Here is a 110,807-nt window from a genome sequence, read left to right on the forward strand (position 1 = left end):
GCCACGGACCCCAGACCAGACAATCCAGTGATCAACATCATAAGCATCCTTCTACTCAACTGGGATACGATGACATGTGTCAACCAAGTCAACGAGCCTGACCACCCGATCCCGTTAGTCTCCTCTTACGACAAGCATGGGTTACTGAAGACCAATGCTAATCCGGATCTTCACGGGGGTACACAACGTGGAAGATTATTGATTAACTGTGTAATACGGTGAGCCATTCAGAGTTAGCTATCAAGTGTTCATTCCAAGCGCTGCTTCATCCGAACACGTATGTCATCGTGCAGTACCTGTGCGCAAGTGGTTTTTATTGAGTCATGTGCAGAAAGTCAATTCCGCCGGAATAATCTTAGGGCACATGACACATTACTTCTCCCAGCCTCTGCGTATCAATCGATGGTTTTGGGGCGGGGGGACAACCAAGTGGTTAAAGCGTTGGCCTCCATGCCGATTACCCGGGTTCGACTCCCCACATGGGTACAATGTGTGAAGCCCATTTCTGGTGTACCCCGCTGTGATATTGCTGGAATATTGCTAAAAAAGCGGCGTGAAACTAAATTCACTCACGATGGCTTTCACTGCTGATAATGATGACTCCGTTACGTTACAAGCAGTGCAGTGACCAGTGAGCTTTGATCACACAACGAACGTTAATTTAATGCAATTCGTAGTAAAACACACTACATGCGAATTTGCATCATGATATGTGTAAGTAAATGAAAATCTTAAAAAAAGGGAAATACATAAAACTTGAGTAGAAATAAAAAATAAACAATTATTCTTTATGATGGTTTTCCATTCTCATATCTTCTGATAGTGTATTATAAAAATATTTAAATGGTGACAATGTACAGTGACTGGCAGGAAGTTGATAATATTAGTAATAATGTTCCAGGTACACATTTAGATTAAATAATTTTAAATGAGAATAAACAAACATTTACGTAAACAATGAATGCACGAAAAAGTATATATATTCATAGATTCGATGCTTGTCGATGGTAATGGATGTAATGTGGAGGTGAGGTGAGGTGAGGTGAGGTGAGGTGAGGTGAAATTGGGTTTAACGTCGTACTTGAGAATATTTCGCTCATATGACGACGTGCATGCCATGCATGTGTATGTGCGGCTGCTTGTACTAGCCCAGACTTAAGCTGGTTTTATAGTGCTAGCCCACTGAGATACCATGCCGCAGTGAAGCATGAATACCCCACTCAGACACATTATACTGACTCCGAGCCGACCAGTCCTTGTTGTACCCATTACTGCCGAGCGCCAGACAGGGACCAACAAGTACCATATTTTAACGTCTTTTGGTATGACGCGGTGGGGGTTAAACCCGCGACCTTCCACTCTCCGGGAGGACGCTCTAACCACTACACCACGGAGGCGGTCTGTAATGTGGAAGTACATATATGAAGAAGTACTTGAACACAGATAACTATGTATATACCTTAATCTTAGGGAGGCAGCACATTAAGTCCACAATTAGACGCCAGCAAACGAATTCAGAGGCAACAATACAACTCCTCGGATAGCACCTCATGGAACATTAGGTGGCTGTATGTTATGTATGTAGGAAAGACATCGACTATAAAAGGTCAAATCAAATTCATGATATCATTACGAAATTTACGAAGATAAAAATGGCAAAATTAAATGCTACTGACCAAACTATCGCCATTGGACGTTTGGAAGCAGTGGAGTTCCAGTCTGCCGTTGCAAGACGCTTCAACGTCCACCACAGCACCATATCTCGATTATGGCATCGATATACCCTTTTAAATTCGAACCAAGATCGTCCCAGAAGTAGAAGACCAAGAGTGACCACTCCTGCTCAGGACCGATTCATCTGGGTGTTTCGCCTACGTCACCGATTTGCTACGGACCGGATACTGCAGGAAAGGTGCCTGGTCTTCGAGGAATTTTCGACCAAACAATCAGAAATCGTCTGAGAGAAGTGGGAATTTTGAACATGTCGACCAAACGTTGGGCCTGTCCTGACGCCACAACACCGACAACGACGTCTCCAGTGGTGACACAGGGTACAGACATGCTGGGGAACTGACGACGCGTTTGGTTCAGCGATGAATTGCGTTTCCTCCTGGGAGATAACGTGTCTATCGGTGTCGACACGAACGTTTTGCGCCGAATTCTACGACAAGGGGACAGCTTTGGTGGGGATAGCGTCATGGTGTGGGAAGCCATGTCCTCCACGAGTAGATCAGAGCTAGCGGTGGTTCAAATCAATTTTACAAATCGACCAAATCTCCTCCCACTTTCTAAGAGCCAGAGAGAGCTGTTTCAACACGACAACGATAGATCCCACAATGTCCTTCCCTGGCTTTCACATCGCCTGTGTCTAGTCCAGACTCCATTATTTACAGACCGCCACCATTTAGCTGGAATATTGCTGAGGGGCGGCGTACAACTAAACTCAATCAATCAATCAATCAATCCAAATCGCCTTATCTGAACTGAAATTGTATGTCCTGAAAATTTAATAAATGACCATTGAAACTCTCGTAAAAACGGGTGAAAATGTAGTTCTGATAACTAGGCAGTTCAAACATGACTTTCTTTCTGTACAAAACTATATTTCTGACAGCTGTATACGTCGGCCAAACATGACTTTATGAAAACTAGGCCAGTTGAACGCGAGTTTTATTTCTACATTTCTGAAAACTACGTTGGTCAAATATATCTTAACCTCTGAAACAATACTCCAGTCGAACACGAATGTATGCCTACCAGCTACACCAGCCGAACATGACTCTATATCTGAAAACTGCGGAAGTACAAATTCACTGATGCAGTTATGTTATCTTCTGTAATAGGACTTCTGCTGCTCCATAACAACTGTGTTCGATACTTGTAGCCGAGCGAATACCCAACCAGATGACTCTTCTCGGCGCAGGAACAGTTACAGTTGAATGTTTTTAATGACACTGAATTCCAAATGTGATTCTAGTGACTATGTTTGGATCCCGCCAACATTGGGCTGGAGGAAAATGTCTGACGCCAGTGCCATTCCTCTGGGGTTTAATTAATTGATACATTTTATACATTTTCCCAGTAAAACAGCAATATCACATTATAACTAAATAATGTTAGATGTTACTAAAGGATGAAGACACAGATTAGATGTAATAAACTGTGTAGAATTAACATAGATGATAACCTACTTTGCGAGATTTGCTCTTACGAGCAAAACTGTATATTTTTCACACGATGTTACGAGTGCCTCTTTTCCAGGCAAAAACGAATGACAAAATTAACACAGCGTTTGCCTTTTTATAGTGATCGATACCACATGCTTTTCCGCTTACTTACACGTGCATTTAGCTTTACATAATTTCTTGTTGACATTTTGGCGAATATTATTTCAAACGCTTCTAAAACAAGGGGGGGGGGTAGTTAAAATGGCCGCGTTTTGTTGCTGATGCTGTTTACAATCACACAAAGATGACGTGTTGGAAAGAAATAGTTTATTTGTATTGTTTTTTGCCGCAGCTACATGAGTCCAATATTCTCAAAATCACACATGCGTTTCTTTTTTTGCAAGAGTGTATTACACACTAAAAAAACGTAGTATTACGGTTAATAAATTTGCCGTGACAAAAGGTTTAAAAGTCCCCTTTGGACCAGCAATATAGAACACAGACAAGTCTAAATTATTCAATAATATATTGAGCAAACAATGAGCAAGCTACAATGAATGATAATACAGATTTCTAGTTCAATGCAAATGAGTTACAAATCTAAAATATTGGGTCACAAATATCAAATATTAACTCACCAGAGTCTTGACATTCACAGTGAGAACAGATATACAGATTGAAGGTTGTTTACAATGACAGTAGTTGAGTAGTCAAGCACGGTCTTGAAATGCTCGATGACGGCAGACAGATGTGAATAACTCCAGTCATGTAATAGGTGAGGTGAGGTGAAATTGGGTGTAACGTCTTGCTTGAGAATATTTCGCTCATATGACGACGTGCATGCGTGTGTATGTGTAGGTGCGGCTGCTTGTACTAGCCCAGACTGAAGCTGGTTTTATAGTGCTATCTCACTGAGATACCATGCCGCAGTGAAGCATGAATATCCCACTCAGACACATTATACTGACTCCGAGCCGACCAGTCCTTGTTGTACCCATTAATGACGAGCGCCAGGCAGGGACCAACAAGTACCATATTTTAACGTCTTTTGGTATGACGCGGTCGGGGATCGAACCCGCGACCTTCCACTCTCCGGGCGGACGCTCTAATCATGTAATACGTCCGTCGCACAACGCCACAACCAGCCTTTATATAGCTCTTTCACAGTTCTCGAGCATTCTAGCAAAGCTAGGCTGTATCATTATCCATTCAGAACTTTATAGAAATCCGTCGAAATCGGTTGAAAACTCCACGGCATGATGAAAGCTGTAAATAAACAAGATTGCCAAGGGAGGCAACTCTGAAGAGCTATCAAAAAGGCGTGATGCATCGCCAGAACCATCCAATGATCGTACTGCTGGGGCTTTTTAGATACCCAATTTATCGATCGCTAAGGTGTTCAGATTCCCTGATTATCTTTGTTTTGCAGCTGAACTTTTGTCTATTTTGCAAGCATTGAGATGGGTAGATGAACGTGACCATGAAGCAATTATGTTGACAGATTCCATGGCAGCAATCAAAGCTATAGAAGCTGGTGCAAATGGATCTAGAGATGACATTGTTCATGAGATATTAAAGTTGGATACATCTTTAAACCTGAAGTACATTGCATGCGACATTGTGTGGGTCCCAGCACATGTTGGAATACATGGGAATGATTAAATCCGGATTACAGCTTCCTGATGTTGACATATTTAAATTTCAACCAATCCCTATAGATTTTGAAAATGTTTTATCGAAATCTGTTACAAGGAATTGGCAACAGTTGTGGGATACGGGTACTACCGGCGTACAAATGTACAAACTTAGACCATCTTTAAATCTGGTCATAATATTCGTCGTCGCAAAAGGCGTGATGAGGTTATTCTATCACGTCTCAGACTTGGACACTGTGGGCTAAATGCTAACAGGAGTATTATAGATAAGACGGTCTCTTCTAAATGTGGCCATTGCAATTTGGAGACGCCTGAAAACATCGAACATTATCTAATTACATGCCCTGGGCATAACAACATAAGATATTATCTCTGAAGTGCTGAACTTGATGTTGATGATGTATTTTCCCTAGAAACAGTTTTGGGCCCCAATATCATGTATGGGTCTGTGCAACGGACAGTTTTAGATTTTGTCTCGTCATCTGGAAAATATGATGTAATCTAGACAGGCTCTCGAATGACTTAGACAGATTTAGTTCTGTGGTTTTAAATCGTTTTAACACTCTGTCATCTGAACCTACTGCTTTTTTAATGAATGAATATTTCATGTTTCAGAAATGGAAGTGATTACTTAAGGTTTTTAATCCGTAACACAAAGCAGAGGTTATTCGATATATGTATACATCTATCCAAATTAATATTAATAGTGTTGTCGTTTCTTTTATCTTAACTAAACGATTCCTTTTGGCGATGAAATTACCTGTGATTGTTTATTAAAACAAGTCAATGTGTTGGGCACAAATAGGCCTCTTATTGGTCCACGTCGCCCTAAAACTATAAGACCGCCTCCGTGGTGTCCGCCCGGAGAGCGGAAGGTCGCACGTTCGATCCCCGACCGCGTCATTGAATAGATAAATGATGCGAGATGTGACCCCTGCCCCACACTCAAAACTTTACAACAAGGATTGTGAGTCAGTAATAATGTATCACTTAATCAATGTTTCTACTTCACTGCGGCACTGGTATAACAGTGGGCTACGTGACTATAAAACCACCTTACGTCTGGGCAAGTACAAGCCGCACATACACATACACACGCATGCACGTCGTCATATGAGCGAAATATTCTCAAGTACGACGTTAAACCCAATTTCACCTCACCTCACCTGAGTGAGGCATTAAACAACAGACATATAAGCAAAGAGTGACACACAGTGGTATACCAGGAATACTCTCAGAAGCTGCGATAAACTTACTCACTCACACAAGTATGAATGAGTTCAGTTTCACGCCGTTTTAGCAATATTCCAGCAATATCACGGAGAGGGACACCAGAAATGGGCTTCACACATTGTACCCATGTGGGGAATCGAACCCGGGTGACGAACGAACGCTTCAACCACCCCGATAAGACCAGAAAGGGAAATCGCGAATTCCTAAGATTCCCACTTCAGACGATGGTCAAATAACCAGGGCAGTCATTTTCTTTGTAGATAATGTGTTATTCACATCTTTTTTCAACGTTGAGGTTTTATGAACAATTACTTCTTCAGTGGAGCAATATTTGTAACAGAAATAGCAGTTACTGTATTTTGTGTGATGACATCATGTATCGTTTGTAGTGTGTAAAACAAGCCTCCATGACTTAAAACTAGTAACACAACAGAAAACTGTGTTCCAGCATTATTACCTAAGCCTCATACCCGTCCAGATCCGGGTAGAATTGGTCTTCAGCAACCCAGACTTGTCGTAAGAGGCGACTTACGGGATCTGCTGACTTGTTTGACATATGCCATCGTATCCCAGTTGCGTACATCAATGTTCATGCTGTTGATCACTGGATTGTCTGGTCCGGGGGCCTGATCCTCATAATGATTTAAATTGTCATTATCTTCATTATGATAAATTGTAGAGTTACGACAGGTCGTAACATTACGAACGCTTTGTGGATCGGGACCCTGACTTAGATCGTGAAAGCCATGATAGACCTCTGATAAACTATAGAGTTACGACAGGTCTGATCCTCATAATGATGATAAATTGTCATTATCCTTATTATGATAAAGTGTAGAGTTACGACAGGTCGTAACTTTACGAACGCTTTGTGGATCGTGACCCTGACTTAGATCGTGAAAGCCATGATAGACCTCTGATAAACTATAGAGTTACGACAGGTCGTAACGTTACGAACGCTTTGTTGATCGGGACCCAGACTCGATTATTTACAGACAGCCACCATAACGCTGGGATATTGCTGAGTGCGGCGTGAAACAAGAAACAATCAAAACCTCGTTGACAAAGAGCGCCCATCTGGCCACCGTAAACTTCAAAATTCTGCTTTCAGAAATGAGTGAGTTGGGTTTTACGCTGCTTTTAGCAATATTCCGCTTACACGGGGGCCTTCAGAAATGAAGCATCCCCAACTGACATTATAAATAAACACAAACTCAAAAATATATTTATACCCTATAGTTTAATTAACCAAGAAATAGCCACTCAAAGTGATCTTTGGCAAATGAAGAAGCTAGGTTCACTACATGACATAGATAGCCATTCCCCGGTGGCTCCGTTCAAGTAGCCGCACGCTGCATTGGTGAACTGTTCTAATGCTCCGGCGATGCCGGCGTTCCTGCTTCTCCAGGGGGCTTCGACGGCGGAACCATCAGTCCAGTAGAACTCTCCCGTCTCGTCTATGTCAATAGCGCCCACGTAGTAGGTGTCTGCAAGCAATTTGAGTGAACAGATTTAGTTTTAAGCCGCGTTTAGAGATTTTTCTTTTCTCTTTTTTGTAATTTCCTGTAATATCAAGAACATCGGGAGTGAGTTTAGTTCTACGCCACACTCAGCAATATTCCAGCTTTATGACAATGGTCTGTAAATAATCGAGTCTGGACCAGACAATCCAGTGATCAACAGCATGAGCATCGATCTACGCAATTGAGAACCGATGACATGTGTTAACCAAGTCAGCGAGCCTGACCACCCAATCCCGTTAGTCACCTCTTATGACAAACATGTGTTACGGAAGATCAATTCTAACCCGGATCTTCACGGGTAAGATCAGCGGGAAATGTTCTATGGATATACAACTTCTTTATTATTAATGTAACGTTCCGGTGTAGATGCTGACACCGTTATCAAGCATTTACACCGAAACTTCGCTTATATTAATGATAAAGAAGCTGTATATCCATAGAACTTTCTCTCTTGTTCACCACGCCAACTTCTAAATGTGAGGTGAGGTGAAATTGGGTTTAACGTCGTGCTTGAGAATATTTCGCTCATATGACGACGTGCATGCGTGTGTATATGTATGTGCGGCTGCTTGTACTAGCCCAGACTGAAGCTTGTTTTATAGTGCTAGCCCACTGAGATACCATGCCGCAGTGAAGCATGAATACCCCACTCTGACACATTATACTGACTCCGAGCCGACCAGTCCTTGTTGTACCCATTAATGCCGAGCGCCAGGCAGGGACCAACAAGTACCATATTTTAACGTCTTTTGGTATGACGCGGTCGGGGATCGAACCCGCGACCTTCCGCTCTCCGGGCGGATGCTCTAACCACTACACCACAGAGGTGGTCACTTCTAAATGTCACTCAAAGAGGCTGTAATACCACAAGGAATACTTTGAATGGTTATCGAGGTCTCGATGGGAATCGAACCCAGCGCTTTGGGCTAACCGATAGAAGTCGTTTGGATCACCATAAAATGGCGTAAATGCCATTTGATCTCAGTGAATGTAAAGTGAAACCAGTTGGTCCCAGACACGTTATTTCGGTCACCCTGTATTCTGTAAGTTTAGACCGCGTTATAAATCCTCACAGGTCATCCTTGTTGTATGAGGACACTGTCTAAGTTTAGTTGTTAGGGTGTACTTGAAGCTAAGGGGCGGTCAGCCAGTGGTTAAAGCGTTGGCTCGTTCGGTTCCCGACATGGGACAATGTGTGAAGCCCATTTCTGGTAGTCCGCCGTGATATTGCTGGAATGTTGCTAAAAGCGGCGTAAAACTAAACTCAGTCAGTGAAGTTAGATCCCCCATGGTCCGGGTAATCAGCGATCATGGAATTCTGAAGGTCTAACGTTGGGAACCTGTCTCTTCATTATATAGATGATAGTTTCAAGAAATTCTCAAACGCGATTAGGTAAACAAGATAATAATTACGATGAGTCGTTTGATTTGGCAGACTCGACGTACGCGGGTGTATTAATAGAGAAAACAAAATCGGAACCCTCCTCGTACCGGCCACAAACAAATCTTCACTGATCATCCCGTCAACAATTCGGTACAATAAGATGGTCCACTTGATGGTGAAAATAGTGTCAAACGGCCTCAAAATAACATTTTAAAATCTTACCATTGAGTTTGTTGTCAAGCATGTAACTTGTGACAGCATTGTCAAGGCTCTCCGTCTTAATCATCAGGAGATGGGTATGCATACTCTCGCAACTGGTCTGGAACAAAGGTGTACCTTGTCTAGAGTTGAACCTCGTTAATCTAGAAAACCGCTGGTATACGATTACTGTTTGAAATGTCTACATTTACGCAAACCAAAGATGAAATATACCATAACATAATCAAATCATATAGATATATTGATAACCGATAATGAACGTTAATAACCGATATGATCAATTTAAGGGGAGATAACCGTGGTTGGTTGGGTTGGTTTGTTGTTTAACGCCGCACACAGCAATATTCCAGCTATATGACGGCGGTCTGTAAATAATCGAGTCTGGACCAGACAATCCAGTGATCAACAGCATGAGCATTGATCTATGCAATTTGGATACGATGACATGTGTCAACCACGTCAGCGAGGCTGACCACTCGATTCCGTTAGTTGGGTCTTACGACAAGCATGGGTTGCTGAAGATCATTTATCTTTACTGGAACCATTTTTGGCGAAACTAACTGACTCCATGGGGATTATGAACCCCCAACACGCTGCTTCCTCATGGCACTGGCTACACATAACAAGGATTTTGAAAGTACTATATAGACTGAGGATCAAAAGAAACTATATTTTTCAGTTAATAATCTTAATTGGAAATATCTTAAAGATGGATGTTTAATCCAAGAAAAGAAATGCACCTACGCCCAGTGTGCACTCAAAGAATTCATCCACATGGTTTTGGTTTTCATAGATATCGACAATAAGTAAAAACATTCTAACAATTAGGATAAATAATTAACATACCAGTAATAATAATCTAAGAAATCATAACAAGAATATCAATAAATTCGCTTTTTCGGCAACATACGTACCACGGCTTCGGCAAACGTTGCCTGGCTCGGAACAAACCTCATGCAGGCGTCTTCTACAGTGGTAAATCCCGAAGGACATTTTCCTGGAATTGTGAAATAAACACGGAATTTTAGCATGAAACAGAAAAATACATTCTTAATTTTCTATAGAGAATATACATGTAAATTGGGGGGATTTATAACTTGATAAAACTTCTAATTTCTTTTTAATTCAGAGGTTTCGATTGTATATTCATAAACGCTGGCGGACCAATCAGAATGTGGGATTTTAAAATCTCGCAGTAGTAAATATTATGGCACTCCTTACATTATAGTCGACGTGTTTACTTTTAATGGCATAACGTCACTGTTTTATACACTTGAGTCCTGTTCCACGAGGTGGTAGCCTTCGTAGCGTTACGACAATCGTAAACGAGTCATTATAATTCGGTTTACGGCCATCGCAACACTACGTACAAGGCCCTAGATCCTGCATGATCCTCGTGGCGTTCGTAGAGTTACGACACTCGTAGATAAGTCGTTGTACATAGATTTACGACAATCACACCACTTTGTGGATCGGGGTGTGCCATATGCTTATACCTGTAATTTCTACTTCACAGAAGCTGAGAAGGTCCACCTTGGTCCTTAGACGCCTACGCTTAGTGATGCGTACATATCTTCCGGTAACGTCGCCTTCGCACTGAAGTCTCACGACATCTCCATCATCAGCTGGCCCACTGAACGTCGTACACAACGTTCCTTCAGCGTCACTGATGACGTCAGGGTTTTCTGTGTACACGGTCACAGTCAGCCTCCTGAGTCTCTCACCTGAAGAACAAAAATGCAGATGCAAACCAAAAAAAACACCTAAATTGGGGATATGGCTGCAAGGTATTACTCGCATACCGGTCTAATACCGCAATACCGCTTTCAAACGATACGCATTGCAATATTGTTTTCTCAGAACCGATATATTACGTAATAAAAATAAATTAAGTTTTGTGACAGTTAATCCAAAAGGGAAAATACAACAAAAAACAAAATAAAAAAAAAAAAAAGAAAAGAAAGGGAAAAAAAGACAAGAAGAAAAAAAAAAAAAAAGGTTTTGATTACCTCTATGGTTTCAGTTTCAATCTACAAAGACTTTCATTCACACTGAAGTTTTCTATTGTAATTAATTGCGAAAACAGTATACTTTACATGCAATAAAAAGAAAACATAATTCCTCAAAATCAAATCTAATATGAGGTTTCTGTCTTCACAACCATAACAATTATATTTAGGGACATGGGCTCTCCATTTACAATCTGTCAATTACTGTCAAACACTGAAGATCCCATTATATCGCAATACGTATCGGAATATGGGTACCAGGGCCCCGTTCCTCAAAGCCATCGGAGCGCTACGACTGTCGTAAGTCTATGTTAAAGTATGGGAGTTACGATCACCTTAGAGCTACGACTGTCGTAAGTCTATGTTAAAGTATGGGAGTTACAATCATCTTAGTGCTACGACTGTCGTAAGTCTATGTTAAAGTATTGGAGTTACAATCACCTTAGCGCTACGACTGTCGTAAGTCTATGTTAAAGTATGGGAGTTACGATCACCTTAGCGCTACGATCGCTTTGTGGAACGGGGCCCAGAATCGCAATATATTGCCATACAATTTGTTTGCAAATTCACAGCCCTAAAGGACCGTTCATAATTTGTGTCTAGTGTGGGGTGATGATGATTTTTTTATGGACCTTGTTATTTTGTTGCTTAACACTGCACTCAGCAATAATCCAACTATATGGCGGTGGTTGATAAATAATCGAGACTGGACCAGACAATCCAGTGTTTGACTTCGTAGGCATCGATCTACGCAATACAGATACGATGACATGTGTCAACCAAGTCAGCGATCCTTACCACCCTGTCCCCCGAGAAGTTTTAAATTAGATCTTCATAGTTTAAGACTTCATTAAATGCAGACAACCTAATCTAGTTGCAATATTGCTAATTGCGGCGTATAATGACATTCAGTAGTGTTTCTCTGTGGTTGCAATGACCGTACCGCAGCAGTCTTCCCTGTTGTAGATTACGACGTTGTCGACGGCGATGACCTGTTCCAAGTCCACCATCCACCAAGGCTCTGTGTCGAGTTTGCTTGTAGCGAAGCAGGACGAGGAACTCCAGTCACCGTCGGTGTTGCCGTCGGTGGCGAGGGAGCCGTTAAACGTGTCCCATGTACTGCTGGTCGTGACTGGTTTACCAAGGGCATAGTTTGCGGTGGCTGAAACAAAGTGCCGGTATAGCTTATAACGAAACCTCTGGAAACAGGACACGAAACATAAATACTAGGGCTGCGCAATGTAACCGGTTTACCGGAATTTACCGGTTCAGACATGAAAAGGTTACGCTGATCGAAAACCGATATTTTGACTTGCATTCGGAAAACTTCGTAACACTCGGAAATCTTCGGATATTTCCTTATTTCATTTGTGCCAAATATTATTTACATTTTCATTTTGTCATGATTAAAATTTGTTATTAAAGCTTAATGAAGTATAGTGATTTTGTTGTGTTTTTGCTTTATATATCGAGTGTTAACTCGATTATAAGTAGTGTTTTGTTTAAAAATACTTCTTGCAATATATTGCAATACACATCGCAATATATGCTTTCGCATCGCAATATATCGCAATATGAAAATTCCCTGCAATACCCACCCCTAATAAATACAAAACATATCTAAAATTCCTTTTGGGGGGCTTCGGCGTTCCGATTTCCATGATATCTCTAGTAAAATTGGAAGCGAAGCAGAAAACATTACATTACAGTTCCTAGCAAGCAGGTCACTACAGCTCAGTTAGAAAAGAATTAACAGTTACTTGTAAACTGGTTTTGATCTTTGCAGCAGAGTAGGAGTTCTTACCTTGGCCAACCAGGGATGCGATGAGGAGGTACTGGATCATTGCGGGATGTAAAGACAATGTATCCTCCAGCGTCCGATCCCGGGTCCTTTATAGTCCTCGTCCTGATCTTGATCTACGTCCACGCGATTAATTAGCCACTTTAAGTCCCCCAACTTGTCAGTGCTGACCCAACATGTTACATTGACCACTGGTCAATACTGTATCGGTGTTACATTTCCCTCCCCCGCGACCTCTTACATAAAACCACCCTCTCCATAACCTGCAGATAGCCTTGACCAGATGTTGCGCAGAAACTGTCAGAGAGACCTTGACCTTTGAGAATTTTCATTGCCTGCGCACATTCGAAGACCCGGTCTTCGGAAAAGAAAGAATGCAGTCATGTTTGACGTTGCTGGAATTAAACAAGCAATGGTTACGCTAGCATATACGTATATATGGTACGATCATAGGAGGTGAGGTGAGAGGTCTCACAACGTGTTTCAACGCCGTACTTGAGAATAATTCAGCGTTCATGCCATGAACTTTGCCCTGCATTTTGTGATAGAAAATAACTTTTGCGGCTATGGTACTAGCCCAGACTTACAGCTGCTGACTTTATTTGAAACAAAATAAACTAAAACCATTTTTATATTCATGTTGAAGTCTACATGGATATAGCATCTGATATAGTAATGATTTAGAAGTTACTGACTCCGAGCCGACCAATGCTTGTTGTATGAATCCATTATTGCCGGCGCCATATATCTGCTGTATTGTACCATATTTTAGTGTGTTTGGGCAGAGAATTTTTCACGACTACACCACGGAGGCGGTCAGCATATCGATATAATATTACACATTGCATTGCAGTGTTTCACAACAGGTGCTACGCAGAGTTTAGCTTGATATAAAATGAACACCAACCACGCAGCGTACACAGATATTGCTTTTGTGGAACTGGTCCCGACTTTTGTTTAGTGCGTAACTGCATTGAAATAACTTTGAGGTATGACAGATGTCGGAGATTACAGTGCTGGACAATATATGTGAAACAAAATAAAATATTGGGAAAAAAACAATTTTGCATTTAATCACGCCTAATAAGCAATATTCTACATGGATATAGTGGCTTCACACATTGTGATTGAAAGTTTTTAAGAGCCAATGTCATAAAAGAAACCGCCCCTGCTGTTTGTATGGAAACTCACCGATTTTTCGGCGCATACTGGTTGTCCTTGAAATTGATCTGTTGCGTAACATTGGCGGATCAAGGTATTGCAGAGTAATTTTCATATTGCGTATTGCGTGCGTGCATATATTGCGATATGTATTGCAATATATTGCAAGTTATTTTTAAACAAAAACTCCGTATAATCAGTTTATGCGTCATTACTCTGCAAAAAACGAACACAACAAAATGAACTATGCTTGATTAAACTTTAATAAACCACTTTGTGGAACATAAAACCCAGTTACTTTAACCAAAAACGTAATGTATACTTGTCCATATCCAAATTAACTGTGTATCGAATGAAATATTGCTTGTTTGATAACATAGTCAATCGGCGAGGGCGAAAACATCATGCTACCCCAAATTTTGAGGAGGTGCAGCGAAAGTAACAGCCATGCGTTCATGTGAGAAGAACGTTCACAGACAAAGTTATTTCTTCATTAACCTGTGCTATTGCCATCCGTTCTCGATCACCTGGCTTGTCCTATCTCACTCCTCCCTCGTAACAAATAGTGTACTGTGTCAAATATTTATGATAGATTGTTAAACAGTTTAACGTGTTCAATTCACTTTAGTTTACTGACAATTCACATGCCACGACTTAGCGAAGCTGACCACATCGCCATCCGGTAGGCTGGCGAATCTCAGTCATTAGTTGCAAGACACTTCAGCGTGCATCACACAACAATTTCCTGTTTATTGGTTTCGCGCTACATTCAACTGGGCTCGACCCGCGACCGACCTCAGAGTGGTAGACCACGGGTAACCAATGCTGCTGGGACCGCTACATCCGGGTGTTCCATTTTACGTAACCGGGCCGTCCAGCAACACAAACTATATAGAGAACGTCCCAGGTCTTCGCCGCGTCTCCATGAACCAACGAAATCGCCTCGAAGACAGCACAGGATACGCCCTCGACGACCTCACGTTGCTACCTCATCATCGCCTGGCACGTGTTCGATGGTGCAGGAACGTCAGAGATGGAATTGGAGACATTGGCAGCGAATTTGGTTCAGCGACGAATCCTCGTTTCAACTTCAAAGACACGATGGTAGGACGAGGGTCTATAGACGGAGAAACGAACGTTACGCCCGTAATTTTAAGTTAAACGGACAGATTTGGAGGAAGTGTGATGGTATGAGAGGCATTTCTTACAACGGGAGAAGTGACTTAGGGTGCACGTCCGTGGTAAACTGCAATTACGTTACAGGGATGAAATTCTGCAACGTCATCTTTTTACCTGTCATCAACCCTCAACGTCACGTTTTCCAACAGGACAACGCCAGAGCTCGCATCACGATGGACTACCTGACCGATCAGAACATCACATCAAAATCCCCGATTTGAACCCAATAGAGCATTTGTGGGACCAGCTTGGGAAACGCGTTCGATCTGCCTCAACCCCAAACGTTACAACAGCTGTCTCAAGCCTTGCAGGATCCATGGAGTGTGGATGATTCAAAGACTGATCATGTCCATGGACAGGAGGTGCCAAGCTGTGTTGCAAGCTCGAGGTGGTCACAACAGGTGCTGACCTCACGCCCGGTGCAATGGTTTCAGAAACAGATGTTTCTGTTGGGTACAGAGGTTTCAGGACCATGTGCCTTATTTATGTTTTGTGCACTTACCCGGTATACCAATTTCGAGATATTTAATCATTCCTCGTTCTCATTTGAACCCAAACGGACTGTAGTACTATTTCAAAGGTAAGATAACTCTGAATTTCCAAACATGGCTACTCCTAGAAAACAACAATTAATTCATAATACAACACGAAAGTCACTTGAAGTAGTTTCTTATGTCGTTAACAAATATCAGTAACAAGATAATTATATAATCACGAAAATAATCATGAAAATCGATAATCTCAAAGAAACTATTTGACCTCATTTCACATTTTACTACGCGCGATTTGATTGGTTTGCCACGATTCTTGGCAATAATGGCGTACTATTCAGGTACGCGTCTTCTTGAGGGTCACGGAAAGAGGCCAGTGGTTACGAAAGACATCAGCCAGTCAGGCAGCCTCCTTCTGATCCAATTATAGTGACTTCTTACACGGAGCATGTGTTTCTGAAGACCAATTCCAACCTTATGAACACGGGTCAAAACGCCATTGAATCTGGTGGATGACTTTTTTGCAATCGTCAATAATCTGATATAAAGTCTGATAGATGAGCTAATTGGTGAATATTTAAGTCAAATCAGTTTCAAGCCATGAGGCAACTTCAAATAATACGGGATTCCAAATCAGATGAACTTTATGTCTCTCCTTTAACCATTGAAGATCCGGGTTATAATTGATCTTCAGCCACATCTGCTTGTCGTAAGAGGCGACTAACGGGATCGGGTGGTCAGGACCACTGACTTGGTTGACACATGTCATCGTATCCCAATTTCGTAGAACGATGCTTATGCTCTTGATAAGTGGATTGCCTGATCCCGACTCGATTATTTACAGGCCGCGGCCATACAGCTGGAATATTGCTGAGTGCAGCGTTAAACAACAAACCAAAACCAAACACGATATCTGGGCTATCCCCCCCAGCCCCGGTCGTACACAGACACCTGGTATGTTTGCTGGCACACTTGCAACTGGTGGGGAAATATTTAAAAATAAAGGAGAGTTTTGCCTCCGTCGCTATTGTTTTTAACGGAAAGAGCCTAAGATATGTTTATGCAATCTTACGAGTGTGTAGATAAATAGTAAGGAAGAATTTCATTTACAGTTCGTCCAAGCATTTCTGTAATATCGTTCTCAAATGATCATAGACAGCCCAAACACATATGTATCGTATCAATACACACATTGATTTGAATTGACAATGTTTCTGAAATATCTGGGGTTCAATTGTTATAACGTTAAACTACATGTTGCCCTTTCAAAATGTGCGTAAACAATCGGAATTAAAACAACATGTTTTAAAACTAATTTTCTATTTATTTGTGATGTCTCATAAGAGTGGTAACATAACTTTATTATTTGATTTGTTCCATTACAGAAACAGACATTTTTTTTTACGAATTCCATATCAAAGGAATTCGGATCGATTGCAACGTAAAAACACAACTTTGCAAAATTGAATCATTAAAGGTCACATGCAACGTAAAACACAACTTTGCAGATTCTGATGGTGTCTTTTTCGGTATGGACTTGCCTGAAACAAATCATCATGAAAATGATAAAAATTCAACTGGTTTCACAATTATGAAAGTTGTCAAAAATATGTGACGCGATGAAAAAACCGCGCGAAATCGGAGTTCAAACGATTCACTAATTTTTCTGCCCCAGCGCTTTGGGGAAAAGTGGTTTTCAACAAGTACTCTTCTGGGCTGGGCTAATTAAACCACTCGCTGGGCTTCGCAAAATTATTCCAAACATAGCACATGCGCAGTGAAATAGGTTGCGCAGCTTGGAAGCGGGTTGTCCGGTGATACTCTTTACTCGGTGAAGGCTTTGGTGTGAGCTATTTTTCTAATGTTTTGTTGATGCGTGCGATTTCACAGGCAATATATTATGACAGTAGATTACCGATTTCCCAAACTGTTTATATTATTTCATTTGTCTATTTCACCACACGTTCTTCTTACCGAGTTACTTTCTCAGTTCTATACTTAAAACAGTAGATTACCGTCATTATTTAGCACTGATTTAGCGTTGATAGAATTTCTAACTGTAATATAGATATGTCGTTGATATAGACTCAATGTCTGTTTTATTGACACCTATATATCTGCCTGCCTGTCTGCTAATGGCAATATTCAATACACAACTTCGATCACTGACTACATGCAATTTGAACTTAACACCTATCAGGCTATAGGCTACACCATACACAAAACGCATTGATTTATGGCCCGAGTTCGGTCTCTGTCACATTATGTATGTAATTACAGACAGACAGGTGTGATACTTGTACACATGACATGTTATGATGTCTGTTGATTGCAAAATGTTATACACAAAAATGAGCATGTATTTACAAAACCCAACATCTCTATATATACACACACAATGAGCCGTGAGGGCATCTGCAAATGAACCAGCCGTTACACTTGAGTGCACACCCACCCGCTCTGACTGGGTTCGGTATCCCGGCTGCTTCGTTTCTTGGGAAGTAAACCCAAGTACAAAATATTGTACTTTTGATTTGCGATTGTACGCTTATAATTTTGTTTATATGTTTTTTCATAATCAGCAATGCATATTATATGTCATGAATAAGTGATAACTGTGTTTTAATTATGTTTGATTTTTTGGTTGCATGTGACCTTCAACAATATATTACTAGTTCACATATTACCGTCTGTACAGATGTGCATCTTTGATCTGTTAGATTAAACAGAGGGGATGGTTGGGTAGCCTAGTGGTTAAAGCGTTCGTTCGTCACGCCCAAAACCCGGGTTCGATTCCCTTCATGGGTACAATGTGTGAAAACCATTTCTGGTGTCCCCTGCTGTGCTATTGCTGGAATATTGCTAAATGCGTCGTAAAGCTAAATTCACTCATTCCCTGATTAAACAGATCACTCCTTTAATTGTTTATTTCGAAGCAATAGTGCGTATGCGTGTTAAGCCTTGATGCGACGCATATGCCGTGCTAAGACTGCTGTGCATAATCTTCCACGTTGTGTACCCCCGTGAAGATCCGGATTAGAATTGATCTTCAGCAACCCATGCTTGTCGTAAGAGGCGACTAACGGGATTGAGTGGCCAGGCTCGCTGACTTGGTTGACACATGTCATCGTATCACAATTGCGTAAATTGATGGTCATGCTGTTGATCACTGGATTGTGTGGTCATGACTCGATTATTTACAGACCGCCGCCATATAGCTGGAATATTGTTTTATAGCTGTAATATTGTTGAGTGCGGCGGAAAACAACAAACCATCTAATTTCCATGCTGTCTCCATGGGTACAAGATGGCATCATCATCACTACCAGGTGGCTGTTATCACGTGACCAGTAATATTTCAGGCAGGCCAGCAATTATTCAAATCATTTATCACATTCCGAACACATTTTTATGAAACCATATCCGGTAATGGAGACAAGCTGTACTCCATACATTTCCCATATCCTATAAACATTATACTTTGAGTTGAGTTTTACGCCGAACTTAGCAATATTCCACTATATGGCTATAAACAGTATATAAACATTTCCTTTATAGTCAAGTTTAGCGGAAACCCTCTGTGATTGAAATATAATCGATGATACAGTTCAACTGTATGGTTCATTCTCTGGGTGTGGACACCAATGAATGAATGAAATGAATGAATGAAAAAATGAATGAATGAATGTTAAATAAATAAATAGATCGATGGATGGATGGAGATTAAATAAATAAATAGGTCGAAGGATGGATGGAATTGAATGAACAAATAGATCGATGGATGGATGGAGATTAAATAAATAAATAGGTCGAAGGATGAATGGAATTGAATGAACAAATAGATCGATGGATGGATGACGTCGCCGTCAACATCCAGTTGCGTAGGTGAATAACCCGCAGATAGCGATCCTCTTGGGGTGTTGTGACTCTGGAACGTCCACTTCTGGGTCTATCACATGTCTGGCCTGTCGTACTGAAACTGTTAAACAGCCGAATTATGGTTATGAAACAATAAATAAATAAATCAATCGATATTAGTTAGAACGCATATTTGGGGACAACAACAATTACACCTGTGGATGGATTAAATAAATGAAATTAACTGATGGTTCATTCCTCTGGATGGATGGAATTTTCAATAAATAAGCATGTATTAGATCGCAATATATTGCGGATGGATGGAGGATTTGAATAGACAAATAGCAAAATCGATGGATGCTTAGGCTTTAATAACAACTTTTATTCATGATTACGAAGGATTTGGCACAAATGAAAAAGGAAATATTCGAAGATTTCCGATACGAACAAATAGATCGATGGATGGATGGAGATTAAATAAATAAATAGGTCGAAGGATGGATGGAATTGAATGAACAAATAGATCGATGGATGGATGGAGATTAAATAAAAAATAGGTCGAAGGATGGATGAATATTAAATAAATAGGTCGATGGATGGGTGGATATTGAATACATAAATAAATAGAACGGTGGGTGATGGACGGATGGATGGATATTAGATAAATAAATCCACTGTAGCTATTGTTACATAATCCCGGTCAGAATATATCCGAGAGACTAACATGCAGTCACAGAATAAGGTTATCTTATCTAAATATCTATATCTACAAAACTTAAAAATAGAATTCAGAGGCCAGGACAACGCTTCATGTTTTACAGCTGAGACAATGTAGACTTGCCAAAATGTTCTACACGGGGATTAATTTAATAATTTATTCTCTCTCGTCACTATTATTCCCCAGCAAAACATTTACAAACGCAGTCAGACAAAGATTAAACCATGTTAACTCATGTTAAAAGAGATACTTTATTTCTATGAAGCAACCAAAATGACACATTTTCAGAATTACCAAAACTCAAAATGGTTCCAGTTTTGGTCATCATTCAATGCTCTCTTTGCTGAAGTTTAATATCCAGCCTTTCAATCTGGCAGTAAAACAACTTTTTCTATTACAATAATTGATCATCCGAAGTCTGTGAGTTCAATATGTCTGTGCCATATCTATATGATTACAACCTGGTTCGTCTAAGTTTTAGGCCCTGACTATACCTGGATTGTCTAACCACGCATGAGTGATTTCTCCATGGGTCAGTGTGAGCCGTGGAGTCACTGACCCGTAAAATCTGTTTGGGAGAGGCTATTGGAGATCTTGGGGGTCTCAAGATGCTTACTAATGAGATTAGATTAACTAAAGGGGTTTATCAATTAAGATATGTCCAAGTGATCTGACAATAAAGAGATTACAAGCAGTAAGTTAATTTTCAAACACTTAGTAATAAGATTAATGAAAGTTATTCTTCTAATCAGGAAATGCAAGTTAATTAATTAACTAAATACATGGAGATTCTAGTTGGAGTATAGACGAACATAAAAAGCTAACAGACTACGTTCAGTATAAAAACCATGTGTCTTGACTTGACCAGTACTTTGATTAATTATGGCGAATGCAATAGTTCAGTTGTCTTTCCTCCCAAACCTTCATGGTGGAAGATGCGCATATTTATGTTGTCTTTGTTCTTATTTTGTGGTAACACCCCTGTTAAGTTTGAAATGGACTGGTCCACATGCCTACTTCGTCTAACAAGCAAAGTCACTCAACCCTGACTATGCCTGGGTCGTAATTGCTACTGTTTACCTGTTTTAAAAATTAGACGAAACAGGTTGATACCATCTATATTGATCTGTCGTGGCCCTGCTTCACAAAGCGATCCTAGCGCTACGACTATCGTAAGCCTATGTTAATATATGGGTGTGTCATCTTAGTAATAAGGCCGCTTTGTGGAACAGGGCCCATTTTCACAAAGATATTTGCGCTAAGGTGATCGTAACTCCCATTCTTTAACTAGGCCTACAACCCACGTAGCTCTAAGCTCGCTTTGGGGAACAAGGCCCATTTTCACAAAGATATTTGCGCTAAGGTGATCGTAACTCCCATTCTTTAACTAGGCCTACAACCCACGTAGCTCTAAGATCGCTTTGTGGAACAGGGCCCATTTTCACAAAGATATTTGCGCTAAGGTGATCGTAACTCCCATTCTTTAACTAGGCCTACACAACCCACGTAGCTCTAAGCTCGCTTTGGGCCCATTTCACAAAGAACAGGGGTAACTCCCATTCTTTTCACAAAAGATATTTGCAAAGATATTTGCGCTTAAGGTGATCGTAACTCCCATTCTTTAACTAGGCCTACAACCTTTGAGGAACAGGGTCCATTTCACAAAGTAGCTCTAAAGATCTCTTTGCCTACAACCCACGTAGCTCTAAGATCTCTTTGAGGAACAGGGTCCATTTTCACAAAGATAAAAGATATTTGCGCTAAGAATCTCTTTGTGGAAAGGCCCATTTTCACAAAGATATTTGCGCTAGGTGATCCAAACTCCCATTCTTTAATCCAGGCCTACAACCCTACGTAGCTCTAAAATCTCTTTGTTGAACAGGGCCCATTTGCGCCAAGGTGATCGTAACTCCCATTCTTTAACTAGGCCTACAACCCACGTAGCTCTAAGATCTCTTTGGAGGAACAGGGTCCATTTTCACAAAGATATTTGCGCTAAGGTGATCGTAACTCCCATTCTTTAACTAGGCCTACAACCCACGTAGCTCTAAGATCGCTTTGGGGAACAGGGTCCATTTCCCTGGGTTCACTTACACAAAGTAGTGGTGGTGTGTTCCTGTGCAAAGAGCTCAGGTCACAAATCAGTTGAAGTTAAGCAACGTTGGGCGTGGAGAGTCCTTGGATGGGTGACAGTGTTTAGCAGCTTGACTCCTGAGAGTTTCTAGGACTTCAGTCCTACCCAACAACGAAGCACATGTGACACATTTGGTCTCACCTTAGGCAAGTATGTTTGTTCAAAATTGCCTCTGTTCACCCAGCAGAAAATGGGTACCCGGTGGGTAAGTCATGCGACTATAACCTTCTAAAGCCTCACAAGCAGCTTGGGTTATCAGAGGTAATGAACTGTGAACTGCGATATGAGTAATGCTGTCGATGTGGGTTTAGCGCAATATGAGTCGACTAGTTATAGGTAACCTCAGCGCTCCGACCACATCAGGCTGTGTTTGAGTATTGGAGCTACCATCATTGTAGCTCTAACATCGCTTTGTGCAAGTAGGAATTGGTTCGTGGTGTATATGCAGTTCACTGAACGCCTCACATTCACATTAAGTCCCGGTCACAATCCTTTCTTCACAAGTCAAATGACAATTCAGGTGACTGAACGCAAAAATAGGTCACTGAATTGAAAGCATGTACATAGACAAGACATTGCGGAAAGTATATTTTTATTTGCTTATCATATATTGAAAAATTCAGATTTTCTGGCAAACGTAGAAGTTGGCGTTTTCACACCTGGTCGTCTGCATTCGGTAACCTTCACCTTTGACGACGACGTTGCAAAAACCGTTGCTATCCGAACCCTTCACGTAGAAACTGTCTGAAATGTTGAAAATTGAGAGAATTTTTAGAAAACATTGAGTAGAAAGATCAAGTGTCACAACTTTCCAATATTTACACAGTTTAGTTATTCGCAAAACTAGTCGGTTATTTAAAACGCCATGATGCCTCGCTTTTAGCGCAGAGGTATACTGAGCTGGGCCCCGTCTCTTACATTACATGGCGCATGTTTACGACGCGCATAGTGAGCCGAGAACTAGCTTAAGAGCCACTATTGGTAAAGCGTCACATGAGTTATATGCCCCATTGTTCATGACGTCAAAAATTTATAACTACACTAATCTGATTCCAGTGAAGATGTTCCGAAAGGTTGACGTTGCAGGCTGAATCAAGGTTTTGACACGCCTAAAGGACGCAACTCTGCACAGTTGTTTGGTGTGCCTTGGGCGGGAGGGCTCTGTGTTTGTAGTTGTTGAACGCTGCACTCAGCACTATTTAAGCTATATCATATATGGGGCGGTATGTAAATATTCGAGCTGGGTCCCGATCAACAAAGCGTTCATAACGTTACGACCTGTCGGAACTCGACACTTTATCGTAGGCTCACGAATGTCGTACCCTATGTGGATCGGAATCCTGGACCAGACAATCCAGTGATCAACAGCATGAGCATCAATCTGCGTATTTTTGTTAATAGTTGGTCGATAGAGAACAAATAATACTTTTACCATCAATGTTCAGTGTTTGGAGGTACGTGGACAGTGCTAGCTTATCGGCGTCTGTGGTAGGTTCAACCAGCTGGCTTCCAAATACTTTACAAAGCGTCTGCAAAGAAAACGTGGAGTATGGATATCCAGTTCAGAAACAGTGAGGATTCGATTAAGGAATTTTGGCTTTATTCAGCTTTGTAAAGTTTTGCTCAGAAATATAGTGAGCATTTGAACCAGAAATTGTGGCTTCATTCAGCCTTGTAAAGTTTTGATAACGTTTGATATTATTTTTTCAAATCCTCTCTTTAAGTGTATACTTTCTTTTGTCTGTCAGTTTAGTTTTGATGACCCTTTATACATGGACTGTGAATGCTAGGAAAGTTACCATTAAGACAAAGTGATAGTGCTGTCGATCCGGATGATTTCGGTTTAGTCTAGACTAGGTGCTGCATGATAATGAACTGAATTTGGGATCTCAAGACAGTTATACAAAGTATACTGAAGTCGGACTCTTCTGATATTTGTAGCCTCTAAAACCCTTTAGTCGGTGCTAGAAACAATAAGATGATTTTCTGCATGAAACGGTATAGTAGGGAGTGTAGCTGTCTTTTTGCAAAAAAGGATAAGAATATTAAGCATTTTATAGTGTTATCTGGGCACAAATGCACACCCTGGAGTAGTCTGATGGAATTCTTTACTGATTATTGACGCGATCAGCAATATTCCAGCTACATCACGGTGGACCAGAAAAAACAGTGATTGATATCATGAGCATCGATCGAGGCAAGTGGGATACGATGAAATGCTTCATCCGAGTCAACGAGCCTGACCACCCAGTCTCGTCAACCGCCTCTTACGACAAGCATGGGTTGCTGAAAATAAAGTCTAACCCGGATGTTTGAAGCTATGAATACTTGAGTTGAATAAAGCTGATTCATGTTTGTTGTAACCGGAATTGCTATTCCTTTTCCGCGGTCCTGGTTTTAGAGCCAACCGATCCGTCAACCCAGTAATACCAAACAAAACAAGTTCCGCTCCCACTTACGTGAGCTTCAGCGTATGTCGATTGAATGCGATTCGCGTGGACGCACATGCTTCCAGCTTCTACATATGTGTCTGGGCAGCCTGAAAAAAGGGTTCAGAAAAAAACCAAAGATTATAATCCGCCAACTTACTGTTTCAGGAACAAAGCAGGTTGGGAAAAGTTTTTAAAAGAATATTAACCACAAAGAGTGTTGTGGATTAACATGCCACAGAAAGACTACGCTATTCGTGACAGACTGTATCCGTCCCCATCTTAATGTACTTTATACGGCAAAATACAGGGAGGTAACTCTAATCGGACATATCTAGAAGGTTAGAAGAGTTGCCTCCCTTGGACTGATAGCAGAATTGTATCATCAGTGGAGCTCATGAATAAACCTTGGAGTTCAAATTGACATGAAAAATTCTCAATAATTATGGTATATAACCAGGGAACATTAATACAAGACAATTTGGTCACGCATGAATCAGTATACACTAAACGCCAAAAGAAGCGTTACCCTCTTACCTTTATGAATTACTTAAAAACTATCAAAGATTAGTTAGAAGGTATTAGTTGACAAGAAAGCTTAACAACACAGCTTTATGCAAACTACGAAAAGAAATTCTCAAATGCATTCATATTTAGGTGAAATGCATCTTTTTCAGAAGAGTTAAATTGTCCTATTTTCGTCCATGCCGAAATAAACGAATAAGAGTGATTTAGATGTCCAAAAGAAAGGTTGAAATAAAATTCTGCTTTGAGACAAAGATAAACCATTTAAAGTCATCATTTTTTCAAATATTAAAACAAGAAACAACTGTTGTAGAGTGTGTAACATTGTAAAATAATCATTCCTATGATTTCAGTCTCTTAAAACATTTTCTGCTGTTTTGCATTAGTGAAAACAAGTAAAACATGTCTTTGATATTGTGAAAAAGCGTTTAGGAACGTCTACAATTATTTTTGTTAACATTTTGCTTGCAAAGTAACATATTTCCATTTTCTGTTTACACATAACAATATCAATCGCCAAAACGCAGCAATATTCAAGCAGCATTTGCATCCATTTCACATGTAGAATGATTCTATAGGGTATAAAGAGAGCCTAGAAAAGATGATATGATACACAAGTACGAGAAATATGCCACGATTAACAGCTGAAAGAGAGAAAGAGCCATTAAGATGGTGCAGATGGGGTCGACATACAATGCTGGTGCCAACGCCCTCGGATGCCACCGTATCACGGTTATAAGACTTATTCAGGGCTACAGACCACACTGGGATCACCGTAGACAGACCAAGAAGTGGACGTCCACGCATCACAACGCCAGCTGAAGATAGGTGCATCCGTCATTAAGGAAGGGGGGTAACGTTTCTTTTGGCGTTTAGTGTATATAAGGCCTGAAGGTCGAGAATGCACACGTCAAATATGGAATATACACTTTTCACATGACCATGTACGTAGTGAACCTTACATTGACAAAGGGGCGGTGGGGTAGTGTAGTTGTTAATGTGGTCACAGCCACGATCCGAGTTCGATTCCCCACAAGGGTACAAAGTGTGAAGCTCATTTCACCGCCATGATTTTGCTGGCATATCGCTAAGAGCGGCGTAAAACCTCACTCACTACAATGACAAGTTTCCTTCATTTTATAGAGATACGATGGGTAGCCATAGAAACAACGAAGTTGTGAGATAATTTCAGGAATTCCCATACATACATTCTCAGGCATAAATAGATTTTCGTCAAAAGACACAATAGTATAGGAGACATGTTGGGATGGGTTCCCACTTGGGGTCAGTCGAAAAGTTCGAATTTTAAATTTCGGATTATGATCAGACATGTTCAAACGCTGACAAAGTACTTGTTCCTTTTTTATAATTCAAGATGTGGACTTTTGAAGTGACTGAAAATAGGTACTGCTAATACGAGATGAAAGGCAGCTTTTTCTAACTTTAGATGAGAATCTAGATATAACCAAGTAAGTGTAATCGCGTATATCATTTTAGGATATAGCTGTACCATTTGTACGTACATTGATAAAGCAAATCAGCTTGAACATATTTTTTAGAAAGAACTACTTCCCGAAAATCTCCATCAGACTTTAGTACGTCATCCAATAAGAGTCTTTATCGTGCGCCGTCCAATAAGAGTCCTTATAGTACCTCGTCTAATAAGAGTCCTTATCGAACGTCGTACTTGACGTAAATCTATTACCTTGAGCTACTGCGAGGACGACGGCGAGGACGAGGATGGCGATCATGTTGTCTGGTGGTGACCGGTGGTGAACGGAGTCCACCTTAGTCTTATATACTCGCGTGGATCTACTAGTCGCACCTTGCATCTGATTAAGTCACAGTTGGTCTTCGCGCCAAGGGAAAATTAATATGGATCCGTCACAGAGTTGTTTCATTTCATTTAGTTTACCAGCAAACAGGTGTTGATGAAGAACGATAACCAGTTTAGCTGGGCGTTTATTAAGGAAATCGAAGATGATAAACACGATTACTATACACTGCGGTGTCTTCCAGGGGCACTTAGAAGTGTTCACAATAGGGAGAAGAATTTATGGAGTTCAACTTCATGAAAGAACACTGGCAAATCTATCAACGCTAGTGGGGATCCCTTGTTTAGCGTCCACATATCCTGTCATATTACATTTGTTGTTCTGACATATACATATATATGCTTTAGCCTCATAGCATTCATTCACCTGTTAACTAGTGTGAGTGAATTTAGTTTTACGCCGCTTTTAGCAATATTCCAGCAATATCCCAGCGGGGACACCAGAAATGAGATTCGCACATTGGGAATCGAGTCGGGTCTTCGGCGTGACGAGCGAATGCCTTAAGCAGTAGGCTACCACGTCGACATATTTTCAGAAATGAATTTTTTCAGAAATGAATAGTTAGGGATGCGTATTGGCAAATAAATTGTATTGCAATATATTGCGATTCAGGTACTTGTATTGCGATACGTATTGCGATAGATTGGGAACTTCAGTGTTTGACAGTGAATGACATTAATTGTGCATGTCAATCCTATTTTCTGCATTATAAGTCCCTAAAAATATATGTTATGGTTCTGATAACAGCAACCTCAAAATTAGGTTGCATAGTTTGGTATTCTATTTTCATTTTTATACAATTTATAGTATTACAGTATGCTGTAATGTCATAGAATAAGGAATGAAAACATTTCTTGTGAATGAAAGTGTGTAGATTTTAATCTAAACCATAAAGATCATCACAAACACATCATATACGTTCTTTACCCAATATACCGGTTCTCAGAAAAAAAACATTGCAATACGCATACGTATCGTTTTAAATGCGTATTGCGGTATACCAGTAATACCGTGCAGCCCTAGAAATAGTTTTGAATGTTTTCAGATATATTCATTTCAGGGGTGGAAATAACTTTAAAATTGTTAGTGTACTCCGGTACAGTGGCACATGTAAAATCACTTGCCCTGATAATTTTTCCATTATACCGTCTGTTTTCTTGTTGGTTTTTTAAATAAACAACATAATTAACATTGGAAATTCAACTGGATACCGGTACAGTGTGATATACAAATTTGCTTGCCCGACAGAAAAAACCACTGGACTCGGACGTCGGGCAATGGGTTATTTCCACCCCTGCATTTATATGTAAACTAGACTAGTAGTTCATTCTAAAAAGAAATTTCAAGCTGATTTTCTTTATCGATGAAGGGGTAAGGATATACATGTACTCCGAAACGTTGTGTTATTCACAGTAACAAAGAAGTTGACATTCTTAAGACTCTCTTCCTGCGAGATGGAATCAGACAAAGATGCCCTCTTGTGGAGCATGCAGCACAACTTACACTCATCTAGTGATTCACATAAAGGTGAGAATTTATGGAAGTTAGCTTCTTTATTAAAAGGAACGTCAAGTTCCTTAAATAAAATAGTCGACATCCATAAATTCTCGCCTTTATGTGAAGAACTTCTAAATGTCGTTCAAAGACTCAATAGGTGCTTGTGTCGAGACACTGAAACTCAATGGACGTCACTTGCTCCAAATGTGCTGCTGAGAGGGGCGGTGGGGTAGCCTAGTGGTTAAAGCGTTGGATCGTCACGCCGAAGACCCGGATTCAATTCCGCATATGGGTACAATGTGTGAAGCCCATTTCTGGTGTCCCCCGCCGTGATGTTGCTGGAATATTGCTAAAAGCGGCGTAAAACCAAACTCAGTCAGTCATTCAGTTATGGGCGGTGGGGTAGCCTAGTGGTTAAAGCGTTGGCTCGTCACGCCGAAGACCCGGATTCAATTCCCCACATGGGTATAATGTGTGAAGCCCATTTCTGGTGTCCCCCGTCGTGATGTTGCTGGAATATTGCTAAATGAGGCGGCGTAAAACCATATACTTACTCACTCCAGTTATTGGGCGATGTAATTCGCACGATGTGTGTACAGTATATTGAAAAATTAAATGCTATCCGCATCCTTTGACCCAACTGGAAATATCAGTTCAGAGTTTGTCATCCCAAATTTAAGATTTTCCCTTGAATAGGCATCGCCGTTATCCCAGCCATATAACGGTTTAGGTGACGACATGCTGTTGGGTCTTCATCAATGGTTCTAAGGAAGATACTTTACTAATGGTGTGGGGAGGGAGGAGGGCGAGAGGGCGCAAAATGCTGTATCCGTCACTGTACAAATAACATTTATATCTAATTTCCCTCAAGTACAAACGTACTCAGGCAAACTGAATAAACGAAGTGGATAGCCAGATACAGTGGCGTGCTTGATTGCGTATCAAGTATCCTAGTTGCCTTGATCTGTTTTTGTACATAAATGTTTTTAGGGGCAGGAGGAGGGCCGGCTTGACATTGTACATGCTTCTTCATATACATCATCATCTTTCAGCAAAGTCAGTTGTGTTGTAAGAATCACACGGTTCGAATCACTGTTTGGACAATAATTTAAAAAAATATAAATCTACATTTTTCCAACCGTATATTGTTTTTATACGTTATGAGTAACTTAAATTTCTAACTTGAACGAAATCTGTGAAGAAATGGAATTTTTTAGAAAATTCTCCCGCTACACTTACATAAAAATCACTTTATGCAAGTGTATCGGGAGAATTTTCTAAAAAATCCATTTCTTCGCCGATTTCGTTCAAATTTCTTTGAGTGGCATTTTAGAAGCTGGGAAGTACAAAATTGACAAACTTCATGGATAACAACTTCTTTATTACGAGAGTGCGACGTTTCGATACAGATTATTGTACCGTTGTCAGGTATTCATGACAACGGTACAAGAATCTGTATCGAAACGTCGCACTCACGTAAAAAAGAAGTTGTTATCCATGAAGTTTGTCAATATCGTTCAAATTTGAAATATAAGTTACTCATGACATATAAAAAACAATATACGGTTGGAAAAATGTAGATTTTTATTTTTTTAAATTATTGTCCAAACAGTGAGGTGAGGTGAAATTGGGTTTAACATCGTGCTTGAGAATATTGCACACATATGACGACGTGCATGCGCGTGGATGTGTATGTGCGGCTGCTTGTACTAGCCCAGACTTAAGCTGGTTTTATAGTGCTAGCCCACTGAGATACCATGCCGCAGTGAAGCATGAATACCCCACTCAGACACATTATACTGACTCCGAGCCGACCAGTCCTTGATGTACCCGTTAATGCCGAGCGCCAGGCAGGGACCAACAAGTACCATATTTTAACGTCCTTTGGTATGACGCAGCGGGGATCGAACCCGCGACCTTCCGCTCTCCGGGCGGACGCCCTAACCACTACACCACGGAGGTGGTTGTCCAAACTGATTCGAACCCCTGTGGTAAGAATAACAAAAAGCAAGCCTGGCTGTCATTTTATAAATGAACTTCTTCCATACTACGCTCACTGCCTGCATGCATGTGTGGCTGCTTGTACTAGCCCCGGTTTAAGCTGGTTTTACAGTGTGCTGGCTGCTTGTACTAGCCCCGGTACCATATTTTAACGTCTTTTGGTATGACGCGGTCGGGGATCGAACTCCGCAACCTTCCGCTCTCCGGGCGGACGCCCTAACCACTACACCACGGAGGTGGTTGTCCAAACTGATTCGAACCCCTGTGGTAAGAATAACAAAAAGCAAGCCTGGCTGTCATTTTATAAATGAACTTCTTCCATACTACGCTCACTGCGTGCATGCATGTGTTGCTGCTTGTACTAGCCCCGGTTTAAGCTGGTTTTACAGTGCTAGCTCAGACTTAAGCTGGTTTTATAGTGCTAGCTCACTGAGATACCATGCCGCAGTTTAGCATGAATACCCCACTCGGACACATTACACTGACTCCGAGCCGACCAGTTATTGTTGTACCTATTAATGCCGAGCGCCAGGCTGGGACCAACAAGTAGATATTTTAACGTCTTTTAACCACTACACTATGGAGGCGGTCTTGAAGATCTCTATTAGAATTTATCTACAGTACTTAATAGAACTGACCTTCAGATTGAAGCGAGAGACGGGATTTGACGATCAGATTCGGCTGATGCATGTGATAGTATCCCTTTTACGATCGATTCCCAGTATGTCAATTACAGAATTATCTAGCCCAGACTTGACTATTTCCATCCAGCCGTTGTATAGCTGCAATATTGCATTAACAATCATACAACAAACAGATTTAGTTTTTACACTTAAGTTCCAACCAAAGATAACTGACTTAATTAGCGGAGAATATTTCCAAACATAACCGGCAAACCAAGAGCTATTCAGTTTATCATTAAATGTGTTTGAAGAAGTATAAAAGCATGTAGGTGGGACAATTCACCATTCATATGAAATCCTATAGATATGAGTGCAAGCTTTATGTCAGATCATCCAGGAAACACCACGTTTCATCTCTTGGGTGGTGGGGTAGACTAGTGGTTAAAGCGTTCGCTCCTCACGCTGAATACCGGGTTCAATTCCCACATGGGTACAATATGTGAAGCCCATTTCTGGTGTCCCCCACCCTGATATTGCTGGAATATTGCTAAAAGCGGCGTAAAACAAAACTCACACACTCACTGTTCATCTTCACAGATGCCCTGTTATCTTGACCTCTGCAGAGTGGTTGATAAAACGTGGAGTGGAAAGTAGGTTGATCCCAAAACACATTGAAACATAGTGCTTATTGTTATCCTCCATAAAAACCTGATTGATCCTTAATATGGCGGTGCTCTGTAAACAATAGAGTCTGGACCAGACAATCCAGTGATCAAAATCATGAGCAGTCTGGTGAGGTGAGGTGAAACTGGGTTTTACGTCGTGCTTGAGAATATTTCGCTCATATGACGACGTGCATGCCATGCATGTGTATGTGTATGTGCGGCTGCTTGTACTAGCCCAGACTGAAGCTGGTTTTATAGTGCTAGCCCACTGAGATACCATGCCGCAGTGAAGCATGAATACCCCATTATACTGACTCCGAGCCGACCAGTCCTTGATGTACCCATTAATACCGAGAGCCAGGCAGGCACCAACAAGTACCATATTTTAACGTCTTTTGGTATGACGTGGTCGGGATCGAACCCACGACCTTCCGCTCTCCGGGCGGACGCTCTAACCACTACACCACGGAGGCGGTCTGAGCAGTCTGGTGAGAGAGTGAATGAGCAAGAAGAACCTTTAAGCATCTTTATTACCTGTATAGGCATAAGGTAATACACATTTCAAAGAATATATATTGCAATTTCTTTTATGAGGACTTGTTTATTGGGTAAAAGAATATTATACGTTTTGTGATAGGGTATAGGGTTACATTTCTAAACAGACTTTCATCTGCAACTGATGCATACTAAAAATGGCATATGAAAATGTATCTTCCATGAAGAGAATTCCAAATATTTTTATCTTTCAACCCAAGAAATATATTTATCCTTCTATATATATTATGTTACATGTGGAGATTGTCAGTGATAACACTAAGGCTCTGTTTACCAGTCACACAACTTGCCATTGTCTATGTTTGAGCTGGGGTAAGTTGACAACAAAGGGGAGTTACATAATTGTTGCTTGACCATTTGTCTTTTTCAAACTAGTTGAACACAAAGAGTTCAGTTCCAAAGTTGGGAGTGGATATGTTGGGGTGTGCCATGTTGTCAGTGAATGAAACTTGGGCATAATGTGAAAGTATTTCACCTCCCATTGGGACATGAAAGATGACCTTATCAACAGTAAGACTTTTAACTGTTTTTCAATGATACTTGCTTTTTATTATTGTACTTCTTGTAAAACATAGTTAGTCTGCCAGTATTAAATTGTTCTTAAATTGTGCAATCTCTCTTTGGTATGTATGGAGGCCATATTCCACTTGTAACACTATCCAACCTAATTTTGAGTTTGCTTTTATCAGAACCATAGCATTCATGTTTAGGGCCATAGTTCGGGAAAATAGGGTATGTGTTAACCACTAGTGTGATTATTGTCATTCACTGACAAAAACTTAGCTCCCAGTTTATCGCAATTCAGGTACCTGAATCACAATGTGAGTGAGCGAGTTTAGTTTGACGTCACACTCAGCAATATTCCAGCTATATTGTGGCGGTCTGTAAATAATCAAGTCTGGACCAGACAATCCAGTGGTCAACAGCATGAACATCGACCTGCGCAATTGGGAACCGATGACATGTGTCAACCAAGCCAGCGAGCCTGACCACCCGATCCAGTTAGTCGCCTCTTACGACAAGCATGGGTTACTGAAGGTTCATTCTAACCCGGACCTTCACGGGTGAATCACAATGTATTCCAATGCAGTTTATTTGCTGATACAGAGCCCTAGAACTGAAGTCTTTCGCATGATGGGTATAACAGCCTGCAATTGGTAATGTACCAACCACTTCATGACAAACACACGGGTGGATCCAGAAGGGAGAGTGCAGGGGTGTGCACCACCACCCACCCAACTCTTTGTTGTGAAAGTTTATTAAATGACCACTGAAACTCTGTTGAAAACGGGTGAAAACAAACTGTCCCAAAAAGCTGTATCCGCCCCTGGATCATGGACCAAAATTGTTTAAAACACCTCAGATTTTATCATCCACTGACTTTATGTAAAAATTCGTTCAAAGTTGAGGAGAAAGCATTTGTCTCAATCCTTCCCACTCCATAAATACAATGTTCTTTTGTTTATTACAGGTCGATGTAACAATGGAAACAGAAACAAACATTAATCCTCTTTGCCTTCAATTTCCAACTGTCCATCCTCTCCGGTTGAAATTTTTGATATTTTTTCTCCCTTTGCTGCCAGGATTTCTTCAATATTCCTGAAACCAAAATGCAAACATATCAATTCAAATCACAGATCAAGGGAGAGCACTCATGCAGGAAGGTGAACATCCATGAATGTACCAAATACGATAATGCTGATTGTAACCTCAATATTTTTTAGGTTGTTGGAGTTTTTTTTTCTTTATTTTTGCTTTGAACCAATCAGATATATTCCATGCCCATGTCAGTGTGTCCTGTAAGTGCAACTAATCTAGTCTGACCATGACAAACTATTAGATGAGATGATGAGAGTTAGACTCAGGCTTCAGGCCAGTCTCTGAAGTTGCTGACACTCCACACCTACTACTCATTCCTCACAAGTCATAAAAAAGCAATGGAAATTGCTTCATAACCCCTATGAAAATTGAAAATAATATTAACTGCTTTGAATAAAACAGTTTGAATTAATGGTAAGAGTTCTGCCCTGCTTGAAATCTTAGAGTTAGGATAAGGTCCTGACATCTGAATCATTTTAAGAAATCTTTTTATTCCCCAAAACTTCTAAACCTACTTTAAATTGGAAAGAGTTCCTTACGTACCCCCTGCCTATTTGTGTGATGAGCAAACACTATAGTTTAGTCTATAGTTTATAGTTAAAAATTAGGTGGGGGGTACGTAAGGAACTCTTACCGATAAAAAAAATGGGGATTATGGGTGGAAATCTTTCCGACTAAATACAATGCCATTTTGTGAAGGCAAAAATAAAGCTATGCTAAAATTCCAGACTTTTGTTTCTCCTTATCTGGGTGTACAGACTTTCCAGTCGTCATGGTGCTGCAATTCAATGTATTCCTGAGACCTGCCAAAACCCTTAGTTAATGTGCCTGTAGTGGCCGTAAAATACCTAAGTCCTGTGGTCAGATTTGAACCATGTAGCTTCGGATCTGAAGTCACATGACTCATCCACATGCCCGAAGGTTAACCCCTCACACAAGCTGACAAAATAAGGATGTCATCTCTCTGATGATACATGTTCAAATCCTAGATTTGCCATGTTGATACTTGTTTCTTGGTTTTACAGCAGCATATATGAGTGGTTGGGAGTTTCACCAAAGTGGTGACATTTAGGACCTGACTCACTTCAGGCTCTTCTCCCATATGAATTGGCACAACTTAAAGCACCAGAAGAAAACATCAAAGCATCATTAACGGTAATCTGTCTCACAGTCCCTTAACCACATTATATCCCTACCTAGCCCTCCCTGCAATGCTAAAGCCCTAAATAAAGCAAGTTTAGATTTCCTCTGGTTCAAGTCATCAATCTCCAAACTCACTGGGGCTCCTTTTCAATTAAATGGTTTTATTTGTTTCTATCTAAATCATACACATTGAGGGACTAAGTGTTAGCTACATTAACGACAATTTACTCATCTGACAGCATTGAACATGAACTAAAGGAATTTTCTGGATTTTCTTTTCTTTTTAGATGTATCAAAGAATAAAAAGAAGATGAAATCCAGAAAAGTCTTTATGTTCATCAAATACATAGGCGGATCCAGAGGGGGGTGTAGGGGTGCGCACCCACCCCACCCACCCCCTTTGTCCTGAAAGTTTATTAAATGACCATTGAAACTGTCGTGAAAATGAAGTGTGCACCCCTCCTTTCTCAATAGTGTGCACTCCCCCTTTCTCAAAAAGCTGTATCCGGCCCTGAAATAGCATCTTCTGGAATGCCAATCAGATGAATGCCAATCAAACATCTAACATTGAATGTTTTTAAGTTCTCTGCCGGATTACCCATCACTGGCTATCAACAAAATTGATGCAGGCAATACATACTTAGCTCCAACATCATGAAACCAGCCAAGGTTGTCTGCTATTAAATGATGTTTGTTGCAGCCTTTGCACTTGACTATGACGACCCCTTTTTCGTAACTAATTTTTGTGAACGTTTGAAAGTTCCTTGCGTTGCAAACTTTACATGTGTATGCAATCTGCATTTTCGGTTCGATTTTCCCAACACTGTCAACATCTTGGGGCTTTCCTTTATCGCCGACATTGTGTTCATTGTCACCATTTGAATAGAAACATGCTGAGATTCGAGAACAATATGCATGTTTCGTTTTAGTCTCATTGGAAAATGTCCAGACGCTTTTCCTCCGCACTGCACATCTGGCATTCAATGCGTTTGTGCTAATACCTTTTCTTGAAACTATAGAGGTAATGTTATCATGAACGTATTTCACTCGAACTGTTAAGATGCGTCGAATCAGTCGAAAACCGTAGCCTCTAGAGAACACGCCTGACATTGTTTATATAAAGTTGTCTGCTACTCACATGCAACATCCGCTTATAACTACGCATGCGTAACTTCAAAAACACTGTATCATGTTAAAACTACTTACATAAACAATAACTGTCCAAAATACATTTTTAACTTTCCGGGTATCATTGCCTATTATCAATATATTATAACACACATTATGTAAAAACGGTTATTAAAATAATATTTTGGTACAATCATTGACTTACATGGGTGTTAATTCCAGTTTAGTTGAACACATGTATAACTAGTTGCTTAATTAGTGGTACACATTATTCAAAATGGCGTCTTGTTGGCGATTTCGGCCACTTGTCAAATTTTCTTATTGCAGATATATGTGTCAGAGGCGATTACAGAAGAAATTTTTCTGTCAGCAGTCACAAGTCATAATAACACGTTCAAGGTCATCTTTTACTGGTAAAAATGAGTTGTTATATGAGAAATTGGAGCTTGTGACACAAGTGCCTCAGTTTTCGCGAAACCTCGTATGCTTCACTGCAGAGATTCATAATTATTGTTTAAAATAATTGGCTTGGCAAGAAGCCCAGCAAACCTTTTAACCGATCTTAGAGTTCAGTTTCTCGATATGTTTATTCAACGTCAGGTAGTCCAGCATATAACTAGACGACTTTGCACTATACCAAGGTGTGCTCGACCTTGGCTGGAATACGAGTTTATTCATATGAACTAACGTCAGGAGACCCATGTTTTCGGATGGCTTGTGTTTAAGACAATGTTGTCTTTGACACAAAATTTTTAAACTGTTCATGTAATGTTCTTAAGCGTCCGAAAACCCATAACACCAAAACTGTCTAATTCATATGGATAGGACAGAAATCGTCCTTATGAGAAGTTATGATACTAAATTCTTCAGGTGCTCCCATAGTGTAACAGAATAACTGTTTGGTGATGGTTGACAACATGGAATATACCACTGTTCACACAAAAGATCAAGCTATTACCACAATTAGATTTTCAGACATGTACAGTTCTCTACTTCAGTAGCCTTTGCCTTCAGTCTTCGGAATATGTATTTATGACAAATAATGGCCCACAATCAGCCAGAGGCATCATTCTGAAATTTTTTTGATTGCCATTTCATTTGCTAATGTCAGTATTTAGAATATTAACATGTCTTGATTACTTTTAATGATGATAGTTCACTAGAACTAGAAGGATAAGAACAATATGTTTTGTAACCACCAGAGTCAGAAAACTTGGATGAGGATAACCGGCATACAGATGACACCTATGGAGACATGGGAAGACAGCAAGATGACCTCTACCCTGGTCATATCCCAACTTCATTCTTTCAGAAATCTTTACTAGCAGTGGGATCAGCAGCCATGTGCATCATCAACCCTGCCAGAGATGGTATGAAAGATCTTTAATAAATGTTTTGTGTTGATAATTTCATGAGTTTTTCTCTCAACAAACCCTTTATCAGAACCCTTAGCATAAATAATTAGGGCTCGATTTGAAGAATTGAAACCTACTTGCTAACCAGGCAAAAACACGTTGCCCTTAGTCCAATATAGAATTATATGTAATGAGTATAGGTGTTGATTTGAACGTCATCATAACAAATTATTCAGGGTCTGATAAGATCATTGTATCTTTCTTACTTTGTAAAATTTCGCGACCTGAACAGTAACATTCATTCAATCACAGTCTGTGTAGTCATCGGAAACACTGTTCCATGTTAGTTCCTCATCATTCCATTTTCCATCAACATGCACTGGTTGTATGAATAAATATGAGGATGCACCAATGCAAGTTTTAAATGTTGTGTTTGCAGACATGATCTGTGCTTTGGGCGAGACAACAGGCTCTTTAGCTCTGCGCTATGTGAGACAGAAGATGTTGTCTGACCCTGTTGGTAGGCAGATTCTGGAGTGAGTACACACACTATATGGTATCCTATTAACATGTCTTGGCATTGCAGTTTAGTTTCTTGATGATAAATATGATAACTCTGGCAAAGATGGATTGTATTTAAGTTTTAACAGAACTGTATTTGAACAGCACTCTGGAGTTAAGTGATTAGACAAATCTGTTAACATAGCACGTATGTGATCAGTTAAGAATCAGTTTATGGGTCATTGTTTCAAAGGAGGTGGAAAACATTTTACCAGATTTGTCGTCACAATTGGCACTTAATAAAATGATAATGAAAGATACATGTGAAGATCCGTGTTAAAATTGTTGTTCAGCAACCCTTGCTTGTCATAAGAGGTGACTAACAGGATTGGGTGGTCAGGCTCCCAATTGCGTACATTGATACTCATGTTGTTGATCACTGGATGGCCTGGTCCGAACTCGATTATTTACAGACTGACGCCACATAGATGGAATATTGCTGAGTGGCGTTAAACAACAAACAAACTTATGAGACACAGTTTGTGTTAATGAAATTGAGATATTGGTGAGTCACCATTGGCCGCTAAAACTAGTCTGGGGTACTGGATGATAACATCACTAAATCTTAAAGATACTTCTATTAAATTCAACTTCTGACCAAAATCAAATTATTAAATGATATGAAGTTTAGTCAGCAGTTTAAGACTATCAACACATAGTTGAGCTCATGCCCAATTAATGACACAGATGTCAATCATTTCATTGTTTGATGATGTATCACAGAAACTCACATCACATAATATACATTGCAGAGGTCAGGAATCAGGTAGCAAGCTGGCGGCAGATAGGGAAGTGGGTCACCACACTTACAGAACTCAGCTTGCCTTTCAATAGCTTCCATCCTGCACAACTCTAAAGCATGGGTTTCCAAAGAAAGTGAATGTTAAAAATGTGCCTGTATTCAAAGAACGGCTAATGGGCATGTGGTAGGAATACATGGTTACCTAATTTCAAGTCCTTCTAGCAGGTAATAAGTAGACATGCATCCAAGAAATAGTGAGTGAGTTTAGTTTTACGCAGCACTCAGCAATAATCCAGCTATATGGCAGTGGTCTGTAAATAATCGAGTCTGGACCAGACATTCCGGTGATCAACAGCATGAGCATCGATCTGCGCAATTGGGAACCGATGACATGTGTCAACCAAGCCAGCGAGCCTGACCACCCGATCCCGTTAGTCGCCTCTTACGACAAGCATAGTCTCCTTTTGTGGCAAGCATGGGTTGCTGAAGACCTATTCTACCCCGGATCATCACGGGTCTCCAAGAAATACATTACAATAGGAAAGAATAGTAATTGACCATTCTTGACCATGCCCCTTTGTGGTGTTGAGTCAAGTATTAATGAGTGTCCCATTACTGTGTTTGTGACGCTGGTCCTAATTATATTCAGAACATTTATGGAAGAGCGAATAATATAGATGCTGCAATATAATACCTTCAGCAATTCAACTTTTACGGTAAACATTGTGAACGTGTTAAATAATTCAATGCCTTATTTAGTTCTATGGTAACTATGGTAACCATTGTTTCTATTTTCAGGGAAGAACCCTTGATAACAACAGAGACAATTTCAGTTCCCTACTTAGAGAGTCTACCTGACAACACATTCGGAAAGGCCTACTGGAGATTCCTTGACAAAAATGTAAGTGACTAATAAACACTGGTGGTTTGAGGAGAATATGTGTTGTTAGGAAGTTAGTTTTTGCAGGTTCATGCTAAGTAGAAAGAAACTGTCACAAATTAGATATGGCGAAGATTTGACCTCCATGCTCCAAAGGGATAGAGATCAAAAGGGCAGTGGTGAGACCCTCTGGTTGTGTCATAAACCACCAGATGGTACTTTTTGTTACCTTGCCTGGCGCTTGATATTTAAGAAATTAAGCAAGGACTAGTTGGCTGGTTACTGTGCCTGAGGTCGAGGTGTCAATAGTAAACGGCAACATGGTATCTTACAAGAAAACTAACCTGTGCCTTTTGGCATGAAGAGCAGACATTTTAACCAACAGGCTAACCCAAAGCCCCAAATTTTTCAGTAGATTTTAAGATTATAATTTGAACAATGGGTAAGCAAAAAGAGTAGACCGAACATTGTTTTACAACAGACAGTTTTAGAACAAGTGGCTTGAGTGTCATTGTAGTTTTAAGGAAGTTATCAAGCTGAGTGAGTGAGTGAGTATGGTTTTACGCCGCTTTTAGTAATATTCCAGCAACATCACAGCGGGGACACCAGAAGTGGGTTTCACACATTGTACCCATGTGGGGAATCGAACCCGGGTCCATGTCATGACAAGTGAATGCTTTAACCACAAGGCTTCACACAAACTGAAGTATTGCTGATAGAAGTACAGAACAACAGGCCCTTAACTTCGAAGTAGAAAAATCATTCATAGGAGGTTGTGTTTTTTCAGGGATTCTCTCCTGATGCACGACGACCTGTCAACTTTGTGGATGACCGTGACCTTATGTATGTGATGTTGCGGTATCGACAGCTGCATGATCTGATGCACACGCTGCTGGGAATGCCTCCCAACATGCTGGGAGAGGTGGTCGTCAAGTGGTTCGAGGCCATCCAAACTGGTCTACCCATGTGTACTCTGGGAGCTCTGGTGGGACCAGTAAGACTTGGGCCAAAGTAAGTGTGATTACACAACTTGAGCATGTTGTTCAAAATATCATATGGAATAGAGCGTTGTTTGTTTTTATGTTTAAATTGGTATTTCTGCTATCCAAAGTCATACCCTCATGTTTACAGTCATATTTTTATAATAATTGTGAAGTTTAATTAATACTAGTGGTGGTCCTATTAATTGAAATAATCGAAGATTGGCCGGAATGACTAAACGACCAAGCAATCGATCATGTTTTCTCATAATCGAACACAAACAATTCTGGAACACTTGTTTGCATTAACAATATTTCGCACAAGGTTTGTTTTGTCTGTTATATTTCATAAGCACTACTAGCTCATTCCAAGTCATGATTGAAATTATATTAAAGAGTCCAGGTAATTTATGTTCCTGACATATCAGTCATCCTGTAAAGATGTGAAATTTGCAAATGCATTTTGTGCAATTTGCCAAAAAATAGAAAGAACTACATTTTTTCTTTGTTTTGTGCATTAACAAACATAAACAGAAGAATTTGATAAATGAAGCTAACCAATTATTTTCGATATTTGATCGGTTGTAATGAACCAGTCATCAATTATGAGATTTTAACCAATTCCCAACACTAATTAATACAAAGAAAGAATACTTGCAAGTTTTGCGCTCAATTCACTCTCACATTTATATCAAGATTTTCAGTATTGTTGCAAGTTTAGTGAAACAGTACTCATTCTTGTTAGGCATGGAAAGGGAAACTTAATTTAGAGGCATTGGCTACTGTTGTTGGGGAACTTGCACCTACTTGATAATGTTGGCAATAGCTGTTTGATTTCTGATGAATACAAGTTTACCTTTGAAATTGCAGACACCGACAGAAGTACCTAAGTACTTATCTGCCCTGGGTTTTAAGGAGTGCCAACAATTCCAACTTCCTGATGTCTGTGTATTTTGAAAAACACTTTGAGAAAGATTTGGATGAATTTCGACAGGAGCTGAACCTAGAGCCTGCACCGGTCCCTTTGATAAAGACTGGTGCTGGCACTGTGACAAAGTGATTAAACTATTAATTCTACTTGTGTGATGAATCGTATGGATCGATGCTCGTGCTGTTGATCACTGGATTGTTTATCAAGACTCAATAATTTACAGACTGGTGCCAAATAGCTGGAATATTGCTGAATGTGGCGTGAAACCACAAACAAAATCTACTTGTGTGGATCGATGCTCATTCTGTTGATCACTAGATTGTCTGTCCAGGCTTGATAATTTACAGACTGGAGCCAAATACATGGAATATTGCTGAGTGGGGCTTAACCACAAACAAACAAAATCTACTTGTGTGATGGTACAGGAATAATGTCTTTTTGGAATAATGGAGAATACAGACAGACATTATCTTTGTGCTCTATGAGGCAGACCAGGCCACTACATGTTCATCAGCCAGCCTCAAGTTTGAATAAATTAACGTTTTCTTAAATATTGAAGTTATTTCTTATTTACAACAGAACACTGTATTATTATGCCACTTAAGCATGGTGCATTATGTCTTACAGGTATTATCTTATACAGGTTCAATCGTATATAAATTACTACTTTTATATATCTAAGGTTTATCTCTGGTCAAGGGAATAAGGGCAGTGGGGTAGCCTAGTGGTTAAGGCGTTGGCTCGTCACGCCGAAGACCCGGGTTCGAATCCCCACATGGGTAGAATGTGTGAAGCCCATTTCTGGTGTCCCCCGCTGTGATGTTGCTGGAATATTGCTAAAAGCGGCGTAAAACCCAACTCAGTCAGTCAGTCAAGGGAATAATTACTGTGGAATTTATTTATATTTATCTGTGCTGTCACTTAGAATAAAAGCCAGCCATTAATTTGTAGCTGGAGCTTTAGAATCCTTCAGTTATCCCCGGTATTCCATCCTTGGCTTGAGTGAACTAAAGAGGATTGAATGGCCAGCATGGTTTCTCATTTGATTGCATGTCATATTGCTCAGATGGTTCGGATAGTTGCCCTTGTTGATATAACGTGTCCCAACTTGATTATTTTGGCTGATTATGAACAAATAAGAAAAAAATAAGAAAGTAAAACTCACAGAATTCTAAAGTAAATGGGCATTCTATGATGGTGTGTTTAAAGAATATATACATGGCTTGTTTTGGGTGTTTTTTATACTTTTTTTTTTTTATTGTTTGTTTAATGAGTGATTTAAAATAAAATACAAAATAAAATCCAGAAGCAATATTCTGAAAATATAACAATAACCAAAATCATTTTTGGCTGATGACTCCTGCTGGAATAATGGTTACTGTTGAACAACATTTTCTCAAGTTTTTGAATGTGTATTTTCCTTGGTGTACCTTCCAGACATGTGTGATTAATATTACGGATCTTTATTATTTATTGGACTTGAGAAATAAATCATTACAAAAAGGTGTTTTTAAAAAAAATCTTTTCTCAAATGTTGAAGTCAAATGATGTTAAGTTCCCTCTAACCCTACCCATACCCACACTCCTGTTTGTAGGTTCAAGCAGTGATTAGTTTGTCATCCAGAATGATTTCCCTGTTGAGTTTTGTGGACCTTGGTCATGCCAGAAACCCATGAATGTGGGTTCAAATCCCTTATTCGTCATGCTGATGTTCAGAAGTTTCATCAATGTGGAAACATCTAAGAGCTGGTTTACTAAGGGTTTCCTAATGCATCAAGTTGATACATTGTGATGATATTATATTTTACACCCAAATGTTTAATATAAAACAAGTAAACAATGTTTTAAATTCTAAATCCATGACAAGAATATTTTAAATTTACTTACTTTTTAAAGTAAATATTCCATGTACCTTGTAATAGGGAGAAGAGAATAGGATGTAGATTATCCCTGCTTGTACACAAACATAAAGAGGAATGACAAACATTTGATTTTTTAATCACTTGTCATTTTAAGTGCATCCCGAATTATTATATTTGCATAAAGAATTATGTTGCAAACTGGTAGATGTTTACGAAAATAAGTAATATATACACACACGCACACACAGATGATTATATTGTGTGTGTGCGTGTGTATATATTTTTTTCGTAAAAATCTACCAATTTGCAACTTGCTGCTGGACCATGATATTACATTATCCTAAAGCCATTTATTGATTAAATGATGATGGTATCAAACTATTTCAACAAACATTCTTACATCTACATATTTTGTGGGATCCGATAGATTAGGTTTGAAAAAACAACAACCCTACATTTAATAGATCTGTATTCACCTACACGATAGTTTTTATAATTGATACAAAACTGCGCAAGATCGTTATGAAAATATGTACTTGAAAGTGAATCAGCCATATAAAATCCGCCACATTTAGTTGGTTTCATTTTGCTTGGTGCCGGGCAACCAGTGTAATCAAGATTTAACACGTGCGCCCTCAGCCGGAAGTTTATGAAGTAAACAATAAAGTTACTTCCCTTGGCTCGAATTCCGCCAATGAAATGATCCCTTCTATTATGTGGATTCTTCTATCGGCCAATCGGGAGAACGCTTTCATTTTTGTTTCAGTTCAGCTTAGCAACCTTTCCAAACACGCCGGAAACATCGTTATCGGTACATTCATTCCTCTCGGTAAATAATAACAAAGATGGACCAGACTAAGAGACCGCTCCTGATTCCCCCTGCTTTTGCCACATATGCAGAGGAACATGGCGTTTTTGATATGTACAAGGTAAAGAACGAAATGTTTTACCGAAATAATAACTGTGAAAAATCGAAAGCCGAAGACGACCGAAACTCACATTGGTGAAAGATGCTAGACTACTAATATATTTATCATCACTTCAGACTGTACGCACATAACTGTCGTCACACAGATTTCTAATCATTTTCATCATTATGTATAATATCTATTAAATAGAGACTGCAACAAGAAATGTACAATCTAACTATTCTGAGACAAACTTTCAGCAAACCTAATGTTATAATGTCTACCATTTTCAGAGACTTCTGGAGCAGTTGATCATCCATCGCCCTACTGACCCAATTGCATTCCTGATAGAAAACCTCAAGCGAGACAACAATGATGGTAAGCACCATACCAGCAATATGGAAAATAATATGGGCCCCTGTGTACATAACCTATAAGGGGAATCATATATTGTCGATATTGCTGTTGTATTTGAGCCATTTCGGGATTGTTTGTACATAAATATGAGATGTAAGTAACCAGAATGATTCTGACTATCTGTATATTGTTATATCTTTTTATCGTTTTCATTATAAGTAAGAGAAGAAGCCGTAAATGCAGATATTTACCGTTGTTGTTCTACGTGATTTTGTGTCAGTAAGGGTACACGGAAACTTTGACAATTTCTTATGAATTATATAATCATTGCATTGTATCTATTTATAATTTCCTATTTCTGGCTACGATACTCTTTCCATGCATATTCCAAAGGTATTTAGCCATTGCAAGCAATGAATAGACAGATAATGTTGGAAAATTTCAGAAAATGCTATGCAGTGTTTTGTTTACATTTCAAACAACCACAGTCTTTCGAGCACAGCGTTCGTTTTCACACCCATTATGTTTCGTCTCATTTTATCTAGACAGTTGGTATTGGTGACAAAGACCATTTGTAGTTTGATTCTAAAATGTTTGGTCAATTCAGTAATGCTTTTTTCGAAGCTGAATATGAAATGTATGTGATGTAATAGGCGTCTCAATACCAGCCTTTGCGAAATGTGCTTTTTAAACACTATCCAATATGGCGGAAAGCGCTCTACGGCGTTCTTGTAAGTGTATTTTTGAAAACATCCCAACTGATTCTAGATTCATCGGCAACGTTTCAGAATTATCATTAGCGATTTCATGTAAACTGATGTCAGTGATCATGAATATGTTATTTTTGAAATTCAATTCTCCCAGTAATTATCCGATTTTCACATTTCAAAGCAAATAACGCTGTGAATCGCAATTTCGTACTGTGTCAAAAATGGCAACATTTTCGATGAAGCCTATTGTGAAAGGTCATTTTCAGCACTTGGACGTTGTCTACAATAATAGTGGATGGTATCAAGAAACGGGAAATTTCCCGCAGAATTCGAAACTGTGAAGTGTATTTGTGTGCGTGGGATATTTTGATTTTTATTGGACTTCAAATTGAGGGTTGAAGGGGAAGGACATATATGTCCCTGTGGCACCCAGGGGGTTAATCTAGAAACTGGGCACAAGAACAGTTATGCTGCAAACACTAGAACATATTGATAGGTATTACTCCTTACTCATGATTTTGTTAGTAGAGAATTAGCTTAAGTGTGTCAGTGAAAGATTATAAGACCTGAGTATTTTTGCCAAGAGAGTTACAAAATTTGTTCCATAATTCTATGTGTGTTCTGCTTGATTACTCTTTCAAACTGCTTTTTATGCTTTTTGGGCGGAAATCAGTAGTGTCCCATGCTTCGTGGGTTGACCATTATGGTGAATGTCTGAGACCTGCATCACCATAATAACTTTTCTCCCACAATCAGCTGACCCGTGAAGCCCCAGGTTAGAATGAGCCTTCAGTAATCCATGCTTGTCATAAGAGGCAACTAACGGGATCGGGTGGTCAGACTCGCTGACTCGGTTGTCACATGTCATCAGTTCCCAATTGCTCAGATCGATGCTCATGCTGTTGATCACTGGATTGTCTGTTCCAGACTCGATTATTCACAGACCACCACCTTATAGCTGGAATATTGCTGAGTGCGGCTTAAAACTAAACTCACTCACTCAGAGGAATATTGTTCAAAATGGCGTTAAACCCAGATCACTCACTCTGCTTCTGTGCGTCATATAATACAGGATTCCTGATTGGTTATTTCTCATACAATAGCTGATGTCATCCAAAATGTCATGAAACTTTTCCAGACTGTAAATGATATGGACCTACCTGCACTCTTAGGGCTAAGATGATTGTAACTCCCACACCCTTACATAGACTTATGACATAGCGATAAGCTAATCAGTTAATGTCCTGTCAAATATGGCTAAAAATCATGAAAATGTCTTAAAACCATTTCGAATGCAAAATCACTGCAATGTGGCACAGTCCTATTGAGAGTTTTCTGGTACCAAGTTTTCAGCAGACATTGATGGTACATGTACCACTGATATTGATCAAAATTGGATCATTGTCATATTTAGATATTTCCTTCGGATACAGTGAAGTTTGAGATGTAAGACAGTAAAGAAGTGGTGTTACGCTATTTATTGGCAGGTATACACGTGGTCTATGTATGTTGCAGTACCACAGATCATTGTTTTGGGCCCACCTGCCTCAGGGAAGAGGTCTATTGCAAAACTTGTCTGCAGCAAGCTCCGGACTGCACACATCACCATGGAAAACCTCATCCATGATGCAGACTTGGACATCAGAGAACAGGCTAAGGAGTTCATTTCCAAAAGACAGGTTTGTATAAACCAGAGAAATATTAATTATGACAAACACGACTAATGTGACAATAGTACAATATGGCCAAATTTGAATTGTGCAAAGATGTATTAGAAAGAACTACTTGATTTTAAAATATCTATTTTGCCACCATGAGCAAGATTGAAGTAGTTGTTCAAGTTAGAATCAGCTGCTTAAATGAAATAAAATGAAACAAGTTATAGAAATGTAGTGAGTGCACTCACAATCATTGTTTAGGTGTGACTTGTAAGTGGGCCAGCAAGAATACTGAACCTTCTTCATACTCAGTCGACCTGTGAAGATCAAGGTTAGAATTGGTCTTTAGTAACCCATGTTTGTCATAAGAGGCGACTATCGGGTGGTCTGGCTCGCTGACTTGGCTGACACATGTCATCGGTTCCCAGTTGCGTAGATCGATGCTCATCCTGTTGATCACTGGATTGTCTGGTCCAGACCCAATTATTTACAGACCGCCGCCATATAGCTGGAATATTACTGAGTGCGATGTAAAACTAAACTCACTCATTCATACCTAGTCAGTGTCATTTCCATGTATGATTTTTGTTAGGCTGTCCCCACGGAGTTGTGGGTGAAGATTGTCCAGGAGAGGATGAAGTTGTTTGACTGTGTGAAGAAGGGCTGGGTGATGGAGGGCTTCCCCCAGACCAGGGAGCAGGCACAGGCACTGCAGGAGATCGGGGTCTACCCTAAACACTGCGGTATGTTGTTCTATAAATAACAGACACCCCTGTGGGAATTCCAGGTTAGGCCAGGATCAGGCGTTACAGGAAATCAAGGTCTACCCTAAACACTGCGGTATGTTGTTCTATAAATAACCGACACCCCTGTGGGAATTCCAGGTTAGGCCAGGATCAGGCCTTACGGGACATCAAGGTCTACCCTAAACACTGGGGTATAATGTCATTCAATATATAACTAGCACCCCTGTTGGGATTCCAGGTTATAACAGGTCCCTTACAAACTATTCGGGCCGCAAGATCCAACCAAATGGACTGGGTTGTCAGACTCGTGACTTGGTTGATTGATCGTGACTGTACTTTGACTGCATGGGTCAAGGCTCACAATACCAATCAGTTTCACATTTTCAAGAAATATAAATGTGTTTGAACCTGTATTTGAAGGTACCAGATGGATCTATATTAAAAAATATTTACAATGGAAATACCATAGTCTTCAGAGACTACAGCGATCTCACATCATCATTTTCTATAGATTTAGAATTACACATGTTAAATGTATTGTCTACAGACCAAAACAAAATTTGATTAAATTTGTACAAGTGTCTGAAGTTGCAGAAAGTACTGTGGAAATTGTACAGCTACCACCTGTTGTTTGTACACCTTGTATTGATGATTATTCATGTTTCAGTTGTCCTGGACTCTCCTGACACCGTCCTTATAGAGAGAGCAGCTGGGAAGAGAGTGGACCCTAAAACAGGAGGTGAGTAGTTGACGACATTGAAGTTGGGCTGAACAGTGAAATAACTGCCTACCAGCCTGCGTGTGGCTGGTAACTTTTCTGTTGGGCTGGGTAAAATTGTCCTCCACATGCCAACTGTCTAGCAGATAAGTTTTAGACTTCTTACGTATTCATATTCTTTAATATGACTTGTTTTAGATTCAGAAGTAATTGTTTGCATTATTTAAAATAAACCATCACACAAGTTTTTACTTATTTTCCAAAACTTTTCCATTATCATTATTGGTGGATAAAGGGAAGTAACTCTACCTTTGCGTTCATCCAGTGAGATCACCAATCATAGTGTCTGTTTGAATCCTGGCATGTTTTCTTTACAACTGGCTCCATAAACACGAGGCATCATTGTATCAATTGTTTATGTAGAAGTCAGATTGTTGCTCAACAGGAAAGAAACTGAAACAGTTTTCATTAAAAAATCATGTATAAGAGGCAACAGTGTATAAACATACATTGATAATTGGATTTTCGTATTTGGTTTTTGATATGACAAAATCATATCCACTAGTCTGAAGCTAGACACCAAGGTACAACTTAACGTTTTGATACATGATCACACTGAGGCAGTATGGACCTTTCAATTTTAACGGTTTTGTCAAACTGAAATAATTATATGGCCGTTTTTACTCAGATGTTTACCACACAACCTTTGACTGGCCGACAAACAACGATGTCCAGTCTCGCCTGGAGGTGGCGCCGGGTTATACAGAAGAGGCGATGGTTGACAAGCTGGTCATGTACCACCGCCACATCGATGGCATTCTCCGTTGCTATGGTGACACGCTCAAGACAATCAACGCTGACCAGCCTAAAGCTGATGTCTTTGCTCAAGGTAACGAAAACAAACTACGTCACTGTGGGAGCTGCTGTGAAATACTGTACCTGCAATAGTTTATGAGTTCAGTGCTTTGTCAGTGTTGAGCTTTTGTGAGGTTCATTGGTACTGTTTCAAGACAACTTTGTATATTAATATCTAAAGGTTGGACCACTTTGTTTTATCACTGGAATTTCAGAAAACAATGTAAATAAATGGACACACAGTACGTACCCAATATTCAGTTGTTTCATCCCAAACTGGGTCATACTAGAAGATGTTCCTTTATAACAGACAATACTGATTTGTTATCTGTCTTGTGCTCAGCAGTAAGGGAACAATAGGACTGGTTGACTGTAGTGTGTGCGAGAAAAGAGAGTGAGTTGGGTTTTACGCCGCCTTTAACAATATTCCAGCAATATCACAGCGGGGGACACCAGAAAAATGGGCTTCACACATTGTACCCATGTGGGGAATCGAACCTGGGTCTTCAGCGTGACGGGCGAACACCTAAACCACTAGTCTACCCACCGCACCGTGAGAAGAGAGGGATGCAATGCATGCAGTAATCTTCATCATGTTGTGTCATGTGACAGATTGTTTGGGACTGACCCATTTTCAGCTTTGTTTCAAATTCACAAACATGCGTGAAGGGAATTTGTTGTTGACTGAGGAGCAGTATCTCAGTATCATATTTAGTTGTTGTGAATAACAGCAAAGAATTAGCTTTTTTTTGCCTAAATTTTAATTTTTCTGTGTTTTTGTATGTTGATTCCACATGTTTCTTTCCAGTATTCACTTACCTGTCCAGCCAAACCCGAACAAATGCTCCACACACCCCACGCATCATTTTGTTGGGTCCTACAGGGAGTGGAAAGGGAGTTCAGGCTGCTCTGCTTGCCAACAAGTACAACATCGTCAATGGTGAGTCACAAATACCAGATGTCTTCACTCATCCTCTCCTCCCAAGACCAGTGGAACAGGTGGTCCTCAGGTTATGTGAAGATAATGAGTTAGGTCCCTTACTTGTGCCAGGATTTGCTTATGAGTTCATCACTCATGGTCTATAAACCAGTTTAAATTTGATAGAGGACTGATTCAATGGACTAATCGATAAAGTGTCCGTCCAGAAGGGGTCAGGGGTTCCATAGCTTGAATGTCTTACAAAAGACTTTCAAAGATAGTATTTGGCAGTAAGGGAATAGAACGAGGACTGGAAGCCATTGTAACAAGCAACCTTAGTGCTATGACTGTTGTAAGTCTAGGTTAAGCTTTAACCTCAGGGCTAAGATCTGTTCGTACAGTGGCACCCAAGTTGTAGTGTTGAGAATTGGTTTAAATCTCACAATTGATGATTGGTTCACTACAACTGATCAGTCATCAAAAATGATTGGTAAGCGTCATTTATCAAATTCTCCTGGTTATGTTTGTTGATGTACAAATAATACAGAAAAAACATGCATCTTTGAAGGATGACTAGCAGATCTCCTGGAGTCTTTGAGATAAATTCAATCATGACAAGGAACGAGCTTGTAGTGCTTATGAAATGTAACAGACAAAACCAACCTTGTGAAAAATGTCCTTAATGCAAACAAGTGTTCTAAAATTGTTTGTGTTCGATTATGAGAAAACATGATTGATTGCTTGGTCGTTCAGTCATTGCGACCAATCTTCGATTATTTCAATTAATCGGACCACCACGACCAGGTTGACCAAAAACTGAGTAGGGCATGTAGGTTACTACGCTGCCTGGCATCTCAATGGGCTAGCACTGTTTAATGCTCGGAAATCAAACACCCCCACTTTTTCATGCACTGTGCTATGTAAGTGAAATAATCTTAAATACAACATTAAACCCCATTTCAGCTTACCCTTGATAGTGATGGTTCATTAATTATTGTCTTCTGATTGTATTTCTTCTTCTGCCTGCATGATTAATCTGAGTATAAGGCAGTGTGAAGAGGGTCGGTGATATCAAGCAGTCAAGGTTTCATTAAGATTTAAATTTAACTGTTCCCTATAAGTGTAAGCATCTGTTACTTGTGTTGTGCTGGGCTTTCCTCCGACTCTGGAGCCAGTTTGATATGATATAGCTGAATTAGTATGTACAGAGGCATTGAACAGTCATATTCACTAAATTTGACTGACTGACTGAGTTTGGTTTTACGCCGCTTTTAGCAATATTCCAGCAACATCACGGCAGGGGGACACCAGAAATGGGCTTCACACAATGTACCCATGTGGGGATTCGAACCCGGGTCTTCGGCGTGACGAGCCAACGCTTTAACTACGAGACTACCCCATCACCCCCACTAAATTTGAGGCGATGGGGTAACCTAGTTAGTGGATTAAGTGTTTGCTCTTCATGCTGAACACCCAGATTCGATTCCCCACATGGGTACAATGTGTGAAGCCTATTTCTGGTGTCCCCCCTCGGTGATATTGCTGGAATATTGCTAAAAGCAGCGTAAATCTATACTCGCTCACTCATTAAGACTAAACTTGTTCGTGTTTCCAGTGTGCTGTGGTCAGCTGATCAAACAGGCGATCGCTGATGAAACCAAGGCTGGTGTGGCTGCCAAGGCCTATGTGGAGAAAGGAGTCATGGGTGAGACAATCAGCTTGATTTCATGGACATGTGTTCCCTTGTTGTTTAACACCACACGCAGCATCAGGGGTGGAAATAACTTTAAAATTGCTAGTGTTCTCCGGTACAGTGGCACATGTAAAATCACTTGCCCTGATAATTTTTCCACTATACCGGCCATTTCTTGTTGATTTTTTAAAAAAACAACATAATTAATATTGGAAAGTCAGCTGGACTCCGGTACAGTGTGATATACAAATTTGCTTGCCCAACAGAAAAAAACACTGGACTCGGGCGTCGGGCTATGGGTTATTTCCACCCCTGAGCTTTACTCTAGCTATATACTGGAGTTTTGTAAATAATCTTGTTTTAAACGGACAATAGAGATCGACACATTGAGCATTGTTCTAGGCAATGGAGTTTTGATGACATGCATTTTCAAAGTCAGCAAGTTTGACTACTTGATACTGTTCGCTGCCTCTTTCAACAGGCAAATGTTGCAAAGGACCTCAAGTCATCAGGGTGTTGTTGATTTAGGATAGCTGCTTGTTCTGCTCTTTAATGCAGTGAATCTGTAACATGTGTTATATTTGAAATTTTGCTTTCTTGGTTAAGTACAGATTCTATTTATTTTTTCAGTTGAGTCCCATTTGGGATTTGAAACCACCCCATTCGACATGACCTAAAATAAAAGAAAGTGTAAACCCAAATATAACATGTCACATTTGACCACTTTCTAAAAAGCTTTGTCTATTCGTAGCAATGAATCTGATTAATTTTGGCTTGTAATCAATACCATACTTCGGAAATAGTGTTCTCTGCCATCTTGTGTAGGGTAATAATGTATAGTTTTGCCCTGAAATATCATAGTTAAGGTAGAATGACGATGATGCTGACTGAAAATGATTGATTTTGTTTTTATTATTTGCATTTACAGGTGTAGACTAAACTTAAATGAAAATATTTTCAGAATAAAAAGGAGCTTAGAGAATCTCCTCATGTTCTGAAATCTTAAGAAATCTAACTAGCGAAAATATTGCTTTGAGGTTTCCAGATACTTTTGTTTCATGGTCTATAGGACTACCAGTATTACAGAATAATAATGAACTTTGAAATGTAAAGAGTTACCTCCCCTTGACTATGAATTGTGATGTTATATTCATGGCACACACTATATTTTTGCTTTTCTTTACTTGCATTCTAAATTTTCATTTATACATAACCATTATTGTGCCTTGTAACACCTTTTTGTACTCCCCAAAGTCTTACCCTTACTATTCTCCTGTTTGTGAAGTCCCCGACAACCTAGTGTTGAACATCCTGGAGGTTCGTCTGTCCCAGCTGGACTGTGTGACGAGGGGATGGGTGCTGCACGGCTACCCTAGAACCAGGGAACAGGCTGAGCAGCTGGCTAAAGCTGGCTTCAAACCTTACAGGTGAGTCAGGATGCAGATTCATTGCTACCTTGTGTTATCCATCAACCCTTTGAAGCTAAGTTTGCAAAGAAAGTTTTATGAGTTATTGTTGGAAATTATAACCATGCAATAATGGTAACACTATTTAAATATGTTTAGGCTCTTTGGCAAGGTTGTCATGGTAACATGACATGACTTTACTCATGTGGATTTTAGGTTAGAATTCATCCCCAGCAATCTATGCTAGTCTTGTTTGTTTGTATAATGCCACATGATCGAGTCTGGACCAGACAATTCAGTGATTGACATTATGAGCATCGATCTACACAATGGGATACGATAACATGTCAACGAAGGTAGCGAGCCTGAACACTCCGTAGAGTTGAACTTGATCTGGTGCTAAGACTCCCTTTGTTGATTGAGTGGTATTTTCCCAGCTCAAATCTATGCTCATAATATTAACAGTGTATAAAATAAGGCCCGTCCGACTGCGCAAGACGGTCTAGATTTCTGACGGACAGACTAATTTTGCAGCTAGCCAGCCCGATGGTCTGGTAAAAATGTTAGATGTTCCATACATCTGAGTAAATTCACCATATTTTGAAGTTACCAGCCCTGATGTCTGGCTGGATTTTTGGCTTATTTCATACACTGATATTAATCACTGGTTTTATTGGTTCTGACTTAAATCTTTAGACAGATGTTATTTAGCTGGAATATTGCTGTGAATGTGGCATTACATACCAAAGAAACAAACAACAACGAATATTTATCTTAGTAAAGAAGACTATGCATAATATTTTCCATCAGGCAATTTTTCTTGGATGTCCCGAATGACTCCGTGCTTGAGAGGCTGACCCTACGGGCCACAGACCCCATCACAGGGGAACGCTACCACATGCTCTACAACCCACCACGCACACCAGAAGTCAAAGAGAGGCTCCAGCGCTTCCCCAAAGACAGTGATAACGAAGTGAGAAAGAGGCTCGCCCAGTACCATGCGTATATCGAGGAAATAGCAGACTTTTATTTGGATGGTCAGCATGTGAACGCCGATCAGGATCCACATACTGTGTTCGAGTGTCTGGAGAGTATGATCGTCAACCCATTGCCCAAACGTTTCAACTGAGGTCACAGGTCCAAGCTGTATTGTTTGTTGGTTGATATTTAATGTTATAGGCCATGAAATATGTTTCTCATCTGTACACTTCATCTAAAAAATGCTGTTATTTTGGGTTAGAAAGAATACAACTGCCAAGGTTAACAGAGTTGTCTTTCCTTACAATGTTCAAACCTAAACAAGCGCCATGCTTTCTGCCAAAAAACCCTGGTTACCTGGGTCCCATTTCACAAAGCTCTCGAAAGCCTAAGATTTCTTAACATTTCTCATAGCATTTGTACCTCCCTATGTTACAGTATACTGGAGGTACGAATGCTACGAGTAAAGTTACGAGATCTGAGACTTAAAAGAGCTTTTTGAAAAGGGGTCCACATTCCTTTGCAATTCAGGTTTTTATGAGCATAAATTTTGTTATGGCCTTATATGTTTGTTATCAGATCCGTCCTGTGATATATGTTTGTGATAATTATAATGGTTGATTTTATTAATGTTGGTATCTTCTAATAGTATCAGGACTTACTGTGAGGTTAGCAATTGAAGACAATATCTGACTAAAATTAATACTGTATGGATAGATGGAAATATTTATCATTATGAAAGATGTTATGATTAATATCAATGTTACTCATGGGTTTTATGGCGTTGTTCAGTGACATGTTTGTTCATCAATTGTGTATGTGACACCCCACCAACCTTCAACACCGGTTCAACCACATGTCCAGATATATTGTTTCACCGCACCAATAACATACTTTGTTTGAATATATTAAAGTTTCCCAAATAAATATGGAAAATCTTAGTAAAATGTCCTAAAGTCATGTGATATTTTATTCTTGCAAAACTGGTTCTAAAAACGGCAAGTTCATTATGGAAATACTGTTATATTCGTGTATCATTCTGCTGTAAATATTTGTAACCAAAACATGAATATTCCAATGCCAAGGACATGTTTGTTTTCACTTCTGTGTTACAACTGGGATCCGTGAAGATCCGGGTTAGAACTGATCTTAGGAAACCCATGCTTGTCGTAAGAGGCGACAAACAGGATCGGGTGGTAAGTCTCTCTGACTTGGTTGACACATGTCGTCGTATCCCAATTGTGTAGATGGATGATCATGCTGTCCACTCAATCCCATTAGTCGCCTCTTACGACATGCATGGGTTGCAAAGACCAATTTTTACCCAGATCTTCACAGGTGAAAAACACTATGATATGGTGCCAGACAGCGTTGACTCTGTCTCACATTTGTCAGGTCAAGATTTATGGACAACTGACATCATATACCAGGAACATTGCTGACTGCTTTCAAACAACAAAGAAGTATGTTATTTCACAGTTGATAAAATCTAAACGCGATGATTCTGGAATCAACACAATTACATTAGTATACAAAAGAAATAATGGTTTATTTTTCATTCACAGAATGGAAACAATTGAAATAGTTATCAAAATTACAAGTTCATTGCTGCCATTTTGTACCTGAGACGACAACCTCTGTGGTGTAGCGGTTTGTCATGGGTTCAATACCTGGCCATACCAAAATATGGTACATGTTGTACTCATTAGTGCGGAATGCCAGACAAGGAGTCAGTATAATGTGCCTGAGTGGGGTATTCATTCTCAGTGAGCTAACACTATAAAACCCGCTTTATTCTGGCCTAGTATAAGCAGCCACACACACACACACGTCGTCATGACCTAATATTCTCAAGTTAAACCCTATTTCACCTCACATTGTACCTTAATGAAAAACCCAGAAAAGGTGTTATCTAAGTCAAGCCTGAGTATTGGTCATTGAATGTATAGGAAAACCACAGTGACAGTGTTCATTGGATTGAAAAACACCCAACCCTAATGGCAATATCTTCAACCTGAGTATAAAGACCTTTTTTGATCAGCTACCTCTCAAAAATGTATATTTTTTCCCAAATGAAAAAATCTCACTGGGCCGGCCATGTGCATCAATGCATATCAAGCACCAACTATTATTTACAGCTTTAGTATTGATGATAGCTGCATTAATTCATTAATGAGCTACCATGTATGCAGCAATATTCTTTACATCCCTCCTTTTACACCTACAATCATGAGTGGCGTTTAAAAAACAACAACATACTACAAGAGGAAAATGCTCTAGTCTGACAAACTGTCAAGCTCGGAGTCGGAAACATCTTCAAAGTCTTTCTTCAGCTTAACGATCTTCTTCCTTCCGTTGAACTCTCTCTTCACCCCTCGTGGCAGGGACCGGCAGGACGTCAGATTGATGTAGGTCAGCTTGGGGCACAGCTCCAGTACCAGTCTGAAAGTAGTGAGTTGCTTTATTGGGATCAACAACATAACTGCGAGCCAGACTACCCGATCCCATTAGTCACTTATAACAAGCATGGAATGCTGAAGACCATTTCTAACCCAGATCTTTATGGATGAGTTGGTTTGACTGCGCATAAAACAATATTTTTATTGTTTTCAGAGAAGACAATGATACCATCAATCTTTTCATCGTGATCAGTCATCAAATCATATTGAATTACACTGACTGACTGACTGACTGAGTTTAGTTTTACACCGCTTTTAGCAATATTCCAGCAACATCACGGTGGGTGACACCTGAAATGGGCTTCACACATTGTACCCATGTGGGGATTCAAATCCGGGTCTTTGGCGTGACGAGACAACGCTTTAACCACTAGGTTACCCCAGCGCCCCCTATTGAATTACACAAGTTAACCCTGTTAATAACTTCGGTACACATTATTCACAGCAATCACTATCCTACTGCTTGAACTCAACGCCTGGAAATGAAGTTTAGTTGACAGAAAATGGATATGTATACTTATTACTCGCCCGTGGAAAATACTGCAGTGTAATATTTTTACGGCAATATTACACTAGTGTAAAACCGCTAGACGTATGATGTCATAATGATTTACAGTTATGACGTCACAATGCTAATACCTCTCTCACAATGGTATCAGACCGCGGAAAGCTGAGTGTCATCACACTGTTAGTAGGTTTCTATGACTTTATGTTGGAGAGTAATAAACAGAATACTAAACTTGCTTGTGTGAAATACCTGGATATGAAGTTTAGTTGACTGAAAATGGATATGTATACATACTTTGTTTCACTAAAAAAACATATTTGTTGCAGCTTGACATGTAAACAAACTTTTCGCGTTCAACTGTTTTGACGAAGGTATAACCTCTAGATAAGTCGACCCCTTTCTACAGACTGCTGGGGTTTTTTGTCTTCAAAATTCGACTTATCTACTGTCATATAGGTAACCCTTGATCTGATTTCCTCAATTCTTTGTTCAAATATCAATAACTAAGATCTCATGTTAATGAAATTTTGATCAGCAACCCAGTGTTATGATATTGTCTCTTCTTACTTAAAAGGAGTCACTCGGAGTGAGTACCATTATAATTGTCTCTACTTCACTCTATGGGTCACTTTGATCAAGTTTCATGCAGGGATGAGAAAAACTCTGAAAACTAGCCGAAGCTCCTGATATTTAGGCATTTTAGATCTTTAAAACTGGCTTAGAAATGACAATATCATGAACACAGCAACCATTAAAAAACTTTCAATCTGCTGAAGCACATTCGTACAATTGTCAACGGATTTAGACGATTCACAAAAATTACCCTTGGCCTAATAAAAATTCTGGAATTCAGCGGAAAATTCTCACACCTGTTCATGACACTGTGCTACTTACTTGACCGGTGTCACTCCAACTGAAGTGCCGGCAATATTGAGATGTTCTAGCGGTGACGGTTCGTCCCCCTCGGCCAGGGCTGCCACACCCTTGTCCAGGTTCTCGGGGGAAACCGTTCCATGATAGATCTACATGGGTCAGACTGTGTCTCCACTGTGAAACAGAATAATGATAAGGACGTAAGGATTCAGAGAAATGTAGGTACGAGGGGATGGCTCAGTGACAATGCATCAATGACTAAAATCAAACTTGATGGGTCTTTGAATAGCATTTAGAAGTGATACACATAAAGAAGAGTGAGTTTAGTTTTATGCCTCTTTTATCAATATTCCAGAAATGTCACAGAGGGGGACACCAGAAATGGGCTTCACATATTGTACCCATGTGGGCGATTGAACCAGGGTCTTCTAGGCTACCCCACCGTCTCCTCCCAGGGAGAGTTTTATGCGTGATGAGCTAACGCTTAACCACTAGGCTACCCAAGGAAGAGAGATGTCAACATCTTTATTAGGAACACAACGTTTCAGAGTATATCCTTACGCTTTCATCAGGATATGATATATCCTTACTTACCTGTAGTTTCTACAGGTGAAATGTACCTATATTTACCATGCCTGGATAATACCATATACATTTAGACCAAACATAAATTTATATACACAATGCCATTTAGAAAGTGGTCAAATGAAAACATGTCATATTTTGCATTACATTTTCTCAGTACAGATTCTAGTAATTTTGCTGGGTTGAGTCCTATCCGGGATTTGAACCCACACTCTCAGAGTCAGGCACCTAATAGCCACACACAAAGTCAGACGCCTAGACTGCTCAGCCACCGCAACTTCCACAAAAACTGGTAGTCTAGACAACAGACATTGTGTTCCCCTCTGATAAGTGTAAATTGGCAAGGCTCCCACGTCCGAAAGCTATGAATCTGAACTTTACTGAGAAAGTGTAATTCCAAATATAACATGTTACAAACATATAAAATCCACGACTAAACTATACCATGATATATATTCCTTAATCCAGGGATTTTATGTTCAATTTTTGCTCAAATTGTTATATACAATTCACTTCCACAAGAGATAACATTTGCAATCACCAGCAGTATGAGCAGGGAAATTTGTCACTCAAATTTTGGAATATTTCTTGACATTTGCTGATGTGGGGACGTTTATGGCCTCACACCAGGTGAAGATCTTGTATACTCCAGCATGTTCCTTGGTAACAAGTGACACTACGATGTGACGTGAATGATGGCTTAGCACCATCTTGGTAGACATCCATGTACTGTTGGATGTTGGATGCTCTGGGTAGTATATGATACCAATACAAGTCATGCAAAAGTATTGATTAGTAATGGTGCTTTGTCTGTCCCTGTTTCTTGTGACATGCATGAAATGGGCATTTGTTGTGTCCTGGAATCTCCACAGAAAGCTGGGGTTGGTGTAGCCTAGTGATTAAAGTGTTCGCTAGTCACGTCGAGGACACGGGTTCGATTCCCCGCGTGGGTACAATGTGTGAAGCCCATTTCTGGTGTCCCCTGCCGTGAGATTGCTTAAATATTGCTAAAAGTGGTGTAAAACACACTCACTCACTCCACAAAAGCTGGGAACATATTCTGTCCCAAAATCCCCATGAGAGACACGCATGTTGCACTGGGGACCTGTTATGACCTAAAATCTCTACTAGCTTACTTGGATCTGATCCTGTTCTTGAATACCCATGGGAGTCCAGCATGGTGAGCTGGGTACCTTATCCTTCGCTGGAATGCTAACTGGGAAACTGGGAACTTATGTTTGCCCTGGAATCTCCATATTTAAATTCAAGACTAGTGAGAGGAAAGTCTCACCTTTCTAAAGACCACATCAAGGTCACCATACTTGGTGACAGAGCTCTGTGACATATGGAGCTGCAAGAGATGCGTTACGGGAAGATGTTGCAGTGACGTCGTGGACAGGTTGGTGCAGCCGCGCAGGTCCAGCAGTCGCAACTCCACCGACGACTTCAGTAACCTGGCAGTACATAGAGTGAATGACTATAGCCGTGTCACAGCTTTCAGCAACATTCCACACATATCAAAAAGGGAGATGTCACAAAGGGGCTTAAAATCTGTGTCCAAAAGGGAACTGGACCTGTTTGTTTAAGTGAGTGAGACTGTGAGAGTGAGCTGGGTTTACGCCGATTTCAGCAATATTCCAGCAATGTCACGGTGGGGGACACTAGAAATGTATTGACTGACTGAATAAAATTTAGTTTTACGCCGCACTCAGTAATATTCCAACTACTGTAAACATACTTTTTTGCTTGGGTCTGAAATTTCGCGGAATTGAAAGTTTAGACTACATCGCGCGGCCAATTATTCGTGCAATCAGTAATTGCCGGAAACTGCCAGCTGTCTCTTAGTCTTAGGCCGCCACTAATAGCAATGAAAACTACCAGAGTGGCTTAACCTGTCGGGCGGCGTGTATTGCTTACTCACAGGATCCCTACCTGCGCGATATATATTGTAATATGTGTACTCACAGAAGTATTAAGTACTTAGGAAGTGAGATATCGTGATGGCACTAGTATACTATATAAAGAGTACACAGTCTTATGTTCCGAATTCTGACGATCTGACGATGGCATTGCGAATGTGGTTAAAGAAAGCACCTACCCACAAGACACCTGGACTTCCAGACTTTGTGATTTCATTTCGTGATATGCAGGAATAAATATAAATAAAATCTTTATGAATAAATGAAATACTGATGTATTATTTCTTTCCGAGTCGTTTCATGGTAATCTGTTTTGTATCAAACCATCTGTCACTACGATTGGTCAAAACAGAACATGTGAGGACACGATTTGGGAAATCCATTACAGTGACAGTTAAGCATGATTCTTTATGCTACTATCAGTCATCATTTTAAAATTCCCGTAGACTTCTGTCTTCAAACTTGATTTGTTATGGTAACAACTCAGAGAGGCGAGCGTGGGTAGAGTAAAATATTTTGCACGAAAAGCACGAAAATAAAACCTGCACGATATATAATACGTTTACAGTATATGTAAAGAATCAGGTTTGGACCAGACAATCCAGTGATCAACAGCATGAGTATTGATCTACTGGGATATGATGACGGGTCAACCAAGCAAGACAAACTACCCGATCCCGTTAGCGGCCTCCACCTTCTGATACGATCAAATTGCCTTTCCTCATTCCAGAAAAAACATTGTGGATATTTCTGCTGCCTGAGACTGTAACACATGCTCTGGAATAATCATCAAATCTAGGGAATTGAGCCCTTTCCTCAGTTCTCCAGCTGAGAAACCCAGGGACTCTGCCTACAAACAACAATCAACAACATTTCTGCTCACCTGAGGACTGTAGACACTATGCTCACCTGGACATTGATGACTGGTTATTCATCAAACCCTAGGGATGAGTTGAGCACCATGTTGATGTGCTTTGGCAAAACAGCTTTAAAGGATGACTAGTATGTCAGAACATAAATTGCTCCAGTCTTTAAGATAAATTCCATGACTTGAAGCGAGCTTGTAATGCTCTGCCTACAAAACAACAATCAACAACATTAGAAAACAACAGTCACAACTCACCACAGGACTTGATGAGACACACATGGAATCTGATATTACACAATACATTTCTTCTTTCTGGAACAAATATACTTTTGTTCAAATGCATGCTTTATAGAGCAGACGACTTCCTTTTGTATCTATCATCTAAAATGCTTGGGGTTTCGTGACATTTTATACTATTATAAGGCAAAACAAACCCAAGCATTTTAATATCGGCCAATCAGGAAACAGCAGTCTGTCAGTAGGCAGTGTCTTATGTTCGAGATTTATTGACACGTGCAAACTAAAGAAATTGCCATCAGATGCTACTGAATCACTTGCGATTTATGTACAGTGCAATAATCAGGATACAGAAATATAAATACACTTTGAATGGGATTTCTGATTGACAAACATCTTCACAAACAAAGGATGGGGTCTCAAGGTCAATAGGCTCCACCTTATTGAGGTCAGCCTGTGATCTCTACATTTCTGTACCCACCTTAATTCTCTGAGAGACATATGAAGCTCGGAACTTGGAATTAGTGAGGCGGAGGACTCGTAACTTGGGACAGTGAGCCTGAAATGCCTCGATATTGAGGGACACAAAGTCTGCCGAGAACACGGCATTTGATACATCCAGGGTCTCCAGGTTGGGGCAGGAGTTCTGTAGAGTAATGAGTGAGTGAGTTTAGTTTTACACAAATTTTAGCAATATTTCAGCAATATCATGGCAAACCAGAAATGAGGTGAGGTGAAATTGGGTTTAACGTCGTGCTTGAGAATATTTCGCTCATATGACGACGTACATGCGTGTGCATGCGTGTGTATGTATATGTGCGGCTGCTTGTACTAGCCCAGACTTAAGCTGGTTTTATAGTGCTAGCCCACTGAGATACCATGCCGCAGTGAAACATGAATACCCCACTCAGACACATTATACTGACTCCGAGCCGACCAGTCCTTGTTGTACTCATTAATGCCGAGCGCCAGGCAGGGACCAACAATTACCATATTTTAACGTCTTTTGGTATGAAGCGATCGGGGATCGAACCCGCGACCTTCTGCTCTCCAGGGGACGCTCTAACCACTACACCACGGAGGGTATCACACATTGTACAGATGTGGGGAATCAAACCTGGTTCTTCAGCATGATGAGTGAACGCAGGCTACCCCCGTCTCTTCAGTTTGTGTAACACAACAAGGGTGATGACTAGTTATTTTTAGATTAGTCAGCATGTAATCATCCCTCTTGTTCAGTTCTGGCTAAGTCATAAACTTGAATACTCTACCATGAGTGTTGTCAAGAATGTAGGGAATCCCTTCAGCGTGTTGCCGCCTATTGTCAGGTGACGCAGATTGACGCCAAGTGTCTGAAGCAGGTTCTTCAGACAGGACACAGAGACAGCGTCATTCTGAATTTATGAAGTTAAAATATCACCAAAAATGTAAATACACACATTTTCAACATTTAATTTCTTTTGCTCTGCCACATCAAGTCAGTTTTTCATTTATGCATGATCCTGCCCTAATACGTAGACCAGAGTAGGATAACTAGAGTGAGTGAGTGAGTTTTACGCTGCACTCAGCAATATTCCAGCTATATGGCGGCGGTCTGTAAATAATCGAGTCTGTACCAGACAATCCAGTGATCAACAGCATGAGCATTGATCTGCACAATTGGGAACCGATGACATGTGTCAACCAAGTCAGCGAGCCTGACCACCCGATCCCGTTAGTCGCCTTTTATGACAAGCATAGTCGCCTTTTATGACAAGCATAGTCACCTTTTATGTCAAGAATGGGTTGCTGAAGACCTATTCTACCCCGGATCTTCACGGGTCGGATAACTAGAGCCTAACAGCAGTTTCAACTGTTTCAAAATCAACACCTTACTTTGATGTAAAGAAGGAACTTTTGAACATCCTCTTGAAACACCATATCCCCCGATTCCAGAGAAGGTTTGTTGTTTGTTTTGTTTGTCTATCCTTTAACGGCGCACTCAGCAATATTCCAGCTTTATGGCAGCAGTCCGTAAATAGTCGAATCTAGACCAGACAGTCCAGTGACCAACAGCACAAGCTTCAATCTACAGTTGGGAACCAATGACATGTGTCAACTAAGTCAGCGAGCCTGACCACAAATCCCATTAGTCACCTCGTAAGACAATCATGGGTTGCCAAAGACGAATTCTTACCCAAATCTTCACGGGTAAATTGTTTACTGCTGTGTGAGTGAGTTTCGTTTCATGCTACTTTTAGCAATATTCCAGCAATATCATGGTGGGGGACACCAGAAATGGGCTTTACACATTGTACCCATGTGAGGATTCAAACCCAGTTCTTCAGTGTGACGGGTGAACACTTTAACCACTAGGCTACCCCACCGCCCCTTTCTAACTGAGGACATATGGCTGACCTCCGTACAGAAATGGCACTTACTGATGTGAACGACAAATCCATATCTTCAATATCACGGCAATTCTTGACAAGGGCTGTAATAGCTTCTGATGTCAATTTCTTGCAATATGACAAATTTATGCTCTTCAATAGGGGACACTTTTCTGACAGCACCTGAAACATTGGAATGAATGAATGAATGAATGAATGAATGAATGAATGAATGAATGAATGAATGAATGAATGAATGAATGAATGAATGAATGAATGAATGAATGAATGATGTTTTGTGCCAGTCAGCAGTATTGCAGCTTGGATTATGAGTTTTGAGAGTGAGTGAGTGGGGTTTCACGGAGTCTTCCGTGTGACAAGCGAATGTTTTAACAATCAGTGAGTGAGTTTAGTTTGACTCCACTTTTAGCAATATTCCAGCAATATCACAGTGGGGACACCAGAATTGGGCTTCACACAATGTGCCCACTTGGGGAATCGAACCCGAGTGTGAGGCGTGATGAGCGAACGCTTTAACCATCAGGCTACCCCCACTGCTCCTTTCAGGTTGCATTTTTTTGACATAGCAATCAGCAATTTACCAAATATACGATGGCGGTAAGTAAATAAATCTGGACCAAATCTGGACCAGGCAATCCAGTGATTGACACTATGCACATCCATCTTCGCACCAGTGGTTGAACAGATGCAACAGAACATCACATGAAACATCATTTACACAGATTTACTGAAAAAAAATATGCTCAGCTCATTGGAGTAAAAATACTCAAGAGACTAGATCCATGGCAGACAAAAATGAAAAACTACCAAAAGAAGACTAGAATCAGCCATTTTGGGGGGAGGTGAGGTGAAATTGGGTTTAACGTCGTGCTTGAGAATATTTCACTCATATGACGACGTGCATGCGTGTGTATGTGTATGTGCGGCTGCTTGTACTCAGCCCAGACTCAAGCTGGTTTTATAGTGCTAGCCCACTGGAGATACCATGCCGCAGTGAAGCATGAATACCCCACTCAGACACATTATACTGACTCGAGCCGCACCAGTCCTTGATGTACCCATAATGCCTGCGAAAAGCCCATCTTTGCAGGACCAACAAGTACCAAATGTTAACTTTTGGTATCGCTGTCGGAGAATGCGGACCGCAAAGGGAGGTATTCTATCGGCCCGGGCCGCGGATAACCACTACACCACGGAGTGATATCGATACCCTTGGAGATTATTGAGATGGTATATACCCAAACGCTAAAACATTATCTTGAGCCCGGTATGGTATAATTATACTGTCTCTATATGTTGCATATCTCGGCATTGAGGCTATACTTATTCAAAGAATTCCATTTTACCAAATACAAAGAGAACGCCGTTACATCTGGTTATCCAAAACTTACCTTGACGGCCTGATTTGTGAGATTCTTCCACATAGACAAAGACAATGTCCGGCACTGACTCAGTCGTTGATTGGCCAGATACACCAGAGTCTGGTCTTGTGACTTGATCCAGCCATATGACAGGTCCACGGTATCCCATAGCGACGGGTTCTCTGCCAGCTCACGCCACATGCAACACACCTTTGCTGCTCTGGAACAACACGTACTATGGGGAGTGTGGTCTGATTTGATGAAAGTGTTCACAACCTCAAATTCTTCTGGATGTAAGTTTAAGACTTTAACAGTGAAATATTTTCTTCTCAGTTTTTTCCAAAAAAGAAAAAGGATTTAAGTGATCATCTTTTATGCTTAAGAGGTGATAAAAACATGCATAAATCTTGGCACAATCTTGGTGTTCCTTATTAATATAATAATTTTATTATCTGACATTGGTATTTCTGTTTTATGAATTGGTTGGACAGTTGGTAAGGGGGTCAGTTTCATATTTGACCAAAAATGACCAATTAATATTAGAAGAAGTTTTGTTCAGTCTCATGTGACCCATTTATATTATTTCTATTGTCAAAGCCATCTTTACTAGTTGCGGAATGTAAAAAAACTTATGGTATTTTTTCTTTTTCATAAAGGTTCACTTTTAAGATTGGCAGATTGGAAAGATTTTTGCCCCTAACCACCAATTCTTTTATCATTCTATGCCTAACTGTAACCACAAACCCTAAACCCTAAAACCTAAAACTAAACCCTAACCCCTTGAAATAATCAGAATAAATAGAATACAAGGTTGTTGTTATTTATATACTAATATATATATAAAAAACAATCTTATAAATTTTATAAATGTGCCACTTTTCACTGAGAGACAAATTCATATTACTTATTCAATATTTTCAGATTAATATGAACAAAAACTCATTTGTGGTTCAGATCAACGAATCAGTACCATGTTAGCAAAATATATGACTGAATTTCAGTTTGTTTTCAATGTTATATTTACATAATGGGAGATTTAAACATTCGGTAAGATGAATTTGATGTAGCATTATGATTAGGGTATACAGGGTTTTATGCGTCCCTCGAAAGGTTTTATAAAACCTAACACAGGACACATAAATAGAGAATACTACACTCGGTCTCATTACATACAAATTATACGAAATGAGTGTCCTTCCTATGGTATCTGACTGAGCGAATTCACCTGTTAATTCATATTACATCAAATGTAAGTTTATGTTGAGTTGAATTTTTCTTTCTGATCACTGTCTGTGATATTCTGGTTAAAATCGACAGTAATTTAAAAACTGACAAATGAAAAATGCCAAAATTCTTATAGTAAATATTTAGAAACCACATACTCATAACCATTATTTGTAGAAGCGAAAACTAAGTGGCTTAACCATCACTAACCGACAAAGGAAGGGTAGAGCTCCATCACTGCAAACCACCATCTTGAATATCTTCAGCCACACTTCTGGTGGCAGACGTCCCTGGAAGTCAGACTTCAACACAAGAGATGCTTCATTCTTTGAAAATTTTGCTACCTTGTTGGCTCCTATGTCAGAGTGGTCATGTGACTTCCTTTTTCCTGTCTTGTTGCTATGGTTACGTCTTGATGCTTGCTTTCTTGTAGTATTCTTACTGAAACAGAAATATTAGTTTTATTCATTGAGTTGTGAATGGAGAGTAAAATATGTTCATCAATATCCAGGGTTAGAATTGGTCTCCAGAAAACTGAACCCATGCTTTTAGCAGAGGCCCAGATAAGCTATTATCCAGGCAAAAAAATATGCATAGAAAATTTCCACAAGGCAACTAATAGGATCACAAAAGTTTAAAACAAATGGAGGTGAGAACTTAGTCGATTGCTATCATAGGTCATACTGTCAGCATGCCAATTTAAGTTGGGATTGATGCTTACCTGCTTGTCTTCCATACCTAATAAAACTGCACACAACTCAACATTCATAATACCCACTCTAAAAAACCATATTTGGGTTCTTTTAGTGTGTATGAAGGTCCTTTTAAGTAAAAACATGGTGTAATGGTTCAGTTTACTCTACTGTAAGATTCAATAATTCCTTTACTTACAGGAATTTTAAAAAAAAATTCAAGGATTTTTTTTGTGCATCCCTCTTGACAATATACATAATATATCTGCTGGCATTCATTTCATACAATTGTGAAGACTGAACATGTTAAATCCTCTATGTCCAAAATAACCTTTGCTTATGGTTAGACAGGACTTTTAAGAGTAAATTGGTTGGGCATACACGGTTTCTTTGTTCATGCATTACACCAAGCATGTAATTTTCAATTGCGTTATGTGTAAATATGTGCTGTTAACATATGAATTTCTGACATGATGTTCCGGTAGATAAAAGGATGGTTCTTCACCAAATGAACTTGGTGTACTTGAGGGGCGGTAGGGTAGCCCTGTAGTTAAAGCATTCGCTCATCACGCCGAAGACCCAGGTTCGATTCCCCACATGGGCACAATGTGTGAAGCCCATTTCTGGTGTCCCCCACCATGATATTGCTGGAATATTGCTAAAAGTGGCGTAAAACTAAACTCAATCAATCAATCAATGGTGTACTTGATGTGTATTTGATCTAAGAAAGTGAAACATTTCACCACTAGGCTAAATGTTTTTACACCTGTGCCAATTTACAGGAATACTGAAATATGACTTATGAATGTAGACACAATGTTTTTAAAAATACTGATATACATGTATTTGGTTTTTCCAAAAATACATATTCTAAACTTGTCAAAGTTTACATAACTGACTCATTGAATTGAAATTATGGAATTCTGAAATAATAGCATATCTGTTTCATGTAATCAAAAAATTGTGAATAGTTTTCCGTAAAAAATGCTTCGCAAGAATCCAGTGTTATGCACTCATTGTGATGGTTGGTTTGTTGTTTAAAACCGCACTCAGCAATATTCCAACTATATGTCGGTGGTCTGTAAATAATCGAGTCTGGACCAGACAATCCAGTGATCAACATCATGAGCATCAATCTACACAATTGGTATACAATGGCATGTGTCAACCAAGTCGGTGAGTCTGACTACCCGATCCCGTTAGTCACCTTGCGATAAGAATGGGTTGCCGAAGACCAATTTAACCCAGATCTTCATGGGTTGCATGCATTGTGACCACATCAACAACTATGATGTTGACTCATATATGCAGGCAAAGTTTTAAATTTATTTTCATAACAAATTACAGATGAAACAATACATGCAATATATTGTGATAAATATTGCAATTCAGGAATCAATATTTCAATAAAACTGAAATGTTTATGTCGGGCCAATACTCATCACTATTGGCTACATTACTATTTATTGTTAGTCTAGAACAAGTTATATCAGACCAGTACCTATTTGATGAAGATGGTCGCTCTTCATCAGAAGGGAGATAATCGAGTCCTCTGAGTCACTAGTGGGACACTCATCTCCATCCCGAGGGTTGAAGGAAAATAGTATTTGATGTTTGGGGTCCTTCTTATACCCAAGTATTCCCCTCTCTGCTTTCCTTGGCATTGTGAATACAATTCTTCTTGTCCTGTAAGGAATGAAAATGTACAACATAACTGACAATACATATCTACCTGAGTCATCCTATCCTATAACTGACAATACATATCTACCTGAGTCATTCTATCCTTTAAAGATCAGTGACTCTTCAGAATAGTGAGTGATGAGGTTTATGCCACAGTCAGGAATATTTCAGCTATGTGAGTGAGTGAGTTAAAGTTTATAGTCACAGCAGCAGTATATCAGCCATATTGTGACTTAAAATAATTATTTAAATTCATGATAAATGTGCAAATTTTAAAAACCTGTCGACGAAGGACAGTAAAACCAACTAGCATATCACAAATAGGAAAAACTGTACTTGTGTACTATGAAGATACACTGTACTGTACTGTACTGTACTACTGAGGTAAAATCTGTAAACATGTAACACATCATATATATACTTAGTTTGACCATATTACATATTTGGGAATAGCATGATATTTGACAATGTGATCAAGGAAACACTGTACTTGTGTACTAAAGACTCTTTATTTTCCTAACATACTTGACATCCTTTAAAGATGTGAAATTTGTAAATGCATTTTGTGCAATTTGCAAACAAAAAATGAAGGAACTACATGGTCTTTCTATATATTTTTTGTGCATTAACAAACATAACTAGAGGAAATTGATAAATGACGCTAATCAATTATTTTCGATGATTGATCGATAGTAATGAACCAATCATCAACTGTGAGATTTTAACCAATTCCCAACACTAGATTAAACACTGTCAGTCTGGTAACATATTTATGTAGCGGCCATAAAATTTCCGAGTCCCGTGCAGGGATTCAAACCACAGACCTTCTAATCCGAAGTCGGACGCCTTGTCCTTGACAAGGTAAGGATGTCATCTGTGGGATGACTCCACGACCTGTTACATTTACATGACAACATAACAATAGGAATCATATGGGTGAGTGCCTAAAATTCTCTGGTTAGAAATATTTGGCTCCAAATAATTCAATATTTAACCAGTAATACTTGTATCGTGTCGCATAGATACAACCTCAGCATACAACACTGTAACATGGTATAAGTTATTGTGAATCGGGGGTGCCACACTATCATTACCCCAAAATGACAGTTCTATAAATGTCAAAACTTGATTCATTGTCATTATCAAATTCATAAATTATACATTAAAATGATTTTTAAAATACATTGGAGCAGTGTTCAGTTTTAAGTGAGTGACAGTATTTACTCACAGTTTGATGTGTGAGTTCCTGGCACATGCACAGATCATTAGTGAACACAGAACATGTGAGGGTATAACATTGGTTGTCACTTTATATGGCTAAATCTGGTCTGATCTAGTTGTAGCTGGCATATACTGGAATTTGTTCTATAAATAAAAAATGTCTCTTCAGCATTTTCCAAAAATGTGCTAAATATATTGATGAGTAATATATTGTATACTGTAGTTTCATTTCATTGTCTTTTGTTTTCGGCTACTTAGATTGTAAAAGTCACATATACTTTTGTGATGTGAGCAGTGTTCATTTGGGATGGGGTAATTTTCTATTCCACTGATGTTTCATGATTGGTATTAACACAAGTGGGCCCTTATAGAGCTTGAGCCTCAAGTTGAGGGGCCTATGAAGATCAAGGTGAAAAGTTTAACACATCTGTTTATAGTTAACAACACTATGTGAGCATTATAATCTTTATATACGCCCTTTAATCATGATATAATTATTCAGTAACATTAATAGTATGTGATGGAAAACTGCGTTGTTTCTAGAACAACAATCACTGAATCAGTGTTTGAATCACTCATCGATGCTTACGGGAACAACCATATCGGCCATTTAATAAGACTTAGTTTTTTCCAGCAATGATCCACACCTTTATTTCGTCAAACAATATGGCCGATGTCACCCATTTGTAAGATGATGTAAGTCATAATCATCACTGAGCCGGTAAAGTAATACAAAGGATGTCAACACATTTCGCAATCTGGCGGGGATATTGTACACTTCCGGGTCCACTCGTTCATACAGACGGCATCGTTTCCAAGGTATTGTCGTATTGGCTGGGTTAACCAAGACACATTTCGAAAACTTGAAATAAAAAAATCGCTAAAACGAACACAGATTTGAACATGTTGAACAGTCTTCAACATCCGTTTCATTTGTTGGATTGAGAGAAAGTGAGATAGTTAGATGGGTTTAACAATGCGTTTAACAGTAGTCGAGTAATTATATGATTAATGTGGGAGACTGGTCAGAGTGAAACCCAAGAATACACCAGGGGAGATAACTCTTGATGTAGTCCGGTGTGGTGCTGACGAACCGAGAAAAATAATGGGATTCGAACCCAGGTCCATAGACTTCTGATGTGCCTAAGGGACACGACTTTGTTTAGTGAACAACGGCGATATGGACGGCTGGGTTATGCATGCATCTTCATAGCTTATGACTGCATACCATAAAACCTCCATGACTTCCCCTTGCCCGTGAAGGTTCGGGTCAGAATTGATCTTCAGCAACCCATGCTTGTCGTAAAAGACGACTAACGGGATCGGGTGGTCAGGCTCGCTGACTTGGTTGACACATGTCATCTTATCCCAATTGTGTAGATCGATGCTCATGCTGTTGATCACTTGGTTGTCTGGTCGAGACTTATTTACAGACCGCTGCCAAATAGTTGGAATATTGCTGAGTGCGGCGTTAAACAACAAACCAACACCAATCCATGGCAACCTTTCGTCGTGTCGGGGTTAACTGTCCTAAATATCACAGTTGGTTCGTTGGAACTGAATGAATACCACTTACTTTTTTTTACTTTATTTTATTTTTATTATTATTATTATTATTGTTTTGTTTTTTGTTTTTTTTGGTGGGGGGAGGTACCATTCATGTTGTACATGCGTCACCATAAAAATCATCATTACCCCTACACCCCCCCAGCCCATAAATTATGTACGGTCCTTTAGTAACTTCCTCCGCGATGATCACATGAACTATATGCTTCAGGGTGTTCATGTGTGTATAAAATGCAAAATACAAAATTAAAACAGAGAGAAGTATTTCTTGAACCAAGTACAATTATCGGCTGTAAGATATTTCGGATTACTCTTTCTTAGGTTCTGTAGTACTTGTTTAGGTTGAGTCCCATCCGGGATTTGAACTCATACTACCACTTAAACGGCAGCAACCTAAGTCAGCGATCTAACCCACTCAGCCATCGAGGCTTCCATAAACGTGAAAGTTTGACAACTGGTAGTATAGATAATTTACATAGACAAGCGTAAATTTGCACGGCTTCCACTGTCAACAGCATATGTAGCATATACTCTTAAGATAATGGGTTCGAATCCAGGACGGCAGTGAACCCCGAAAAGTAAGAGAACCTGTACCCCACTGAGAAAGAATTATCCCAAATCCCAAATATATTTCTCTTTTATATAAAATAATAGTTTCAGATACTATATTTATAAGATCAGTGCATCAGAATTTCATCTCGTTGTATATCGGGTACAAATAGCTAAATCAACGGTAGGGGAACGTGTGCACTGCACATCTGATTGCTATTTCCGGCGCTATATGCAAGACAATTACACACGTTAATCTTAATCCCCGCATATAAGACAATGCCTAGCAGAAACAAAATAGGTAAATAATCTTGTCTTGCGATGTTAAATTGCATAGTTGACGTCTTTATTTGACAAAGTCTCTTTTTTTGTTCGTTCACACGAAGCGATACAATGTCCTTTTATTACCCCCTGAAAAAGTTGGACGAAAGTGTAGCCCATAGATAAGCCGACCCCCTTCTCCAGACTGCTATTTTTTGTCCTCAAAATTCGGCTTATCTACGGTAATATACGGTGTACGTTCTTTTGTCTCTATCAGTCAAGACCCGTGAAGGTCCGGGTTAGAATGAACCTTCAGTAATCCATGCTTATCGTAAGAGGCGACTAACGGGATCGGGCTTGGTTGACACGTCATCTTATCCCAATTGTGTAGATTGATGCTCATGCTGTTGATCACTGGATTGTCTCATCCAGACTTGATTATTTACAGACCGCCGCCATATAGCTGGAATATTGCTGAGTGCGGCGTAAAACTAAATTCACTCACTCTATCAGTCAAGTGAAAGGAAAGTAACTCTACTGCAGTGTGGTGTACTAGACTTGTTTCACCAAACCAAACGTTTCACTATCAGAACATTTTTTATATAAAAAACTTCACTGTTCGGATTGACGCGGCCTGACTGTATAACATGTTACATTTGACCAATTTCTAATTGGCTTTGTGTATTCATATTGTCAGATATATATCCGGTTGGTACGTACGTACAACTAACGAGAAATGGATCATTTGGTTTTACAGAGTTATCCATGTAATTGCCTTATCTCAATTCAATATGTATAGTTGTTTATTATTTCAGTATTTAAGTTTATTTTTCAATTTTATTATTTTGTCTGAGTGACTTTTGTCTACAGTTTGGGTAGTGTCTTCGAATGCTCTATGTGTTTGAATGAGTTGGACTACTCTTTCACATACAGTCGATTTCAATAGTGTTTTCTAATGTATTGCCAAGCCACTGCTCGATATCTGCAACCCGTGAAGATACGTGTTAGAATTGGTCTTCAGCAACTCATGCTTGTCGTAAGAGGCGACTAACGGCATCGGTTGGTCTGGCTCGCTGACTTGGTTGACACGTCATCGTATCCCAAGTGTGTAAATCGATGCTTATGATGTTGACCAGTGGATTGTCTGGCCCAGACTCGATTATTTACAGACCGCCGCCATATAGCTGGAATATTGCTGAATGCGACGGCGTTAAATAATAAACAAACCTTGATGTACAAAATTAGGGGTCTATAGGACTGATTTCAGCGGTACTTAGTATTTACAGGTAATTTGATAGCTGGAAGATTGATAAGTGCGGCTTAATGATTTAATTGCTGGGTGCGGTATTAAACAACAATCAAACTAAAAAAAAGGAAAGAATGTCACTTGCATGAGTCACCACGTTTAACCACACTCCGGCACACACTCTCCTTCCCAGAGTTCCATGCGGCAAGCCAGCATAGTACCTCTGCCACAGGCCAGAAAAATGTGACGGTTCGTCACATCTTGCAATGTCCATTCAATATAGTGTACAGATTTCTTTTACTCTTTTATTTTTTGACGAGTCTACACATCTAACTAAACATCTTTAATAGAATGGTTTAGTTTCACTGAGAAAATATCCAAAAACATGTAACACTATTTCGATTTGCGTAGCGATTCTTTGTTTACATAGGTTGTACGGCTCCACGTGCTGTCATCGAAGCTGATGGAGAGCAAACGATGCCGCCAGTTTGATATCTAAATATGTACTGTCATAGACCTTACTGTCGCAGTTGTGGAAGAATATATATGTAACAATGTAAAACAATATGAAGAGATCGCCGAAAAGCTTTCGTGAGTCCAGTATCTTCTTATTATGAATATGCGCGTTTGATTACAAACAAGAGAAAAGTCCGGTCACGTGATATGCACAAATTAGCCTGTGGATGTCATCGCTGTACCGGACACACTCCGGCACAGCGATGACTTAACATAACATCACTGCCACAGGCTAATTTTAAGCTTTCCTTCAATGTGGCGCAGCACCAAAGCAATAGACACTATGAGGAGTCAAGATGTCGAACATTATCGACGCAACGTTTCTAACTTTGTTGTGCCACCACAACTAGATTCACATCTTTGCATCAGATTCAACCATTTTTCCTGAAAGCATTAACAAATAAAATACAAACGAAACATTGAATATTTTATTCATAAATACAAAGTACACAACAATATCGATAGCCTGTTGATTGAAGCATAATGGCAAATATCATTGGCGTATCTATCTTAGAATTATTCAGTCAACTAAAAGGATCATATAAGAACATAACATTGTAATCATTTCAAAATAAGTCACACGTGTGTCCCTAGATGTATATACACCATTCGGTTTTCAGTAAATTGCTACCCCTTTCATTATCTCAATTCGCATCGAAATCCAACCATTGTTTTTCTCGCAGAAAGACGTAAAATCCGGATGAAAACAGTATTCTGTAGGGTTTATGAAAACCCTATCTTTGAACCATATTGGTTTGCCTGGTAATGGTGCAGTCATTTGATACAACAAGAACGTGCCGTTTGATGTTACGTAATATTAATTTACTTCAAAATTAACAAACTGGAAACATATCTTAAACATAAACACCAGAGCCTACAGCTGTGAATGATGAATTAACTGCTTTGAGCAATGGTTCTCCTAAACCACGAATGATTTTTGAACAATAATATTGATACCATGAGGAAACAAATTAGATTTGCCGGGTGCTATAAAACTAACCGAGATTCGTTTTAAAGCCCATCGCAATAGTGCTACTATATTGAAACAAATTAACCTACAATAAGAAAAAGCTGAAAAAAACTCTGTTTCAGCTAATACTTCCCTTTAAGAAGTAGCCTCGTGGTTAGAGCATCAGCTGGTCACGCCTAAGACCCGAGATCGATTCCCAGTATGGTACCGTGTGTGAAACCTATTTCTGATGTCCCACCTCGTGATATTGCTGGAAGATATCAGCGTAAAACCACACCCGCTCACAACTAGTAAATAATCATTTTACTTCAATATTTGGAGGAAGACTTTTGACGGAATGTTGATATCGGGAGAGCCCAACTCCTACAGAAATCACATTATAGTCTTTTATGTACACCTTCACATGCATCCTGCCCTTGGGAATTAGTAAATCGTTGTAAGGTGATCTAAAAACGATTCGGTAAACAACTGCTGTGTACTTTACAGCCATAAACAAAGACATCTAAAGAAAAGAGCAGAATAATTTGATGTTCCAAAGACAACCCTTATAAAGAGTCTCAGCATCCCTTCTTTCCATGTTTGACCTTCACGTATCCTTATGGTCAATTTAAAGAGTTACGTGTCTTCCTTGTATTCAAGCCTGACCATTCATTCATTCATTCATACATTCATTCATTCATTCATTCATTCTGTCCAAGCCAGACCGCTTCTTTCTTCTTCACTATCACGGACAGAAACGGTTACGTTGTGGATCACTGTTCCCTCCCTTCTGAAACCAGAAGACATACATGAGAGAAAAAAATGGATTACTTTTCCACAAAAAGTCCCAAAAACCAAAACAAAACAAGAATGGGCAAAGAGGAATGATTCTGGCTCTTCATTGTGACTAGTCAACCGTTTAACAACTTGTCTCTCTCACCCAATCAATAATTTAAAAGCCCTTATTTTCACCAGTATTAGTAGTATCAGTTTAGTATTATTAGGAGAGGGTACTTATTACATAGAGATCGATATCTATGCACACTCATAATTGTTTGTCCGGGAACTGTTCGTTTCTGGGTGCAGGCAGATACCATTCGTGACCAACTCGTGTTATTCCGGGACAAGCCGAATAGCGGTTACGGAAAGGGGCGAGTGGTGACGAATGGGCAGACACAACACCTAAATGGACACCATGGTATAAGGATGGATGCTGCTGTCTAACAGTACAAAATGGCAACTTGGTCAGTCAGCCCAATTATAGATAGGGGGTTGCATTTAGGAGAGGATGCTTATTAGGTAGAAATCGGTATTTGTACACACTTATAGCTGTTTGTCCGGGAACTGTTCCGCTAATTTCTTCTCAAATAGTTTCTCACAGATGATCCCAGATTCATAGACTTCTGTGTCATCCTGGTGACAAAATAAATGAAACATGGAGACAAATATCATTATAAGTTGTAACATGAACACTTCAAATACATATCAGACAGGTTCGAAACATTAAACGCTGAACATGAAATTAAGTGTCTGGATCAAATCAAACTTTCAGTGATCTTTAACCACGCTTGCGGTGGGGTAGCCCAGTGGTTAAAGCGTTCGCTCGTCACACGGAAGACCCGTCGATTCCCCACATGGGTACAATGTGTGAAGCCCATTTCTGGTGTCCCCTGTCGTGATATTGCTGGAATATTGCTAAAAGCGGCGTAACACTAAACTCACTCACTTTAACCACGCTGGTTACTATTCAAGCGTTCGTAAAATAATCTGGTGTGGTAAAAAACAAGCGTCACAAAATGATAATTTGTTTTGGGAATGACAGCAAAATGTTTATCTACGTAAAATTTTGCGAACTTAACATGGCTGCCGTTGGGCATATTGGATGTTTGACCACCACTTGTGTAACAAAACTCATGAACGACTGGGCCCCTTCCACAAAGTGGTCGAAGCGCCAATATGATGGTAATTTCTTTAGTTTTATCGGTAGTATCCTTTCTGAAACTGAACCCTGACTTTGGTTCTTGCCATCTCTAAATATAGATCTGTGAACATTCCATTTCGAGTCACCTACGAATGACATTCACATCAGGTAAAGACGGTTGTTACACTCACCTTATTGAAAAGATGGCTATTGGTGAAGACGAGTCTCATGTCAGCAGCATAGTCTTCTAGACGCTCGTACCTGCCGGACCTCAACTTGTGGGCAATGAGATCCAGCCACATGGCCCGCTTGACCACCTTGTAGTAGCCAGGGACGTCATCTGATTTGATCTCTTTGCAGAACGGATCACTTTGCTTGTGGTTGTACACTGCGTTGAAAACCTTGAAACATGCCTGTAAATGGAAAGATTGCAACATGGTACTAACATTAAAGGCGATTTGTATCGTTCTATTTGTGTAATTCAGACAAAATATTCCGGACAAATATCACCTGTACAAGGAAAATAAGTCTCCCTTCGAATACAGGATCTCATATCAGTGTACATTTGAAAACTGCATCTGACACAAGTTACAAACCCTGCCACTAATTCTTGCACCTAACATGAGACCAGTCTCATAGAATGGTGTCTTCTATGGAATACTCTAAGGGACATTCTCAAGAACTCGCCTTGTCGCTTCCTCGACCTTTGAAGACGACACAAAAGTGCGAGAATGCGAATAATTTTGTGTTATGTATTTTGTACACAGCACGTTTTGTCAAAAGGTATCGCGAGAGTGCGAGATCGCGACGATGTCCCTCACTGCATTCCATAGTCTGCACTATATTTTCTAAGATTTAATGGAAACTATTAATTTGAATAACAATATCCCATATGTTTCAAAAGACAAACGCATCAATGTATAGACTGTCAACTAGATTACCTTCCGGTTCGCCATTGAAACTGTCTCTGATGGCCATGTGTCAGTTAGCTAATCTACTAACAGAATGGAATTTGTTATCTTGTTGTCTAATGTCGATGGTCGTACGACCCGTGAAGATTCGGGTTAGAATTGATCTTCACTAACCCATGCTTGTCGTAAGAGGCGACTAACGTGATCGGGTGGTCAGGACATGTCAGTGTATCCCAATTGTGTAGATCGATGCTCACTGGATTGTCTGGTCCAGACTCGATTATTTACAGACCGCCGTCATAAAGCTGGTCTATTGCCGAGTGCGGCGTAAAACTAAACTCACTCTTTGTCCTACAATGGTGACAGAAACAGAATCGCACTCACATCAGTGTGCTGGAAGCCTCGTTTAATTGGCGGAGGTATAATTTCCTCCGAAGATGATGCATATATATCTTTCTTCTTCACTTTCTTCTTCTTTCCTTTCACAGATTTAGGACCAGGAGACTTAGTAGGTGTACGCGGAGCTTGACCGCCACTTCTCTGTCTCTTCTTTTTAGGTGTTGAGTCGGTACCAACTGATGTGTTTCACAGAAAGCAATAAAATACAATATGAACACTACACTCCCAATATTCTTACATCATAACTATAATCCAAGTTCCACCCAGGTTATGGAAGCCATTGAGCAATATCCAAAGGCTGGAAAACCTGACGTTTCATGAGACCTAACGTTTCAAAGGGTCCCCTTTCTCTACAGCACCAGTGTTATCATAACCACCATACCATACTGATTGGATGTATCTTGCATAAAAGGATTTGTGAGTACAACACATAAGGCTTTCGGATATAAGGAGCACTTGATATTATCTTACCTCACACATAAATATCGTTTTCAGATTGGCTGAGCCTATCAATGTAACCCGCTAACAAGCGAGTAACAATTTTTATGTTACTGGCTGGAAAAGCAAAACTGTGGGAATTCGGTTGGTACTTGGTGTTGGTAGTGTTGGGCTGTTGCCTAACTCCTGTACTGATTATGATCCTATACTCGTGCCTCAAACAGTTCAAAATTAACATTGAAGTGTTCGGTAAGATAAATACATTGTTCACTGGTCCCTCGGGGACTTTGAGTTGATGTACCCTCTATGTTTGTTTATGTATCCCTCGTACTTCGTTGGCTCGTCAGGTAAACATCGAAACAAACATGAAGCCCATTTCAGGTGTCCCCCCGCCGTGATGGCTACATCTAAAAGCGGCGACACCAAAAGAGGTGTTTCATATAACATAAACAAACATAGAGTATCTGGACGTCATGCAGCTTGACGTGGGAGGAAAGCAAGAAGTGAAGCTGTCTCAGACTTTACCAACAACAAACAAAGGCATGACGCTAATAAGCCTAGCAACATAACCTGTATTTCGAAACCCAGACACATCGGTTTCTGATATGATTTTGGAATTCAACTCACAACAGCTAATTGCGGCGCCTTGGACAACAGGTGGTGTATATACAATCAAATAAATCATCATATACATCAACACATCTGTAATACAGTGATGTTTGGAACAATAAGAGCCTCCTGGATTATGTAAAACCTTCACCTTTCCTGTTGGACCTTGGTTTTGACCTCTTGGTGTCCACACCATTTTCATCTAGGCCCTGTAACTTCCTCTTCCGGTTCCCGTTCTGTTGTTTCTTTCTCGGAGATCTGACTGCAAGACTTTCCTCGGCTTCATCATCATCTTCACTTTTATCTTCACAGCTATCAGAATTCTCTTTGCCTGAATAAACCAGAGGTCCCATGGAAATACTCCTTTAAAAATGATCTTATCAGTATGGGAAACATTTGATACGACCCTTGACGTTGTTTGCTTGTTTCACGCAAAACTCGTTCCATGAATATCCCTGCTATATGCCAGCTGTCTTTGAATAACCGAAGCTTAACCCCACAATTCAGTTATGGATATCATGATCATTAATATAAGCATTTGGGATACCATAACATGCATCAACCAAGTCAGCAACTATCCCTGACTATCGGGCCCTTAAGGTACCTCCTACAAGCAGTATCAGTTCTCATCTGATCTGGAGAAGACATGGTTTTGTGGGCTCTGAGATAAGTGTTGATACTGGGAACCTATTAAACAGGGATACCTAAAAAGGTCATGCATACAAGAACCTTAAGGTGACCATTTTGCCCACTTCAAACAGTGTGGATTAGAATTAGGCTTGTTTGTTCTTTAAAGCCGCTCTCAGCAATATTCCAGCTATATGAGACGGGTATGTAAATAATCGAGTCAATACAAGACAACAGAAATCACACTTGTTTCAGTGTGAAGAATGACAACTATATCAAATTTTCCTGAGCAGTTGGGTCCTTCGTTAAATCAATCTAAGCAAGAGTGAAACAGCTTGAATCACAGACACCGTTTCAGTCATATTTACAACAAGTTCAGAGGTTCGCTGAAAAGCATAGAATACCTGTATTACATCCTTTCAATGGGCAGTGGGGTGTTTTAGCAATAGACAATTTGAATTACAATTACAATTTGCCAAACCGACATCCTGTTAATGTCACTACTGCATCCACATACATGCAAGCCTATGGCATTGTGACTACAGGCAAGAAAACAAAGAACAGTACCTTCTCCGAAATATTGAGGATAAGATATTTCGGTATCATCCCGCAATGTAACACTCTCTTTTCTGGTGTCTTCAGGAGTTTCCATCTTGTCTTGGTGGTTATGAATTCTCATAATTTCTGACAAAGATGGTAGAACAGATTCGTTGCTAGATGCTGTTCCAATCTCAACATTTAAGGCAATATTTGACACATGGTTTGCCAGGCTTGTCTCTGAAGGGACATCTTTAAGTGGCGAACCCTGTTCTTTCTGTGGAATTTGAATTGTCTCTGGGGTCAGTGATAACACTGACACGCTTTCATCATTTGTTTGTTGTGAATTCAATTCATTATTATGTGGCTCTGGTGACCTTTCATCAAATAACTCTGTCGCTGTGGGTAGGTTCTCAGGCTGTTCAAAATGGTCCTGTTGACTGATGTCATGTTCCCAATATGAACCATTATTTACCTCTATCCCTTCATCTGTCCCAGGTTTACAAGCCACATCTCCATGTGCATCTGTATTTCCATTTTCAGATCCATTTTCATTTCCATGGTAATCAGTTTTTTCAGTTAGAAGTCCATCTACATATTCATGTGCATCCGTATTTCCAAGTCCATCTATAACTGCATTTCCATCCGTGTTCCAGTCAGGTTTTCCATCTACATTTCCAAGTTCATCTGTATTTCCATGTTCATCTATAACTGCATCAACATCTGTGTTCGAGTCTTCATTTTCACATGCAGCAATATCCTTCAGTCCTGAGCTGCTGACTTCCAGTTCATTATCACCAGTTGAAGATGTATCCAGGACCATCTCGTATTCATTTACCAGCTCAGTGATAAAGCCAATCCCTTGTTTCACGACCTGTTTAAACAAGTATCTCTGCGTACACATCTCCTTTTCTGTATCTTTGCCTAAAATATCAGCATTATCTTCAAAACACTGCACAGACATTTCACAAGCAATCAGTGATGAAACTTGATTTATTATCATATCGTATATCTTTTTGCTTTGGTTGTTGTAAAAGGACAATCCAGTGTGTACATTAAACTTTCGGTTGATCTCATTCAACTTTTCAATTTGATAGCTGAGATCGTTGATATCTGATGTGACATCTTTTCCACTGTTGAGACCAGATAGCTTTCCAAGTATGACTTCTAATTGACTTTTTTCAACTTTCATTTGAACTGGTGTCACTTTATCCTGCCTTCTTAGTCCTTCCTCACTGAATATCTCACTACTTGAAACTTTTGTAGAGCTGACACATTCAAGAACCAATTTGTTTTCTCTGTCTTCTCCTCGGTCTGTTTCCTTATTGGGAGGTAGTCTGACCATTTGTTCCAGCTCAGGAGGACTACCATAATCAACACCATCTCCACATGTTCCAAAAGAACAGGGTGCAGCAGATGATACGTCTAGGTCATTACAAGCTGTTTGATTGTCAACTGACACATTATTGTCTTTATAAAGTGTCTGTGACCTTCCATCATCCCCAGTGGCGGCTGGTTGCAGTTTTGTAGCTTCATTAGATACAAGGCCTTGGGAATTATCCATCGTCTTACCTTGAGGTGACACTGAACCATGTAAAACAGTGTCACTGCATACCTGGAGTGAGATGTCCTCATTGTTTTCATTCCCTGAAATCAGTTCACATCTTGAACTGTTTGTGCTGTTATTATGAGACATGTGCCATCCCTGAATGTCCTCAGGTGTAACTGACTCTGGTGAGCTGAACGCTCTCCGACAGCTCTCAGTAGAACTGCTTGCTGATGGCACAAGGGAAAGTGAACTGAGTACTGACTCTGCACTGGTAGGTGCAGTCTGAATGCATTGATCTTGTAAATCCTGAACTTTGTCCAAAATCTTCTGATCGATTTTCTCACTTTCTTCTTGCAGTGTAGTTGATCCGAAACAATTTGGCTGAATGACTGATTTCATGACAGCATGTGTATCTGATTTCTCTTGCCTGAGAGATTCCATGATTTCCGAGCTTACAACAGTGTCATTCCTGTCTTCAGTTTTGCATTTTTCACCATCAGATGACTCACTGTCCTGTACTGTAAGTATAAGCAGTGGGCCTTGTTCCTTGTCACAATATCCTTTAGTTGCAATCGTATTGTTACGGGATGATTCTTCAGCTGGTTCTGGAATAAACACGATTTGTCCATCATTTATTTCATAGCGAACATGTACCATTTCTGTTTCAAATGGACTCTCCCCTGGATTCAAATCAGCAGTCTGGATCGTCTGTACAGCAGCTTCGTCCTCAGATATCTTTGGACATATCCTAACAGGCTTTGAACAAGGGACAGTGTGCTCCACAGCTGACTTACATTTGGATGTGTCTCGCTTTGCACGTGGGACCTTTGGCATGGGAATCTGTTGTCTTGAAAATGGCTGCAGCAGAGAATGCTGGGATGGCATGATGCTCGTCATTGGATATGCTAGTGCAGCGGATAGATTCTGCATGTTCTGGTCTGGTTGCATTGGACATTCTGGTTGGAATATATCACAGCCTTCTGTTTCTGTTGGCGTGAACTGTACCTCAACTTCATCATTGTTTAGCCAAGTCTTAGGAACAACATACAGGTTCTTTATTTCATTTCCATTTGGAAGCATGGCGTTTTTGACATATCCATAATTATGCCGACTTGTTTCTTCCATCTCTTCCATTTGAACAGGTGCTTCTTCTTCAGGGATCTGTACATCCGATACTATTTTAACCATCTGCATATCAGGAATGTCAATTTCCTCTCTGCTTAGTGGATAGTGCTCTTGCCTGATGCTGCTATAGCTTCTGTCTTCTGTCCTTAGAGCTGGTCCTCTTCGGTATAATTTCTTGCTAGATTTTGGATAAAATCGTTTATACAGACTCTCTTTCATTGATGGTATTTTTTCAGTTGCTGATTTCCCGGTGTCTTTATGAGCCTCGATGGAAGCAAGAGCTGTCATTGTTTCCAAGTTCAGACTATCAATCTCTGCTGCTCTAGACAACACACTCATTTTTCTTCCTTTATTGTGATGGCCCTGTCTCCTTCCTTGTACCTGTGGAACAAAGCTGTGACCTGCTAACGTCTCAAATATCCCTCTCTGGTCAACAGAGAAAGGTTGTAAGTCATTTGTAACATGATCATTTTCTTCGCCAATATGAATATCAACACCTTTCAAATGACTCTTCTCCTGACATGAAGACGGCATCTGCCAATTGTTTGCTCCTGAAGGGGCATGAAGAAATTGTGACAGCTCAGATATTTCAAAGCTTGATAACGAATTCTTCATATTGGGTGGATTTGAGGTTTCATCCATAAGATTGTGAGGTGCAAAACTACTGAGACTGTTCTCGTCAAAAAGTGATTCTCCTGGAATGTTCACGATCTTAAGAAGATCTTGAACAGTGCTAATATCGCTGTCTCCATGGTCAGCGAACATACTATCTTGGTTCATGTGGTCTGTCAAACCGGAAACACCAGTCTCCTTTTCAAGCAGGGCTTGGAGGTTCATCACATCCACAGTCCAGGACTTTGGGTCCCCACCCTCTTGGCCATTAAGGATAGGGAAAGAAATTTCTGAATCCATATGCGCTACGTCAGAATCAGATAAAATTGGATTTAACGGTGAACTACACTTATTTGTTGTTTGGATCATTAAAACATCCCTGCAACCAGGATTTGTATGACTGCTTGAAAGGCTTGCTGAAATCTGGTTGTCCAACTGTGCCTTCCGTAGAACATCAGTCATGTTATTTCTTGCAGATTCTAAAGGTTGTTCCTCAATTTTCATGGGGGGCTTCCTACAAAAGGAAAGTCGTTTCAAGTACCAAGTTAAAACAAATGAACTAAGAATGCAAAAAAAATCTATGGCTGACAGGAAATGTTGGAATAGGGTTGAAAAAAATAACCCAAAAAGAGATACAAAAGAATAAAAACTTTACATTATTTCAGTAAGCCAAGAATATTAAAACCGCTACTTCTGTCCTTACTACTGCTTAAATTCAGGTTAAACATCATCACAGTCTTGGTATTTTTTTATATATCACTAGGTCTGAAGTATACCTTAATGCATGCAAGTCTGTTACAGATTTTGTTAGTTTTTCCAATTTCGGCCATGCTTTTACCTCTACTGTTTCAGTGATATTTACCTTTATGCAGCCAGGAAGCAGAGAGTAGTTTACATGTGGTTGTCATTTATTTGCGATTTATTTCACTGTCATGAAATGAAAGAATTTCAGTGCTTAGCAATCAATGGCATCTGTTTCAGATTCAGAAACTCTAGACATTCCTACTCAGAACTTTAAATATTATGGTGGCTGAGAAGATTTCAAAAAAAAATCCAAATTGGAAATTTGAACAAATTAAAACCATAGAAATCTGAGTCCAATGATGGTGCTTGACATCCTTCTTCAGAGAGTTCTAAGTAGAAGTTGAAATTGATCATGAATGGATTCCAGGTTCATTTGGATCTTTAGTTATTGTCTGATCAGTTGAGTGTTTCAGCCCTTAAAGGAATAACCAGATAATGTGTCTGTGATGGAAATAAATATGGATTGTTTATATTTTCGGAACATAAGAAAATGGGAACCTGTAAACTATCCGACATTTTTGCAAGTTTGAGTGTGAGCCGGTGAGCTTTTATGGCATATTTGGTGAAGGTTACCAAGATTACAATAAAATATAGATGAGTCTTGTGTGAGTTTAAAGTTCCAATGTAAAACGTTATCCTGGATCCCTGTAGCCACATCAATTAATACTGTTAAAAAATGATACCAGTAAGATAAGTAAATAATGCCATATTTTATGTAAATGTAACTTTTGATTTTATTATGCAACTGTTAGTTGCAAACCGACTAATATGCTGCTCTGAATATAATGTCCAGAAGCATTTGGAATTGAGTGAGTGAGTGAGTTTAGTTTTACACCGCACTCAGCAATATACTAGCTATATGGCGGCAGTCGGTAAATAATCGAGTCTAGACCAGACAATCCACTGATCAACAGCATGAGCATCGATCTGCGCACTTAGGAACCAATGACAGGTGTCAACCAAGTCAGCGAGCCTGACCACCCGATCCCATTAGTCGCCTCTTACAACAAGCATGGGTTACTGAAGATCAATATTCTAACCTGGACCTTCACGGGTGCTTTTGGAATTGATAGTGTTAGGGTTTACATATAAGTATACCATGGACGAATAGTATAAATCTGAAAAGATGCATACATTTTCCACACTACCATGAGAATTAATAAAAACTTAACAATGATTACCAATTCCGTTAATAATGTTAAAAAACACAAACAGAGTCAACACTGGAAAACAAAGTTTTATACCTTAGTGGAACCCTGCAGAGACATGGTGAGTGGTTAACTTACTTTATCAAAGCAAATAAGAATCTGATTGGTGCACAGGGGACATGTGATCATGTCAGCATCTGCTGACACAGATTTACACCATTCCACTTGGATGCACTGCAACAGAAATCAATAATGTCTCAATGGCTAGTTGACATAATACATCACCTTAACTACCACATGTAACATGCTGAGCTTAAATTCACAAACATTTATAGACAATCTCAGACAATCATAGTAAATCCTAAACTTATGATTGTCTACACTCAAATTATAGTACATAAACAGAGGCTGTTTGTAATAGATTTCAATATATATCCTTTCTGAGATCCGTGAAAAACACTATTTTATGATAATTCTTTGGATGTTTGATCGCTTATTTAATTGAAAACCTTCTAGCTGAATTCTAAATAATCCTCTAGAAATGACCCTTCAAATTAAAGAAATTTTTAATCATCTCACAACCTGTTGTTGCACATGTTATTAATGTTTGATTGGCATGATACATTAACTGAACACAAGTTGTCAGCACAACAAGTGTTCGTTTTTTTCAAAATAAACAAGAACCTTGACCAAAAAGGATTACCTTAAAGCAAACAGAGTGACCACATGAGAGGTATGTTGGAGCTGCATCAGTGTCCAGTGCGAAGTCCTGGTGGCAACTCGGACATTGTCCAGTTTCTGTTTCCAGCAAGGGCTCTTTGTCATACATCTCCATCTCAACCTAAGTTGTAGAAACAAATCTTGAAGAGTTCGTAAAATGCCACGTTAGCGTTAGCACTTACCCGAACCAAATGATCATTAAACAATCTCTGCAGAACATTTAAACGGCGAATCAATCCGTACATTTCACACTGCTGTATTTTGTGAGTGGAGTTTTAGGGGCTAAACAGAGTTATACAGCAACATTACTACTTTTATGGCTCATATAAAAATCACGTATATAATGCTGGTTATTTACAGGAGGAACTATCATTATAATGTGTAATTTAGATTATGTTAAATCGGCCCAGGAAATCTATGGGCCCAAATCTATAAATAGCGAACAGGCCTAACGCTGAACGCATATTTAATATGCGTCTTGGCGTTTCAAATTCAAATATCTAAATATATTCTATCAATTCAAGTTTATTATCAAGATGTCCATATACGACTATTACTACAGACATATCGTCCCAAACCTTAAACTGTCAACGTGTAAAACGTTGTTACGTTGTGGAAACAAAGAGAAATTTCTCCATGCGGAAGTCATTATAAGTTTCCTTGCTCCGCCATGATGAAACCGTTTCTGAGAGTGAGAGGCGGATGAAAAGTTTGAAAGGTGGTAGACGATTACGAAAGAAAGGCAATGCATGTGCATTCATAAATGTACGTACCAAATCCCGTTGCATTCTATGGACACATTTATAAAAATTAAGAATCAGGCTGACATCTTTAGACGTTATGACGGCTGATGTATTTGATCAGCGTCTTTGGACGTCGCACAAGTTTCGACGTCCGGCAAACAGCTTCGTTACGAAAAAAGATTTTTAAAACTAACAACTCAAAATCAACATTATATTGAAGATAAATTCGATATCATAACAGGAAATGGTATTAAATTTAAAAAACAAAACAAAATATGTTATATTTTTTTCCAAACCAACAACCGTTACTTTCAAGGGACGTAACTCTCGATGGTGATTTATTTGCCTATATAGAGTATATCTTTAGAAGGCAAAGGTTCGAATACTGTACACCTCCAGTGACGCTGATGACGGATTTTCTAATATGGAGTTTATACATTTTTCTTTCATGTACTTGATATTTTGTTATTCACACGAGCGCTTCTGATGATATTCACGAAGTAAAACCCTTTCCCCATCCATACCAAATATCTTAAAAATAGCACAGATGATTGTACGATTTCAGGAAGGTTTAATCAGGCCTTGTTGAACTTTGATCAAACAACTTCTGAGCAATGGCGCTCTCTGAAATGAGCATGCTTGAGTGTACACAAAGTTGTGTAATGTAAACACCGAAGGCAGGAGCTGTCGGTGTATTGCTCGACATGAAGGTAACAGTTGAATGCACACTTTTTGTCATTGTCATACAGTCTTTTGAGGCGTTTTGTATATTTAACGGGGTGGAATGGGTTAAGGTGGTGTGGGATAAGGTGGTGTGGGATGGGTTGAGGTGGTGTGGGGTGGTGTGGGGAGGTGGTGTGGGATGGGTTGGGTGGTGTGGGATGGGATGGGTTGGGGTGGTGTGGGATGGGTTGGGCACCGTGGGGCGATGGTGGGTAGTGTTTGTTTGCTTTTAGTTTATCTTTATGGATAGAACTAATTACTAATTACGAAACTGGGGTGGTATCACTGGTAGGACTTCACGGTATTACCGGTATACTGATATACCGCAATACGCTTTTCAAACTATACGTATTATAACTTAACACTTAAGTTCCAAATATATCGCAATACGTATGGCAATACGGATACCTGAATCGCAATATATCGCAATACAATTTATTTGCCTATACACAGCGCTAATCCCTGGACTCCTTTGTGACTAGTTCGGGTCTGTAGATCAGTGGAAATGAATCATCTTTGAATAGTATCAGATCATTGACATAGGCCTGAAGATTAAGTTTACTAACACTTTTTACAAATGAAGAAATGTGAAGAAAGATATGAAACTGCATCTGTGGTCTTTACGGATAAAGGAATGAGTGAGTGAGTGAGTAAGTTTAGTTTTACGCCGCACTCAACAATATTCCAGCTATATGGCGGCGGTCGGTAAATAATCGAGTCTGGACCAGACAATCCAGTGATCAACAGCATGAGCATCGATCTACACAATTGGGATACGATGACATGTGTCAACCAAGTCCGCGAGCCTGACCACCCGATCCCGTTAGTCGCCTCTTATGATAAGCATGGGTTACTGAAGATCACTTCTAACACGGATCTTCACGGGTCGTAAGACGAACACAACATTAGATAAACAAGATAACAAATTCCATTCTATTAATAGATTAGTTAACTGACATATGGTCATTCAGAGACAGGGTTTAGTCGTCTTTTACGATAAGCATGGGTTACTGAAGATCAATTCTAACCCGGATCTTCACGGGTCTCAAGGAATGAAGTTGAATATATCATATATAGTGGTGTGAGGTTGGGTGAGGTGGGATGTTGTGTGGGTGAAAATTGGGTATGATTCATACGTTTGCAACTTTAATATAACGCACGTGCGTTAGAGGGGTTCGGGGTGGGGGGTATGTCCTTGCAGATTTGAATTTATACAGTCCTACCCCCTTTTATCTGGATGTTTCAATTGCACCTTGGATTAAACAGTTTCCCAGACAGTTCCTTACGGTGTAATGTTGGAACCGATGACATGTGTCAAACAAGTCAGGGGTGTTTATCCCGTTAAGTACGAGTATGGTTTTAACCCGGACCTTCCGCTTTTAGCAATATTCCAGCAATATCACGGAGGGCGACACCAGAAATGGGCTTCACATATTGTACCCAAATCGAAATCGAACCCTGGTCTTTAGCGTGACGAGCGGACGCTTTAACCATTAGACTACCCCAACGCCCCTTAGAGCAATTGCATGTATTTCCGTTATCACGTAGTGGATCACTGGTATTTTGCAAACCCAGACTTTAACATCCTCATCCTCATCGACCTCATCATCATTTTAACAACATCGACAACAACATATTATCTAACATACGAAAAGCCGACGCAAAACAGTTATACCCAAACACTGCAATCATCCTAAATTGTAAGTGTCTAAAACATACCGCCATTTATGCATTTCCCTATCTGGAATTCTGTTAAGTTTCAGAAAATATATCGTTTTGCATTGAAAAAAACTCCTTTCGTACTGAAAAGAAGGCCCAGTGAAATGGGAGATCTAGACTTGCTTCATTCATGACTACAGCATTACAGGCTGGGCGGAAGGGAACATATACTGAGAGAAACAAATAAAGGAACACGGGAAAATCAAGTGATCCTTTGATGTTTTTCGGTTTTTCATCACCAGCTTTGAATCGCGATGTGGGAGGAAATCTGAGAATAAATAAAGGAACACGGCCACGAAGTGGTGTTCCCTTATTTGTTTCCCTCAGTATATTATGGAACAGGGACTGTGAGACAGACGAGGCCATGTCCCGTGTTTCCTATCGTCTCAATCTTCAGCTGAAACTCAAAACCCTAATCAATGGGCAAAGCAATATTCAAAAACGTGATAGAATATGTAAACTTGGTAACGACATTGGCGATGAATTCCATTATTTATCTGTTTGTTCTCAATGTATGAATGCAAGAGTTAAATATTTAAAGCCATATTTTTATACCAGACCAAATTTTCATAAAATGTGTGCATTATTCAATAACAAAAAGATAAGTATTCTTAGAAAACTCGCTTTATTCTGTATTATATTACTATAAATGTTTTTAAGAACCATTCCATCTAAATATTTCCATATGAATTATATAATGAACATCATTGAAAACGCACCAGTCTAAAATTGTCCATATTTTCATCAAGATGGATTTCAGCATGACAATGATCAATGAATATAACTAACATGAAGTCGAAGGGCATGTCCAGTTTAAAAAATGCTTTAGAAACAATTCCTGTCCACAGTATGACTCTTAATTCCAAAATGCATCAACATGCAGCCACGCCATGAAAAAAGCGCGAATTTCATTCTGAAATCATACTGACTGTGACATTAAAAGCGGGTGTATGAGAACCGATTGTCATTGCTTCACTAACGATTGTGAAACGAGGACAGAGATGCCGAGGTTAACACCTCACGAAAGAGAACGTGCACTAGGCATGATTCAGGTTGGCACCAGCAGCAGGGATATTGCTCAACAACTTGGACTTGGCCACTCCACCACCGTTAGGCTTCATAGACGACATCAGTAGACAGGCAGCACCCGTGACCTTCAATGACCTTGGCAACAACGTGTTACGACGCTCCATCAGGATCGCCATATTGACCTTGTCCATATCAGTGATTGAACACTGCCGACTGCCAGGACTGCTGCACTAGTTCAAGGTTGACGTGGGGGTCATCAGTGCTGGCTCCATGCGACGCCGTTTACACGATACAGGGCTCCATGCTCGGCGTCCTTACGTTGGAACAATTCTGACTGACAGACACCGTAATGAGCGTATACAATGGGCTAGCAGGCATTTTCAGTAAAGGTTACAACAATGGCATGGTGTGGTAGTCACTGACGAGTCACGTCTTCATCTACGTAATGCTGACGGCCGATTACGTGTTTGGCGTAGACGTGGTGAACGTTATGCTAATGAGTGTGTGGTTCAGACAGACCTTTGGGTGGTGGGAGTGTCATGGTCTGGGGTGCAATAAATTACATTAACAGGACTGCCTTCATGTCTGTCAAAGGGAGAGTTAATGCCCTTTATTACCGTGAGCAGATTCTTCAGAATCACATCGTATCTGTCTTCAATCACCACCAAGATGTCCATACTTTTCAACAGGACAACGCACGGGCACACACAACAAGACTTTCCATGCAGTATCTGGCCCAGCAACACATCCAGGTTATTCATTGGCCAGCACAGTCGCCAGATGTATCCCCCATGGAGTACTTGTGGGACGAAATTGGTCAAAGTCTTTCGCGGCGACATCAGATGCGAAACATCCGGGAACTTGAGGCTGCACTACTGCAAGAACTACCTCAAGAACTCTATTCGGACGCTTATTGACTCAAGGAGGAGACGTTGAACTGCATGTGTCAATGCAAATGGCGGTCACACGCGATATTGACTTTTCGATTTGACCCCACGTGTGTTTGATCCTTACTGACTGTGAAACATTTCAATGAATGAGCGTCTTTTCTGTGTTGTTGTTTTTGTCAGTCGTCCATCTGTTATTATCCACTCAAAAAATATCAATTCCTTACACGTGCTTTTAATAACCTGAACTTTTATAAGTGGTGCTTTTTCAATGATGTTCAGTATATATTCACTTGTATCTTTATGCAATCTATTTGCATGTACATTTCTAAGATGCCTAGCGGTTAGAACAATCGAAAAAAAATACATAATCAGACAATAAAGGTATAGGTTTTTGATGACGTAACAATTGAATGACCGGCCTCCAACAGTAAACTACTCCGTTGCATCCCGTTTCTTGGTTTGAGGGCAGTGGGGTATACTAGTGGTTAAAGTGTTGGCTCGTCACGCCGAGGACCCGGGTTCGAATCCCCACATGGGTACAATGTGTGAAGCCCATTTCTGGTGTCCCCCGCCGTGATGTTGCTGGAATATTGCTAAAAGCGGCGTAAAACCAAACTCAGTCAGTCAGTCAGTTTCTTGGTTTGCAGTTGCTTCACGCAGCTAACATCACTGGTGGAAACATTACGTTTATGTTTTACGACGGTTAAAATGTGTCAATTCGACTCACAAGTTTTCAGCGACACGGTAACGTTCGCAATGTTCACATTCCAACAATGCAATCGTGGAATGTCGCTTGACTACTCAGCTTCATCTGGATGTACTTATCTAAACTTACGTTGGTAGTAGAAATGCGAGGTTCATATTGCCCCATATGGTTTACGTTAATGACAGATGTAATTAAAATAATTCAGAGAAGATATTTAATCCGAACGTAAACCGTCATCAAACTGTTATCATTTGTTTTTTTCTGATAACCTACGTCTTAACGTAGGGGGGCAGACACATCAACAGAACAGCGCGCGAGTTAGGCTGGTACAAGGATTCTTAATTTAGGTCACTGACACCGTCGTTTGTTTTCTGCCTTCAATTAATCGTAATTATCCTTAGAAAGTATTAAATTTGGCATCTTAGAAAAGAAATACAGTTCGCTCTACCACCATGTATAGTGTAATAATACACTATACATGGTGGTAGAGCGAACTGTATTTCTTAAATCATTGCTTATTTATCTGTATATATAAAATGCTCGACTGCACATATATTGTATAGGGATAAATTTTATTTAACACTGAGTTGAAGTTCAGTTCAGTTCAGACGTGGCGTTTTCAACAAAGTCTCTTATCCGTGACTACGGTGACATGGACTGGAATCAAAAGAAAAACTAGAGCGCAGTATCACATTCTGTGCTGGAATGCAGTTATCAGGTTGCACAATACCCGTATCTCAATAGAGACAACAAAAGGTGCATTCATCCTGAGGAGGGGGAGGTGGTGGGATGGTGGGGAGTGTTTGAAGTGATATTTATGTTGAGCTCCCCATAGTTAGACAGTCTACACTTCTGCCCGCATTTGGTTGGTTGTACACCGTGTATGTTTCGTTTGTTCGTTTCGGGTGAGTATGAATCCGACTTTCGTTGTAAGAATTTGAAAACTGATTTGATTCCTAGTTTTGTATACTACTGATAATGGTGGTTCTCATCAGTGTATTGATCGTACATGTTACGTATTGTCAAGACGTTCATACACGCTTGGGTTTAATAGGAATTCGTCCATTTTACTTTGGATGTTTATCATGGGGCCAGTGTCACCCAAGGGAGTTTATTAGTGGGATTTAACGCTCCTTTGAACGATACTCCAGTCATATAGCCGCGTGTCTGCTTAATGTGGAAGGAACGCCCGAAGTAATGCAGGTTTCAACAGTTTGCCATTTTTTGCCGTTTCACCTGGTTGCAGCAAGGCAGCATCACTTCGTCATCTGAAAGAATCTGCGGATCGTTAGGCCGTTAACTGGTCTCTGACCTATGAAGGCATGCATCCACATGTTTGGTGTTTGGAATGGACATAAGATCTGGGTGCCGTTGTACAAAGCAACCTTAGCGCTACGCCAGTCGTAAGTCTATCTTAACGTATGAAAGTTAAGATCACCTTAGCGCTATGGCAGTTGTAAGTCTATGTTTAGGTCTAGGAGTTAAGATCACCTTAGCGCTATGGCAGCCGTAAGTCTATGTTAAGGTATAGGAGTTAAGATCAACTTAGCGCTATCGCAGTTGTAAGTCTATGTTAAAGGTCACATGCAACGTAAAACACAACTTTGCAGATTCTGATACCTTTCGGTATGGACTTACCGAAACAAATCATCAAAAATGCAAATTCAACTTATAAAGTTGAAAAATAACGCGATGAAAAAAACCTCGCGAAATCGGAGTTCAAACGATTCACTAATTTTCCCCCAGTGCGTGGGGGAATTGAAGTGGTTTCAACAGCTGGGCTGCGCTCATAGCACATGCGCAGTGAAATAGGTTCGCGCAGCTTGGAAGCGGGTTGTCCGGTGAATACTCGGTGAAGGCTTTGATGTGAGCTATTTTTCTAATGTTTTGTTGATATTTCACAGGTGCGAGATTTTTATATGTTATTACAGTAGATTACCGATTTAACTGTTTATATAGTTTCATTTGTCTATTTCACCATATGTTCTTCTTACCGAGTCACTTTCTCAGTTCGATACTTAAAAGCAATGTCATTTTTTAGCGTTGACAGAATTTCTAACTGTTGTCACAGACAAAACTCAATGTCTGTTTTATTGACACCTATGTGTCTGCCTGCCTGTCTGCTAATGACAATATTCAATACACAACTTCGATCACTGACCACATGCAATTTGAACTTAACACCTATCAGGCTATACACCATGAACAAAATGCATTGATTTATGGCCCGAGTTCGGTCTCTGTCACATTATGTAATTACACAGACAGGCAGGTGTGATACTTGTACACATGACATGTTATGATGTCTGTTGATTGCAAAATGTTATACACAAAAAATGAGCATGTATTTACAAAACCCAACATCTCTATATATACACACACAATGAGCCGTGAGGGCATCTGCAAATAAACCAGCCGTTACACTTGAGTGCACACCCACCCTCTCTGACTGGGTTCGGTATCCCGGCTGCTTCGTTTCTTGGGAAGTAAACCCAAGTACAAAATATTGCACTTTTGATTTGGGATTGTACGCTTATAATTTCGTTTATATGTTTTTTCATAATCAGCAATGTATATTATTTGTCTAGATAAGTGATAATTGTATTTTAATTGTTTGATTTTTTGGTTGCATGTGACCTTTAAGGTATGGGAGTTACGATCACCTTTCGCTATGGCAGTCGTAGGTCTATGTCTAAGTTATGGGTTACGATCACCTTAGCGCTATGGCAGTTGTAAGTCTATGTTAAGGTATAGGAGTTACGATCACCACAGCGCTATGGCAGTCGTAAGTCTATGTTAGGGTATAGGAGTTACGATCACCTCAGCGCTATGGCAGTTGTAAGTCTATGTCTAAGTTATGGGTGACGATCACCTTAGCGCTAGGTCAGTTGTAAGTCTATGTTAAGGTCTAGGAGTTACGATCACCTTAGCGCTATGGCAGTCGTAAGTCTATGTTTAGGTATAGGAGTTACGATCACCTTAGCGCTATGACAGTCGTAAGTCTATGTTAAGGTATAGGAGTTACGATCACCTTAGCGCTATGGCAGTTGTAAGTAAGTACGATCACCTTATATTAAGTCTATGTTTAGGTATAGGAGTTACGATACCTTAACGCTATGACAGTCGTAAGTCTATGTTAAGGTCTAGGAGTTCTTTCGCTACGGCAGTTGTAAGTCCGATCACCTAGCGCTATGGCAGTCGTAAGTCTATGTCTAAGTTATGGGTTACGATCACCTTAGCGCTATGGCAGTCGTAAGTCTGTGTTAAGATATAGGAGTTACGATCACCTCAGCGCTAAGATTGCTTTGTACAACGGCATCAGGTCAATCGGACAGACAACAGGGGCTCCTTTCACGAAGCAACTAAGGGTAACCTTAACTCCCATTCTTTAACATTGCACTGAGGTTACCTTAGTGACTTACAATAACCTAAGTGGTTTGTGGAAGGAGGCCAAGGAGTAGGATAGATTACTTTCGTCTGGTGAATCGACTCCACAGATCCACTTGACCGAGTGTGCATAAGACATGGTGTTGTCAAATTTCAGGGTTCTACTGTAGACGGACATCACCGTTACAGATGGGTCTCAGACATGATTTGAGGAGGGTGTGTGAGTGAATTTAGTTTTACGCCGCTTTCAGACATATTCCAGCAATACCGCGGCGTTTCTTGGGAAGTAAACCAAGGTACAAAATATTGCACTTTTGATTTGCCATTGTACGCTTATAATTTAATTTATATGTTTTTTCAGAATCAGCAATGTATATTATATGTCATGAATAGGTGATAATTGTGTTTTAATTATGTTTGATTTTTTGGTTGCATGTGACCTTTAAGGTATGGGAGTTACGATCACCTTTCGCTATGGCAGTTGTAAGTCTATGTTAAGGTATGGGAGTTAGGATCACCTCAGCGCTATGGCAGTCGTAAGTCTATGTCTAAGTTATGAGTTACAATCACCTTAGCGCTACGTCAGTCGTAAGTCTATGTTAAGGTATAGGAGTTACGATCACCTTAGCCCTATGGCAGTTGTAAGTCTATGTTAAGGTATGGGAGTTACGATCACCTTAGCGCTATGGCAGTCGTAGGTCTATGTCTAAGTTATGGGTTACGATCACCTTAGCGCTACGTCAGTTGTAAGTCTATGTTAAGGTATAGGAGTTACGATCACCTTAACGCTATGGCAGTCGTTAGTCGATCATGTTTAGGTATAGGTCTATCTTAAAGTTATAGTATGGAGTTACGATCACCTTAGCGCTATGGCAGTCGTAAGTCTATGTTAAGGTATGGTTACGATCGCCTTACGCTATCACCTTAAGGCTATGGCAGGTCGTAGGTCTATGTCTAAGTTATGGGTTACGATCACCTTAACGCTACGTCAGTCGTAAGTCTATGTTAAGGTATAGGAGTTACGATCACCTTAGCGCTATGGCAGTTGTAAGTCTATATTAAGGTATGGGAGTTACGATCACCTCAGCGCTATGGCAGGCGTAGGTCTATGTCTAAGTTATGGGTGACGATCACCTTAGCGCTACGTCAGTTGTAAGTCTATGTTAAGGTCTAGGAGCTACGATCACCTTAGCGCTATGGCAGTCGTAAGTCTATGTTTAGGTATAGGAGTTACGATCACCTTAGCGTTAACGCTAAGGCAGTCGTAAGTCTATTTTAAGGTATGGGAGTTACGATCACCTTAACGCTATGGCAGTCGTAGGTCTATGTCTAAGTTATGGGTTACGATCACCTTAACGCTATGGCAGACGTAAGTCTATGTTTAGGTATAGGAGTTACGATCACCTTAGCGCTACGTCAGTCGTAAGTCTATGTTAAGGTATGGGAGTTACGATCACCTTTCGCTACGGCAGTTGTAAGTCTATGTTAATGTATTGGAGTTACGATCACCTCAGCGCTATGGCAGTCGTAAGTCTATGTCTAAGTTATGGGTTACGATCACCTTAACGCTATGGCAGTCGTAAGTCTGTGTTAAGGTATAGGAGTTACGATCACCTCAGCGTCTGTGTTAAGATTGGGTTACGATCACCTGTACAACGGCACCAGGTCAATCGGACAGACAACAGAGGCTCCTTTCACGAAGCAACCTTTACTAAGGGTAACCTTAACTCCCATTCTTTAACATTGCACTGAGGTTACCTTAGTGACTTACAATAACCTAAGTGGTTTGTGGAAGGAGGCCAAGGAGTAGGATAGATTACTTTCGTCTGGTGAATCGACTCCACAGATCCACTTGACCGAGTGTGCATAAGACATGGTGTTGTCAAATTTCAGGGTTCTACTGTAGACGGACATCACCGTTACAGATGGGTCTCAGACATGATTTGAGGAGGGTGTGCTATGGCGATTTGTGAGTGAATTTAGTTTTACGCCGCTTTCAGACATATTCCAGCAATACCGCGGCGTTTCTTGGGAAGTAAACCAAGGTACAAAATATTGCACTTTTGATTTGCCATTGTACGCTTATAATTTAATTTATATGTTTTTTTCAGAATCAGCAATGTATATTATATGTCATGAATAAGTGATAATTGTGTTTTAATTATGTTTGATTTTTTGGTTGCATGTGACCTTTAAGGTATGGGAGTTACGATCACCTTTCGCTATGGCAGTTGTAAGTCTATGTTAAGGTATGGGAGTTACGATCACCTCAGCGCTATGGCAGTCGTAAGTCTATGTCTAAGTTATGGGTTACGATCACCTTAGCGCTACGTCAGTTGTAAGTCTATGTTAAGGTATAGGAGTTACGATCACCTTAGCGCTATGGCAGTCGTAAGTCTATGTTAAGGTATAGGAGTTACGATCACCTTAGCGCTATGGCAGTCGTAAGTCTATGTTTAGGTATAGGAGTTACGATCACCTTAACGCTATGGCAGTCGTAAGTCTATGTTAAGGTATAGGAGTACGATCGATCACCTTAACGCTATGGCAGCGTGGGTCTATGTCTAAGTCGGGTCTACGATCTTAACGTTACGATCAGTCGCTATGTCAGTCGTAAGTCTATGTTAAGGTATAGGAGTTACGATCACCTTAACGCTATGGCAGTCGTAAGTCTATGATTAAGGTATAGGAGTTACGATCACCTTAGCGCTATGGCAGTCGTAAGTCTATGTTAAGGTATAGGAGTTACGATCACCTTAGCGCTATGGCAGTCGTAAGTCTATGTTAAGGTATAGGAGTTACGATCACCTTAGCGCTATGGCAGTCGTAAGTCTATGTTAAGGTATAGGAGTTACGATCACCTCAGCGCTATGGCAGTCGTAGGTCTATGTCTAAGTTATGGGTTACGATCACCTTAGCGCTATGGCAGTCGTAAGTCTATGTTAAGGTATAGGAGTTACGATCACCTTAGCGCTATGGCAGTCGTAAGTCTATGTTAAGGTATGGGAGTTACGATCACCTCAGCGCTATGGCAGTCGTAGGTCTATGTCTAAGTTATGGGTGACGATCACCTTAGCGCTACGTCAGTTGTAAGTCTATGTTAAGGTATAGGAGTTACGATCACCTTAGCGCTATGGCAGTCGTAAGTCTATGTTTAGGTATAGGAGTTACGATCACCTTAACGCTATGGCAGTCGTAAGTCTATGTTAAGGTATGGGAGTTACGATCACCTTAGCGCTATGGCAGTCGTAGGTCTATGTCTAAGTTATGGGTTACGATCACCTTAGCGCTACGTCAGACGTAAGTCTATGTTTAGGTATAGGAGTTACGATCACCTTAGCGCTACGGCAGTCGTAAGTCTATGTTAAGGTATGGGAGTTACGATCACCTTTCGCTACGGCAGTTGTAAGTCTATGTTAATGTATGGGAGTTACGATCACCTCAGCGCTATGGCAGTCGTAAGTCTATGTCTAAGTTATGGGTTACGATCACCTTAACGCTATGGCAGTCGTAAGTCTGTGTTAAGGTATAGGAGTTACGATCACCTTAGCGCTATGGCAGTCGTAAGTCTGTGTTAAGGTATAGGAGTTACGATCACCTCAGCGCTAAGATTGCTTTGTACAACGGCACCAGGTCAATCGGACAGACAACAGAGGCTCCTTTCACGAAGCAACCTTTACTAAGGGTAACCTTAACTCCCATTCTTTAACATTGCACTGAGGTTACCTTAGTGACTTACAATAACCTAAGTGGTTTGTGGAAGGAGGCCAAGGAGTAGGATAGATTACTTTCGTCTGGTGAATCGACTCCACAGATCCACTTGACCGAGTGTGCATAAGACATGGTGTTGTCAAATTTCAGGGTTCTACTGTAGACGGACATCACCGTTACAGATGGGTCTCAGACATGATTTGAGGAGGGTGTGTGAGTGAATTTAGTTTTACGCCGCTTTCAGACATATTCCAGCAATACCGCGGCGTTTCTTGAGTAAACCAAGGTACAAAATATTGCACTTTTGATTTGCCATTGTACGCTTATAATTTAATTTATATGTTTTTTTCAGAATCAGCAATGTATATTATATGTCATGAATAAGTGATAATTGTGTTTTAATTATGTTTGATTTTTTGGTTGCATGTGACCTTTAAGGTATGGGAGTTACGATCACCTTTCGCTATGGCAGTTGTAAGTCTATGTTAAGGTATGGGAGTTACGATCACCTCAGCGCTATGGCAGTCGTAAGGTCTATGTCTAAGTTATAAGTACGATATGGGTTACGATCACCTATAGGAGCGCTACGTCAGTCGTAAGTCTATGTTTAGGTATAGGAGTTACGATCACCTTAGCGCTACGTCAGTCGTAAGTCTATGTTAAGGTATAGGAGTTACGATCACCTTAGCGCTATGGCAGTCGTAAGTCTATGTTTAGGTATAGGAGTTACGATCACCTTAACGCTATGGCAGTCGTAAGTCTATGTTAAGGTATAGGAGTTACGATCACCTTAACGCTATGGCAGTCGTAGGTCTATGTCTAAGTTATGGGTTACGATCACCTTAGCGCTACGTCAGTCGTAAGTCTATGTTAAGGTATAGGAGTTACGATCGCCTTAACGCTATGGCAGACGTAAGTCTATGATTAGGTATAGGAGTTACGATCACCTTAGCGCTATGGCAGTCGTAAGTCTATGTTAAGGTATAGGAGTTACGATCACCTTTCGCTATGGCAGTCGTAAGTCTATGTTAAGGTATGGGAGTTACGATCACCTCAGCGCTATGGCAGTCGTAAGTCTATGTCTAAGTTAGGGGTTACGATCACCTTAACGCTATGGCAGTCGTAAGTCTATGTTAGGTATAGGAGTTACGATCACCTTAGCGCTACGGCAGTCGTAAGTCTATGTTAAGGTATAGGAGTTACGATCACCTTCGCTATGGCAGTCGTAAGTCTATGTTAAGGTATAGGAGTTACGATCACCTCAGCGCTATGGCAGTCGTAGGTCTATGTCTAAGTTATGGGTTACGATCACCTTAGCGCTACGGCAGTCGTAAGTCTATGTTAAGGTATAGGAGTTACGATCACCTTAACGCTATGGCAGTCGTAAGTCTATGTTTAGGTATAGGAGTTACGATCACCTTAGCGCTATGGCAGTCGTAAGTCTATGTTAAGGTATAGGAGTTACGATCACCTCAGCGCTATGGCAGTCGTAAGTCTATGTCTAAGTTATGGAGTTACGATCACCTTAGCGCTATGGCAGTCGTAAGTCTATGTTAAGGTATGGGAGTTACGATCACCTTAGCGCTATGGCAGTCGTAAGTCTATGTTAAGGTATAGGAGTTACGATCACCTTAGCGCTATGGCAGTCGTAAGTCTATGTTAAGGTATAGGAGTTACGATCACCTTATGGCAGTCGTACGTCTATGTCGTAAGTCTATGTCGTAAGTCTATGTTAAGGTATAGGGTTACGTTACGATCAGTCCTTAGTCTATGTTAAGGTATGGGTTACGATCACCTTAGCGCATGGCAGTCGTAAGTCTATGTTAAGGTATAGGAGTTACGATCACCTTAGCGCTATGGCAGTCGTAAGGTCTATGTCTAGGTTATAGGGTTACGATCACCTTAGCGCTATGGCAGTCGTAAGTCTATGTTAAGGTATAGGAGTTACGATCACCTTAGCGCTATGGCAGTTCGTAAGTCTATGTTAAGGTATGGGAGTTACGATCACCTTAGCGCTATGGCAGTCGTAGGTCTATGTCTAAGTTATGGGTTACGATCACCTTAGCGCTACGTCAGTTGTAAGTCTATGTTAAGGTATAGGAGTTACGATCACCTTAGCGCTATGGCAGTCGTAAGTCTATGTTTAGGTATAGGAGTTACGATCACCTTAGCGCTATGGCAGTCGTAAGTCTATGTTAAGGTATAGGAGTTACGATCACCTCAGCGCTATGGCAGTCGTAAGTCTATGTCTAAGTTATGGGTTACGATCACCTTAGCGCTATGGCAGTCGTAAGTCTATGTTAAGGTATAGGAGTTACGATCACCTTAGCGCTATGGCAGTCGTAAGTCTATGTTAAGGTATAGGAGTTACGATCACCTTAGCGCTATGGCAGTCGTAAGTCTATGTTAAGGTATAGGAGTTACGATCACCTTAGCGCTATGGCAGTCGTAAGTCTATGTTAAGGTATAGGAGTTACGATCACCTTAGCGCTATGGCAGTCGTAAGTCTATGCTAAGGTTATTACGGCAGTCGTAAGTCTATGTTAAGGTATAGGAGTTACGATCACCTCAGCGCTAAGATTGCTTTGTACAGCGGCACCAGGTCAATCGGCCAGACAACAGGGGCTCCTTTCACGAAGCAACCTTTAATAAGGGTAACCTTAACTCCCATTCTTTAACATTGCACTGAGGTTACCTTAGTGACTTACAATAACCTAAGTGGTTTGTGGAAGGAGGCCAAGGAGTAGGATAGATTACTTTCGTCTGGTGAATCGACTCCACAGATCCACTTGACCGAGTGTGCATAAGACATGGTGTTGTCAAATTTCAGGGTTCTACTGTAGACGGACATCACCGTTACAGATGGCAGTCTCAGACATGATTTGAGGAGGGTGTGTGAGTGAATTTAGTTTTACGCCGCTTTCAGACATATTCCAGCAATACCGCGGCGTTTCTTGGGAAGTAAACCAAGGTACAAAATATTGCAGTTTTGATTTGCCATTGTACGCTATGGCAATTTAATTTATATGTTTTTTTCAGAATCAGCAATGTATATTATATGTCATGAATAAGTGATAATTGTGTTTTAATTATGTTTGATTTTTTGGTTGCATGTGACCTTTAAGGTATGGGAGTTACGATCACCTTAGCGCTATGGCAGTTGTAAGTCTATGTTAAGGTATGGGAGTTACGATCACCTCAGCGCTATGGCAGTCGTAAGTCTATGTCTAAGTTATGGGTGACGATCACCTTAGCGCTACGTCAGTCGTAAGTCTATGTTAAGGTATAGGAGTTACGATCACCTTAGCGCTATGGCAGTCGTAAGTCTATGTTTAGGTATAGGAGTTACGATCACCTTAGCGCTATGGCAGTCGTAAGTCTATGTTAAGGTATAGGAGTTACGATCACCTTAGCGCTATGGCAGTCGTAAGTCTATGTTAAGGTATGGGAGTTACGATCACCTTAGCGCTACGGCAGTCGTAAGTCTATGTTAAGGTATAGGAGTTACGATCGCCTTAACGCTATGGCAGTCTTAGTTACGATCACCTTTAGCGCTACGCAGTCGTAAGTCTATGTTAAGGTATAGGAGTTACGATCACCTTAACGCTATGGCAGTCGTAAGTCTATGTTTAGGTATAGGAGTTACGATCACCTTAGCGCTATGGCAGTCGTAAGTCTATGTTAAGGTATAGGAGTTACGATCACCTTTCGCTAGTCTATGTTTAGGTATAGGAGCACGTCAGTCGTAAGTCTATGTTAAGGTATGGGAGTTACGATCACCTTAGCGCTATGGCAGTCGTAAGTCTATGTTAAGGTATAGGAGTTACGATCACCTCAGCGCTATGGCAGTCGTAGGTCTATGTCTAAGTTATGGGTTACGATCACCTTAGCGCTACGTCAGTCGTAAGTCTATGTTAAGGTATAGGAGTTACGATCACCTTAGCGCTATGGCAGTCGTAAGTCTATGTTAAGGTATGGGAGTTACGATCACCTCAGCGCTATGGCAGTCGTAAGTCTATGTCTAAGTTATGGAGTTACGATCACCTTAGCGCTACGTCAGTTGTAAGTCTATGTTAAGGTATAGGAGTTACGATCACCTTAGCGCTATGGCAGTCGTAAGTCTATGTTAAGGTATAGGAGTTACGATCACCTTAGCGCTATGGCAGTCGTAAGTCTATGTTTAAGGTATGGGAGTTACGATCACCTTAGCGCTATGGCAGTCGTAAGTCTATGTTGTATAAGTTATGGATTACGATCAACGCCTTGGCAGTCGTATGGTCTATGTTAAGGTATGGGAGTCAAGTCTATGTCTAGGATTAGGTATAGGAGTTACGATCACCTTAGCGCTACGTCAGTCGTAAGTCTATGTTAAGGTATGGGAGTTACGATCACCTTCGCTATGGCAGTTGTAAGTCTATGTTAATGTATGGGAGTTACGATCACCTTAGAGCGCTATGGCAGTCGTAATGTATGGGAGTTACGATCACCTCAGCGCTATGGCAGTCGTAAGTCTATGTTAAGTTATAGGAGTTACGATCACCTTCAGCGCTATGGCAGTCGTAAGTCTGTGTTAAGGTATAGGAGTTACGATCACCTCAGCGCTAAGATTGCTTTGTACAACGGCACCAGGTCAATCGGACAGACAACAGAGGCTCCTTTCACGAAGCAACCTTTACTAAGGGTAACCTTAACTCCCATTCTTTAACATTGCACTGAGGTTACCTTAGTGACTTACAATAACCTAAGTGGTTTGTGGAAGGAGGCCAAGGAGTAGGATAGATTACTTTCGTCTGGTGAATCGACTCCACAGATCCACTTGACCGAGTGTGCATAAGACATGGTGTTGTCAAATTTCAGGGTTCTACTGTAGACGGACATCACCGTTACAGATGGGTCTCAGACATGATTTGAGGAGGGTGTGTGAGTGAATTTAGTTTTACGCCGCTTTCAGACATATTCCAGCAATACCGCGGCGTTTCTTGGGAAGTAAACCAAGGTACAAAATATTGCACTTTTGATTTGCCATTGTACGCTTATAATTTAATTTATATGTTTTTTTCAGAATCAGCAATGTATATTATATGTCATGAATAAGTGATAATTGTGTTTTAATTATGTTTGATTTTTTGGTTGCATGTGACCTTTAAGGTATGGGAGTTACGATCACCTTTCGCTATGGCAGTTGTAAGTCTATGTTAAGGTATGGGAGTTACGATCACCTCAGCGCTATGGCAGTCGTAGGTCTATGTCTAAGTTATGGGTGACGATCACCTTAGCGCTACGTCAGTCGTAAGTCTATGTTAAGGTATAGGAGTTACGATCACCTTAACGCTATGGCAGTCGTAAGTCTATGTTTAGGTATAGGAGTTACGATCACCTTAACGCTATGGCAGTCGTAAGTCTATGTTAAGGTATAGGAGTTACGATCACCTTCGCTATGGCAGTCGTAAGTCTATGTTAAGGTATAGGAGTTACGATCACCTTAACGCTATGGCAGTCGTAAGTCTATGTTTAGGTATAGGAGTTACGATCACCTTAACGCTATGGCAGTCGTAAGTCTATGTTAAGGTATAGGAGTTACGATCACCTTAAGCGCTATGGCAGTCGTAAGTCTATGTTAAGGTATATGGAGTTACGTCTATGGCTTAAGTCTATGTTGGGTATAGGAGTTACGATCACCTTAACGCTATGGCAGTCGTAAGTCTATGATAAGGTATAGGAGTTACGATCACCTTAGCGCTATGGCAGTCGTAAGTCTATGTTAAGGTATGGGAGTTACGATCACCTTAGCGCTATGGCAGTCGTAAGTCTATGTTAAGGTATAGGAGTTACGATCACCTTAGCGCAGTCGTAAGTCTATGTTAAGGAGTTACGATCACCTTTCGCTATGGCAGTCGTAAGTCTATGTTAATGTATAGGAGTTACGATCACCTCAGCGCTAAGGCAGTCGTAGGTCTATGTCTAAGTTATGGGGTTACGATCACCTTAACGCTATGGCAGTCGTAAGTCTATGTTAAGGTATAGGAGTTACGATCACCTTTCGCTATGGCAGTCGTAAGTCTATGTTAAGGTATAGGAGTTACGATCACCTTTCGCTATGGCAGTCGTAAGTCTATGTTAAGGTATAGGAGTTACGATCACCTCAGCGCTATGGCAGTCGTAAGTCTATGTCTAAGTTATGGGTTACGATCACCTTAGCGCTATGGCAGTCGTAAGTCTATGTTAAGGTATAGGAGTTACGATCACCTTAACGCTATGGCAGTCGTAAGTCTATGTTTAGGTATAGGAGTTACGATCACCTTAGCGCTATGGCAGTCGTAAGTCTATGTTAAGGTATAGGAGTTACGATCACCTTAGCGCTATGGCAGTCGTAAGTCTATGTTAAGGTATGGGAGTTACGATCACCTTAGCGCTATGGCAGTCGTAAGTCTATGTTAAGGTATAGGAGTTACGATCACCTTAGCGCTATGGCAGTCGTAAGTCTATGTTTAAGGTATGGGAGTTACGATCACCTTAGCGCTATGGCAGTCGTAAGTCTATGTTAAGGTATAGGAGTTACGATCACCTTAGCGCTATGGCAGTCGTAAGTCTATGTTAAGGTATAGGAGTTACGATCACCTTAACGCTATGGCAGTCGTAAGTCTATGTTCTAGGTATGGGAGTTACGATCACCTTAGCGCTATGGCAGTCGTAAGTCTATGTTAAGGTATGGGAGTTACGATCACCTTAGCGCTATGGCAGTCGTAAGTCTATGTTAAGGTATGGGAGTTACGATCACCTTCAGCGCTATGGCAGTCGTAAGGTCTATGTCTAAGTTATGGGTGTTACGATCACCTTAGCGCTACGTCAGTCGTAAGTCTATGTTAAGGTATAGGAGTTACGATCACCTTAACGCTATGGCAGTCGTAAGTCTATGTTTAGGTATGGGAGTTACGATCACCTTAGCGCTATGGCAGTCGTAAGTCTATGTTAAGGTATAGGAGTTACGATCACCTTAGCGCTATGGCAGTCGTAAGTCTATGTTAAGGTATAGGAGTTACGATCACCTTAGCGCTATGGCAGTCGTAAGTCTATGTTAAGGTATGGGAGTTACGATCACCTTAGCGCTATGGCAGTCGTAAGTCTATGTTAAGGTATAGGAGTTACGATCACCTTAACGCTATGGCAGTCGTAAGTCTATGTTAAGGTATAGGAGTTACGATCACCTTAGCGCTACGGCAGTCGTAAGTCTATGTTAAGGTATAGGAGTTACGATCACCTTAGCGCTATGGCAGTCGTAAGTCTATGTTAAGGTATGGAGTTACGATCACCTTAACGCTATGGCAGTCGTAAGTCTATGTCTAAGGTATAGGAGTTACGATCACCTTAGCGCTACGTCAGTCGTAAGTCTATGTTAAGGTATAGGAGTTACGATCACCTTAACGCTATGGCAGTCGTAAGTCTATGTTAAGGTATAGGAGTTACGATCACCTTAGCGCTATGGCAGTCGTAAGTCTATGTTTAGGTATAGGAGTTACGATCACCTTAGCGCTATGGCAGTCGTAAGTCTATGTTAAGGTATAGGAGTTACGATCACCTTAACGCTATGGCAGTCGTAAGTCTATGTTAAGGTATAGGAGTTACGATCACCTTAACGCTATGGCAGTCGTAAGTCTATGTTAAGGTATAGGAGTTACGATCACCTTAGCGCGCTATGGCAGTCGTAAGTCTATGTTAAGGTATAGGAGTTACGATCACCTTAGCGCTATGGCAGTCGTAAGTCTATGTTAAGGTATAGGAGTTACGATCACCTTAGCGCTATGGCAGTCGTAAGTCTATGTTAAGGTATAGGAGTTACGATCACCTTAGCGCTATGGCAGTCGTAAGTCTATGTTAAAGGTATAGGAGTTACGATCACCTTAACGTGCTATGGCAGTCGTAAGTCTATGTTTAGGTATAGGAGTTACGATCACCTTAAGCAGCTATGGCAGTCGTAAGTCTATGATGTTAAGTAGGTATAGGAGTTACGATCACCTTAGCGCTATGGCAGTCGTAAGTCTATGTTAAGGTATATAGGAGTTACGATCACCTTAACGCTATGGCAGTCGTAAGTCTATGTTAAGGTATGGGAGTTACGATCACCTTAGCGCTATGGCAGTCGTAAGTCTATGTTGACAGGTATTGGAGTTACGATCACCTTAACGCTATGGCAGTCGTAAGTCTATGATTAGGTATGGGAGTTACGATCACCTTAGCGCTATGGCAGTCGTAAGTCTATGTTAAGGTATGGGAGTTACGATCACCTTAGCGCCATGGCATCGTGAAGTCTATGTTAAGGTATGGGAGTTACGATCACCCTCAGCGCTATGGCAGTCGTAAGTCTATGTTAAGGTATAGGAGTTACGATCACCTTAGCGCTATGTCAGTCGTAAGTCTATGTTAAGGTATGGGAGTTACGATCACCTTAACGCTATGGCAGTCGTAAGTCTATGTTAAGTATGGGAGTTACGATCACCTTAGCGCTATGGCAGTCGTAGGTCTATGTTAAGGTTTTGGAGTTACGATCACCTTAGCGCTATGGCAGTCGTAAGTCTATGTTAAGGTATGGGAGTTACGATCACCTTAGCGCTATGGCAGTCGTAAGTCTATGTTAAGGTATGGGGGACGATCACCTTAAGCGCTATGGCAGTCGTAAGTCTATGTTAAGGTATAGGAGTTACGATCACCTTAACGCTATGGCAGTCGTAAGTCTATGTTTAGGTATGGGAGTTACGATCACCTTAGCGCTATGGCAGTCGTAAGTCTATGTTAAGGTATGGGAGTTACGATCACCTTAGCGCTATGGCAGTTGTAAGTCTATGTTAAGGTATAGGAGTTACGATCACCTTAGCGCTATGGCAGTCGTAAGTCTATGTCTAAGTTATGAGTTACGATCACCTTAGCGCTACGTCAGTCGTAAGTCTATGTTAAGGTATAGGAGTTACGATCACCTTAGCGCTATGGCAGTCGTAAGTCTATGTTAAGGTATAGGAGTTACGATCACCTTAGCGCTATGGCAGTCGTAAGTCTATGTTAAGGTATAGGAGTTACGATCACCTTTAGCGCTATGGCAGTCGTAAGTCTATGTTAAGGTATGGGAGTAACGATCACCTTAGCGCTATGGCAGTCGTAAGTCTATGTTAAGGTATGGGAGTTACGATCACCTTAGCGCTATGGCAGTCGTAAGTCTATGTTCTAGGTTATAGGAGTTACGATCACCTTAGCGCTATGGCAGTCGTAAGTCTATGTTAAGGTATAGGAGTTACGATCACCTTAACGCTATGGCAGTCGTAAGTCTATGTTAAGGTATGGGAGTTACGATCACCTTAACGCTATGGCAGTCGTAAGTCTATGTTAAGGTATAGGAGTTACGATCACCTTAGCGCTATGGCAGTCGTAAGTCTATGTTAAGGTATAGGAGTTACGATCACCTTAACGCTATGGCAGTCGTAGGTCTATGTCTAAGTTATGGGTTACGATCACCTTAGCGCTACGTCAGTCGTAAGTCTATGTTAAGGTATAGGAGTTACGATCACCTTAACGCTATGGCAGTCGTAAGTCTATGTTTAGGTATGGGAGTTACGATCACCTTAGCGCTATGGCAGTCGTAAGTCTATGTTAAGGTATAGGAGTTACGATCACCTTAGCGCTATGGCAGTCGTAAGTCTATGTTAAGGTATAGGAGTTACGATCACCTTAGCGCTATGGCAGTCGTAAGTCTATGTTAAGGTATAGGAGTTACGATCACCTTAACGCTATGGCAGTCGTAAGTCTATGTTAAGGTATGGGAGTTACGATCACCTTAGCGCTATGGCAGTCGTAAGTCTATGTCTAAGTTATGGGTTACGATCACCTTAGCGCTACGTCAGTCGTAAGTCTATGTTAAGGTATAGGAGTTACGATCACCTTAAGCGCTATGGCAGTCGTAAGTCTATGTTAAGGTATGGGAGTTACGATCACCTCAGCGCTATGGCAGTCGTAAGTCTATGTTAGGGTATATGGGAGTTACGATCACCTCAACGCTATGGCAGTCGTAGGTCTATGTCTAAGCTATAGGAGTTACGATCACCTTAGCGCTATGTCAGTCGTAAGTCTATGTTAAGGTATAGGAGTTACGATCACCTCAGCGCTATGGCAGGCGTAAGTCTATGTCTAAGTTATGGAGTTACGATCACCTTAGCGCTATGTCAGTCGTAAGTCTATGTTAAGGTATAGGAGTTACGATCACCTTAGCGCTATGGCAGTCGTAAGTCTATGTTAAGGTATGGGAGTTACGATCACCTTAGCCGCTATGGCAGTCGTAAGTCTATGTTAAGTTATGGAGTTACGATCACCTTAGCGCTATGGCAGTCGTAAGTCTATGTTAAGGTATAGGGTTACGATCACCTTAGCGCTATGGCAGTTGTAAGTCTGTGTTAAGGTATAGGAGCTGGATCACCCTTAGCGCTTAATGGCAGCCGTAAGCTCTATGCATAGGTATAGGAGTTACGATCACCTCAGCTAAGATTGTCTTTGTACAACGGCACCAGGTCAATCGGACAGACAACAGAGGCCTCTTTCACACGAAGCAACCTTTACTAAGG

At 40.3% G+C, this 110,807-nt stretch overlaps 6 protein-coding genes across 6 annotated transcripts; 2 read left to right on the top strand and 4 right to left on the bottom strand.

The window, feature by feature from the left end:
- Nucleotides 1-7,318: 7,318 nt before the first annotated feature.
- On the bottom strand, nucleotides 7,319-13,206 carry LOC124269865. The gene is made up of 6 exons (XM_046704916.1): nucleotides 12,995-13,206; nucleotides 12,134-12,352; nucleotides 10,678-10,905; nucleotides 10,096-10,178; nucleotides 9,185-9,281; nucleotides 7,319-7,542 (listed from the first exon to the last, which is right to left on the bottom strand). Exons 1-6 carry the CDS (start codon nucleotides 13,032-13,034, stop codon nucleotides 7,319-7,321), a joined length of 891 nt encoding a protein of 296 aa, XP_046560872.1. The 5' UTR covers nucleotides 13,035-13,206.
- A 20,827-nt stretch (nucleotides 13,207-34,033) lies between these two features.
- Nucleotides 34,034-36,549, bottom strand: LOC124269872 (mitochondrial protein import protein ZIM17-like). Its single transcript, XM_046704922.1, has 2 exons — nucleotides 36,045-36,549; nucleotides 34,034-34,261 (listed from the first exon to the last, which is right to left on the bottom strand). Exons 1-2 carry the CDS (start codon nucleotides 36,512-36,514, stop codon nucleotides 34,165-34,167), a joined length of 567 nt encoding a protein of 188 aa, XP_046560878.1. The 5' UTR covers nucleotides 36,515-36,549; the 3' UTR covers nucleotides 34,034-34,164.
- A 255-nt stretch (nucleotides 36,550-36,804) lies between these two features.
- Nucleotides 36,805-42,532, top strand: LOC124269871 (ubiquinone biosynthesis protein COQ4 homolog, mitochondrial-like). The gene is made up of 6 exons (XM_046704920.1): nucleotides 36,805-36,945; nucleotides 37,735-37,902; nucleotides 38,327-38,423; nucleotides 39,989-40,091; nucleotides 40,858-41,081; nucleotides 41,921-42,532. Exons 1-6 carry the CDS (start codon nucleotides 36,810-36,812, stop codon nucleotides 42,108-42,110), a joined length of 918 nt encoding a protein of 305 aa, XP_046560876.1. The 5' UTR covers nucleotides 36,805-36,809; the 3' UTR covers nucleotides 42,111-42,532.
- A 1,577-nt stretch (nucleotides 42,533-44,109) lies between these two features.
- On the top strand, nucleotides 44,110-55,875 carry LOC124269870 (adenylate kinase 8-like). The gene is made up of 10 exons (XM_046704919.1): nucleotides 44,110-44,772; nucleotides 45,045-45,129; nucleotides 47,334-47,497; nucleotides 48,069-48,219; nucleotides 48,890-48,961; nucleotides 49,629-49,829; nucleotides 50,604-50,735; nucleotides 52,330-52,419; nucleotides 53,693-53,834; nucleotides 54,624-55,875. Exons 1-10 carry the CDS (start codon nucleotides 44,689-44,691, stop codon nucleotides 54,940-54,942), a joined length of 1,440 nt encoding a protein of 479 aa, XP_046560875.1. The 5' UTR covers nucleotides 44,110-44,688; the 3' UTR covers nucleotides 54,943-55,875.
- A 984-nt stretch (nucleotides 55,876-56,859) lies between these two features.
- LOC124269866 (F-box/LRR-repeat protein 6-like) lies at nucleotides 56,860-70,938 on the bottom strand. Its single transcript, XM_046704917.1, is given in 12 exon segments — nucleotides 56,860-57,233; nucleotides 58,653-58,780; nucleotides 60,508-60,670; nucleotides 61,873-61,985; nucleotides 62,722-62,886; nucleotides 63,512-63,634; nucleotides 64,661-64,792; nucleotides 66,022-66,211; nucleotides 67,426-67,656; nucleotides 69,409-69,454; nucleotides 69,457-69,593; nucleotides 70,819-70,938. Coding segments are annotated over 12 exon segments (1,632 nt in total). The 5' UTR covers nucleotides 70,857-70,938; the 3' UTR covers nucleotides 56,860-57,067.
- Nucleotides 70,939-75,363: 4,425 nt separating this feature from the next.
- On the bottom strand, nucleotides 75,364-88,189 carry LOC124269873. Its single transcript, XM_046704923.1, has 9 exons — nucleotides 88,072-88,189; nucleotides 87,282-87,419; nucleotides 86,717-86,812; nucleotides 81,371-85,140; nucleotides 80,328-80,507; nucleotides 79,115-79,305; nucleotides 78,011-78,232; nucleotides 77,222-77,311; nucleotides 75,364-76,688 (listed from the first exon to the last, which is right to left on the bottom strand). The coding sequence occupies exons 4-8, from the start codon at nucleotides 85,128-85,130 to the stop codon at nucleotides 77,222-77,224; spliced, it is 4,443 nt and encodes a 1,480-aa protein (XP_046560879.1). The 5' UTR covers nucleotides 85,131-85,140; nucleotides 86,717-86,812; nucleotides 87,282-87,419; nucleotides 88,072-88,189; the 3' UTR covers nucleotides 75,364-76,688.
- Nucleotides 88,190-110,807: the final 22,618 nt, after the last annotated feature.

This window comes from Haliotis rubra, unplaced genomic scaffold, assembly GCF_003918875.1.
Source record: "Haliotis rubra isolate DU_JTF1 unplaced genomic scaffold, ASM391887v1 Scf1482, whole genome shotgun sequence".
In the NCBI taxonomy this organism is placed as follows: domain Eukaryota; kingdom Metazoa; phylum Mollusca; class Gastropoda; order Lepetellida; family Haliotidae; genus Haliotis; species Haliotis rubra.

Coding starts and splice junctions, on each gene's coding strand:
- LOC124269865 (XM_046704916.1), bottom strand. CDS start 13,034: ATGATCCAGTACCTCCTCATCGCATCCCTGGTTGGCCAAG. Junction 10,906..12,133: donor CAACAGGGAAGACTGCTGCG/GTACGGTCATTG, acceptor TTTGTTCTTCAG/GTGAGAGACTCAGGAGGCTG. Junction 7,543..9,184: donor GCTTGACAACAAACTCAATG/GTAAGATTTTAA, acceptor AATTGCTTGCAG/ACACCTACTACGTGGGCGCT.
- LOC124269872 (XM_046704922.1), bottom strand. CDS start 36,514: ATGTCAGGCGTGTTCTCTAGAGGCTACGGTTTTCGACTGATTCGACGC. Junction 34,262..36,044: donor TTTCATGATGTTGGAGCTAA/GTATGTATTGCC, acceptor TTTTGGTTTCAG/GAATATTGAAGAAATCCTGG.
- LOC124269871 (XM_046704920.1), top strand. CDS start 36,810: ATGGCGTCTTGTTGGCGATTTCGGCCACTTGTCAAATTTTCTTATTGC. Junction 40,092..40,857: donor GGAGATTCCTTGACAAAAAT/GTAAGTGACTAA, acceptor GTGTTTTTTCAG/GGATTCTCTCCTGATGCACG. Junction 41,082..41,920: donor CCAGTAAGACTTGGGCCAAA/GTAAGTGTGATT, acceptor TTGAAATTGCAG/ACACCGACAGAAGTACCTAA.
- LOC124269870 (XM_046704919.1), top strand. CDS start 44,689: ATGGACCAGACTAAGAGACCGCTCCTGATTCCCCCTGCTTTTGCCACA. Junction 49,830..50,603: donor AGCTGATGTCTTTGCTCAAG/GTAACGAAAACA, acceptor GTTTCTTTCCAG/TATTCACTTACCTGTCCAGC. Junction 52,420..53,692: donor TGTGGAGAAAGGAGTCATGG/GTGAGACAATCA, acceptor CTGTTTGTGAAG/TCCCCGACAACCTAGTGTTG.
- LOC124269873 (XM_046704923.1), bottom strand. CDS start 85,130: ATGAAAATTGAGGAACAACCTTTAGAATCTGCAAGAAATAACATGACT. Junction 80,508..81,370: donor TCCTCAATATTTCGGAGAAG/GTACTGTTCTTT, acceptor TGGTTTATTCAG/GCAAAGAGAATTCTGATAGC. Junction 77,312..78,010: donor ATAGCCATCTTTTCAATAAG/GTGAGTGTAACA, acceptor TTTTGTCACCAG/GATGACACAGAAGTCTATGA.